This window comes from Plasmodium brasilianum, chromosome 13 (assembly GCF_023973825.1).
Source record: "Plasmodium brasilianum strain Bolivian I chromosome 13, whole genome shotgun sequence".
In the NCBI taxonomy this organism is placed as follows: domain Eukaryota; phylum Apicomplexa; class Aconoidasida; order Haemosporida; family Plasmodiidae; genus Plasmodium; species Plasmodium brasilianum.
Genome location: NC_090126.1, coordinates 1245056 through 1366951, shown reverse-complemented (window position 1 = coordinate 1366951; position 121896 = coordinate 1245056). Strand labels below are relative to the sequence as shown.

Below are 121896 nucleotides of genomic sequence, written 5' to 3'. Positions count from 1 at the left end.
ATGAACATCTTTTTCTTGTAAATAATATAACTAATAAACAATCTTATGGAGCATTGATATGTTATTTATAATTACTAGAAAAAGTTTACAAAATTTTATAATTTGCGAATTGTGTATCTATTATTAAGATAGTTAAAGAACATTTCCGTTGTGATATTTTTATTTGAATTTTTTTTCTTCTTTTCTCTTTGAGTATGTTGAAGTAAAATGTATTTTTCATCTCTTTTTATGCGTAACATTATAACATTTTAACATTTATACATTTCATAAATTTAAAATTTATACACTAGTGCTTGTGCTTTATAAGGTTTAATGTAATATCTTTGTAATTATTACGTTGATCACATAATTATTTAAATTTATATTTACAGAGAATACACATTATAATTATTATGTTATGTTCTTAATAACCGTGATATTTTTATTACGCAATAAAAACATGTACAAAATAAAAATGCGTATATTATTCTCTATAAGTTGCTAGTTAGAAATTTTATTCTGATAAAAATACTTTTATATTCTATTTTTATATGACACTCCTTTTTATGTATGTAACATTAACATTAATTCTGTACTAAACAATTGCCTATAAACATTTAAGTTCGGTTATTCATTCCTGGAGCACATTCTATAATACAACTATTCACATATTTGTATGTATAAAAGAACGTTTAATTCTAATTCAAACAAAAAAAGAAAAATTTTTAATAAATTAAAAATTTCTGATGTAGTTTTCACTTTTTTTTTATTCTAATATTTCTTTGAATTATATCAGAAGCAAATGAAAGGTATACTCGTAAACATAATCTTAGAAATAGGTGTAATCTACTTATAATAACTTCTATATAAGTATACTATTCTATTATAATTATTATTCCACAAATGTTCTCAAAACGTTGAATATATTGTAGACAGAAGTATTCAATTACAAAAATAATATTCATAAATTAAACTATAAACGTTTTAAAATTTATTTTGTTTTTCTTGCAAATGGATTTATAAATAAAGACGATATACATTTTAATACATAGAAATATTGCATTAAAAACTTACTAATATTTATGTAATTAAAAATAAAAAACTTCCATCATTCAATAAATACAAACATTTTTAGCTTCATAGCAAGATGAATTATATCAAGGAAAACTGATATTTTTAAAGTTCAACTATGAAATAACAATGTAACAAAAAAATCTATAATACGAAAGTATTTATTTTATGCTCCAAAAAAAAATAATATTACAATGTTTTGCTTAATTACATTTTTAGTTCTAGTTATTTCTTAATTCTTAATAATGATCAAGATAGTTTAACAATAATAAAAATTACGGTCATTTATTTCCCTATTTATTAATTAAACTATTTATTATGTTAATATTGTGATGCAATTAAATTGTTTTACACCAGATATTATAATACTGCAATATCTCCTATTAATTATTTACTATTTTAACTTTATTATTTATATTATTAAATAACTTGCTATTTTTAAAAATTGTATTATTTATGTTTTTTCTAATTACTTTTGTGTGTATTTAATATCACCTTTTTTTTTATAACAAATCTTAAAATTGCTTAACATAATATTTATTTTTTTAATTTAAGTAAAAATATATTCATTCTTAAAATATTATAATTAATTTATTTTTCTACTTTTTATTATAAATAAATTAATTAATTATTTTTTCTTCTTATTATTTAAATATATAACAATTAATTTTATTATGAAATATTCATATAATATTATTTTAAATAACTAATTTAACAATTATTTATATTTTATTATTATATTATATAATTAATTAAATTATTAATTTTTATTTTGAATTATAACTAATTTAATTATTTTATTTTTTTATATGACTGCACGTTAATTAATTTTACTATTATTATATGTATATATATATTTTATTATTATACACACATTATTTAAGTAATTTATTATTAACACATATTAATTAGTTTAATTAATTTATCATTATAATTACATATTAATTTATTATTATTAATAAAATTGATTATTATTTATTTATTATTAATATTGTATATTGATTATTTTATTATTGTTATTATTAAAGTTAATTATTATTTATATTATATATTGATTAATTTAGTAATATTTAAAATTAATTAATTTAATTATTATTTATTTATTATTAATATTATATATTGATTAATTTATTATTGTTATTATTAAAATTAATTATTATTTATTTATTTATTATTTATATTGTATATTAATTAAATTAGTAATATTTAATATTAATTGATTTAATTATTATTTATTTATTATTAATATTATATATTAATTAATTTATTATTATTATAATATATTAAACAATTATTTCTTATTTACTTGTGATTTAATATTAACTATATTTTATAGTTATTTATATTAATTATTTTTTTATTTCGTTATTTATACTAATTATCTTGTTTTTAATTATTAGATATTTAATTAATTTGAACTAAGCATTATAAATAATATTGTATTTTAACTTTCTTTAATATTCGATCATTATTAATTAATTTATTGCTTAAATTTAATTATATAATATTTACTGTTTATTAATTTATCATTAATTACATTAAATATTATAGTAATACATTTTTAATTAAAATATTAAAATTAAATCTTTAATATAAGTATATTTATAAATTAATTATATATGAACTTAATTAATTATTTTTGTTTATTATTTACGTTAAATAAATTAATTATTTTTAATTAATATTAATTATTATTTATATTTAACATTTTATTATAATATTTTTATTTACATATTATTCTAATAACAATTTGTGATTATATTTATTAAATTAATTCTTTATTATAATACTTTAATTACACTATAAATCATATTTATCTAATTATTATTTATTTATTTTTAATAATATTCATTTAATTATAGTAAAATATTTATTATAATTATATCATTTAATTAAAATTCTTAATAATTATAGTAAAATATTTCATATTAATATATTAATTTTCTATATAATTATATATTCTAAAGCTTATTTTTAATAAAATTTTTATCAATTATATTATTTATTTATTTATTTATTTATTTATTAAAATGAATCAATTAACTTCATTCACAAATGCATTTTTTGATTATTCATTATTATCAAAAATTAATTTTGTTTATTAAATTTATTGTTTTTTAAATAATTTATTAGCATATATTTTTATAAATATTAATATTCAAAAAGATATTAATTTAATAATAAATATATATTAATAATTAATTATATTACGTCATTATTAATTTTTAAACGTTTTTGTAATTAAAATATAATATATATATTATTTAAATTAATTTCATTTTTAATAATATATATTTATAATAAAATTATTAATTATTATCTTTATTTATTTTATTTTTCTTTTGTATATTTATTATAAATATTTAAATAATTATTATATTAAAATGTAAATTATTTATTTATTATAATATTTAATTATGTTTATATTATATAATATATATATTTTATATTTTTATTCAATTTCATTATATTAATTTTTATATTTTTATTTAATTTATTATTATTAATATAAAATAATTTTTAATAACTTAATTTAATTATATAGCATTATTTAATTGTTATTATAAATAATTAATTATTTTTTGCCTTTAATTTAATTATATATTTATTTTAAATAATATATTTTTTATATTTATATTTTATTAAAAATTAATTTAATTATAATTAATATATATTAAAATTATTTATAGTTAATTATAATTAAATATTTAGTTTATTTATATATATTTATTTTATTATTTAATTTTAAATTTAGTTGTTATAATTAATATTTATAGGTTTATTACTCTTTGTTTTATTTCATTTTATTAATTATTTAATTGTTTTTTCTCTTTAAATAGAATAATAAAGCATGTTAATTTTTTTTTTATTTTTTGCTTTAAATGTATTTTTATGGATGTAGTTATTTCATAATAAATCAAAGTTTTTATTTTGAATTCTTTTCTTTTTTTCAATAAATCATATTCAAATATTCAAAGTTATTAGAATATGAAGTAAGAACACAATTTATTTATCACATATATGTTGCTAATTATTTTAATATATTAAGTTTGTCATATGATACCTTTGCTGTAAAAATTTACTTTATGTTGTAAATGTCTTGGACTAATTTTACAAAATTAAAATGAATATCGTTAATGGTGCAAGCAAGAAGCATCGTATATATTTTAGCTATATATAATTTGCATTTTGTTACTTTATTGTATATATTTTTTTTTTCTGTTAACATAATTCGTGTTGATATAACACAGAAAACCTAAATTTTTTTTAATATTGCAGTAAAACATTGAAAACAAATTTTATATTATTGTCCTTTTAGAATATGAATATTCCTGAAGTTACATATTTTCTGAAAGATGTAAAATATAGGTACAAAAATTGATATAACCTAACTGATATGAAATAACATACTTAAGGATAATTATAACATCCGTTTTGTAGTGCAATTTTGTTAAAATAATATATCCATGCCTTATGAAATATGAAAAATAATTTCAAACAATAGTTATCCTATAAAATAGAACTTTAATACATGTCTTAATGTAATGTCTTATAAACTATGTTGAAAAATGTAGCTTATATGTATGAAGAAATAATATGATTTAAATAGCAAATAATTAACAGTGTTTAAAATGAATGTCACATAAAATATAGATATATCAATATTACTCAAGACGCAATAAAAAAAAGTAAATTTTTTTCAATACTTTGTACTATTCTTTTAGTGTAAAAAATATATGTATATTATCAAACAGCATTTATTTTGGGAACTATAACGATTGGAGTTGAAATATAAATAAATTATTACAAAAATTATTAATAAACAAATAAGAAAGCAAAAAATAAAAAAGACATTTTTAGGTATGAATTCAATTATATATTATTTACATGTGAATACATTTTATAAAAATACAAAAATATTATTGCATGAAGTCATTGAAAACATGAAAATAGGATAACTTTTTTACACATTTGTAATTCTGTTATATAACATATGACGAAAACTTATTTCCTTTAATTATTTAAAAATATAAATTGTGTAATATACAATAATTTAATCATGGAACTTTTTATTGAATTAAATTTATATAAATATGTAATGAGTTATCATTAAAGTATTATAGGGAATATCATAATTCAACTATTATTGTGAGTTTATTTTTTTATTAACACATAGTTGACGTATAAGTTATTAAGTTGATATGGAAAATATTCATATAAATTTATTCTTTAAAAGTATTCTAATACATATAAAGTTGTATTGTGTTCAACATTTTTTAGGTTTTTTATTTTGTATTGTTTTTTATATAATAATATGATATTATATTCTTGATATAGGAAAACATTGTCATTTGTATAATCATAATCCTTAATTGTGTAAAATATATATAAATTAAAAAAGCTCTCCTTATAGAACGCCCATCTAAAGTAAATTAATTACTATTAGTATATTGAATACATGACATGAAATAAAACTACAACGTTATAATATTATGATATCATTACAGTTATTAATATATAAAGCAAAATTTACACATAAATATTATTCTTATAAAACTAAATATATTAATATTAAATAACAGATAATTTTTATAGTTCGTCACAAAGAACAGTATAACTTTTACTTATAAATGAAATTTTATTTTTTGTCTTCTATTTCACATAAGTTGAAAATTTTATAAAGAATGAACAAATTCAGATATTTTAAGGAAAATTAGAGGTAGCCTTTTTATGCAAATATTTTGCTTCACTTCTTTCACCCATAATTTTAATTTCTTAGATTTATATGTGAATTACAATGCTAATTCTTGTTATAAAATATCGTTTCATTGTTTTATGTGACATGAAATGTGTTTTTTAAAATGTACATCTTATGTTTTCTTTTTACATAAATAAAATTGTAGATTAACTAATAAAAAGTGTAGCAGCTACAAAAACAAAAAGATGAATAAAATACTAAAATATCATATCGAAATTTCAGTAATAAGAAAAAATAAAATAGTTAATTTTTCCCTTTGTGGTAATATATTTTATAAGAAAGAAAATACTAATTCACATAAAGTTACATATTCTTTTGAATTTTTCATAAAGAAGTTAAATTGTTCTAATTAAAATAGATTATGAAATATATTAGTATTCAATCTTTTCTCTATTTCACCATGATCAAATGTTATAAGAATTAACAGTAAGAATAAGAGTTAAATATATATGATAAAATGATATAATATATAGTAATTCTTTAAGTGGTTAAAACTGCTGTAGCCTATTTCAAATAAATATACATGAGCAAAATTTTTCTTCATAAGAGATATAGTATTGTTGTCCGCAATATTTACTTTTTCTATGTTGCATTAGAACAACCCTTGAAAATACACAAGGATAAATTTTTTATAACCATTTAAAGCCTTTATATAATCTCATATATTTTGTTACTAACGATAGTTTATTAACGCAGATTTCTAAATAGTAAAATTTAATAAATAACAGTTGATTATGAACAGTCTTTTTTAACATTCATAAAATATATAAAATGAAAATATAGAATAATTTTTTTAATAGTTATTTTAAGGAAATATACAGAAAATGTAAAATAAAATAAGGTTTCTTTTAAAAAATATTTTTTTTAATTAAAAACATTGTTTATGATTAAGAAGTATATAACTGTCCAACACTTTAAGTAGAAAAAAGAAGTCCAATTACATACATAATATTAAAATTGCAAAATGTGTTAAATTCTTGATTGTTTTAACATAGACTAAATTTAAGAAAATGTAAATTTTACATTTAAGAAAAATTTAGTTTTTCTTTTCTTAAAATGTTTTCATTTAAAAAAGTTATGATGTATATATTCTTCTTTATTTATAAAATTTGGTGTGTATACGTTATAACATATAATAATTGTTTTTATAAAAACAAAGCATTTTTCTTTAATCCATTTTATTTTTTTTTTTAAAATATATAATATAAAAATCGTAGTTAGGTAAACAAAACATACAAAAGGTTAAACAAATATACTTTTTTTAGACAAATAAAACTAAAAAATAAAATTATATAAAAAAATTTTAAGAGACCTGTATATTTTTTGTATAAATTATGTAGTTTAAAAATATTTTTTCATAAAAATAGAGTAAATAAGTTTATTAATAATAGGAAAAATGCAAAATAAAAAAAAAAAAAATTTATACATATAATAACACGAAGATGTATTTCCAAATGATCTCTCTAAAGGAATGAATATTAATATTTTAACGAATTACTTCTGAATAAATATGATAAGCCTTTGTATAAATTGTATGAATATTGATATTTGTTATCTAAGATATCTTCCTTATAAAATTTAAAAATATCAACAATGGAATTCATTTCTACAAAAAAAAAGGAAAAAAAAAATTAAATATATATGATGTGTATATATATATAGTCATATATAATTATGGTACATGTACTAATATATCTATACAAGTAAAATCATTTTTATTTTTACCATAAAGTAGGTGGTGTAATGGATCATATAATTCATTTATTTTAATAAAATTTAAAAAGTCAAATAAAACATATGATAAGGATACTATAATTGATGATAACTTCCTGATAACCGACACTATAACATTTTTACAGATAATACTTATTGCAATAGACCATAATGCAACTCCCTTTAAATAAATGCATGTTAATACAATGGTGTCCTTTAATTTACTTATTCTATGCTTTTCTAATACACTCTTTAGTTCTAATTTTTCTTCAACAGAGTAAATAGTTTGGTCATGATTTAAAATATTTATGTATTTTTTTAATTGATTAATTAAGTCTTCAATACATAATATACATGAATCAATATAAGCATTCCAAAACTTGTTGTCTTCAAATAAGATGGTATTTATTGGATTACATAAATGACTTAATATATTCAGCTCATCTTTATATTTTAAACTTGCGTTGATTAATATTAATTTTTTAAATAACAATAGTTTTAATTTCGTTTTCTTATCCATATTTGTTATCTCAATATTATTTCCTTTTATTCTGTAACTTATATCTTTTAGATAGTTATATATACAAGTAACAACAAAGAATTCATCATGATACGAACATTGATTATGCATTGGAAATTTATTTAATGATGTAAGAACTTTACAGTCATATTTATTAAATATGAAATTGAAAATAATAAAATGATACTCTAATATTGTTGTTATCCATATGGAAGAAAATATGGATACACAATATGAAAAATTGTTAAGAACATAAATATTTGATAAGTTATATATTTTTGGCAAACTCAATATTACATCAAATGGGTGTGTCAGAATATTTATAAGAATGTTAAAGCTGATACTGTTAATTATTGTTAATAAAATGTCAACAACAAAACTCAATACATATGAGAATGCGAGTGGCATTATATTTAAAATTATTCCCTAAGAAAAATAAAATAATATATAATTGTGTAAACAACACACATGGTATATATATTATATATATATGTATTATTGAACCGATAATATAGGCGGTTTGAAATTTATATATAAAATATTATGGGGAATAAAAAAATAAAATGTGGAAAATAAATAAAAAATAATTTATATTTAAACCTTTTGAATTAGCTCAATTATATTTTTCGTTTCTGCATTGATGCAGTGCTGGAAATCATGAATATTCAACTTTCTTGTATTAAATCTTTTTTGTAATATATACCTACGAAACGTGAACAATAAGTAAAATTTATATACATAAATATACATACATACATTAATGCATGTATGTAAACACGACTGAATTATTCTGATATTTAACGTGTTTTATAGATGTACAAAAAAAAAAAAATAAGCACATTCATAAATATAAAACAATTTTTCTTAATTCCAATGATAATTATTTTATATAAAAATTTTTGTTTTTTTATAATACATATATGTATAATTTTTCAAACATATGAATTATAAACATTTATATCTATTGCTTTCTACATATGTTCATTCATAAAAGATTTTATTAAAATATTCACAAAAAATAATTAGCGTATTTTTTTTCTTACGATATGGATGCTACATATAAAATGTCGTATATATTGTTCCCATAATCCTTTGAAAAAACTGTTTTAGTATAAAATATGCTATAAAAGGTTAGTATTACACATAATACATTTAGCAGATTCCATTCTTTGTACTTATAATCTATGTAAAAGGAAAAAACGTACATATTTACATATATATATATATATATATATTTGTGAATATATACATGTTTACACATAAACAGAAACATATATATATATATATATATATATATAAACATTCACGTATATGGTTGATATAATATTAAACAATAATTTTTAATAATGAAGATGTTTCAATGAAATATATACTATTCAAGCTGTGCTCCTTAAAAAATATTAATAATGATATGGTTAAACATGATGGTACCGAGCTAACAAATGTTCCTCTTAGTAAGTGTGCTACGATATTTAACTGGTCTTTAAAAAAGGAAAAAAAAAATATATATAGAAAGATAAAATGAAATAAAATATGTTAATATATATATATTTAATTTAAATTACAATATTTAAAAGAAATACATAAAAATGGATACTCGAAAGTATATAATTTATATATATACATAAAATGTGTATGTATTTTTTCTTTTTTTTGGTGTCCATACGATTACTGTCTCTGTTTATAACATAATTGTAACATAGTGAAATAATTAAATTTAAAATACTTATTAATATTAAATGCTTTGTTAGAACTTTTGTTATTGATTTAACAATAAATTTTATTTTTAAATTTATTCTAGCATTGTAATCACCACTTAATCCCATGAAAATCATTATGTAGAAAAAAAAAAATGAAAAATTTTCTTTCAAAAATAGTGATAACTTACAAAAAAAAATGATATAAAAAGAAAAAAAAAAGGCTTATAAAGCTTTTCTTTTTACATATTTATATCATCTATCATATGTTTATTTAAAAACTTTATTCATTTTAAAACAATTCTTCATAATTAACTTCTGATTTTTTGTTTGTTTTTATTTTTTTAAACTGTTTATCTTAAAACTTTTTCCTCTTTATATTATATTTGAGATTCATAAACATTTATTTTGCAAAAATATTGAATAAAAATGTGTTTTTGTTTTTCCTTTTTTATACTAGAGAAAGTTAAAATTTTAAAATATGTATTTTTTGAAAATACATGTATAATTTTATTTTTTTAAATATATAAAATAAAGAACATAACTACAAAAAAAAAAAAATAAAATAAAATTGAAGGGTAAAAATTATACAAAAAAAGTAAATACATGAAGAAAGAAAAATATATGTATAATAATATAGTACAAAAACTTTCTTGTTTTTTTACAATGATAAAATAATGACTCTTTTATGTAAAATTTGTTTATTAAATATGTTGTAAATAAATTTCTTCAACAAGAAAATTTGTAATTTTCATTTTTAATTTGAAAATGGCTTATAAGAATAGGCTTACATTAATTTTTTATAAGCATAAATTTTTTTTAATTGTGAGAAAACTGTAGCTTTAATATACACTAAAAATTGTATATTAATTTTAAACGCAAAGAAAAATAAACGTTGAACATGTCTATAGAGTTTTTTCTTTTGAATGAAAATGATAATTTGAATATTCAACTTTATTAATTAGTTCTTAAGAAAAAAGAGAACCAATTTATTTTTTTGTAAAAAAATATAATTATAACAAATTTTTACTTTTTTTTTTTTGTTACAATACATATATATATATATGCAAGAAAATTGATCATGTAATTACACATTAGAGAGCTTCGAAAAATTTATATATTTAGCCCTTCTTGTAATAAAAATTGTCTTTCACCAGATGCATTTTTCTTTTTTCGTTTTTTATTTTCGTAAATTATTACTACAATTTAACTATTGTAATACAGTAAAAAATTATAATTATAAAATTAGAAAGAATAAGCGTTATATAAGTATATTAAGTATTCTCTGAATGTTTGAAAAAAGCTAAGCTAAAAAAATATTTTCAATTATGTAAGTTATATGTACTATATTTTTAAGGGCATTACATAAAAGTTTAATTAACTAAAATTATATTTATAAAGTAAAAATTTTTGAAATTACATGGCAAGTAGTTTTGTGTAAAAGGCACATAAAAAATAAAAAACTAATAACCGAAAATATGAGAGAATTATTACTTGAGCAAATTGCGAACAAGAAAAATAGAATATAAAAAATTAAAAAATTGAACAAACAAATTATAAACGAAACAAATTTGTTCATAAGCGGATACATATATAATATCACATATATAATATATGCATATATAATATTACATGTATATTATTACATGCATGGTATTACATATATATAATACATTTACACACATACATATGTACCTGTGCATATGTAATTCGTTTCGTATATTTCCTTACACACTATTCAGTGTAACTTGGCGATATCGTATGAGTAAAAAATTTACTTCAGGAAATAAAAAACTGCTTTTTTTTTTTTTTTCTTTCTCCCCTTTTAAATGTATATAACATTGATAAAAATTGTTCTTTGCATTTATGATAAAGTAAATACCCTTATTATAAGTTAAATTTTTAAGTTGTTTAATTTGTAATTACTGCGTTAGGAACTGCATTTGAAACGATAAAGGGGCAATATGCATAATCGATGACATTCACCCATACACAAACATACATGTATACACACACCCGTACATGAATGCATATGTGTACACAGATACATACATACACACATACATTTTTTGCAACTAAAACAAAGATTTTAATAGCTACTTTTGATACATAATTTGCATTTTTTGTGGATATAAAAGAAAAAAATGGAGAATAATGAAATGTCTGAATTAAATGAAGAGCAAATATTATGCTTATATATAGATACTAAGAGGTATCAGAAAACACTGGGTGTGTGTTTTTATAATTATCTAAAATATGAATTTTTAATGACTGAATTTATTGATAATGGTTATTTTACGGCCCTAGAATCATTATTTATACAAAAAAGACCATATAAATGTTTTTTTAATAGTACGAATGATTTAGTTGATGATGAAAGACTTTTAAATTTATTTAATATTTGTAACATACAAGCAATTGCACTGGACAAAAGAAAGTATGATGTGACAAATTTAAAAGAAGAATTAAAACTAATTATACCTCAAAATGATGATGTTCGAAATTATGATAAGCATTTGGAATTAGAAAATGCAAGTAAATGCTTAATGGTTTTAATCAATTATTTGAAAGTTAAGGAGAATCAAGACATACATTATCAGTGTACAATTAACATACATAACATGGATTTATATATGCGATTAGATAAAGCTGCTATTTGTGCATTAAATATACTTCCAAATAAAAAAAATTTGAATAGTTATAATAATAATACGAGTTTATTGAAATTTTTGGATAAATGTAATACATCTATTGGATCGAAAAAGTTAGCATCTTGGTTAACTCAACCACTGACAAGTACTGTTGAAATTAACAAAAGGTTGAATATTGTTGAAACGTTTATAAAAGAAGATGAATTGCGTAATAGTATTTTTTGTAATTATTTAAAAAGGATACCAGAATTAGATAAATTAAATCATTATTTAAAGGAAATTAATCAAAATAATGAAATTCGAGTGAATTCTAAATATAATGAAGAAATGATACTAAAAGATGTTGTAAAACTATATTACGCTATTTTAGATTTTAAACAAATATATTTTTGTTTAGCATCTATTGAAGAAAGACATAAAGAAACATTTAGAGAAATACTTGTAAATCCTCTACATGAAGTATTAAATAAGTTTTCCAAGTTATTAGATATGATTGAAATGACCATTGATTTAAAAGAAATTGAAGAAAACAAAGAATATTTAATTTCTAAAAATTTTGATGCAGAACTAGAAGAAATATCTAATGAAAAAAATGCATTAATAAAAAAAATTAAAAATCATAAAGAAGATGTTGAGAGAGATTTATTTTCTGATAAATGTGACAGACGTTACAAGAGGACAAACAGAGAAGATATAAGGTTGGTAGATTGTAATACTAATGTATTTTTATTTAGAGTACCTAAAAAAGATTGTGCATTAGTTCAACAACAGAAAAAAAAGTATATAGCTATACGTATGAATAAAAATGAATTTTTGTTTACTACGAATACTTTAAAAAAATTATGTAATCAGTATGAACATTGTTTAAATATTTATAATACTTTACAGTTAGAAATAGTAAAAAAAACCATCTGTGCTGTTTCAACTTATACACCAGTAATTGAAAAATTTATGGATATAGTATCAACGTTAGATGTGTTGATATCTTTTTCCGTTGTTTGTTACAATTCACCCTTTCCATATGTTAGACCAGCTGTAATAGAGAATGGTCAAAATGTAATTATGAAAAGGTCGAGACACCCTTTGCTAGAATTACAACATAATTTAACTAACTTTATACCAAATGATATTCATATGAATAGAGAAAAAAGTAGGCTCATAGTAGTTACAGGACCAAATATGGGAGGAAAAAGTACATACATCAGACAAACAGCTATTATATGTGTATTAGCTCAAATAGGTATGTTTGTGCCATGTGATTTTTGTGAAGTTCCTATTTTTAGTCAAGTTATGTGTAGAGTAGGTGCTTCTGATTTTCAGTTAAAAGGAATTTCAACATTTTTGTCAGAAATGATAGAAGCATCAGCAATTGTTAAGAATGCTGACAAAAATTCTTTTATTATTGTTGACGAATTAGGTAGAGGAACATCTACATATGAAGGGTTAGGTATAAGTTGGTCTATTGCAAAATATATTTTAGATAATATAAAATGCTTCTGTTTATTTGCTACTCATTTTCACGAAATTTCAAATATTGCTTACCAATGTGCAGGTGTTATAAATAGACATGTGGAAACTACAATTGACCAGAAACAGAAAAAAATTTGCTTTTTATATGAAATTAAAGATGGAGCATCCAATAAAAGTTACGGTGTAAATGTTGCTGAAATAGCTAAATTACCAAAAGATGTTATTCAAAAAGCATATGAAAAAGTAGAAGAATTGGAATCGGCAGAAAACAAATATTATTTAAAAGAAAAATTAAACATTGATGTTTTATCAACTTTTAGTGAAAATTATAAAAATAAAATTTCAAATTACATGAAAATTAAAGAGGATATTAATTACTTATTTTCGTCTAACAGTGAGAGTGAATTCATGGAACGCTTTATGTCCAAAAAAAATTATTTTAAGGAGTTGGTTATCTAACATATTTATTTTTTTAAAGAGCTGCAAGTAAATAATACTGCGAATTGTGCTTTTGGAAAAAGCACATATTGTACATATATATGTATATATGCACATTTATGTAAAACCTCTTTTAGAGCTATATACATTTAAGTGAACGTTCTATAACTATATGTGCAATTACATTTAGTATGTATGCATTTTATATGTATTTCATATATTTTAATACTTTTTTCTTCTTCCATTTCTGTTTCCATTTTTTTTATCACATTTAAAAAAAAAGCATGTATAAATTCATATAAATTTATTATTTTTGTTTATTTGTTATCTATTTCGTTTTAATGTATAATTATTATCCCTTTTTAACGGGGTATAATTATGAAAATAAAAATAAAAAAAACAAAAACATAAATATCAAAGTACACTAATATATTATTTAAAATTTTTTTTAATTACTTATTTCCTAAATATAATACAACTGTTATGAAACAAAACTGAGTTTATGTTGTGCAACTTTATGTGAAATACGAGGTACAAAACATTGTTAATGTAATATTTTTTATTGAAGGCTTTTTCATTAAATATTACGGGTTGCGTATGACATATAAGGTCAAAAGGCGCTTTATATACAAAAATATATATATTTATTTATATATATATGTGTATACCTACATACATACATATACGCACATACTGCAGAGGTTCAGTTATAATATAAGAGGGGAACAACATAATGCAAAAAAAAAAAAAATAAATAAAATAAATAAACTCGATAACATTTAAATAAATAGTAATTTGGTAAAATATAGACCATAATATTGAAGTAGATTCAATTTATCTTAGTGGGGAAATAGAAAAGGTGTATGCCAATTTTAATAGAAAAGTTGAAACATTCCTTAAAAAAAAAAAATGAAAAGAAATACTTCAGTAATATTGGATAATTATATACAAAATGCGAACAAACGCACACTTGATGTACTTGTATTTATTATTCGGAAATACAGAAAAAAAAAAAAAATAAAGGCAAAAAATCTTTTACAAAGTATTATTTTTTTGAAGTTGATGTATGTATATTTTGTATGATAGTTTAACGTGAATATGGTTATTTCTTTGCAATGAATAAACTTATCAAGTATTAAGATTTGATTAAATAAAAATAGTAAAAAAAAAAATGGTTATTGTAACTTTATTAAATATGCTATATGGTTATCATATGAATTACGCTATACATTTTTTACATTATTATAGAATTGTGTTTCTATTTAATGCATAGTACAATATTAATATAGTAGTTCTTTTTATAACATATATATATTTTGTTTGAATTACACATTTTATAAAAGTAGGGCATTTCTAAAGATCTTAATTATGTTCTGTTAAATTTTATGTTACAGTTTTTTTTTTTTTTTTTTTTTTTTTTTATTTTCTTTTTTTCTACTTATTATAAATTTTTCCCTTTTTGGCTTTTTTTTTTTTTTTTTCATTTTCTTTTTTTCTACTTATTATAAATTTTTCCCTTTTTGGCTTTTTTTTTTTTTTTTTTTAACATCTTTTTGTTAAGGATGTTCACATTAGCAATCTCCATACTCGAAAGGATATATGTGTACATATACATGTATGAATAATTAAATTTTTTTTCATTATATGCCGTATGTTAAATTTAAAAATTGCTCAACTTATGGTAATATATTAAAAAATTTTTCTTTTTACGCTTTACTTTTTTTTTTTTTTAACCTTTTTTAATATTTTGGTGAAAAAATTGTTCTTGAAATTATTTGAAGGAATACTTAATATCATTGGAGTATTGGACATAGTTCTTTAAAATTTATCACATTACTAATGTATGTATTTATTTATACATGTACTGCTTATTTTCAAATTTATTTTTCAATTTTCCCTAAAAATTAAAATAATAAAGAAAAAAGCAAAAAATGCAGCTTTAAGCATAATTATATAAGGCTTCTTAACAAATTTTGACTCCTTAAACTTAATAAATTTTCAAAGTGTACAAGATTTGGAAAAAATTTAACTACATGTTTGTATATTTTTGTATGTGTATCTGTATATATGTATATATTTAGGAAAATAATACACATCTAAAATAGTGTGCACAATATTAACAAGCATTATTGTTCGCTTTTTCTTTTAACCTTTTCGTTTCTCTTTTTTTAAAATTAAGAGCACATCTGCGCTTCATCACAGTGCATAATAAATATATATATATATATATATGTACACATATACGTTTTTGTAACTATATATGTGCATGTTCATCCTTTGCTATACGAAATAAATGTTCTTTATTTATATTACATCCGTAAATGATGCCTGAAGAGAAGAAACTGAATAAGCCTTTATTGAACATGAGCGACAATGATGGAGAAATCAAAGAACATGATGTGGAAGAGGGACATAATAGTAAGAAGGGTATTTTATCAAATTTTATGGTTAGTCATGACATGAAAAATTTGATGAGAAGGAATGAAAAAAAAATAAGAAGTGAAAATATATATACAGATTATCTAAAATCTCGATTAAAAAGAGAGGGGAACACGGAATTCGCCAAGTATAATAGCATATTAAGTGAAGAGCAAGAAAAAGAATTGAAAGAGTCTTTTCTTAATAAAAGATTATTTTCCTATACAAAAGAAAATAGAACTCATTTAGGTGAAGGGGAAGAAGAGCATACAAAAAATGAAGATTTCAGGGTTCGAATTAAATGCTTTAATAAATATTTAAAACATTATGTTCATAAAATATGTAATGGGGAGACAATTCAATATTCTTTGCAAACTCATGAATTATTAAAAATAGTTCATCAGATCAAAGGGGAAAATACACCTATAAATACCAGTGGATTAGCTCAATATAGAGATATAAGACAATTACTTTCTAGTAATAGTAACACAAGATTCGATATATCACCAAAAAGAAATTGTGTATTAATAAATTTGCCATATAGAAAATGTATCATATTTAAAGATTTTTTATTATTTATACCTACTTTTACAAATAGTTCAATACCTGAAATAGTAGAACAAGAAGAGAAAATGTGTAAATATTTTATTGAAAATGCAAAAGTTATATCTTTAATTAAAGATTCATTACCATTCGAAATATTAATTTTGGAAGCAATATTTGTTGATATATGTGAAGAGTTAAAAAATGAAATTGAGCCTGTAATATGTGAAGCAGAGAAATTATTCGAAGTGATAAGTAGTAACCTAAGTATATACAAATGTATAAACAAATTAACAGATATGAGAAGAAAATTAAAAATAATTGATGAAAAAGTGCAGAGTGTTTATAAAGCTATTCATGCAGTTTTAAATAATGATGAAGATGTAAGAAGATTAGAAGTTTCTTATTTTGGAGATAAACCAGAATTATGGGAAAAATGTGACCCGACTCCAAATAATGAGGATACAGAAATGTTATTAGAGTATTATTGTCATGAAATTGAAGAATTTCTAAAGATAATTCATAGAACGGATCAATCATTAGATGATGTTTTACAAATGGTAGAACTAAATTTAGATGATGCAAGAAATAATGTTTTAAAATTGGAATTAGGGTTGAAAATATATGGTATTATAATAACTGTTGTTGGTACTGTAGCAGCTATTTTTGGAATGAATTTAAAAAATGGCTTTGAGAGTGATCAATATGTTTTTTGGTCACTTGCATTTTCCTTAATGCTTATAACAGTATTTTGTTTATTTTATGTTATTGTGTCGTTTAAGAAAGTCAACATTTAGTATTTCTTCATTTATGTTCAGTAGTTTACGTTCTATGTGGTTATTCAACGGAGCAAATATGAAAACATACAAACAAGGATGCTTATACTTAATTGTATGCACATGTGTTATAAACCCATGCCAATTTATGTTAATACAAAAGAAGTTTAAAATGTAATGGGGAAAAAACAAAAAATATATACATATATATACATATGCACTCATGTATGTACACATATATATATGTATCTGTGGAGAAAAATTATTACTGATGTATGAAACATGCAAGTAAATAAATGTTTGGAGCATATTTTAATTTACACGGCTTCAAATCCGTAAGCTTTATCTCCACATATATTGATGTTTGCATTTTGCACAGATATAAAATATTTCCTGTGACAGCTGGGCATATACATATATATATATATATATATGTGTACGTATGAATAAGTGTTGCATATCTTAATTTATTGTAATATAATACTATTTATTTTCAAGTGGAAATATATATTTTCAGTAAAAAGTATATGTATATTCTTTTAAATGAGTATTTCTTAATCGTGCATTTTTAAATATGCGGATAACGTAATAAAATAAGCGCACATCGTGTACACATACGTATATAATACACATATACAATGTATATACGCATATAATATGCATTCACATATATATATATATATATATATATATATACATATATCCACATGTGCTTATATGCGCGTTCCTATGTACGTTTCACTATTTTTCAATTTTACTTAATTCTGAATTTTTTAAAATTTTGAAAAGGTCTTAAAAAACCATTAAGCTTTATAATAATTAGTCGATAGTGTGTGAACAATATTTTCATTCTAATAACTTCTGCTGCACACATTCCTCATTTCGTGATTTTTCAACCAATAGAAAAAATAAAAGGAACCCAGAATACTTACACTAAAACCGCATAGCAAAATAAAATCAACAATATTCTCCTTTATTGCATTTACACCGACATTCATATCCCATGTATATGTTGGTGGCTTGGACGAGTACTGACCATTCATTGGAAAAAATTTTTTTTTCCTGTACGTTTAGAGTTGAGCTAGCTAAATATAAAAAAAAATAAATAAATAAATAAAAAAAGTAAAAAACGAAAAAATAGCTAGCTATGTTTTATTAAATTTCAATGCTGCACAAAACGAAGGATGATGTATTACGAAATTTTGAGTGTCACAGAAATATATTATATGCTTAAACATAAATGTAAATTCTTACTGGAAAAAAAAAAAATTTAATAAAATGTAAGAGATCTTTTTTTTTTTTTTTTTTTTTTTTAATCCAGGATTAAGATAAAAAGGAGTATATATATTTAAAATAAAATTAAAGGTGAAAAAAACAATAAAGTTAGTAAACAATAGGATATTTTTTTTCATATATTTGTAAGTATTAAGGATATGTATATTATACGAATGATAACGCAATTCAGAATTCCCCTTTTATTTTGCATATTGAAGAATTAGGAAACATGCCAATATTAATTCTTGTTTTGTGTTCAACATAAACGCATAAATAATTATAATGTTATTTTATACGTTATGCTGAAGGCTGTTTTTTTTTTTTTTTGAACAAAAAAAAGTGGAACATAAGCGCACACATATGTATATATATAAGTGCATACGTGTATATGCATTGTGTGTGTACATATATATGCTTACAACTGGAAATAAATGTGTATGTAATATGTTTTCCAGTAATTCCAGTTTTATGCTAAAGAAAAAGGTTTTTAAAATTATTTGGCGTTGTGTACTTCATTTTGGGAAAATAGGCTTACAAAAACATTGATATTTATTTTTTTGGGTATTTTTCCTTTTTTAAAATAAAAGGTTAAAATAAAGCATTTTTTGGTGATTAACATAGTTTTGGAAAAAAAAAATAAGAAAAAAAAATAATAATATATGGAAATATATATATAAATATATTTACATATATATATATGAATATATATACACATGTGTACACGACAAAAGAAGGATAAATTTTTATGAAAAAATTAAAAGAAGAACATTAAATAAGGGGGAAAGAAATACATAAGACCACTAAATGATAGAAAATAGTCAACAGTTCATAGTTATGTGACCATTATACAACAAGCTACAATTAAGTATTTAACAAATTATTTAAACATAACAATTTGATAGCATTTTCTTTCACTGTTAATTTCATAACGTTTCCCAAATTAATACAACAGTCAATACAAGTTCTGACCATGGACTCAAAAATGTCAATAGGAACTTCTGCGTCAAACTCTAATAGTATAATTTTATGTGTATTTAGTTCAATGACCAAAGTCAATTCAGGGGAGCCTGAATTATTTTCTAGTTGATTGGCATCTACTATTATATGATTTTGCAAATATAAAACTGAACATGCTGAAATAAAATATTTAATTGCTATTCCTGCATCAATTAATGCTAATATGCATGTATTTATAGAAGCTTGTTTTACACCTCCATCTCTTTCAATTATGTATAAAAATATATTTATTTCCGAATTTTTATATAAATCTAATAAGATAATATTTTCACATATATTTCTTATATATGCACTTATTTCATATGTTAAGTTGTCTTTTGTTTTTTTCTTTTTTTTTTCGTAAACATTAAATGGGGATAAAAAAACTTCACATTTTACTGAACACTTTTCATCCGATTTTTTTAATTCAGTTGGTCCTTGTACGTAGGACAATATTTTTGTGTTACCTATTTCATAAAAAGCAAAACCATCTGCATCTGTAAATATATTTTCATTCCCTAAATTTATTTTTACTAATCTGCACTCATTTGCTTTTCTTCCATCAAGCCTATACCCCTCCTCATTTATATATTCTAGAAGCGGCATAGTTTTCGTGAACGGAAAAAAGATTCTTTTTTTATTTATTAATCTCCGCTGCTCTCAACTGTAAATTATTGCTATCTAAAATAATACTAGTTTTACAAATATACATATATATAAATATATACAAATATATATTTATAAATATTCACGTAACAACCCTTTACAAGTATTTTTTAGCCTACGAAATTTTGTAATATTATTATCTCGGATAGTGTTGCATTTGTTATGTAAACGTTTACTTGAGTTTTATATAACAAAAAGAAAAGATACGAAAAAAATTAGAATTTTTTAATTACCCATTTAACTACAGAACTGTATATGGTAAAATACTTTAAAGGAAAAACTTTAGCACTAATTATACCAATTTACATGTTTTTTTTTACATATTTGTTAAATTTGCTGAACTTCATGAAATAAAAACAAATGAGATAAGAACTTGAAAAAAAAAAAAAATACTTTTAAACACATGAATGCATATTGAAGTACTAAAACAATAAAAAAAAAAAAAAAAAAATGACAAGAAAGATGAATATAAATTAAATTATAAAAAAGCAACGGCCACAGTTTTTATTTTTTAAAACACAAAAAGAGAATCATTTTGCTTGAAAAGTTCGAAAATTTCACTTAAGATGAACTTGAAAACGGGTTTATTATTCGCTATTAACTTCTTTCCAGTTTCCTAGGATTTTCTCACTTATGTATTTTGAGAAACACTTAGTTCAAACATTGAATTAGCCTAAGAACTGTATGTTCTTATTTAAGCTTTTCATTTGTTTATGTATATATATATATATTAACATTAACATATACGTTAATACTTAGTCACTGCTTGAAAGTGTTTAAATTTTTTGAACTTATGAACACATATCACCCCTTAACGTGTTTTTAAGTAATAACTAGTGCAGTTAGGAACAAAATTGAGACGTGAATTTTTGTCATTTACATATATATACCTTTATATATGATACAAAATTGTAAAAAGGGCATACCTTAATTATTACGAAACACAGTTGCCTTAAGAAAAATTATTTAATACTTCTTTATTCCTTATATAAAAATGTTCCTCTTTTTTTTTGATTCTTCTTTGTTATTATCCTTTTTTTCAACAAGCATTTATACAGAATATATAAATATATATATATGTACAAACATACATATGTATAACATAAGTTAAGGAATGAAAACATTCAAAATAAAAAAATTAATGCATTTGAAACTTTTGAAATGACAGGAGAAAATGTACCGTACGATACATATAAATGTACATATATATATGTATGTTAAAATATATACATATATAAAGATATATGTAAATGTGTATATATGGCCAACAGCAATGGACATATTAGCATAAAGGAGACAAACATTACTATGCCCGCTGTATTAACAGAAATATGGATAACATGAGAAATTTTAGTTTTTTAAGTGTTCATAGAATCTTCGAAAGTATTCCATATATATGCATATATGTATTTATGCATAAATGTATATATATATATACACACGTATAATACACGATTTGTTTTTTTATTTTTAGAGGGGGGTTATTTTTAATATTACTTAAATTGATACATAGAGTATATGCAGAACACCGTTTTAAAAATAACCTTAGCAAAAAAAATATAAAAAAATAAAATAAATAAAAAGCCTCATAAAAATAAAATTTGTTACGGAGGTTTATTTTTTAAAAAGAAGAAATTTAGGAGCACATAGAGCTATATCACACAAGCACATAGTATTTATACATAAACAAAAAATATATTTTTTTCTCGTAAGATATATTTTAAAATAGTGTACATCATTAAAATATCATTTTTCTGATTTTTAATTAATTACGAAAATCCCCCAAAATAATAAACATAGCAAAAAAAAAAAAAAAAAAAATTACGTATTACATTTTAACTTGTAATTTTGTGTATATATATATAATAATACCAATTCAGAATGAGATAAAGAAAAAAAAAAAAGCTAGGATAATAGTAGTAAAAAAAAAAAAAAAAAAAAAACTCCTTACATACCTAAAGTGCAAATATATTTTTTAGAGAAAAAAATAGCATAGTTTCAATTAATAATGAATTAGCTTTTTAAGTTATATCTACATTTATTTTTATTATTTTTTATTCTTTTCTTTTTTTTTTTTTTTTAATTCTGTTTTATGTAATTATTTAATACTTCCTTAAATTTTTTTTTTTTAGAAGAATTATTTAATTATCGTTCACAAAATAGTTTAAAAGTTTATTTTTACATAAAGAATTATTATTAAATATTATAAATACCTCCAAAAAGGGATTGAAAGATACTTTTTTTTTCCTTCAAACTTGGTATGATATTATAAATTTACGTAAATATCACATATCTATATAGGATATGTTATTTGTGTTATGTATTATATACTCATAAAATTTTATAAATAATTTATGTATATTCATACACATGTACATTACACATATATACACATATTATGCATAATTTGATGTATAAGGAGAGGATAATTTTCTTAACAGAAAAAAGAAAAATATAAAATACCGTTATATCACCTTACCCAAAGTTTAATGAACCAATATATATAATTTTAAATTAAGGTAAAAACGAAAAGAAGAAATATTTTTTCATTTCTTTTAAATATTTTGTCAATTCTGCTTATTTGATAGTTTATACGAGCTTGAATGGCGAATAAGCATAAATAAATATGTAATATTTTAAAACAAAATTTTAAATATACTTTAATTGTTTCTTCTATTTATTGCATATAGTTATTTATATGCTCATATATATATATATGTATACTTACGTATATACATTTAAACGTTCATATATACATTTACACATACATATGTACATTTATACATACATATGTACATTTATAAATATATACATTTATACGTAAATATACACTTTTATACATATATATATATATATATATATATATATATACGTTCCTGTTTACATACACTTGCACACATACATATATTTTTCATTTTAAAAATAAGTGAGTTTTAAAGAATTATGAAAATATGAAGTGCAAAGTGTAATGATATAATTTATAAAATTACATTATATATTTGCAGTTCTTTTTATTTTGAACTTCTTCACAAGTTAAAGAGAAAAAAAAGGGTACATATATATATATAATACATTTTTTTATGCACATATATGAAAAAATAACATGAATGATAAATAAAACTACATGTACGCTGCAATGCAAATGAAATGAGCCCTAACCGTAACAGAATGTATACGCTTATGCGTACATGTATAAATATAGATATATAAATACATGCATACATATATACATTAGTACATAATACATGGAGCAAAAAAAAAAAATATATTTTTTAATTGGTTAATGATTCTAAAAATTTTTGGCAATCGGTTTCTATATATATATATATAATATTAAGAGAGATTTAAATAAAATTTCAAAAAAAATTTCAAAAATTTGTAAGCAATTTTAATATTGAATTATCACTTTGTTATAACATATAAAAACATAAATTTTTTATGTACACTTATAAATCTTTTTACTATATGTATAGGCCAACGTAATTTTCACAATTTTTAATTATAACATCCTTTTATATTACAAATTACAATTGTAAATAGCAGTATTACACGTATATATACCGCACAAATATATACATACATCCCATATATATATCTTTGTACACATGAACGTGTACATATAAAATAAACGTAAATACATTTTTCCCCCCTCTTTATATATATATATATTTTTTCCCCTTAAAAATATTTCAAACATAGCAATGGAAAAAGCAATCAAAGAAAGAGTTGAGAAATGGAAAAAAGAAAATGCCCATGATGGAAAGGAAGTAACAAATGAAAATGCATATGAAAATTTGACGGAGTTAATTTTAGATGGAAAAAAGTTTAGCTCAATAAAAAATGAGGATATTGAATTATTGAAAAAATTTAAAAATTTAGAAAGGCTATGTTTAAATCAAACGGGTATACAGAGTTTAGAGGACTTACCAAGTATAGAGACGTTAAATGTGCTTGAATTAACGGACAATCATTTAAGTACTATAGATATATTAAAGTATATTGTAGAATCGTTTCCAAATATCAAAACGTTAGAAATAGGAGGAAATCACTTTAAAAATATAAAAGATTTTGAAGTATTAAAAGATTTAAAAAATTTAGTTCGTTTAGGTGTACAATTTAATCCATTTACAGATGACCCCAATTATAGAAAGGAATTATTTGAGTTTTTGCCAGATGTTAAAATAATTGATTGTTTTAACAAGGAAGGTGTAGAAGTGTTAAGTTCAGATGAAGAAGAGGATGAAGAGTATGAAGAGGATAATACTTTAAAAAATTTCTATGAAGCTGATTTTAAAGATGATGATGAGGAAGAAGATGAAGAGTTTGTTCCAAATGATAATGAAGAAGAAGATGATGATGAATTGGATGATGATTTAGAGGAAGAAGAACTTGATGATTTGGATAAAGATTATGTGGATGTAGAAACAAAAGAAAGTGAAGGTGGACAGAAAGAGGAAAAAAGTAATAAAAGAAAACAAGATGCTTTTGATAGTACCAATGACACAGATTCGAAAAAAACCAAAGTAGAATAAGTAACTTTTTACAAAATGATTGGTTTGATACGAGAAATGTAAAATTTTTTTGCGGATACATATTTTATTTTTAAAAAAAAAAAAATATATTATATATATATAATATATATATATATAATGCACGTTTTATTATTGAAGTTCTAATTATATTGCAGTAGTGTACGTATTATTTCGCGTGTCTTATGTAAAACTGTGTATTGGTTTATTTTATTACATTAAACCATATTTTTTTTTACCATATTTTATTATACCCTATTTTTTTATGCCATATTTTATTATACCATATTTTATTTTATTATTATTATCTATTTTTTTTTAAGGAGGGTGCCGCATAACGTTTTAATATTTTTATTTTGCGCTATTGCACACACCTCATTAGCTCTATTTCAATTATTCATTTAACCATTTAATCACTAAACCATTTAATCATCAAATCATTTAATCATCAAACCATTTAATCATCAAACCATTTAATCATCAAACCATTTAACCACCTAATCACTTAGTCATCTTTCTTTTTCTTTTTCTTCTTTTTTTTTTTATTTCACCAATTATGATTTAATGATCTTATAAAATGCTGCAACGTGAGTAAATGTATGTGTTTATATTTTTAGATACGTTTATATATTGCTGTAGAACTGGTAGTTATAATGTACTCACAGGAGAAATAAAGTGCGTGCATGGAAATATGTATGTACGTATGTTATGTACATGTGTATGGGTGTATGTATGTATACGTATATAAGTGTCTGTGTATATGTTTATATAGACGCCAATTTACGTACACATATTCCCACTCGTGCGAAAAGCCTTTATTTCAATTTTTCATATTAAATTTAAATATCAGTAGTTTGTGTTAGTATTATTACCTATGCATTAACACGCTGATGACAATATATCCGTCTAATTTTTAAATGAAAAATATTACATATACAATAACATATATGACTAACTAGTTACAAGGGAAAAAAAAAAAGTTAACCGCGAACGTACAAAAAATATTCGTGCATGCAATTAAAAAAGGCAAATTATATAGTCTGAAGTATTTAAATTGTAAATGAGGGCCTTGCGGATTTAATTTATTCTCTTAAATATTTATTTAAATAAAAAAAAAAAAAAAAAAATATATATATATATATATATATACGTTTACATGCATACGTACATAGACATACGTATATATTCATGCGTACATGTACATACGTATATATTAACACGTACATATACATATATAATCATACATAATACTTATGTATGTATATCTATAGATATCAATGTAATTGTGTGTACTAGTATTATATCTCTGGAGTTTAGCCAATTAAATATATGAAAAACGGTATGAACAGCTGTAGTTTGTTTTATATTCATTTTAAAACATAATTTTTTAACGAAAACTCCTTATACGAAAAACAACATAGTCCTTGTCCTTTTCCATTGGGAATGTGTCAAAGAAAGAAGAAAAATGAAACACCATATTCTCAAAAAAATATGTATATGCAAATTCTTACATATTTCAATTCTTGTCTTCATAAATGCACATAAACACGCGCATACGTGTGCTTACCTTTTAATATAATTATACTGTTATTAAGTAAAACAAAAAAAAAAAAAAAGTTTCCTTTTTGTCCAAGTTACGTTTATTCATAAATAAGAGGAAATAGTGTTTAATCATGTAAATATGACTATATACGCATACAAATATTTGCATGCGAACATATACTTACAAATATATACATACAAATATACACATACAAATATACACATACAAATATATACATACAAATATATATAATATATTTATAATAGCTGACATTTAATTTTTACCATTGGTAACAAGCTTTGTTTTCGCATTAAACAAACATTTATCTGTGGAAAATAAAACAAACGATATGCTAAGGAATTAAAAGAAATATCCCGATAAAAAAATAGCTTATAAAAACAGTAATTTTTTTTGTTGTGGTTTATACATTCAAAAAAGAAAAAAAAATAAATAAATAAATGAATAAATAAATAAAAAAGTATACCTATACCTAAATGCATATGCTATGCATATGTAAAACATATTTTGTACTTAAAATATACCTATATTGTGAGCATATCATACACATATTTGCGTACTTGGATGCATCGTATAGCCACACCTATTGTATGGCTTAAAAAATTGCTCAGTATTAACCTTTACCTTTTGCTTGCATTGACAGAACCAAAGATAACCTTGGAATTATGAACTATTTTTGTATATTTGTGTTTAATATTATATATCATGTATTATATATATATATATATATTATTATTTTTAAGAACTATGAAATATAAATGTAATATAACACTGCATGTAAATAAAATTTGGCAGGGCTTATGAAGTTTTATGATATATACAAATATATATATTTATATATTTATATATTTATACTTATAAATTAATTCAATAAGGTAAGCTTTTCGTAATTTAAAGAAAAAAGATGGATTACTTAAATACTCAAAATAGTGTCCACATGGATTTGTTGGAACCTTTAATTACTGTTAGTGTAATATTTATTTGTTTGTATATGATAGTAAGTACGGAAAATCCTGCATATTATTTTATTAGGAATTTTTTTTTTAAAACGAAAATATTTGTTTGTGAAATTAAAGATATATTTACAAACATAAATTATTTTGCTCTAATATTTTCTTCTTTATTTTTTGTTTCTTATTATGTTTTAAATATATTAAATTATAAAAATGTAAAATCACTTTTTTGTGTTAGTTACGATTATTATAATAGTATTTTAAATTACAACTTAAAAGACATAAATCTCAAATCAATATTTAAAAATGGAATCAGCGAAAATTATTTGGTTAATTTTTTGCATTCTTTTAAGTTTTTTTTTAATATATTTTTTTTAAACGATTCCAATTTTTTGAAAACCTTTTTCACCTTCGTTTTTGTTTACACCCTATTGTCCTTATATGCCAAACATGTCAATCGGGTAACTCAAAAGCAGAAATAGAAAAATAGTAACAGCAAAAAAAAAAAAAAAAAAAAAAAAAGACGAATAGCATACTATATAAATTATCAAAAAATAAAAAAGTCAAATTGCATGTATAATACAAAATAAATAATTCATACATGAGGTGAATAACAAAATGGCAGTACACAATAAATGACAGATAAACATACTTTTTTGCATTGACAGAATTTGTTAGCAGTAATTTTCGGTATGACCACGGTTACATAGTCAACCGCCCTGTAACAACTCATGTGTATGCATGTATATATATATGTAAATACGTAAATGCTTAGGTACACGCGTGCCCCTGTGCATAAACATATGCGCACCTTTTAACAGAGTTTCATTTACATATACAAAATATACATATCACCCTTGCGCTTTCTCAGGTCGTATTCATAAGCACTGTGTTCGCGAATGCTATTTTATCGGGATTCGTATTAGTTTTCTTTTTAAAAAATTTTTTAAATGTTCAATATAATCATTGTGGGGAAGAATTATTTTCCTTCTTATTTTTAATCTTTTTTTATATAAATAACCCATGTGTAAGTGTGTTTCAGTATAATAATAGGAGTTTGCATCCTTACCATGGCACTGAATTAAGGTTTTACATTCATATGCTATTCTTTGTAAGATATTTAACATATAATGAAAAGTTTTACGAAGTCAAAGCGCTAGTCGCAATACTTATTTATTTTATTGTATTCTTAAGACAAACAATAGATAGTTTTGAGGTATGGATTTAAAAAGAAAAGGGGGCGCAATTTATTTTCAAACTATAAGACGTAGAGTGATGATGGTGATATATTCCATATTTCATCTTTACCCTTAATATTATCTTCTTTTTTTTTTTTTTTTTTTTTTATTATTTTAATTTTTTTTTTTTTTTTTTTTTCTTTTTCTTTTTAGATGCACACATTCTTGAAAGTTCTTTGGCTAGTTGCTTATTATTTGGTTAATAATTATGTACCATTTGCATTTTCTGGAAATTTCACTTTATCCAAAGTTTTTGATTCAAATTTCTTGGATTTACTGCGGTTAAATATATATATATATATATATGTTGGTATAGATATATACATACATATGTGCATTTATAGTACTGTTATTTTAAAAAAGAAAAAGAGCCATTTTTGTTAAATGAACACGCTTATATTTTTCTTATTTTTTTATGTACAGTAAGGAGTTTAAAAGCAACATTTCCTTATATCACTTTAATGACATTTCAAGTAAAAATTATAAAGTTATAAAGAAACAAAACACACAACTCTGTTCCTAGGGAGAAATGTTTTTTACACTTTTTTTTCTCGTTTTTTACGTATTTCTTTTTTCTTTTTTTTTTTCAAGGAATACCTTTTAACTACTTAATAAACAAAACTTCTTTTTTTTGGGTACCTTATATCTTATTAATCAGGAACAGCAGTAAAAAACAGAACTACTAATTATTTTACATTTAAAAAAAGACGAACATTGACCATTTGTCTATTTTTTTTTTATCATATTTTTATTACCATTTTTATGAATTTTTTTTTTTTTTTTTTTTTTAAATTAGAAAACTTAAAATATGTAATTATGCTCCTAATAGCTACAAATTTGATAGCAACGTGCACTTATCTGGTAATTGCTCATATGCTTCCCATTCGTTTGTTCTATAAAGTGATATATTTTGTTTTTCTTCACATTTTATATCACCTTATTTTACTTCTTTCTTTTTTTATTTGTAGGCAAAGAATGTTTTTCCGGGCATACCACTTAACTTACTTCTTTTGTGTTGTCTAAATAAAATTACAGTTTAATTACCTTTTTTTTTGTTAGTTTATTTTTTGCATAAAATATATATATATATATATATATGATCCTTTTTTACCCGAATCAAGTTGTTTCATTTTTTCATTTAAGTAAGCATTTATTTTAAAACAGAAACAAGGATACACAATTATGCGTATACACAAATAATTAAATACAAGGATGCATAAATATATAGATGGTAAATATACATACGTGTTCAAATAAAAATATGTAATACAAGTAAATAATCACACAAAAAGTTGTAAGTGTATATATATATATATAGTAAATTATATACCCTACTTAAGAAAAATACATAAGAACACATTTTTTTCTAATTTAAATTAACTTCTTTGATGAATTTATTATATTCGAGATCTATATTAATATTTTTATCTTCATCTTTTTTTCCCTTATCAACAGCGTTAATTGTAGTTTCGCATAGATCATTTAATTTATTTTTTAGTCTCAAGTTAATTGGAACAAAATATTGAGCATTATTCGGTTCATTACTTTTGTCCATTACGTTATTTCTATTTGTATTAATTTTATTTGTACTTGTATTATTTTTGTTTACATGCATAGCAGAATTATTTGCTTTGCTTGTTCTTGCGTGATGGTTTGACGATATATTATGATAGCTATCTTTTTCTGTGCAAGACTTTTTTGTTAACGAGTTTTCCCCATTATGCGTGTTAGTATTATTATACCTCTTTCCTTTATGTGTATGATTTTTCGGATCGACATCATAAATGTTTTTCATTAGGTTATTATTCATATAAACTCTATTCATGTGGCTGCTGTTAATATAACTGCTGTGCACGTAACTATTATTCGTATGACCATTACTCATAGCATAATTTACAGCATTATTATTATAAGCATGCGCAGAGCAATTATTACTTCTGAAACTGTTGTTATTTAACGTGTTATTATAATGCATAGGCATAAAATTATGATAGTACATATTAGCGTAATTGAACACGTTAACAGTATTATGAATGTTACTATTTTTTATATTTTTCTTTAAAGCATTATTCACATAATTGTTTTCATTGTTACAGTTGTCGTGAGCATTATTAGTATTACCATTTCTAACATCATTTAATAATTGATTCTCTTCTTCGTCCAATTTTGCTTTATTAAACTCATCATTTAGGCAAAGTGTGGGGCCTTCACAAATACCATCCGTTCTTATTTTATTAACATTGTTACTATTGTTATCATTACTGTTGTAATTGCTATTACTGAGGTCACTATTTTTGACATTATTGTTATTACTGGTTTTGTTAAAATTTCTTATATTCATATTTGGTTCATTATTTAGCGGAACTTTCTCTTTTTTACCTTGCATGTTCAGGTAATTTTCACCGTTATTATTATTGCCTGAATTTTCATAAAATGGTTGTTGATAACAATTATAATAATTGTAGTAATAACTTGCTAAATCAGGGTTCCCACTATATTGTCTGTTGCTATACGTACAAGATTTGCTATTGCTAGCAGCATTAAATGCTGTGTATGGTGTGTAATTAAAATACCCATTCGTCGAATTCCCTTTAAGATGGAAACAGTAGTCCCTTTCAAGTGTATCTGCATTTTCTCTAATAAACTCACTTGGTAATCCTATGGGTAAGGATGGTAAACATTCTAAGAAGAAATCATCTCCTTCATTGTCATCAATACTTTTTATAATATTTTCATCAACACTGTTATTGGGAAATAATGAATGCGCATTTAACTCTGCTTCTGCGCTGGGTACATTACCCTCGGAAATCGACCTGTCCTTATTAGAATCACTAGACTTATCAGATTCATCAGATTCATCATTTTCATCCTGTTCATCAAATTCATCACTCTCACTGTTATCTTTATTATCATCATTTTCATCATTCATGTTATATATAACTCCATTGTTATTATAGAAGTAAGTTTTATCCTTTACCTTTTCTTTTATTATATTCCACAAACGTTCATACTGTTTTAACTTGTTCTTTTCTACTGGTAATAATTTCCCTTGTTTTTCTTTTTTTTTAAGAGTATCTAATTTTTCCTTAACTACATAAGGATTTTTTTTACTTATGATAATTTCTAACTGTTCAGCTCTCTCTTTTTTCTTCTTTTTTTTTTCTTTTTTTTTCTGATGTTTTCTGTAAATATCTGTTGGTATTTTTCCCTTTTTCAGAGTTTCCTTTGATGTCTTTGTGTTGAACTTCATCGTATATTCTTTTTTTTTTTTTAAAAAAGAAAAAAATAGTTATTCCATCTGTATTATTCCACTTAAATTATTATATAAACTTATATTACTCATGAGTAAACATTAATAAGGAAAGGCTATACACACACAAAATGATATGCACATATTTTTTTTTTTTTTTTGTTCTGCTTTTAAAAACTGTTATATTGAAAAACATAAAAATATCTTGCCTTTTTTTTTTCTCTCACATCCTACGTTTTTTTATATTGTACTGTGTTATGTGCTAAGATGTATAGGTCTTTATTATGTGGTACTTCACTCATGGTGGGGCAACCATAAAAAAATTCTAGTTATACTGTTATTATATTATTAATTATTATATTTATTTTTTTTCGTGAGAATGCGAAATTGGTATTGGTATTGTTACTGTTAAAAAAAAAAAAAAAAAAAATTTACAAAAACTTTAATTGCTAAAACTCCGAAAGATTTTTTGTAAAATGATTTGTGTAAATCAATAAAAAACAAAATTCCATTTTACTGAAAAACATATTTTACAATTTCCCTTCCTTTCATTTTTGGACTATGTAAATATGCCAATAGGCGAAGCACGGTAATCAATTTTTTTGTCGTACGCCTCTTTTGTCATTTGTTGTTCATTTTGTGTTTTCCTCTTATTACATTGTATATAGTACATTTTTTCCGTTTTTATAAAATATACATTTCCTTTTGTAAAACAAGTTTTCTCCTTTTTATATATGGATATAAACATTGTTTTTTTTATGAACTTTCATATTATTGTATAAACATTTATATATATACATAAAATTTTTTTTTTTTTTTCACATTTTACGCGTTTTTATTTTTTTTCAGTTTTAAATAGATTTTTTTTTTTCATTGGATTTATTATAAGCAGTTTTTTCTTTATTTTTTATTATATATGCATGTATGTATATGTATTCATGTAAAGATGTATTACTGTTTGTATATGCCGTGGGTAATTTTGGAAATATAGTATAAATAATTATATTATATATATATGTATATATACATACGTATAAAGTATAGTAGGGTTATTAAACATTATTTTATTAGAATTAAATAATTTTTAATTTTCAATTATAAAAATGTTAAAGAAATTTTTTAGTAAAGATATCACATGGTATTTAGTTTCAATACATGGCACTTAATAATATAAGTTCATTTTAATGTGATTATTAATATTATTTTGAATATATGTTTTGTTTTTTTTTTTTTTTTTTTTTTTAGTTCCTGATTAAACAATATTAAGAGAGAGAGAGGACACCTCCTTATCGCATTTTGTTTTATACCTTTTGTAATTTTATTTATATTTTTGTTATGAAGTTAATGTAGTTTTTTATATTTATATGTACATTTGTATGTGTATGTATTTTCTGAAAAGTATTATGTACCTAATTTAAACGTTCAATTTATGATTGGGTTTTAAATAATTTTTTTTTTATTTATCTAACACACAAATGGTTATTAGTATATATATATATATATATATTGTATGTGTTGCATGTATTGTATGTATATAATTGTCAGTAAATGGTCATGCGTGGTAGATTATATACAACCAGCGTACGCTCGTATTTGCAAATATGTATGTGTTTTGTATACTTGGGTCGTAATTTTTTTTTTACTATTATAGTAACATTTAACATGTTTTAGCTTTGTGTGTAATGGCATACGTGCAAAAAATTTGTTTTTCTCCGCACCGTTTGTATATATAAATGAATAATACATACGTGTATGGAATATGTATATATATATATATATATGTACACATATTTAAGGGTTGTATTGTTTTTGTTCTTATTTTTTTTTTCATAGCATGAAGTTGCAGGAAGATTTTTCCTGCACAACATAGTCAGTTATCCCGGTAAAAAGAGAACGAACCTCTCTTTTTCATTTCATTTTATTTCATTTCTTTTGTTTCGTTTTGTTTTCTTTTCCATTTTCCTTATTCCTTATACCACGGTAAATATTTCATGACAGTCAAATCGCGAAAGAAAGGGAACGTTTTATTTATTTATTTATAAATTTTGTTTTTTAAAACTTGAACAGCGTATAGAAATAAATGGACACTTCAGAAATACACAACAGTAACAGTCTTTTGGAAAAATGGAAGAAAAAGAACATATTATTTGAGAAGCTTTTTTATAATGTAAAAAATTTGTTTCCGAAAAATAAATTACAATATACATATATAAATACATTTTTGTTATGTTTGTTCTTTACATTTATACATAAATACCTTGATCAAACATTACCATCATTATATAAATCAATAGAGAATGATTTTAATATAGACGTAAGGACTTTGTATTATATGAACACAATTTACAAGTTAGCATATGCAACTTGCAATTTTTTTTTTGCATTGTTTTTTGATTATTCTTTTAAAAAAATTTCTTCTTTAAAATGTGATAATGTGAATAATGCAGAATTAAATAATAATACTCACTATGAAATAAGTTTTAAAAATGAACTCGAACATAAGGAAACTTCGAAATTAATGGGGGAAATGAACATTCGAATGAATGAGGATAAATCTCCTTGGCTAGTTGGTGAAATGAGGAAAACAGTAAAAGAAGGGGAAGAAGAGGAAGCAGAAGAAGAAGAAGAAAAAGAAGAAGGAAAAAAAAAAAAAAAAATAAAACAAAGGAGGAAGAAATAGAAGAGGAAGAGAAATTATTTGATGATAAAAAATACGCAGAAAATATACCTATATCAAATGAGGAAGTGACATTAGGTGAATATGGATATACTCTGAATGTACTCTTTATATCATCAATAACTTATATAATAGTTATATTTGGAATAATGATTTCTAACAATTTCGTATATTTTTTTTTTTTTATGTTTATTATGGGTATTAATAATGCATGTATATATATATTAATACAAAAAATATATACGAATAAAGTGTTTAGTGAAAATAGAAGCACGATTTTTGGTTTCTTGCATTTTTTTTCATCCATTTCACATACGTTGTCTATATCCATAAATACAAATTTAAGTAATAAATTATATTTAGGATTCAATGGTTGGCGTATATGCTATTTCATCATTTCCTTTTTTCCAATTTTTGTATGTATATATTTGTTAAAATTAATAAAGAAAAATAAATTAGGAAAAGATAGAAGGAAAAATAACAATCTGAATTATATGGTATCATTTGATAACTTGGAAGATTTATACGAAGAAAATTTTAAGGGTAATAATAATTACTATTATAATAAAGAAGGAAATGATGAATTATTATGCTTTAACTTATCAAATAAGGAAAATGAATTAGGAAAAGAAGTGTCTACATTTAATATAAAACAGAATATTTCGAAAAACGATACCATTAATGAAATACAAAGGGAAAAATTCACAGAAGTGAAGAAGACATATTACAACAGCAGTAAATTAAATAAAGATGGATATATGTTTAGAGGGAATGAAAACGATTCTTATTTAAATAATATGAACAGATGCACAGCTATGGATAATATAAGCACAGGGGATAATTATAATTCCACAAGTCTTATATCAAGTAGTGATAAAATGAATAGTAGTATTATCAAGAGGACCATTAATAATTTGTCCTTCAAGAGGGACAGATTGAAGCAGTACAATAAGAATGACCGCGTCAGGTGTGATGCCCCCACAAATAGCAGTGATAATAATAGTAAAAATTGTAGTAACAGTTACGGTAACCATCACAATAGCTATAATTATGGTAATATCAAGGAGGGCGTAAAAAATACCTTCCAGAACAGCACAAACAATGCGAATGATGAGAGAAGCTCCGGTTCAATATTTACGACTCAGAAAGATGAAAGTGATAATTTTGAGCAAAAGGATGAACTATCTAATTTACTGGAAAGAGGTGGGAACGAAAAGGGGAAAAAATTAAAATATGAATTTTCGTATTTATATGAAATAAAATATGTTTTTAAAAATTACAGCTTTTGGTTGATGATTACAATGGGAATGTTAAATGCAATACCAAGACATGTTCTAAGTTTAATGATTTATTTTTTTCAGTATTGTAATATTTCTGATTTTAAAAGTGGTTTTATTATGTCATCAAGTTGGTTATGTGCAAGTTTAATATCACCATTTATTGGAATAATAAGTGATTATATCTACAAATTGAACAAAGATATAAATCGTCAACTAATAGGTATGAGTACCCACTGCTGTAGGATTGTTTTAATGTTTACTTTATTTTTTTTTATACCAAAAGAAGCAGATTCTTTCATTTATTTTGTAATTATTTCCGTATTCATGGGTATATTAAGTGGATGGATAAATATCGGTACGCATAAACCTATAATCATTGATATAGTTAAACAAAGACATACAGCTTTTGTTATGGCATTAATGAATGCATTTGAAAATATTGGGTCTTCCATTGTAGGTACCTTTTTTTTATCCTTTTTGTTAAATCGATATAATTATATTGATAAAAAGAATATAAAAGGTATTAACACGAATGTTAATAAACATAATGTTCATGTTTTGTCAGATGTTTTATTAATTCTCACTTGTTTACCATGGTTATTGTCCTTTTGTCTTCTATATGTTCTTAAATTTACGTATAAAAAAGATAAAATGTATAATAATATAATTTAATTTTCTGTTACAGCAAGAATTTTTTTTTTTTTTTAAAAACATTTTTTGGCTACCTAAAATAAAAAAAAAAAATAAATAAAATAAAAAAATTCTGAACACGAAATAAAAATATTTCTATTTTTTATGTATAAAATTTGTGGTACTTTTATTAATTTGTTTTCATTTACATGTTATTATTTATTTTAATTCAGAGTGTCCTTAGTGCATTACATTACATTTCGCTATGCACATAATTGTATGCAATCTTACGTTTATATACCTAAATATATACACACAATGTGTGTGTGGTTGTGCTTATATAGTTACTATCTATAAGCACTGAAGACGCAGACTACTTAATATATGTGTTACGTTTTCCCCCATTGTATTTAAGCATTCCTATTTTGAATTTATTACAAAGAATATAAATACCCTATGTGTATATTTTTTTGGTAAAATTTTTTTTTTTTTTTTATTAAACTTATAAAAAGTTAATGTTTTTAAAAATTTGTAATTTATAAAAAAAAAAAAAAGGAAAATTAAGGGTAAATGAAAAAAAATGAGCACATTAATAAAATAAAACAAATAACATATTTTATTTTACTTTAATTATATTTTTAGAGTTGGTAAAAATTATCATTTTTGTTTTGTACACAAACGTGGCAAAACTAAATCATGCACGATACCTTTTTTTTTTTTTTCAATAATAATCAATGTGTATATATATATATATATATATATATATATACAGATGAGAGCATGCGCACACGTAATGTGCTTGTGTCTGTGTGGTAATATTGTTGAACAAAACCTGTTTGCATTAACTTCTGCTAATTAATTATCTTGAGCTGTTTCTGCATTAATTTTTCCTTTGGCTTTCTTTTTTTTTGCGGTGATGGATGAGTTTAGAATATTTTTTAATGATTCATCTTGAATTTCATTAACAGTATTACAATTATTTAACTGAGAGCATTTGATACCTGTGAGTTGTTTAACTCCGTCTTCTTTAACCATAACAGTATATTTAAATTGTGATACATATTCTTTTTTTTTTTCTGTATAAACCGAGTATGGTTTAATTAAATCATGTCTTAATGCTTCTGGAATACCAATTAATGCTGCTCGTTGATCTTCTACATGTTTAATATGGAAAGGAAGTACAGGAAATTTTTTGTTTATCTCACTTATAAAAGATCTACCTAAACTAGTTTTTAAAGTGTAGTTTTTCTGTACTTCTCTTTTATATATAGTAGTTTTATGATCACCTTCTTTAATTTTTCCATCACCACTAGTAACCATTACATCAATTATATATACATCATTTGGTTCTATTTGAAAATCTTCAATTTTATTTTCTGGGTTTTCTTTTAACAGAATATATTTACTTCCTTCTATAATATATTTTTTAATTTGATATGTAACACAATTTGAAATAACATTACATTTTAAATCTTCACATGCCTTTTGTATATTTTTTGTTATCTCACTTGCATTTATACCAACTTTTAAACTCTTTAAAAATAATTGGGATAATATATGAGAATTTTTTAAAACTTCTGCTTTAGGACTTTCAATTTTTTCATTTTCATTACCAACATATATTGTATGGCCAACAATACTAATATGCCCATCTATATGACATCCCATACATATTTTTACAATATCACCACTCTTTATTGTTTCTTCATTATCACTTCCAGGGGAGTAGTTATTGCATACTTCATTAACGTTAATTGTAATGGGGAAACTAATCCCTTTTTCTACTTTATTTCCTTTTTCTTTTTTCGTATATACCTTATCTAATTCTTCCTTCATAAATTTTTCACCCAATTCGCACAATTCATATATTTTTGCGCCTACAAATATGGGGGAAAAAAAAAGGGGAAGGTACAGAAAAGCATACAAATGTGAACAAAATGAAACGATATCCTACCTATTTATATACACGTACACACACACATATACGTGCACTACGCAAGTGGACCACTTAGACGTGCATATATTGCATAGCACCGCATGAATGGCGCAAAGCAAATACATATATATATATAAATCGTGCACTCCAAAATGTGTCATATGTAAATGCACATGTACATGTAAAAGTTTTTTTTTCTCTTTACCTTCTACACATTTTTCTATAACCTTCTTTAAAGTTGCATTGGCTATTGAACCTGAGTGCATATACTTTTCTAAATCTATTTCTTCAGTTTTACTACTATCTGTTGTTTGTTCCATATTTCTCAATGACAAAATTTTCAAGTACAACACCGTAAGATAAAAAAAAAAAAAAACTAAACAGAATAGAACAAAGTAAAATATAACAAAGTAAAATATAACAAAATAAAGTATAACAAAATAAAATTTAGCAAAATAAGGTATAACAAAATAAAATATAACAAAATAAAGTATAACAAAATAAAATTTAGCAAAATAAAATTTAGCGAAATAAAATTTAACAAAATAGATGAAGTATACTTAAAATAAAGTGGGGAATAAAAAAACACTAAAATAGTGCAAGTTCTGCCGTGTCAACTTCAAAAATGTTAATACGCCTATTTAACTATTTTGCTTCAGAGTGAAAAATGTAAAATACTTAAGTAAAAAGTAGTGTTATAAAAAAAGTACATACATATGTATTTATATATATATATACTTATGTACGCGTTGAAGCAGAAATATCACTGCAAGAAATACAGATGTTCACAAACGTAACTTTACATGGTTATGCAAAAAAAATCATTACATTGATTTTATTTATTTTTTTCTTTCTTTCTGGGTGTATCTATTTGTGGGCTTTTTGTAGGAAAAAATTAGATATTTATTAAATGCTTTATTTTGAGCTTGTTGCTAACTGCGTTATTGCTTTTTATACATTTTTCGCAATACAAACTTATTACATATGTATATATACATATATATATAAATATATAGTGCTTTATTTTTCTAACCTTTCCCCATCTTCTACTTTATTATGTTTTTTTGTTGTTTTAAGGCTTATTTTTTCTATATGTGCATATCGCACATGTAATATACTGTGCTCATGTCACTGTGAAGTATATTATGTATGTATATATATATATATATATATATATATATGTATATATGTTTATATGTATATATGTTTATATACTTTTGTATAAGTACATTTTTTCATTTTTTTTATGTACCATATTTTCTTATTTTTTTTGAAAATTTCGTTCATTGTTACAGTTGTTTATTTCCTTTTTGGTTTCTTTTTAATATATTGTATTTTTTATTTTTTTCCCTTCTTGGGCTTAATAATTGTACTCTTTGATTTGTATGTAATTGTATATTTATATATTTATTATGTTTGAATTATGTATGTATTATGTACATATATCACATAATCTGCTCTTATATTCTACCTGAAATAAGTGGCAAAGTGAACCTTAAAATTACGTTTGAGTAAAATTATTAGAACGTACATATATAGTTAAAATATTATATGTGTTAAGGAGAGCATAAATGTTTATGTGAAATTCGTAACACGCACAAATAGAAATTGTTACTATATAGATTAATACACATATATGAGATAAGCATACTCATTATTATGAACTTGAAGAGCTATGTATAAAGGTAGAGTAAACATGATTAGGGCCTAAATGTTTTACTATATCGTTATAATTTGGTTTTACCCGTGAACAAACATGTGAGAAGCAACTTATACGTACACATTTGCATATATATATAAATATACATGTGTACGTATTTATGTGCTGTCTCGCGTATGTATATATATTTAAACATGTGTATTTAATGACTTCCTACATATAATCTATCATTACCGAAGCCTTAAACTATGTATACACATTATTACTCAATATGTCTTTTTTTTTAAAGTTTTGTTTTTTTCAATAAATAAAGAAAATAGTAAAAAATATTGAAAAGTATCTATATTTTTTTAAAAGGTGTAAGGGAAGAAAAAAAAAAAAAAAAAAAAAATATATATATATATATATATATATATATATGTGAGGCAAAAAGAACAAAACACATGGGGCAAAACAAAATTTTAAAATTTTGAGATTGAGGTAAAGGTACAATATATATAACATACATATTAATTATGTAGGCAATACACATATTAATTTAATCATATTTTAATAACATATGGTCTTCAAAAAAAAAAAAAAAAAGCTCTCTCTTTTCAAAATGTAATTACTACTGTATTAAACACTCTGCAAACTGTTGTGGTTGATTGCTTGGTGATGTGCTGCAAAATTTTGTAAAAAAGGGGAACAAAAAAAAAAATAAAATAAAATAAAAAAGGATAAAAAAAAAGGAAGATAAACATACGGGACGAGATCCTAATAGGATGTGATATATGTATGTATACGTATATATATAAAAAGGACGTGGGGGGGGGTTGATACATTTATGAATATTTATTGTTTTCATTTTACTTAATGATGATAGGTGAAAAATTAACAAAACTGAAATAGTTTGCGTTTGACAATTCCAGAGACTTTTGATTTTCCATCATGGTATCCTGAATGCTTTTGTCCTTTTAGGAAATGTACATAGGGGAAATGATCAGATGTATGTATACATTATGCATACGTTATGTGTACGTTATGCGCACGTCATGCATACATAATGTGCACTGCTCGAAGGAAGCATTAAGCAAACACTCCCCTGCACATACACAATTACAACATACTCTTCAGTATAACTTTTTTTTTTTTTTTTTTTTTTTTTTTTTGATTATTATTACAAAAACGAATTCCGTTTTGCTGTTTGGCTGCCATATTTTAATGTATTTGTCGATGCCACTTGTAGCCAAAGAAGACCCTTCAGGGTGTACCTAAGAAAAAAAAAAAAAAATTCCAATTTAACAATAAATGTGATATTCACAATAAATAAGATAAAATGAGCAGAGCTAAATAATAATAATATTAAGAAAGTACATATATCGAAAATGCGCACATGTGCAACATATTTTATGAAAAAACATATTTTGTCTTTTAATTCTTTCAGTGCTCAAAAACATACTTGAACACAGTTTACATGGTTTTCATGCCCCTTTAAAACGTTTAATAATCTCCCTTTAAAAAAAATAAAAAAAGTTCAAATGTATAAAAGAATGAACGACAGTACGAATGTGAGAATATACGAATGCACACATGTAATATAATATGCATAACAAAATATGTTAAAAAATTATTATTCATTTTTGTATTCTTTTATTTATAACATAATTTATAACAATATATATACAAAAAATGAAAAAAAAAAAAAATTACCATCTCTTATTCTCCATACGTATACTTCACAGTTGTCACTTGCGGCTAATATAACATTGTCATTCCAAAAGGCCACCTCTTTTATGTCTGTTCCGTTGTTGCAGTGTCCGACGAATCTAACAAAACGAGTTGGGGGAAAGACGTGTGCATTATATATGTGCACGCATGTAATATGCGCATATCTATCTATACACATACGTATATATACATATATGTACGTATATATATATATATATATATATATATATATATATATACACGAAACACATGTAAGTGCACAAAGATGTGCAAATTAACTGCGGTCTCGTAAAAACCAACAACGTTTTGCCATTTTTTTTTTCTTTTTTCTTTTTCTTGCTCAATTTCACCTTTTACAACTTCCCTGAGGAACCCAGAAGGGATCTTCAATTTTTTCTATATAATTACGAATTTTTTTTTTTTTTTTTTTTCAAAAACGTAAATATTTTGGCAAGTACTAATATCTTTGTAGTCAACTGCATTGTAAAGATGATCATAGAACTGGTTCTCAAAAGAAGAGGATGTATTATCAGTTGATAAAGAAGAATAACTATAATCAGATGAGCTATCTTTGAAATCTAAAATGGCATGATTTCTAAGTAATGAAATTTTTTGTTTATGCATATAATTCATTTCGTCTGATGAATATAAATCAACTTCATCCTTATCGTCTAATTCTGATGTATTAATTTCGTTTATTATTTTATTTGAATCGTATATAATACACTGCGATTTTTTTTTTTTTCTTCCCTTTTCATTAAAAAATTTGTTTGATCTCTTTTCTAATAAATGCCTTATACGCTCCCCTATCCTCCTTTTATTCCTTAAGTTATCTTTTAATAAGCAGTCATCACGTAATAAGGATGTTTTTGAATTGTCTGAGGATGACGAGGATGAAGATGATGATGAGGATATAGATGATGGTAAGGATGATGATGGCGATGTACCCTTGAAATTGCTTTCTCTTTCTTTCTCTCTTTTTTTTTCTCTTGTTTTATTTTTTTTTTTTCTTTTCCTATTCTTCATTTTGTTAGTATTTCTTATACTATGTATTTTGCTCCGAGTCTTTTCTATGGGCATGGAGTTTGGGTCATCATAATTCTCAAGGATTGAAGAAATGTTTCCACTCGCACTACTGTCATTTGCATTACTACCATTTGTATTACTACCATTTGTATTACTTGCATTTGTATTACTGCTATTTGTATCACTGCTATTTGTATTACTGCTATTCGTATTACTTCTATTTGAATTAACACCATTTGTATTACTGCTACTTGTACTGCTGTCATAATACGTTCTTTTTATTTTCTTCTTCTTGTCATCTTTTTTCGTTCGAGTTTCTCTTCTCTTTGAATTCATCATGCATTTAAAATCTAGTTCCTTCCCAATCTTGTAGTCCTTATGTTTGTATGGATTCATTTCCTTCGACTTTTTTTTTTTTTTTTTATTTGATTTGCTGCTTTTGCTAGATGAGTAGGTGCATTCTCCATTATGTTCATTACGCCTTTCTCCGCGTCTTCCTTCGCTTTTTACTTTTGTGCTCCCTATTTCCACACTTCTTCCTTCCCCGCTCTTTCTCTTTTCTTTCTTCAAAGGATATGGTTTATCTACACTCTTATCGTAGTTCATACCCTTAATCATACTTCTTCCTGTGTTACTCCTAGAATAGACCTTATTCTCCCCTTTGTCATTGTTTACATTGATAACGCGTGTGCAGGTATGATCATCACCTCTAATAGCATTATGAGGGTGATCATAATTTTCCTCGGTATTATTATTAGCAGATGTAATTATGTTATTCGAAATGGTATTACTATTTCTGTTGATGTTACTATTATCATTTATAAGTCTAGTATTTAGAATAAGGTTATTATTTCCTAGTCTAAAATAGCTAATATTAAAATCCCCTATGATCCCATGAGTAAGGTATGGGGTTCTATAATTCAAATTGGTAGCTTCTCTTGTATTTTCTTCATTCAGTTGTTCATCACTTCTAATCTGTGTATTCTCGTTTTGGTTATGTTCGTTATTGCCTCCATTAATATCATTACTCTGATGGCTGTTATTATATGCCTGCGCTGAATCAACAGATACATTATTTTCAAGTGCTGCTACATTCGTATTTGCATTTTGTGCAGAAGTACTAAATGGCAAACTACTATACGTAGATCGGTATAATTCTAACCGTATTATATTCCCTTTTTTTTTTTTTTTTTTATATGACCTTTCTAAAATGTAATCTATATCTTTTTTTATGTCTTCTTTTCTCACGTTGTCTTTACTTTTCCAAGATTCCCTTGAATGGGAGTTCAATGTGGATGAAACAGAAGAGGAAGAGGAGGAATCAGATGCAGAGTAAGACGAAGCAGATGAAGAAGAGGTATGCTTTTCGTCTAATTTTTTTTTTAAAAATATATTTTTTCTCTTTTTTTTCATTCTTTCATTTTTCCTTATATTATTAGTATTAGATGTTCCTTTTATTGTTTTTTTCCTCCCTTTATCTCGTTCCTCCTGCTGCGTTTGCCGATCTAAGCGGTTTTCTCGATCTGCTTCTTCTCTTCTTTCTTGTTTCTCCTTTTCCTCACCCTTCTGTTGTGTCTCTATATTTTGCACTTCCTTTTCGATAACTACCTCTTGATAATATGGTGCAAATACACTCTTCCCGTAATTCTGCACACCCTCATTTTGATTCTTGTTAATTTTTAAATTTTGGTTATTTGATAAAATCATTTCATTCGGACTATCATCATCATTATCTATCGGGTATTTCTTTTCATCCTTCACATTTATATTATCCACATTTGAGTTACTAAAATTCAAATGATCTTCATTTGAGTTGCCATTATTCATATTATCACCATTTGAGCTACCATCATCATGTTTACTTTTACTACTACATTCTTCATACCCTGAAAAGTTAGTACACTTCTCAACATTTCCCCCTATATTGCCAATTAACTTATCGCTTCTATCATTTTTTGTCATCTTATTTATATACCCTTTTTTTTTTTGTTGTTGATGTTGCTGTTTTTTTTTATCTGTTTGATAACAATTCCTTAAAATTTCATTTTCTTTAATCATATTTAAATTACATTTACTTTCTCTTTTCTTATAAAAAATGTATTCATAATTTCTATTTAATTTTTTTAATTTTCGCTTATATTTTTTTTCATAATTTTTATCTTTTAATATTTTTTCCTTTATTTTGAGTTTGTATACCTTTTCTACCATTGCCAGATAGTAGTATCGTGGCCATCCATTCCAAGACGTTATAGAATTTCTATAACAAAAGCTCACATAAAAAAATAAAAAAAAAGGATACGAGTTAACAATTTTATTTTGCAAATAGTGAGATACCTGATTTATTAAATGAAGGTACTTCTTTCTGTTTTTTCCCCCCTTTGAATCCCATTTAATGTCTCCTTTTGTATCCTCCTTTTTATGCCCTAGTTTTCTTCTAATAATTTTACTCTTTTTGGAAAATTCTCCCTTGCTATTTCTGCTTCTTGTATCACTGCCATTATTGCTGCTACTTCTACCTCTACTGCTATTCCCACTTCTCTTACATAATATGTCCTTCAATTTTTCACTGAATGTTTTTCCAGCCCTTTTTTTGGAACTATCAGATTGAAAAATAGATACACTTTCCTCATTAGATACTTTTTGTGAATTCCCTAAATTGAATACCTCCTTTTTTTCATGTTCATTCGTAAATTTTTCTTTCCTTCCATCTACGTATTCATGTTTTTCATGTCTTTCCTCTCGTACGTGCTCTTCTGCTTCGGCTTCTACTTTCGCTTCTACGTCTGCCTCTACTTCTGCATCTACATCTGCCTCTACTTCTGCATCTACATTTGCCTCTACTTCTGCATCTACATCTGCCTCTACTTCTGCATCTACATCTGCCTCTACTTCTGCATCTACATCTGCTTCTACTTCTGCATCTACATCTGCCTCTACTTCTATGTCTACCTCTACTCCTGTTTCTGCTTCTACTCCCTCTTCCACATGCCTGCATTTCTTTTTCTTCTTCTTTTTTTTCCTCGTTTCGCTCAAGCAACTATAAAAGTTATTCGAGTTAGACTCAATGAATTGTTCATGTTTTCTTTTCTTCTCATCAAGGTTATTTTCAAGTATATTTTTTTCCTCCGTAAAATGTTTCCTACTGCTACTATTTTTATTTAATGGATATACTAATTTCATATGTTCATTATCAATCTTTTCATTTGCGTATTCAATTTTTTCTATTTCACTTACGTCGCTATGTGCGTCTTGATTTTTTAAAGAATTATTAAGATTATTACTTGAGTTTACATTGAAAAGAAAATCATTTTGCTCATCTGTACCTTTTTCCTTTTGTCTCTTATATGGGGGGTTATTTTCATCCCCTTTCTTTTCATCCAAATGGTGTTCACTTATTTTATTCCCCTCTTTGTCGCATTCCTCACTTTTACACCTTTCACCAGTACTCTTAGAGGCAACAATATAACTGTCGTCGTCGTTCTCCCCTTCACTTTGAAGCTTTCTTCTACGAAATTGTTCATCTTTGCTTCTGTCTATGCTTCTTCCTTTGCTTCTGCCTATGCTTCTTCCTTTGCTTCTGCCTATGCTTCTTCCTTTGCTTCTTCCTTTGCTTCTGCCTATGCTTCTATCTTTGCTTATGCCTCTACTTCTGCTTCTGCTTTTAACTTTCCCCACTTCCCGCGCTTCCTCCCCTTCCAGTGCTTCTTTTTTTTTGTTTTTTTTCCTCCCAGTGCTTACGCATGTTTCCCTTATCGAGCTCACCTTATCCTTGTACAATTCATACAGTTTCCTTTTAATTTTTTTTTTTAAATAAAAGAATTCAATAACACCTTTATACTGTTTGCATGCCGATAAGGTAATTCTATATGCATTTATTAATTTTTTATTAATAATATTCGCTTGAATTCTTCTATATATAGCTTTATAATAAGATGGGTCCAACTTTAAAGCTTCTAACGCATATTGTTCAGCTAAGTATGCATCATTTTTCGCTTTTCTTTGTATTAATGTAATGGCCAAATTGCAGTAAATAACTTTTTTTATATCTTTGTTTTCTACTAAATTTAAACATTCATTGTATAAATATTCTGCTTCAAAATATTGCTTTTTTTCGTAGGCTTCTCCAGCTAACTTTTCTATGTTTTTTATTGATGATAGTTCTTGTAAATAACTATGGTGTTCTTCCAAAGGGGTTTTACCATTACCATTTTTGGAATTATTATTATTATTATTATTTCTATTATTATTATTTCTATTATTATTATTTCTATTATTATTATTTCTATTATTATTATTTCTATTATCATTGTTACCATTATCACTATTACCATTACCATTATAACCATTACTATAATTACCATTACTATAATTACCATTATTATGGTTACTGAGATTACTGCTAATATTAATATTATTACTACTTCTATTATTAATGCTATTATTGCTTCTAATATTACTATTATTATTATTGCTGCAACATTTTTCCTCATAATACGGAGGAAATAAAATATCATACTTTTTTGTATAATCAAAAGTGCATTTATTGTCTACAATATTGTAACTTAGACATCTTTCTTCTTCCTTATTTAAAAAATTAAATAAATACACATGCTCATTATTATATGTTACACCCAAATATTTTCCATCATTAGACCAAGCTAAATGTGTACAAAACAGAGATATTTGATTTAGTTTTTTTTCATCTTCCTCATCATAATAGTTCCATAAATGCTTGGGGTAATATGTATCAGATGGAATACTATTCTTTATATTCATTTTTTTATTTCTTTTACATAACTTTAACATTCTTCTGTCGTATACTCTTATCAGCATGTCATTTGAACAAACCCCGATGTAATTGTTATACAGGGGATTTACCGCGATTGCTTTCAACTTCGGAAAAAAAAAAAAAAAATTATACTAAATTACACGATATTACATTGCAATATATTATATTACAGTATATTATATTACTATATATTATATAACGATATATTATATTACGATATATTATATTAATATATATTATATTACGATAAATTATATTAATATATATTATATTAAAATATATTATATTAATATATATTATATTAAAATATATTATATTAAAATATATTACACTGCAATATATTACATTACAACGCACTGAAGTATGTTATATTATGATGGCGAAATAAACGAACGAACGAAGACAAATTATGTAGAACATAAGAATAATCATATAAAAATGCGTATTACCTCTCTCTGAAAATCTAGGTTCATATATTTGTATTCATTCATTGCTCTAATAACATGATATCTATTTTTCAAAAAGTAATTAAATTTGTTCATTTTTTTATTTGTATTGTTCGGAGTATATCGATGAATCTTATTCTCACTAGGGACATTATTGTAATTTATTACAACCTGAAAAAATAAAATGAATATAATGCAATTATGTGTATCCACAGGGAAGGGGTTACAATATATACATACATATGCACATATGCCCAAATTTATATTCACTTGTATGTAATATATAATTCGTTTTTCATGTAATTCTGATGTGGGGGGCATATGCTTATGCATACATATATATATGTATTATACATTTTTACAATCAGGGGGGGTACATCTATGTTTCTCTCTAGTATCAAATTGCCTCACGGTGCCTAAAAAAAAAAAGATTAGAGTACAATAAAATAAATATTGGAGCACACATAAGTATATATACATATGTAAGCCCACATATATATTTGCATGTACACATATTAGATAAAGAAAGAGTATTTTGTGTAATACCATCTTCTGAACATGACCAATACACAAATTTGTTATGTTTTGGTATTGTAGCTATATGCTTTACGCGGTCGGAATGGCATTTATGAACATCTCTGAAATAGTGGAAAAATAGGTATATGAAGAATGTGCATTTACATATATTTTTATACGTTATAATTTTAAAGCTTATTTTATCTTAATACATGTTAATTTATTTTAATATAATTTTTTTTTTATTTTTTTTTTATTTTTTTTTATTTTTTTTTATTTTTTTATTTTAACTTTTTAATTTTTATTTTTTAATTTTTATTTTTTTTTACTTATAAGAAGAATTATATATATTATGAACACGAACTTGCCTATCCATAGAACCAGTTACAATAAAATCATTATCAATATAACTTAAACCAAAAATGTTATAAAAGTGACCAGTGTCTATGGTATGTTTTGGCTTGTTCTTATATTTATATGAATTCACATTCCATATCAGAACTCTTTTATCATCACTAGCTGATGCTAATAAATAATTATCGTCATTCCATTTAAGTCTATTAACACATCCTTCGTGACCTGTTAAATGATAAACCAGTTACACCTTTGCATAAACGCGCACTAAAATACACACACGGTAGATACATATATATGTGTGCATATGTGTGTATATATATGTACGTAAAACATCCTTAATATATAAATCTTCATAGCACATGTAAAACACATGAAATATGTGTAGCCCTACGTACGTACTTATGTATGTATGTACGTATATATATATACATATATATATACATTTTTTTTTTTTTTTTTTTTTTGGCTGTTTTTTGGAGTTTTTACCTGACAAGGTCAGGGTGTTTTGAAGTCTACTAATAAATTTTTCATTTGACTGGATATTTTTATTTATATAATTAAAATGTTGCTTATCGTATTTTAGTTTTCTCACACTATTGTATATATTATCATCTTGATAAGGATTGTAATTCATTTTTTTATTTATATCTACTTAATTTGGTGTTTCAAAAATAAAAAAAAGGAAAGATTTTGTTAAAAAAAATATGTTAAAATAAAATGACTTCAAGATTTGGAATTGTTCATAATATATGTGTATATATATATATATATATATATATATATAATAAATACTATATCTTCATAAGATCTATTATTTATAAATGTTTTGCCTTTTTTTTTTCTTTTTTTCCCCTAAGAAACAGTATATTTATAATACACATATAAAAATATACTATACGTACATATGTATGGATATATGTATATAATATATATATATTTATATATTTATCATTTTATAGACTTTTATGTACAATTAACACATTTTTTTTTTTATTTTGATATTGTAACCTTTTTTTTGAAAAAAAAAGGAAAAATAAAAGAGAATATACTATAGATTGCATTTACAATATTTTTAAAATAGCACAAATTAAAGAATAAGTAAAAATTAAAATTAATTTTCTAATGGACAAAGAAAAAAAAAAAAAAAAAAAAAGCCAGAAGAAAAAGGGAAAATAATAATATACCTTCACGTATAGTGTTATATATACACATGCACGTACATATATGCATACATACATACATAAATGCAAACATACATACATGAATACAATATATATAGATATAATGTTAGTTATTAGGTTGCTATAGTAGGAAGTTACAAATATTTTAAAATGTGTATATTACGGTCAAATAATGTACACAGTTATAAATCTTCGTAGCGAATTTAAGAAAAAACGCTACTCTGACTATTTCATTTAAAATATTTTACTATATATCTTAATTTTTTATATCCTTATACGTATGTATATACATATATACATATACATATATATATATATGCATACATTCACGTATGTGCCAAAAATTAACAAAATGAGTTTAATAAAATAAAAAAAGAAGCCCAAAAAAAAATTAAAAATGAGTCACAAGAAAAAATCAGCACTAACAAAATACCATGGCAAATTGTACAGAGGACATTAATTTGCGGTTTGGTCAAAATTAAGAAAAAATGTTGAAAACAATGAACACAGAGAAATTTTAATTTTCAGTTATTTCATTTAATATAAAGGTCATTCGTGTATATATAAATATTTATATACGCATACATATATACACAGAAATATATATACACAGAAATATATATACACAGAAATATATATACACAGAAATATATATACATATAAATATATATATATGACGTACGTACATGCATAAGCACGTATATATGTTCTTTGAACGTATAGTATGAGCATGCAGCACGTTTTTTAATTATGGTGATAAACATAATAACTTAAGTACATGTGTTCACTTTAAGAGGAAACTTTTGATTTTATGGAATATATAGGTTGTATATTTTTCTTTATTTTAACTTTTCTTACGCCTTTCTTTAATTTAACATTATAACGGGATCTTTTAAAAGATAGCGCAAATTTATTGTAATTACATAAATGTTTTCTTTTTTTTTTTTTTTTTTATGTTCCCTTCTTTAAACCTCCTTATAAATGTTTCTGTAAATTTGTTTTATCATTTTTACAAGACCTCTTCATTATTATCATAAATTTATACTTGAATAATTCTAAAAGGTACTTCAAAGACAAAAGATATTTACTTATGTACATTAACCGCTACGTAATAATTTCATAAAGAACACTAAAAAAATAAAATAAAGTAAGTCATGTTTAGTTTTTCCTTTTATTACTTAAGTGTAAACAAAACTATTAATGTTTATTTTATACTTTAAGGGAATATTATATATGGCACCATATAATACGTTTGCATTAAATTAAAAATGGAGGGCACTCTTTTTTAGCTCAGTAATAATTAGAAATTAAAAAAAAAAAAAAGAAAGAATGAAATAAAGAAATAAAGGATAGGAAATTACAAATATATGGAAAAAACAAACAGACTTGTCTTATTTTAATTTGGAAGGAAAAAAAGTCCCTATTTTTTACTACATATTCCTAGTTAATTTTTTTTTTTTTTTTTTTTTTTTTTTTTGTTAATCTAAGATAACTTTAAAACTATAAAAAAGAAATATGAAGTCGAATATATTTCTTCGACTGCTAATTAAAAATGTGAGCAATGCATAAGTGGGCACATAACGAAGGATTTATATAAAATATAAATAAAGCTTCAGCTAAAAATATACAATAAATGGTATTTATGTGCATTTTTGAATTCCCCTTATGATGTAAAATGTTGTCTAATACTTCCAAAAAATACAAAAAAGAATTATTTACATATATATATATATATATATATAGGAGCATCATTTGCAATATTTACACATGATCAAATTAATTTCCTTTTTTTCCATTTACCTATTTTATGAATTCACATATTCGTAAAAATAAAAAACAAATAATCAGTACAGTGGCAAAAGGACAATTAAACTGGAACCCACATATCGTATATGTGTATATGTATACGTATAAGAACAATATATACATATACATATACATATACGCGTAAATATATATGTAAATCTTTGTACATGCATATACGCTTATGTGCGTATACAAAACTTGGCCATTTTTCAGCCTATTTAAGTATCACGTTAAGGTAATTCAATGGGAATAAAATAAATAAAAAGAGGCTATTAAATTTGTGCCGCAAAAAATTAGAAATAGAAGCTGCATAAAATTACAGGCCTTCATAATTTACAAATGTGCGCTAACTCGTCGAACAGTATATGTATACATAATACGTATATCTGTAATATATATATAAATACGTAATAAGTTATATCGAAAGAAAAACACGAACCCCAAAAAAAAAAAAGAAAAAAAAAAGAAAAAAAAAAGGCATTATTTGACTATAAAAACAAAAATGAATTTAGAAAATTTTACACTTTTTAAGAAATGGGCCGTTATTTTTTGCTTAAATGTTAATACTGACACTGACACTAATACTAACAATATTAATATTAATATTAATTTTTTTTGTTTTTCCTTTTTATTTCCTTCTAGGAGTAATTCACCTAGTGCAACATAAATTTTTGTTTTAATTTGAAGAAAAAATTATAATTATCTAGTGGAACATAATGGAAGATTTAGGTATAATTATTTACATTTTGTGTAGTATATACATTTACTCTCTTTTTTTTTTCCGCTTCGGCGATTATATATATGAAGGGTAAAATTAAGTAGGTGTTGTTATAATTTAAGAGAAACCACATTTAAAGAAAAAAGGAAAATTAAAAAAAAAAGTAAAAGAAAAAAAAAAAAAAAAAATATATGTATATATATATATATATATATATATATACAAGAAGTGTATACGTTATAAATTTATCCATACATATTCTGTTTATATAGTTCTAAATGTGTGAGCATCCCAATCTACGCGCATAATACGCATAGTCATATGCGTTCATGTTAATATATATATAAATGTGCATAAGATGAAGCTCAACATAGTTTAAAATGAGCAAGATGAAAAGGCAAACGAATGAGTGAATCATGTTAAAAAAGATTCCTTTTAAAAAAAGGCTCTTCAAAAATATTTCAATAAAAATCGCTCTAAAGAAGTCTGTTTTGAAGTTTGCTTTTCCTTCTTTTTCGTTTTTTTTTTTTTTTTTTTTAAAAATTATTTCCAAATTTTTTTAAGATTTTAACATGCCGCAGGAGAGTATTGCAGAAAGGGAAAATAATAGGAAGAGGAAAAAAAAAAAATCAAGAAATATTAAGTATAATGGTGTTATAAAAATCGAAGAAAAAAAAACAAACAAAAAATTACGAATTATGTGCACTTTTTTTTTTTTTTTTTTTTTTTTTTTAAATGTACATTAAATGGACATGTTTCTCTTTTCCTCTATCAATAATGTGATAGTGTAATGTGAGTTGGAGAGGGTGCACACGTATATTGTATAATTTTGTATTTATATATGTATGTATGTATTTACGCCCCATGTGTGCATTTTTGCAGAGAACAAAAAGAAGGGGAAATCGAAGAGATGCGAGGAAGAAGACAAGCAGTTGTACAAGGATCAAGTAGAAGAAATTTTAGCGCTTAATCATATTTACTTCCCGATATATGTAGAAAATGCTGGGTAAGGAAAAGGAGAACAACAGAGGGTTTTTTTTCCTAACCATGCATATTTTTCCCTACTGTGCATATTTTTCACACCGTGCTTGTTCTTTTCATTGTACACTTTGTATCCCTGGATATTTCTTCATGTTCTTCTGCCTCTTCCCCCTTACAGACACGTGAAAGAAGGCGATCTACCGAAGGAATTGATGAGAAAGGAGGAATTTATAAAAAAGAACAAGGAGTTGTGTTCGAGTGTACTTATTGATATGAATGATGAAATAAATTTAAATAATTGCTTAAAGTTTTGTATCTTTTTTAATTATGACACATCTTTTCCAAAATATAAAGTGCTGTTTTGTTGTGATAATAAATACCCTTATTCGTATCCAAATATAACCATATATACAAATAATGCACTAAGTGAGCAACAAACAAATTATATCAGTTCAAATATAAAAATGATATGCGCAAAAAATTATGGACGAATTACTTTATTTGATGTATGTATTTTTTTAAATGAATATTTAAATATAAGGTTAAGTGATGGTTTTAAGAGCCTATGGGAAGAAATGAATCATAGACTAGATGATAGTTTAAATTCTAAGGAGGGTGAACACTCAAGCAATGATAATACGCGTGAATGTGCTAATAATAAAGATGCATTGTTTGGTGTTCATTACGTACAAGAGGGGAATACTCAAAGGTTAGACGGTGTGGAAGATGGAAACGGTACGGGTAACGAGGGTAACACAGACTATGAGGATGATATAGACCATATAGACGATTTGCACAATGTGCACGGTACATGCTATACTGCAGATACAACATATGGTAACATAAACATCAACAAGAATAGTAGCAATTGTAGTGTTATACGTATTATTAATTCTCGTACAGAAGAGAACTATATTTTGAACATGCACAATTTTAGTAGTATCTCAGGTTTTTGCTCTTTAAACAGTCATATTGGAAGTGATAACTTGAATGGTAGAAAAAGAATAAAACGTGAAAAGAGAGTAATAGTTAACGGTGATAATGAGAAGAAAAAAAAGGAACAAGAGGAATTAAATTTGAATGAACTTCCCAAAATTTACCCTGAACAAAGTTTAATAATAAAAAAACATTCATACAATAATATTAAAAATTTTCATATAATTAAAAAAGTACCTATTAGTTATTACAAAAATATGCTTATAGGAAAACATATTGTAGATACTAATTTATATGTTATTTATACATATGTAACTTTAAATCTTTTTCATTTTTTAACTTTTTTTTTGAACCATATTTTATTTTGTAGTAGGGGGTATAACCTATTTTGTAACATTTTAAACGATAAAAAAAAAAAAGGAAAAAATAACAAAAAAAAAAATGAACAACTTTTGCAAGATTTTATAAATGATATATTATATAATACTTATAGTGATAAGAGTAAATACAAAATAATTGATTTCTCATCTATTAATTATTTTTGTAATGAGTACCAATATTATGCTAAAAAAAAATGTATTCTGAACATTGCAAGAAATGAAAAAAGTTTATTTCAAATTCTGAATGACTTAGATTTTGCTCGTTTAAAAAAGATCATTAATCATTACAAGATAATTCAGAAAATGAATTTAAAAAGAATTCTTAGGGAGCTAGCCAGATTATCAAAAATTCAACACAAATATTTAGCTAGGTATCATATATCATGGATACAAAAAGAAGAAGAGGCTCTTCTAAATGAGGAAATAATTGAACAGGGAAACATGCACAAAATTATAGAGTTAATGAAGATTCTAATTTTATGCAGGGCTTCAGAGAAGTCCGATCTTGTAGAAGAGCAGACACGAGTTGTATCTTCCTCTTTTAGTGGTTCTACCAAGAAAATGGAGGAGCCAGTGCAGCAGATTAGCAGTGTTAGAAGCGGTGGTAGAAGCGGTGGTAGAAGTGGTAGTAGAAGTGGTAGTAGAAGTGGTAGTGGATCTAGCAGCGTCTGCAACGGTGAAGGCAAGAGAAAAGGTAAACGGCGGGGGAAAAAGCGTAAAGACAAAAAGGGAAGTGCACACAGGAGCACACGCACACCAAAAGGAAACGAAAACAATTTAAACGATGCTCATTCGTTACATGGTAGTGGTAACTGGGACCATTTTAGACACGATAAGAATTCTACTACAAACGAACAGAAGGTGCGTAGATTAGCAGGGGGAAAGCAAAATGAATCTTCTACATATCATGCTAAGGAAAATGAAAGTAGAGAAGAATATGACAAGAGATACGACAAAATTTTAAGCAAAAGAAAAGGAATTTTGCCTTTTTTAAAAAAAGGGAACACAAAACATTATAATTATGAAAATAGCAATTATTCCTCTGAGGATATGGAAAAAGTGAAATATATTGAAAATTTGCTAAAGAAAAAAGAAAAGAAATATAAAGTATTATATGTACCATGCGAATATTGCAAAGGACAAATACTGGAAAAAGAAATTGAGAGAAATTTTTTTCAAAATAATAAGTATCTTATATGGAATGTGTTTAGACAAATTTTAGAATCCGTAAGTTATTTACATAGGCGAAATATATATGTCAAAAATTTGAATACGCAAAATATGTACTTAGATAATGATGAGTATGGGGCACATATCAAAATTGTAAATTATAGTGTGTGTGATATGATTGATTACATTTACTTTTATCAATACTCGTATAACCATAGAGGGTCCTCTTACTTTTCCAGTATGATGAAAGAGCTTTATAATAGTCTGGAAATTGCCAGTGATAGTGACAAAAGGGAAGACAAGGTTGATGCGCAGTTTGGAATGGACAAAGGTAAGGAGGGGCAGTCAAAGGAAGGGTGTGAGAGTTCCTCTGAACATGCGGGAGAGAGAAGCAGAAGGAGGGAAAAAGATAACACGGGTCATGGTGGAAAGGTCAAAAAAAGGAATTGGCGTTTTTTTGAAAATTACTGGAAAACTTATGCAAAAAAAAAATTAATGGATGATGATAGGAATCATAATAGTAGTACAAGTGACAAACCAAAAGAATACGAAGAATTTTACATGTATTCTTATAATCAATATTTTTATAGTAGTTTGAATAAGAAAAAATATGATTATGAGGAGCTGGATATGTTCTCCCTAGGACTAGTGCTATACGAATTATTGCACGAACCATTCAAAACAAATAAAGAGAAATTACAGCATATAAAAAATATGATTGACACAAAATCCTTTTTGGATAATTTTACCATATATGTAGATAATAACGCATTAAAAGTTTTAAAGTATATTTTTATTAACACCATTAATTATCAAACTGGTGAGAGCATAGAAACGTTAAAATATTCAAACATACCAAATATACCAAGCGTAGCAAATAAATCAGGCGTACCAAATATGTCAAATGTTAGTCTCGAAATTGAGGGTATGGACCCAGAACAGTTGGAAGAACAAAATGGTAAGAACAAAAAAAGTATTAGTAAGAAAAGGAATATGATTGTTTATAATTATAGAAAAGAAATTGTAAAATGTAACGATAGATTTAATATGATGCGAAAATATAAAAAAGAGGATTCTGAAATATTCTTAGAGAATACTGAAGATATTAAATTATTTCTAAAAGATAAATTAGATTCAAAATGTGCTAAAAGGAGGTCTGATCGTACAGCAGAATGGGACACATCGAATGAATATTTAGATAACTTAAAAAATGCATCTAATTTTGTGAAACAGCAAAATACAAATAAACCAAATAATTCTTATTTAAGAAATTCTAGTGCTACACAGGTTAAAAATAATTTAGTCAATAATAATAGAAGAGGAAGTGTAAAGGAAAGGGACTTCTTTGCAAGTGATGACGATTATGGTGTAAATGAAAATAATAATAAGGGCGTCTTTTCCCTTCCTCCGAGCAATAACATTAAAAATGATCATTGTACGGGAAACATGGATTTTAGAAATGTGCATAATGTGAAAAGGAGGCATAATGGTAATGCTACACATGTTGGTAGAACTGACAAGCGTAAACTTAACAATTGCAGCAATGGGAGGGCCATGCTAAATAATGGAATGAAGAGTGGTACAAGGGGCGGCCAAAATAATGGAAAAACTAGCGGCCTGTCCAGTGGTATAAAGAGTTTTCCCCCAAACGGTGGAACACTCGCCGGTGGCATAGCAAACAAAGTGGGAACGACCGTTAGAACTAGTAATGTCAAACATGAAAACATCAATACTAATAATATCAGTGGTATCGATGAAACCATGAGAGTACACAAAATAACAGCAGAGTGTTTGCTGAAGTGTCCGTTAATACCTATAGTAATACAGAGAGATTTATTTAAAAATTTTTTACAAAAATTAAAAATTAATTCTTCTATCGAATGCACAAATATTTTGAATGTTTTATTGTATAGTAATAATATATCGAAGGCTCTACCTTTTGACAGAAACAGTAATACATACCTTTATATGAACACATGTACATATGAATATGATGTTATTAATAGTTATATATTTGAATATTTCCATGTGGTTTTATCGAAGAAATATTCTTCTTATAACCAGCCTCTCGTTTTTCAATTATTAACAGAAAAAACTAAATTAAATTATGATAACACAACTGACAATAATGTTTTGCAAAAATTGCCCATCAAATTTATAAATAAAATGCATGTACTTAGAAACAAAACAGGGAAGGAAAATAATAAGATGGATTGTTCAAATTATGAAAAATTAAAAATTAGGAAAATGATTTTTAATGATAATTATGAAATATTATCAAAAAATGTAATTTTAAAAAAAAAAAAAAATGATCAAGGTGTTAGGTACTCTCTGGATTCCCTATTTAGGAGGGGCTCTTCTAAATTGAAAAAATTTAAGGGAAGGTACGAGCACAAGAGGGGAATCCCTCAGGAAGTAGCTTCAAATGGGCAAGTAAAGGACAGTGGAGATACAAGCGGCACGGATGAATGTGGAAGAGGTTTATCAAAAAAGAAAAATGGTGGTCATAAGGAGGAGCTCAGAGAAGGAAGAGGCATCATCGATAACGTACATTTGCGAGAGAATGCAATTAACAATAATTTGTCTACAGATAGCAAAAGGAGCTTGAAAAATATAAAAAAAGCAAAACAGTCAAATGAGGATGTATTAAATAATAAGGATTTATTATTAGAAACGAAAAACGCAGTAGGGGAAGAGAAACGTTGTAATATATTAAATAGATTTAACCAGAGAATTACTTTTATTGATAAAAATAATAAACTATTGTATATGCCATTTTGCCTTACAGAAGCATATGTGAATTTAATTCCACATTATATGTATAATAAAAATGTAACAAGCTCTTTTTCCTTTTTTCAAAATTATTTTTTGAAGAATGATAAAGAGAAAATTATACAGAGAGAAAATAGTATTATATATAATAATGTAATGACAGTTGATGATAAAAAGAAAATATACTTCACCATTCATGGATGTAATAATAAATATAGTAATAATGTCAACAATGATAATGAATATACAGAAGTAAATATTTCTCTTTGTATATATCAGCTAATTACCTTATACAATATATTGGATATATTTAACAAATTTGAAGGTTATTTGAAAAAGTTAATTATTAAATGGTCCCTTACAGATCTTCTTATATATGTAATCAAAGACATATTTGCACTAGAAAATGATGAAAAAACGTATTATATATATAACCAATTTCAAGATAAAAATATGAATTTTAAGAGTTTAAAAAAATTGCTTTATTTTATGGATGTTAATTGTGAAGAGAACATTTTAGAAATTCTCTACTCAGCAATATTCGAAGATAAAGATAATATAAACGACAGACTGAGAAATATTTGCAAAATATACTATATGATAAATCATAAAAATAAAAAATTTATAAAGTATATAATATCAACTATCATTTATTTAAATAACCTTTTTAATTATTTTAATAACGCTAAACATTTATTTGTTTGGGATTTTTTTATGAACAAATATCAACAAATATTTGCATTCTCTCTGGTCTTTAATATCTATTCTCAAGCAGATGAACAAAATTTATTATCCTTTGGCGGTGTATCAACTGATGTCTTTTCCAACCCAGAACAAATTTCATCCAAAACCATTTATAACTTTGTCTTTGAGATTTTTGTAGACTCCATTTCGAAGATTATGTTTCAAGTGCGCACTTTAAATTTTTACATATGCAAAATGCCAAGCATCAAACGATGGAATATTTGTGTGTGTGCAGCTAGCTTTTTTTTTTTTTTTTTTTTTTTTTGTGTTTCAATGTACCAGACTTGTTCATGCAATTTGTGCATTCACCCAAGTGTACATAGATGTTCACCTATATAACTGTAAGTATATGTATGTACATACCCCGCATGTACGTACACATATGAGTATACATATTTTTCCCTTCCTTTCAGGAGGTAAGAAGGAACAATTATTCCGACATGCCCATCGACTTTCACTCGCCGAGTGTTGTTATTACGACCAAGGCCCACAAGTTGCTGGTATACGCTTTTTCCTTGTACAACAACTTGATTCAGAAGAACATTCGGGTACGTGAAATGCGCAAAATAATGAATCATTGACACTTGCGCATTTTGTTTTGCTATGTTTTGTTTAGTTTTGCTATGTTTTGTTTAGTTTTGCTTTGTTTTTGTTTTTTTTTCATTTTCCCCCATTTTTATGTCTCATTAGTCTGTTAATTTTTTTTATGTTCTCTCATTCATTATTTCATTCATTCTCTCACTTGTTAATTTATTTGTTTTTTCATTTTTCATTTTTCATTTTTCATTTTACATTTTTCATTTTACATTTTTCATTTTTCATTTTACATTTTTCATTTTTCATTTTTCATTTTACATTTTACATTTTACATTTTTCATTGTCCCCATCTCGCTTCCAACAGTGCGAATGCAAAATAACGCCGGTCATTGAAACGTTCAAATTTGAGCAAGGCCTCTTGAGGTACAACAACATAAACATCCATGTGCAGATAAACCAAAGGATGAACTCAAGCACATCCATAAATATAGAAGACTATGAAGACACGGTGGAGAATATAACATCAAATGTTATTAGTGAGGGCCACATGAACATTATATACAGTACTCATATATTAAGATTAAATATCAAAAAGAATTTTGAAAATGAATCCTCCTTAATAAATTATATAAAACAGTTTTATGCCAAAAAGTGACAATTTGTATTCGTACATTAAGCTTTTTTTTTAGTGTCTCTTTTTTTATTATATAATATAATAAAATATTATAATATACGGTATTTTATTATATTATACGGTATTTTATTATATTATACGGTATTTTATTATATTATACAGTATTTTATTATATTATACAGTATTTTATTATATTATACAGTATTTTATTATATTATACAGTATTTTATTATATTATACAGTATTTTATTATATTATACAGTATTTTATTATATTATACAGTATTTTATTATATTATACAGTATTTTATTATATTATACAGTATTTTTGTATGTTAATATATTTTTTTTTTTTTTTGTGATACCCGAATGTTTAAATGCGCTTGTTTGAATATTTATAAAATTCATCCTGCACTAATAACATTATATAATTAACTAATTTGCGCTTTTGCGTATGGCATCTTATTATACCTATTATAAAATTGAACTTTTTTTGTGCGCACTCTCTTGGTAGAAATATTTTTTCAAGGGCTCTTTTTTTTTCTCGGTGCGCCATGCGGACATATGCATATATATATATATATATATATGTATATATATATACATATACATATACATATACATACATATGTATGTATACATAACGCTTGCGTACTGCAATTGCGTATATACACATATGCGCTCTCCCTTTTTTATTTTTTTTTTTTGTAATATCGCATCATATATCGTATTTGCTTATTTTACACTTTTTTTCATTTTCGAATATTCGGCATTCTACTCAAAAGTGATTAAGCCTGGAATAAAAATTTGAAGTGCACAATTAAACATAAAACAAAATAAAAATAAAAATAAAATTTATTATACAATGAAAAATTAGTAAGTATATAAAAAAACTGTAAAAATCGTAAAATAGAAAAATAAAAGAGGAGAGCACCAAATGAATACGAATAAGTTTTAAAGAGATTAGCGTACCCCTTTTCCTCTTAAAATTATGAACAGGGTACTTTTTGTGGGTTACCTTTTATTATGCGGTTTTCCTATTTATGTATCCAACTTTTATATAGATAAAGTACCATACATTAGTAAATCTTATAAATATATCTCATTTTACCGAAAAAAAAAGAAAAAAAACAATCTTTTTGTACAAGCACTTGTTTAAAATGCAGCTTTATATGTGTAAAAACTGCGAATGGAAGATTTACTATGCAGTAGACAACTTGATATATAATCAAAGAAATGAACTTTTGCGTTAATATATTGTTGCTTATATTTACGTATGTACAATGTGTGTACATGTGTGCATGTGTGTGTATGTTTGTGTATGTTTGTGCATATCGAGAGGACTGGTCATCATACGTTAAAGAGAAATGCAAAATTCATAATTCTGCTAGTCCAAAAAATGATAACTTTGTTTTACTGCATTATTCCCTTTCATGTTACATAAATTTGCCACATTTTACCATAATTTAATTTATTTCATTATATTATAACCTTAATTAATTAATTATTTATTTTTTTTTTCCGAAAGAAAAAAGACTTTATAAAAAGAGCGGCAGAAAAAAAAAAGGATATTTTTAAAAGGAATGTCTTTCACTTATTTATAAAAAAAGAAGAGAATGAGTTTTTTGAGAACAAGAATCTTATACGCATTGAGTTTCGACCCGGAGTGGGGGGAGAAGAAGCCTTGTCGTGGTCAAGGGATTTGTTAAAAGTGATGAGAAAAGAAGAAATATTCGTATATGTGCACACACATATATGCATGTATACGTACATGTACATATGCATATATATGCATACATGTATATATGTGTACGCATTATGATCATTTTTAAATTTGAGCTATGTAAAACCTACGTAAAGTTATTTGCCCTTTTTTTTGTTTGTTATGTTTCCGTTTATGTATATGTGTATGCATATTAGTATGAATATTAGCATGCATATTAGTATGTATATTAACATGCATATTAGTATGTATATTAGCATGCATATTAGTATGTATATTAACATGCATATTAGTATGTATATTAACATGCATATTAGTATGTATATTAACATGCATATTAGTATGTATATTAACATACATATTAGTATGAATATTAGCATGCATATTAGTATTTATATTAACATGCATATTAGTAAGTTTATTTTAATTTATTTTACTTTTATTTTGCTTCCCACTCGTAAGACATATAAAACTTTTGCAGAAAAGTACAACTGCACAGTTAAAAAAGTTCAAGTAAAAAAAAAAAAAAAAAGAAAAAAAAGGAATATTTCAATCTAGTACATTATAATTTACAATACTAACGTTTTTAAAGTAAAAACTTTTGTACACTTATGTGGCTCGTTCTAAATTATATTCCTTCTTTTTAGGACATTAGCGAATCTTTAGTGGTTAGTTCAAATGATAACATAAATATAAATAAATGCGGAAAGGAAATTAATATAAGCCTGTTCGATCTTTTCAAAAATGAAGGAGGAGTTCACCAAGTTAAGAGGATACCGAAAAATGAGTCAAAGGCAAGCAAAGAATAACGAAAAGTAGCAAAAAAAAAAAAAAAAAAAAAAAAAAAAATTGCACGAATGTTCATTTATATTTCAATTATTATTTTTATTTTAAAAGGCTAAAATTCACTCGTCAACTGCTACAATTGCAATTTTTTTACACAAACATAATGAAAGCAAGAACAAAATTAATTCGAAAGATATGAAAGTTACTACATTCAGGTCGAGTAAACCAGGGGGACAAAATGTCAACAAGGTAAGCTTACCAAAAAAAAAAAAAAAAAAAAAAAAAAAAAAAAAAAAAAAAAAAAAGGAAGCAAATAACGGAGTAAATGTAAATATACCCTAAGTGTAATTTCTGCGTATAATTTTCTTTCCGTTTTTTTCATAGATTGAATCAGGTGTCCGAATTTTGCATAAGCCTACCGGGATACAATCTGAATGCCAAGAGGAAAGGTCATAAAAAGAAAGTAGATACTTTTCTAAGTTTTTTGAAAAGACAAAAAAAAAATGACAATTTCAGTGTTTATCTTTTTATTTTTGACTTTTTTTTTCTACTCTTTGTAGGACCCAAGAGTTAAACAAAAGAATTGCCATGAAAAGATTAATTCTTAAAATACAAGAACAGAAAATTAAGGATAGCATAAATTTGCTTCAAAATGAAAGATCTAAATTGGTAATTTTTTTTTTTTTTGTATTTATTTTGCAATTTAGCTAACTGGTATGCACAAATGTTAAGGGAAATATTTTGGTGAGTCATCTATCAAATTTTTTTTTTTTTTTCCCCAAACTGTCTGTTATAGGTAAAAGAAAGCAATAGAAGCAACAGAATAAGAACATACAACTTTTTCAGAGGGTATATAACGGATCATGTAACAAAAAGAAAGTTGGAGTTAATGTACTTTGAAAGGGCTAGACTGGAATATTTGTTGAATATATAATTTTGGGTTAGTTATAAGTAAGGCTTATTATTTTAAGCTGAGGAATAAAAACAGAAAAATGAGTGTCATCATATATGTATGTACATATGTATGCATGTGTGTGCATGTATGATCATGTAAGTACATACATGTGCACATATATTTATGCTCTCAAACATACACACATGAGTGGGATGATGCTAAATGGGGGTAAAATGCAGAGCATAAAAACTGTCAAAAATTTTTAAACATGAAGTATAGAATAAATAAAAATTTTCTATTTTTATTTGTATAAACTAGGTAATAATGCATTACTTAGAAAATACATCATAAAAAGGAACGCAATCATGTAATGCAGTTTGGATAAGAGATGAACGGGGAATTGCACACGTGTGTAAATAAATAAATAAATATATGTATATATATATATATATATATGTATATGTATATGTATATGTATATGTACACATAAACGTGCCCAAATATGAGCAGTAATGCCCAATCCACTACATATACAGGAGTTATATCGTTACAGCTCTGCCGTTAACTCGGAGGAGTTTTATTTTGCCATAATTACAAATAAAGCGCCTATTAGCTTAACGTCATAAAAAAAAAAAAAATTAAAAAAATTGACGAGATTACCAAATATGCAAAAAATACAAAGTATGCGCTAAGAACACAAAATATACGAAGAGTGCGCAAAATACAATTTGAAAAAAAAACGAAAAAAAAAAAAAAAAAAAAATCATACGATTTACGTACGTCCAATTAATTACCTATATAAATGTATAACAACAGAGATATGTGTTGAAATGTGTTTGAAAGAAAAAACTACATCAAGGAACACTTATTTTTTATGACAGAATTGAGGCTTTTTTTTTTTTTTTTTTCCTCAGCAATTTCTTTTGTACATGTTATAACTTTTCCTATTTTTAATGGTTCCCAAAATTTCTTTTGAGCATATTTTGAATGATAGAAATAATCAACTGAAACATCACGACCTGCTTTATTTAAAATACAATTATTACCACCTGGGTGATGATTTAGAATTGTTGTTACGTCATAAACGTTTTGATTTGCAACAACCCAACAATCATTTACTTGACAATGCCTTTTTATTTCACATTCTGTAAAATATTCTTTATATTTTATGTAGTTATAATATGTAAAAAAATTTTTTTCATTTTCACCTTCCGAATTTGTTGTACTCTTACTTCTACTGATAAGAGCATTTAGTGCATTATATTTATCGTCCTTAGTGTTGATATTATTATTTGTGTTTTCTTCTTCTGTGCTTAAAATTAAATGCTTGTAATTTTTATCATTACCTTGGGGAGTTGAGTGATATGTTTTTTTACTACCTTTTGTTAATGTCTTATCAACTCTTTCTTTACCTTCTCCCCCATCCCCTTTGCTCATTTGTTCTTCCATTTTCTGATGACGAATGGACAGTAAGATTTCACGAGCCTTTTTTTTCAATTGCATAGCTAATTTCATTTCATTTTGACAAATTCTTAAATTGTGTTTTTTATATTTTTTATACTTTCTGTATAAACTTTTTCTTTTTATTTTGCACTTTTTACATATCATAGAAAAACATACATCCTCACAATAGTTACATGCATTACAGTTTTTGTTATTATCATCTTTACTTGAAGGGAAAAAAATGGGGAGTGAAAAATCATTTTTACTTATGCCTTCGTATGTACATAAGTTGTTACTATTTTCCTTTTCGAATATGTTTTCCGTCTTTTCTGCCTTTCCCCCTCGTTCTTCAGCTTTTCCAGAATTTTCATAATTTTGATATTTTTTATATTTTTTACAATTTTCACAATTTTCCAATATTTTTTTTATTTTACTTTCTATATCTATTACATGGTCTTTTTCTATGTTTATGCAATTTAATTTTCCTAATAAACTTCCATCATTTTCTTTTCCCTGCGCACACGTATCCATGATTGCTTCACCCCTTACACATTGTACGTCTGTTGTCGTTCCTGCTGCTGCTTCTTCACTTTCCTCCTCAGAATCTTCATTCTGTTCCATTTTGAAACAAATATATTCTAAGGTGTATGAAGTTGAGTGTATTTTATTCTATCTTAATTTATCTTATTTTATCTTATTTTATCTTATTCTATCTTATTCTATCTTATTTTATCTTATTTTATCTTATTTTATCTTATTTTATCTTATTCTATCTTATTCTATCTTATTTTATCTTATTTTATCTTATTTTATATTATTTTATCTTATTCTATCTTATTCTATCTTATTCTATCTTATTTTATCTTATTCTATCTTATTCTATCTTATTTCATCTCTTATATCATCCTATTTCATCTTATTTTACCTTATTTTATCTAATTTTTATGTTTATGTTATTTTATGTTCCTTTATTTATTTATTTTTTTTATTTATTGGTTGGCTGAATTGTTTTTTTTTTTTTTTTTTTTTTAATCATTTTTTATTTTAGCTTAGTCTCACGATTTGCCATATAAATCATTATTTTTCTTTCACAAAACAGTCGTTTCCTTTTAGCACATAGTATATAAAAAAGGCAATTACATGACTTCACCTTCTTTTCCTATGGGAAGTTTTTGCTGTAATATTAGCACAATTTTTCATATACACACCTCCTCCGTATATATAAAGTTTTTAATTATATTTTTCTATATATCGGGGTCTATGCATTTTAAAAAAAGAAAAAAAAAAGAACTTTCTTTAGGATTTAAATTTTATGTAGTAAAAGAACTGGTACATATATTATTTTATACGTTCAATGGCTTATTCGCTTATTTTTTTTTTTTTTTGTTCATTAGTATATTAGCTCGTTCGTTTGCACATACTTATTTGTTCGTTTGCACATACTTATTTGTTCGTTTGCACATACTTATTTGTTCGTTTGCACATACTTATTTGTTCGTTTGCACATACTTATTTGTTCGTTTGCACATACTTATTTGTTCGTTTGCACATATACTTATTTCTTCGTTTCTTCGCTCCTTTACTTCTTCACTTCTTCGCTCCTTTACTTCTTCACTTCTTCACTTCTTCACTTCTTCATTTTTTCAATTTTTCATTTATTCATTTCTTCTTTTCTATTCTTTTATTTATTACTTTTTTTCTTTTTTTTTTTTCAAAATACATTTTCATTTACTTCGTGTGTTGTAAAAAAAATTGGAAATGAGTGAACGATATAAATTTATTCGCAAAAAAGCCAGGTGAAATTTAAAAAAAAAAAAAAAAGTAAAAGTAAAAGAAAAAGTAAAAGAAAAAATAAAAGAAAAAATAAAGAAAAAATAAAAGAAAAAATAAAGAAAAAGTAAAAGTAAAAGAAAAAATAAAGAAAAAGTAAAAGAAAAAATAAAGAAAAAATAAAATAAAAAAGAAGAGACAATGTGAATTTTAAGCACAAATAAGATTAAAATAGAACGACCTCCCCTGAAATGTTTAAAAATGTCCTCACGCATGTACAAATATATATATATATATATATACCCGTTTATGTGCAATTTCAAGTACGCATGTTTTTATGTTCATATACATAGCACAGGAACGAAAAGAAAAAGCATTCACGTTCAGCTCCAAGCATTTTTTCTCTTTCTCAAAAGAAAAGAAAATTAGGTTCACACTTAGAACTTATTGTATATCCAATTTTACCGTATCTAATATTTTCCTTAACCATATTGCTTACTATTTTATTCCATCGCTTGAAAAAACATAATTATTAAAGAAGCTACAAAATTATAACCACTTGTGCTTTAACTAAATTTATATATGTTGTTCATACTTTTCTAAAGTGTTTTACGGAATGAGGAAAAAAAATATAATTAAATTTAAAGCTGTTCTTACATGAGTATATACATAAATATATATATACATATATGTATACATATGAGTACGGTTATCCATCTGAACTTAAACTTTTTAGTGTTCATTTAAAACAACTTGATTTTTTTTTTTTGAGCCACATATTAAAGAAGATATGATATATTTTTTTTGTTTATTAAGACTTCCTTTAAAGGGTTATTTCTTTTTTTTTTTTTTTTTTTTCCTTTTCGTCTTCTCCAAATTAAGATTTTAATTACTATTAAAAGTACAAAGACGCTGTTACCGATTATTTGAGAAAACCTCGACACATGTGCCAGTAGTGCATGGGGCTGCTATGTAGTTACTGGTTTATTTGTACATTGAAATATACGTGCAATTAAATATATACGTACAATTGTTATATATTCATGAATTGCATATATATGTACGTACATATAAGAATGCGCACATATATATGTAAGTAATGTATGAGTATTTTTTTCCAATAAATTTCTTATTATTTTGTATGTCAAAACGAAAACAATTTAAAACAAGGTTTAGTATTACGTTCGCAAAAATAATCATTATAAAAAAAAGTTTATTTCTTAGAAGTTTATTTGTAAAAGTTTATTCATAATAATTTGTTCGCTACAGTTTGTTCGTTAAAGTTTTTTTGTAAAAGTTCATTTTTAAAAGCTTTTTTTTTTTTCTTGTTCTTTTATATGTAAAAAATGAACAACAGCCAAAGGAAAATGGCCAAGAAATTATAACACTGTTATAATAAAGTGAAGCCGTCGATTATTCCCCATAATAAGCAGTTACATCGGAAAAGAGTAAGCTGTTTTTTTCTACGGAATAAGGAGTTATTTAAATAAAAAAAAATAAATAAAAGATAAACATATATATAAAAGATAAATATATATATATAAAAGATAAATATATATATAAAAGATAAATATATATATAAAGGATAAATATATATATAAAAGATAAATATATATATAAAAGATAAATATATATATAAAGGATAAATATATATATAAAGGATAAATATATATATAAAAGATAAATATATATATAAAAGATAAATATATATATAAAAGATAAAAAAACATGGAAAAGATAAAAAAACATAGAAAAGATAAAAAAACATAGAAAAGATAAAAAAACATAGACAAGATAAAAAAACTTATAAAAAAAAAAAAAAAAAAAAAAGTGTGGCATCATATTATAGTCCCTGTCTCAATGAAAATGTCGCAGCCCTTGAAAAGGTCAAAATTAAATAACAACGAATCTCAAAATATATTTGTTAAAAATGAAAATAGCATGAGCGTTCATAACATTTCGATGAATGCAATATTGTGTTCATCTTTAAACTTAGATAGCATATATAAATACTTTTCAAATTGCATATATAACCCGAGGGAGTTCAAGTGCATGCGCATTGATGTTCCAGTGAGTTTAAAGACTGTACATAAATATGTAAATTATGTTAAAAATAAAAGAAAAAAGGAGCAACAGGGTATAGAGGTGGAGATTAATAAGCCGGAAGATAGTTCATATAAGGGGGTAGATAATAATTGTAAGGAAGTAAGTAATAACTGTGATATGCCTTCTGGGGGGAATACTTCTTTTCCCATTGATGAAGGAAAATGTAGTATGCCTGACTCTGTACATGTTAGCAGCACAGCAAATATAGCCTCAAGCTCCAATGCAGAGGTTTCTGCAAGGAATGACCATATTTCTGGTGAAAGCAATTACATTAATTCTGTTATCGAAAAAATCAATGAAAATTACAAAGACGTAACTGAAAAGCTAGTTATAAATGTGTCTATTTTTTCGAATGGGAAAATTATATGCACAGGCAATAATTCGATCGAAGCTTGTAAAATTGCTATGAAAAAAGTCGAAAAAAAATTAAAACAATTAAATTTTAAAAATATAAAACTAAAAAAAATAACTATTGCAAACATCTTAGCTGTGTATAATGTGGGCTTCTCAATTGTTCTACCTCTCTTTGCGCAGTATTACAAAAGCGTAAGTTCACTCGAGGATATATATAAACACATACAACATATAAACGCATACATGTGTTTGTGTATAAGAGTGTCAGTACATACACTTGTTCGTGCGTATGCCCGTAATAATAGGGGCTTGTCACATGTTACATGTATAAAACGTATATAACGTTTTTTTCATCCTTTCCGTGAACTTCGATTTATTATTAGGTGGACTATGATCCCAACGTATTTCCTGCATGCAAAGTGAAAATTGCGCTGACAAATGAGGACAAAAAAAATTTATCTGAAAGGAAGGAGGTAACCGAACTTTGCCTTTACACTTTCGTTTGTGTTTTTCGTCAATCTGCGTCTGTCTTTGTCCCATCCTTCTGCTTTCCTCCGTATTTTTTTTCTAAGCTTCTCAAATGCCCCTTCTAACCCGTACTACTTCTATTCTATGCCGCTTCTAACCCATGCGTACGCGCGTTTCTTTTTATTCGAAGCAAAATGAGAGCACGTATGCCTGGTGTAATGCAAACAATAATATAGACAGTGGTAAGAGTAAAGTGGACATTGTTTCGGCTAGTATATTCTCGACCGGTAATATAACCCTAACTGGAGGAAAAAGTTATGAAAATTTGCAGAGGTGCATTGATATATTATTTCCCTATTTGATTAAAAGTAAATCCCAGCATTGAGTTTATTTTGGACTAATTCATGGTTTCTTGAAAAAGTGTAAGCAGTAGGTGCGAATACGTATATACACGTGCATACATACACACGCATGTACGTACATACGCACATACATGTGTATACATTATCCATTTGTCCATTTTGCAAACATTCGAACTTTTCCCTTTAAAAAAAATAAAACCCATTTTTAAGTTAACGAGCGACGTAAAATGTACATGTACGCGTGTAGCTTCCACACGTGCACATAAAACATGTGTACATGCTGTAAATGTAAATTAAATAGACATTGCATGAAGGATGTGTTGCATATGTGTATGTATATATGTGTGCACCATTAGTGCTTCTCCACTATGGAACTCTTTTCCAACCGAAATGAAATTTTTAGCAAGTTGATACCTACGAATTTGATAAGGAGTACTGACTGGATGTGTTGAACTGTCTGGATCCAGAAGAGGAGGCAGGTCGACAGGAATGATCGGAAGGAATAGTAAAAATATTATAATCGAAATTATTAATGTAATTTAAGTCTTTCAATCTAATAGCTTTTTCTTTATCATTCTTATAAGAATTAATATTATCATCATAAATATTTATATATAAATCAAAGCAATCCGAAAAACATTTATGTTTTAACAGATTTTCAAGTGTTTCTCTTTTATCTACATCTTCTTCAAGACAGCATGCCAAAAAATTTTTAATCTCCTCATCAAAGTTCAGATAGTCAAATTTATCCCCTGTGAATGTGTCTATTAAAGTCTCTTCAAATATTTTTCCAATCATGTACGAGTACGCCTTTTGCAGTTTTGTCTTATCCTCGAAGAGGAAGACATTGCGGTTATCCTGTGGACTCTTATGTGAAATGGTGTGTGCTTTATCGTTTGAATCTCTATTTAAGTACCAATTTATATCCTCATGCGTTCCTGCACTTTCCTCATCGTTGGTGATTCCCCCCCCTTTCATCCATTCAAGCCCTGCCCTTATCTCTGGGGGCATGTAATGAAAAATGGTTTTGCTATACGTTTTGGTGGCTATAGTTTCATCAATTTTAGATAAAAGAAAATATAAAGTTTTATTTGTCAACAGACCTAAAGGGATTCCAGAATTTACTATTAAATTGTCTTCCTTAAGAAATATGCGTGAACATTTAAGTATAATAAGAGTATTGAAATTTAAAAAGGGTAATATTATTTTAATGATTTTTACCATTATACATTTTAATTTAAATACTCTTAGTTTTAAATCAATTCCTGATAAAAATTCACTATAAATAAATTCATTTAATGAGGTCCCATTTATATATTTTGTTTTTTCAATAAATTTTTTATGTATTTCTACCGATATGGGAAAAAGTAAATTTTCTATTTTTTTTTCCTTAACGTCCATTTTAAATATATGCAAGGCATTATTTATTTCCTTTTCTATATTTTTCAAAATTGGGGGATGTGTAAGCCTGCGTTTTTCTTCAACTATTCTGGATGTGTTTACATGGAATTCTGCTTCCCTCTTTCTGCAGAACAACTGCATTGTGTCTTCCCATTCATCAGTGTTCGTCGCGTTCGTAACATTCGTAGCGTTCGAAGCGTTAGAAGCATCTGCACCAACCGCAGTGTATGCACTATCCTCAACCTTCGCAGCCTCCCCCTCTACTGAGTTGTAATTCCGACTTGACATAATGGGGGGGAGAAGGTCACTGCTACTTGTGCTGCCTCGCTGGTCGTAGGTCTGTTTCTTTTCCATTAGATTGCTAACCCTGCTTCTAATCCCGCCACTAACCCCTCCGGGTGTGAACACATCCCAGGCGATTCGTTTAAACTTGAGCACGCAGAACAGCTCCAACTGCATGCAATAAATTTGCCATATAAACGAATGAGAGTACACTCCCAAAAAATTCATAAACTTTACATTGTTGTTGTAGGGGGGTATTTTCTTTTTACAGTATTCAATTATCTGTATTTTGTCAAAATGTTTTTGCTCACATGTTATTTCGTTTAGCTTACGGTAAATATTTTTCTTCGTAAACTTATAATACAAATCTTTTGTAAAATAAACTAGTTTGTCTAAATTGTTCAGGTGGTAATAGTTTTCTATCACGTCCCAATGCGTTTCGTTGAAGAAATTTATCTGCTGGTAGTTTATGAAGTCCAGTTTTGTGTTCAGAATATACTGCAGGGTACCGTTCTTCCTCCTCAGGCTCATACCCCCATCGTCACAACAGTTTCCCTTCCTCATATCGTCATTTCCTTTGCCTCTTTTCTTCTTGTCTGTCTTTCCCTTACCGCGGATCGTTGTCCTTTCCCCCATATTATCTGTTCCTCCAGTGGGTACGCAGTCCTCTGAACTCCTTGGTTCTGATCCCCCTCTTGTGCTATCGTCCTGACTGTTGTCGCTTTTTTCTTCCTGTTCTTCGCGTTCCTGTCGTTCTTCGTGGGTGTGTCCTTCTATCCCTTTGCAGGTTCTCCTTTTTAAATTTTGTTTCTTCACTTTACGCAATTCATTAGTCAAGAATATATCCTTAACACCCTGAATTTCACCCATACCTAGGACAAATTTCGCTTTGGAAAAAATAGAGTTTTTATGCATTCTACTTAAAAAAAAATTATATTTATTTAATAGAAATTTCATTCCGTTAAATAATTCTAAAGCCATATAATATTGTTCATGTGATATTTCTAAAATGTTAAAGAAATAATAATAATAATCATATAAAGAAATTTCTTCAAAGGAGCTTTCAACAATATTATGAATAGACATATTTTCATATTGTTCTAATATATCAAGAAAAGGAAATTTATAATACGTTAAAATTAGGTACAACAATAAATCCATATTTGGTGGTTTCATAATTAAATAATATAATATTTGAATGTTTACATTTGTAGTTCCCTCACATAGGTAATGCATCATTATGCTAAAATAGTCATTATTTTTGTTTAACAGCAGTTCGTTATCCTTCACAACGAAGTACAAGTAAGACTCCTTCTGATCGTTGATTTTATTCACCAGGCTTACCACATCTTCGCCATCGGAAAAGAATGCCGAATCGGTATCGTCGTTTTTGTTTCCATTATTGCTATCGTTAATTCTGTTGTCGCTGTTTCCTTTGTCATAGTCGTTCTTACCGTCATCATCAGGACCCCTCCCCAATGCTCTGGCTTTTCCCTTTTTCTTTTTCCCGTCGTGATGGTCATATACAATTTGAATTCTCTTCTTTTCATTCTTCTTTTTATTATTATTTATGTTAAAAATAAAAAGCTTCTTTTTCTCCTTCCCGTTTTCGTCAATAAAATGAATAGGTTTTTGTGGAATGGTTACCATATCTATTTTAAACTCGTCAAACTTTAACTTAAGTTGATCTAGTATCATGTCTTTCTTTTTTATATCTATGATTCCTTGCTTGCTAAAAATATTTTCTCCCTTGCCTTTATACGCCCTCCTAATATTATTACTACTATTGTTATTATTACCAAGACCACCACCGATGTCCACACCTCTAACACCACTAACACCGCTACCCACGCCACTATTGACATACTTCTGGTTTGCTTTCCTCTTTTCGTGGACTTCCTCCAAAGCATCATCTTCATTTTCCTCTTGTTCGTCATGCTGAACCAAATCTTCAATATCTTCATGATTTCCAAAATTTGGAGCCTTATCAATAAATGTATATCCAAAGGTGGACGTTTCACAAAAATGTTTATACAACTCATCCTCTTCCTTCGTTTCAATATTATAATGTTTTTGTCTGTTTTCAATTATTTTGTTAAATTTATCAATTTTTTCTTTTATACCTGGATCATTAAAGGAAAATAAATTGCAAAAATTATCTTTCTTCTTCTGTTCATAAATTAATTTTTTTAAACAAGAAAAATCAGGAAGTTTTTCATGATACTTTCTTACTTTTCTCTTTTTTTTTATGTTTAATGATTCTCCTGCTATAAAGTTTTTTCGCTCGTTGGTTCCTACACCTCTCTTTACTGCACTGCTATTATAATTATTATTATTACTGCTGCTAATGTTAATGCCAGCTTTTGCGCTATTTCTTCCAACATTTTTGTTGGCATTTTTGCACCTTCGCAACACCATTTTCGACGTATTTCCTTATGTACACACAAACACAGGAGGGGGCCAGGTGAGACACAAGGAGAAGAGTTCTTCCTGTGAAGCGATTCCAGTTACAGGAACAACTTTAGCCTAACGCGAATTTTCGGGGCTTACTGTTGATTTTATTTAAGCGATTTTTTGAAAATTTCCCCTCCTTTGTAAGCATCTTCAATCCTTGCCACTACTTGTCATAGTTTGTCACAGTGTACCTCAATTTCGTTGTTAGTGCTACTATGCTGTTTTATTACTTTATATTTTTACTTAATTATTTTATTATACTTTTGCTCATTTATTTAATTATACTTTTGTTCATTTATTTAATTATACTTTTACTTGTTTATTTTATTATACTTTTACTTGTTTATTTTATTATACTTTTGCTCATTTATTTAATTATACTTTTACTCGTTTATTTTATTATACTTTTACTTGTTTATTTTATTATACCTTTACTTGTTTATTTTATTATACTTATTCATTTTATTATACTTGTTTATTTTATTATACTTATTCATTTTATTATACTTATACTTGTTTATTTTATTTTACTTATTCATTTTATTATACTTATTCATTTTATTATATTTTTCCCTTTTTTACTTAATTTTTTTCCTTAAAAGGATGAATTAAAAAATTGCCTGGCGATGCATATGTAACACATTATACACATACGTATACTTATTATGCGTGTAAATGATCTGACTTACATAAGCTCTTATATGCATACGTTTACATAGGCACAAATATTTACTTGTACACTTGTACTCGTCTCTTTATTAAGGCATACATGTAAGTGCGTTTACATGTGTGTACTATATATATATACCCATTAAAACCCATTTTTGTATTACTTATATTAGGATTGAAAATATCAAAAAGCTCACAAATATTTTTATTTTTGCAGAAGAGATTACTTTTAATTTCTGACTTATTTTATTTTATTTTATTTATTTTTATTCTTTCTTCTTCACCACATTTTGCTAATTTTTTCTGTTGAGTAAATACAATGATGTACAAGTTTTAGCACCTCATTTAAAAAAAACGTAATAAAATATGAAAATATCAAAAGTAACATTTTTTTTTTTTTTCTTTTTCTTTTTTTTTATGTGTGTGCAGAAAACTTATTCGTTCTAGTCCCATTTGACACATTAAAATCATGAAAAGAAAACTAGTATACATTGGATGTGCTATTTTTTATTCAAAGGGAAATGTAAAAGCTGTAAGCACAGCTTGTTCACTTTTAAGAGCATAACGTAAAAAAAAAAAAAAAAAAAAAAAAGGAAAAGTAAAGAAAAATGTAAAGAAATGTAGAGAAATATAAAGAAAACTAAAGTAAAGAACATAAAATAAAAGTAAAACATGGCAGTTGCAAGTTACATGTTTCACGAAATGGAGAAATATACGTGCAACTATTAACAAAATGGAACGTCGATTAATAGCGTCGTTTTTAAGTGCCATATATGATATCTTTACAGAGCGCTAGAGGGGAGTTGAACTTTTTTTTTTTTTTTTTTTGCCCAAAACAATCTTAATTTGACGTGCCATAAAATGTTAACCCCTCCATATTAACTTAGTTACACGCAGCCCGTTTTATGATTTATGCTAGTTACACTCTACACTTATCAAAAAATCAAATAGGGAGTAAATTCCAAACAGAGTTAAACATATTTTATGTTTATAATAAAAAAAAAAAAAAAAAAATAAAGGGGGGATGTACAAAAAAAAATTAATACGTTAATACATGATCAGGGAGAACATACGAAAATATTACGAAAATGTAAAGAGATGAAATGGCGGAGTTACACCACGTGACAACACTACAATGATGAATGAATAGTATAGACACTTTTTCCAGTAGCTGTAACAGATCTGCATTAAATACGCGAGGGTATTCCAAAGGATACAAATTCAGTAGAAAAAAAAAAAAAAAACTTAAAGCTTATATTTCCATGAGTAATGTACAAGTAAATATGTGTGTACATAATTGTGATCTTGGTCTAAAACAGTACGTAAAAATTTATATCTTTTTATCTCTTTTTTTTTTTTTTTTTTTAGTGTGTACACGGCATCAAAAATACATGGCAAGTGAAAGGTAACACGTTTTTGTCCCATTGCATAATTTATTACAGATGCAGAAAGCGGCATATATACGTAAAATTATGCACACTGCATGAGGTTATTCACATGTGTATATATGCACACATATATATACACGTATACTTATATATACATTTTAACATGTACGAAACGGTAATAACAAGCACAATTTTGGTGCGCGATTATTTGGCAAACTGGGAGTATAACAGTGTCAAAACAAAAAAAAAAAAAAAAAAAAAAAAAAAAATGCATGGACTATAGTCAACAAATTTATAGATTTTTCTCTAGAGCGGACCTTATTTTGCGTCGCACACACACACACATACACATACACATACATAAATACGTACACATATGCATACAAATAAACAATGCAATGTTCCTCAGGTGGATGCGGTTTTTACTTTTTTTCCCATTTAAAAAAAATATATACCCATTTAACTCACCTTAAATGTCGACTAAAACAAAAATTTCGCACTCACCTTCCTCATTTGAAATAATTTTCAATTCATGTTTTGTTATTGCTTTTATTTCTGTACCACCTTCATGTTTGAATGAAGAGAATGTTTCCCCATATCCAACTGCTTTTATAAAAAAAGTCTTAGTATCAAAAGTAAGTATATCAATCCTTTTACAAATAAAATATTCGCTTCCATATAAAAAATGAAATTCATTTAAAAATTTAAAAAGTAAATCATCTAAATTATCACCATGTACAATTACTTTTTTTCTTATTTTTAATTCCACTTTATTTAAATTACACATATAATTAAACATGGAAATACATATAGACTCAAAACACTCCATTAAATTGTTTCCATAACTATGTAAAATTATATCTGCTGTGTGATCAAGGTATTCGTATTTGTAAATCTTTTCTAATGTGATGCCATACAGTTTTTCTCGATCCTTTTCCATATCGTCACTACCTTCATTGTTACTTTCATTAGCATCATCTGAGTAATCTTCATCACTTGAATATCTTGCACTGATTCGTCTCCTATTTCGCTGTGGTAGTGAAATAATATCCTTCTTCATAAAGTCGCTCATGTTTTATGTGCGTGTATTCGCATAGGAGCAGAAGATGAAAGGGGAAAAGAGTGAAAGAGTAAACAAGAGGAGAAAATACAAATACAAATATATACACATATATATATATATATATATATATATATATATATATATATATACATGTATATATAATATTTGCACATGCATATAGCAGTAGAATTACAGTTCCGCAATAGCAGGGCAACTAAAACAGTATGACCGTACGGTCGTTTATCTGCAGAAAGAAATTTTCGTAAATTACTAGTGCAAAATCCTATGCTCTATCTCTTTTTTTCTCTTTAATTTTTATATGCATATACACATACATGGAAACATACATGTGCCTTCAACATATTTAAACAAAAATGGATTAGAGAAATGGTTATATATAAAAATATCTATCTATATATATCTATCTATAAATATCTATCTATATATATCTATCTATAAATATCTATATATCTATATCTATATCTATCTATCTATCTATCTATCTATATATATATTATCGAAAAAACCTTTTTTTGTTAAGGTAAGAAAAGTTTCCTTTAAGTGCGGTTCAAATGGGTACAATTTTTTTTTCATAGCAAATCAAAGCATTACGTAAATATAAATATGGTCGTTGAATATTCTCAAAAAATTGTCCCATTATTCCGTATTTAACGGGATGCACAATGGGCTTTTATTTAAAGAAAAATACTTTCATGTTGGTACATATGTAGTTACATACATACATACATACGTATATACATGCATACATAAATACATACATATATATATATATATATATATATATATATATATATATACATGGTTGTTTACTTGTAATATAGTCGTACAAGCTTTGCCATATTTCAATTTGCAAGCTGGCTAATTACCGTACCCCTTAAGCGACTCGATTATGTAGTTATCTTATCCCGTGAAGGCAGCTCCTCTTAACAATGCAAAAATAATATAATTAAGGGAAGCAAAAAAAAAAAAAAAAAAAAAAAGCATAACAAAATAGCATAATGTAAAAATAACAGAATAAAAAAGATTGAATCTTTAATTTTATCTAAAAGTATTCGTCGAATGCATTTTTTTATGAACAAGTCATAACAAATGGATTTGAAGAAAACCACTTATTGCAGTTTAATCCACTAACTAATGAGCTGCACGATAAGTATTATGCGTAAGTGCACGTATGTATGTGTATATATATATGTATGTATATATGTATGTATATATATATGTATGTGTATATATATGTATGTATATATATATGTATGTGTATATATATGTATGTATATATATATGTATGTATATATGTATGTATATATATATGTATGTATATATAAGTGAATTTGTTTTTATGTACACGTATACACATGGAGTGTTTATTATTGGGGCAGGTTAAATAGGTATATTTGTATATAAGCAAAAGCTCGTTCGCGCAAGGACAAAATTGTTCGTGTTTAGGTTAGGGAAGCATACCTTAAAAATGTGCGTATACTCATGTACATAAGAAGTATGCGTATATTATATAGCGATAAGACTCAACACACAATGCGACTACAAAAAGGAGAGAGAAGAAGAAAAACTAAGTTATTTAATGCGAAAGGAAAATTACAATGATATTACTAAAATGATATTACTAAAATGATATTACTAAAATGATATTACTAAAATGATATTAATAAAACGATATTAATAAAACGATATTAATAAAATGATATTAATAAAATGATATTAATAAAATGATATTAATAAAATGATATTAATAAAATGATATTAATAAAATGATATTACTAAAATGTTATTAATAAAACGATATTAATAAAATGATATTAATAAAATGAGACGCATATTACTGTTATTATTGTGTGCTATGTTTATAAAGGGCTATGTAATAAATGAAAACAAAGGAAAATATTTCAACTTGATGGGTAGGAATGTAATGAAAGAAAAGCATAAGAAGACGCTTACAAAAGATAAGAAGAACGTAGTACATATATTTAAAGAGGAGGAAGTAGAAGAAAAATACAACACCATAGATACAATCAACAGTTTGTTAGGTAAAGTAAAAAGACAATTTAACATAAATTTCGATTTAGAAGAAGAAAAATTGGCAAGAGAGAGAAGGAAAAGAGAGCGTAACTGGGATCAGAACAGCAGGGGAAGCAGTAATGACAGTAGTGGAGATGGTAGCAATGGCAATGGTAGAAACGAGAGGAAAGAACTGGAGAGTATTTTTGGGAGCATGCTTGACGGAAGCTTCAAGATAGGTCGAGCCAATACCATGTTTAAAGAATTAAAAGAAGAAAAAAAATTGGTAGATAGAAAATACAAAGCATTAATAAATAGAAAATTAAAATTAAGAAAAAATCAGTTTAAAAAGTTAGAGGAAGATTTAAAGAATGGCACATTTAAATCCTCATATAATGATGAACAGAGAAACTTTTTACAAAAAGTTTTGAAGGAAATGGAGGAAGCAATATATCCTATAATGAAAGAAATAGAAAAAATAGAAAAAAATCAACATTTAATATATGATGAAAAAAATGAGCTTTTAGTAAAACTGAGAGAAAATATTAATGAAAAAATTAATGAAATAAATTTAAAATATCAAGAAGAAGCTATTAAATTAGGAATAAAAAAAATTATGGATGCACATTATGAACAAACCAAAACACCCTTAGTTTGGGATTTGACACAAATGGATTGGCCTAAGGCTGTTTATCCATTAATAGATAATATGAAACTAAAAGCTGATATATATTGGAAATCAACAGTAGTTGGTGGAAATAGAGAAGAAAATGAATATTTCATTACTCCATTTAATATTCCAGGTCTAGGAGAGAAAAAAAAAAAAAGAAAAGGAAGAGGTGTAGGTAGTAAAAGAGGAGGATCATCAGGAAGAGGAATGAAAGGACAGAAAAGTAGAAGTGGTGGTTCTATACCCATTGGTTTTGAAGGAGGACAAACACCATTATATAGAAAATTACCAAAATTTGTTTCTGCTCCACTTGGACCTGGTCATAGATTTAACAGATATGAATATGAATTAATTCCACTAAATTTAATTAATTTAGCTTATACAAGAAGTGGGGAAAAAAAGCATCTTGAAATTGATTGGAATGTAATAGACAAACTAGGGTTAAAAATAGGAAAGTATAAAAGAAAGCATCCAATAAAAGTTGTTGGCTGTAATTTAAAAAAATTTAAAATGAAACATGGTTTTGATTTCAAATATTATGCAAAAGATGTTTTGGTGAAAGCTCATGCATATACCGTTAAGGCTGCTAGAGAAATTATAAAACAGGGAGGAAGATGTTTATTGTTAAAAAAGAATACGCATGATATAGTCTATTCAGAATATAATCCAGATGATGAAAATTTTAACAGAATTCCTAGAAGAATTGTTTTTTCAGGAAAACCGTCCAAATATGAAAGAAAATTATATTGGCTGAAAAATGTGAAAAATGTGAAAAAGAACATAGACCAGGATAAAAACGGCTGATGAGCAAAACTGGGAAAGAATGTGCAAAAATTGAACAAAAATAATGAACGCTTCCTATTTTTATTTTGCACTGTTTTGTTTTATTATGTTGTACAGTATTACGTTGTACAGTATTACGTTGTATTATATTCTGTTTTGTTACGTTTCATTTATTTTTATTTTTTATTTTTTTAATTGTTCAATAAACCGGTCGTATGAACGGTTCATAAATTTTTATAAATTGAGGTTCTAGGTAGCTAAAATGTTAAGAAAAAACAAATTAGGAAAAAATATTGCACACAGAAGTATGAGGATGCGCAGGAAACGTTGAGTATTTCAGAATTATACCAAGTATTACATCTTGTATAAATACCATATAAATTTAAGTATACACACAAATACATGCACGTGTAGCTACATACACATAAATACACTAGCGCTGATAAGCAAGCACAAAAAAATAATGAAGTGGAAATGTAATGAAAAGCAAATTAATGGGAAGAAAATTAATGGAGCAGCAAAATGATGGAGTAGCAAAATGATGAAGCAGCAAAATGATGGAGTAGCAAAATGATGAAGCAGCAAAATGATGGAGTAGCAAAATGATGAAGCAGCAAAATGATGGAGTAGCAAAATGATGAAGCAGCAAAATGATGGAGTAGCAAAATGATGGAGTAGCAAAATGATGGAGTAGCAAAATGGTGGAGTAGCAAAATGATGGAGTAGAAAAATGGTGGAGTAGCAAAATAACGAATTAGGGCTTATTTCGAAATGTACGAAATATATCCCTTTTTGTTCTTTTTGTTTTTTTAATACATATGTATATGTTCTCCAAATGGTTTTTATTTAATTTCAATTTTCTCTTTTTCTTTCATTTTTTTAATATACTGAAAAAACGTACGTACCAATATATATATATATATAAACACATTTATATATATATGTATGTTTTTTTTTTTGAAGTTGTAAACTTTTTTTTTTTTTTTTTTTTTTTTTTTTTTTTTTTTTTAAATAAATATGATGCGTACTGCATATGTGCACACACATTATGCTTATAGCATATATATTATAAAATTTTTTTTACACCATTTAAAACACCTTAATTTTTTTTTTCCTTCTGAAAATTAAATAATAGAATATGAAATGCAATTAACGCATTACAAAAAACCTTTTGTATCTTTTGATCCATTTGGCTCGGTAAAATATTGTTAGATACACAAGTATCAAACAAATGTACATATGTTATTAAAAAATTTTCATTAAATGTAGAATTCACATAATTCATGTGATTATCAATAATTTCCAAAATATTCAAAAATTGCTTATCGAAATGTGGTATGCATTTATATTTCAAATCATTTAGGAGTAAATTAGTTGCATTTTTAAAAATACTTAAAGTATCAGATTGTAATGAGTCCTTTACATTTAATTCTGTACAATATTTCTTTTTTTCTTTTTTTTTATTCCATGTATTACTATCACATGAGTTACTACAACTGAGGTTTTCCTTTGGTGAATCTTTCTTCAAGTGAGCTGTTTTTTTTGAACTATTATTTAAACTTTTCCCACAATTATATACAATTTTTTCACTGGACCTGTAACCTTCCCTATTAAGCGGTGCACTATGCTTGTCACTTGTGCAGTCACCATTTTCGCTGTTACTGTTATTGTCATCTTTGTTGTTATATCTATTATTACTGTTCGTATTACTGTTCGTATTACTGTTCGTACTGCTGTGCGTATTGCTGTGCGTATTGCTGTGCGTATTGCTGTGCGTATTGCTGTTCTTATTACAATCACTACCATAGTCACAAACTTCCTTTTGAGGTAGATCGTTAACCAGAAATGAGATATTTTCTCTATCATTTTCAAGATCCTGTTTGCACTCTTTATTTTCATCTACATCCCCATTTTTAGCTAAAGAATGGTCAGAATTATAAGTTTTTATCTTTTTTGTATGTTGGGAATTACTATTTATACATGCATTGTTACTATTTGTGTTTATTTTTTTTTTTGATGCTTTTTTCTTAGATGGCCATATTTCTTCATCATGAGAATTATTTTTTGATTGTTTTATATTAATTTTTAATATATCTATTTTATTATTATATATATTATTTTTCGAAATTGGTTTATTGTGTTGTAGCATATAACTTAAAATTTTATCACATGGGAATTTCATCATACTTGTTTCATTATTTTCTATATTGCAATTTTGTAATTTTTTACAAATATAATTTTTATTATAAACAGTGCATGTGTCTTCCTTTGTGCAGCAAAATTGGCTATTTATATTATTATTACTGTTCTTTTTTGCACGCTCATCATTATTACTACTACTACTGCTATTATTATAACTATTCGGATGAACCGTCGTATTATAAATGCTAGTTGTGTTAATATTAATGCCATTTGAACCACAACTATACTTGTTGATGATCCGATACCTACTTTCCTTTGACATACGACTATTTTCTTTATTAAGAGGAGCGTTATTATTATTATTACTATCATTACTATCATTACTATCATTACTATCATTACTATCATTACTATCATTACTATCATTATTATTATCATCATTAATATCATTATTATTATCATCATTAATATCATTATTATTATCATCATTAATATCATTATTATTATCATCATTAATATCATTAATATTGCCATCATTAATATCATTATTATTATCATCATTAATATCATTAATATTGCCATCATTCATATCATTAATATTGTTACCATTATTGTGATCATTATTATCATTTTCTATGTAATTTTCATTTGTGTGCAATATTTCTCCTGAACAGTTCAGGATATCCCTTTTCCCCTCGAATGTATTCCTATTATTTTTTGTGATAAGAACACTTACCATATTATTTTCTTTGGAAATATTTCCTTTTGTGCAAATATTTAATTCTTCTATACAGCAGTTTAATTCTTTTGAAATATTGTTCAAACCGAGTTTGCTCATTTTGTATGTATCATTGGTATTGTTTTTCTTTAATGTTCCATTTTCAACATTTTTGTTACATTGATTTTGCGCATGTTCTTCTTTTTTACCTGCACATGTAATATTAATTTTCATTTTTGTGATTTCCCCATTTTCTGCTTCATTATCAAAACTGTCGTAATTTTCTATTTGGTAATTTTCACTTTTTGCAGAATTAATAACTGATTGATTACTCTTTTTCATATTCTTCGTTTGACTACTTTTCTTCTCATTTTTCACTTTTTTATTAATATTGTTATTACCATCTTTTTTAACTTTGATTTCTTTTATTTTACAATTTTTCGCTCTACATTTCTTTTTTAAGTTTATAGTTGGGTCATGATTCATTTCTAAAAATTCATTATTTAAATTCCACTTCAGAGGTTTATTAAAATCTTCATTTATACTATTATATATATAATTAATTTCTTTTGTCTTAATTGTTTTTATAGCTAACTTCCTTGCTTCATGAAAACCAAATTTCTGAACAGAATAATATTTTCTTGCAGATTTAGTTCCTTCTGACCATCTAGCTTCCCAGCTATTTTTATGTAAATCGTACCAAACACCTGATACCCTAGGTAGACATTTTGCTAAATTTCTTAAGTCTTGAGAACAAATGCTTTCTTCGTTCTTCTTTACACCATTTTTAAAACATTTTTTTACAAAGGAAACATAATTTTGCAAATCTAACTCCTTAAGTAGTTCATCAAAATTTTCAAAATGGTTATTCATTTTTTGATTTGTGGAAGGAAAGAAAAAAAAAAAAATAAATATCCACTATTCTTGTGCAGGAGAAAGCAAAAAAAAAAAAAAAAAAAATATATATATATATATATATATATATATAAATACAGTATAATATGATGTAAAATGATATGACGTTATTTAATATTGTATGACGTGATTTGATATAATATGATATCACGTGATATCGCGCTAAATGCAATTTCTTTCAGCTATATGAAGAAAAATTTTTGTAAACAAAAAAAAAAAAAAATAAAAGATAAAATAGCAGCATAACTTGTGCAAACAAAAGTAATAGTCTTTTCGTAAAATATGTGAAAATGTTAAAAAACCCAAAAAATTAGGGTATACACCTTTGCGCTACAATTAAAAAAAGTACATGTGAGCGCATTTGTTTCATTCACGATTTGAATGTTATGTCTGCAATAAAACATTTTACAGGTTATATACTGTTAAAAAAAAATATATATACATATGTACGCACAGGTATATATATATATATATTCATGCATATATATAATCATGCATATATATAATCATGCATATATATAATCATGCATATATATAATCATGCATATATATAATCATGCATATATATAATCATGCATATATATAATCATGCATATACACAATCATGCATATATATATAAACAGTTTTTGCTTTATTATTTTCCATAATTTTTTTTTCCAATTTCTCCCTTGAAAAGTTGGTAGAAATTCTTAAAATAATATATATTGTATCCTTGCACACTATTACAAAACGAATTGAGAATTATATTGTTCTAAATTCAGTTATTTACATAGTACGTGGAAATTCTTTCCATTTTTTATTCCTATTTATAAATCGATGTGAAAAATGAATAACGAATGAAATGTACTTTGGGATTAGGAAAGAAAAAAAAAATGCAAAATACAAAATGAAAAGCAAAAAACGAAAAACAAAAATCAAAGAGCAAAAAATATTTCAAAAAATATATCATATGTACTAAAGAATTAAGACATACAAAAAAAAGGTGTACTATTTTTATATCCATGATCAAATTATATATATCAGTAGACCGGATTGTAAGGGCAATTCGTAGAAATGAATAAATGCTGCTCACTATCATTTTATCTGTTATTTTAAAAAATAAAAGAGCGTTTCAGCTCTACAGTATTAATTCTATTCATCTATGCGCCTATTTCCATAGGCATTTATTCATTCGCTTATTCGGCCTTTTACCCTTTTTATTATTTTTCCTTTTTCTTTTTTTTTCTTCTTTTTTTGCTGATAGTATTTTATGTATTGTTCATTTTCTCGAGCAATCTTGTAATTTTCCACGTATGTACATGAATATATATATATATATATATATATATATATATATATATATATATATGCACATGTGAGCTATTCTATATTGCGCATGTAGTGGTATATTTTACTAGAGCATGTGCATATACATTTTTTTACGTCTCCAAATTTTTATTACATGTATGATGCACATATAAGCAAATTAACGACAATTAAAAAAAAAATTTTAACGATTAAAAAAAGTTCTACATATTTTTTATGTTATGCTTTCAAAGTTTCCTTTTTTTTCTTTTTTTTTTCCTATTTTTTATTTCTTAAAAATGATCATAATAATTTTATGGATACTAGTGAAGAAAATTAAGACGAACAAAAATAAAAAAAAAATATAATAAAAAAAAATAAATAAAAACAAAATAACAATAAAATAAAAATAATATAAAATAAAAATAATATAAAATAAAAATAATTTAAAATAAAAATAAAATAACGAAACGTTGCACATAATCATATATAAAATTATATTTATTAAACTTAATTATATATTCTGAACGGTTCATAAAAAATTTGAAAGATTATAGAAATAACTGCAAAAGCAAATTTACTTTAGCATCAGAGTTTTATCTTGGTAATACTTACTATTTTAACAGGCATTCCCTTCGGATTATATCGAGTTTTTCACACTGCTTTGTGCGAATATATATATACATGTATGTCTACTTACATATGCAGGAACATACACTCATGTATGTGTATATGAGCATATGGGCTTATAAATATATTAGTTTATATGCTTACATTTATATAAGTGTTTGTCTTATTGTCCTTTTATTAAAAACATTTTCCAAAGTGAGATTAGCTAAAATTTATGCTACAATATATGTTAACTTCTTTTTGTTAGTATATAAGCCAATATATTTATCCTTCTTGCTATATATAATCCCTAATCATATATTAAAAAGACTACTGTGTGCGTTTTCTTAAATACATGTTTCCTTTTTCGCCTGAACACATCAGGTGAAAATGTATCAAATAAGTTAAAAATTACCACGAAAAAAAAAAAAAAAATGTACACTTAATAAAGTTATTTTTTCCCCTCTTTAATGAATATAAATTTTTTTTTTTCTTTCTTTTTTTTTTTTGCACAATATGAGAAATTTAATAAATAACATCTTTTAAGTAAAGGCTAAATTATGTTTCAAATTTTACATAAAAAAAATAGTATTGCTCATTCATCATTTTGATGAACGGTAAATATATTTTAGGGAGTGTGTTCTGTGCACTTATATGTGGTTAACACAGGTAAATGGAGTAACTGGAATAAATTAATTAAATAGAAAGACAAAATAAAACAAAAAAACAATAATGCCAAAATGAAAAAAGAAAATAAAAGAAATCCATGTATAAATTGTGACATTTGCCAAGGATTATTCAAAAAGTTGTACACCGGGGGATTATGAATACATATTTACATATATACATTTATTTATTATTTATATGTATCATTTTGGGAACAGTAATAAAAAGTAAAAATATTCTTTTATTCTGTTATCTGTGTCCTCCTTGCTCTATTTTGTTCTTTTTTTTTTCTTTTTTGTTCTGTTTTATCTTATTCCATTTTATTCAGCATTTCCCGAAACAACTTCGCCTGTAATTGGCTCTACTGCTCCAAATTTATATTTTCCTTTTCTTAAAGCTAGTATATGTTCATATATTAATTAAAAATAAAAAGAAGATACATTATTATTTAAACAGAACATGAGTTAAAAAAAAAAAATAAAATAAAATAAAATAATTTCATATAAATTCAGATCAGTTCAATTTATTTTTAAGGACATAATGCTTGAAATTTTGTTTTCGTACTTGAACTTTTTGGAAAATTTTTTGATATGCTCTTTTTAAACAGGGGCCATTCAACTAAAAAAGGAAAAACAGTAAAAAAATAGTGAAAATACAGAAAAAAAAAAAAACAAACAGATAAAAATAAAATAAAAGGAATAAAATGAATATCGTGCACATTCGTAATAAGGATCTTCTAAAGATTTTATTTAAAAAAAAAGAAAAAGTTTAACTGTTGCATTCTTCTGCGTATGCTTTCTTTGTTTCTTTCCTGAACGATTCAAATAATTTTTTTTTTGAACATGGGCCCATATAATTCTGAGGGGCAACGCAATACTAAGAAAATGAGAATAAAAAAAAAAAAAAAAAAATTTGTGTATTATGAACGAATTGTAATTTAAAACATTATAAGGAATTTGGAAATATAACAGAATTAAAGAAAATGTGAAATAACACGTAACATCATTTTTGCAGTCTTAAAATTACAAAGGTTGCGATCAAAAAAATTTTTTTTTATTATGTAGACCATATATATGTGGGCTTATGTGTGGGTATTTGTTTTCTCTATTACCTTTTGACTCTGTGTCCAATTTTCCGGACAAAGCTCCTCGTAATTAATTAAATTAGAAGTTTCTATAAATAAAATATGTTAACAATTATATATATCAAAAAAATACAAAAAAAAGAAGATAACCATTCTAAGCAGAAAGAAGAAAAAAAATTAGCTGTGGAAATGGATACATGCTAAAGTGAATTATAGCATGTATTCGTAGAGTATTTGCTACGTTTTGTCAATTTGATGAATTTTCAGCGAAATTTCAGAGAATTTTTCTAGCTAATTTTTAGTGCAAATTTATGAATTTACGAATTATCTCCTCTTACCTTCAGCACAAGGCCACTGCACGTCGCACTCATACGCTATGCTTTCCTTTGAATCTATATTAAGGCCTTAGAAAAGAAATTGCACACGTTGCGCGGGGTTGTATATGTGCACTCACAATATAAATAATTACACACGCATACATATATATATACTTGTAAACATAATGACCCCCTGACACACCTTTAATGTGCAAAGCTACCAGTAAAATTGGAGTGTTCGTCACATGGTCCTGAGTAATTATCAGGCGGCAAGCAACTGATGGGGTTTCCCGATTCGTCCGATTTCAGAATCCAATTTTTTGGACAAGGCTACCAAAAATGCACACACAAAAAGAGATACACGTACGTGCATATATATATATAGATATATATATATGTATGTATATATATAGATAGAGATTTATATAGATATGTGCATGCACACATGTATACGCATGTTTATACGTGCGTATATTTTTTTATCGAAAGAAATATGGGCCCAAGTGGTCATTGAAGCCCTTTTTCCTATTATATATGATTACGTCCTGGTTATCTATTTTGCATTCCTTCAAACAGGGAAAATCTAATTTGCATAATTTTTCAAAGGACTCCTAAATGTAATGAGCAGTATAGGAGAATAAAAAAAAAATTTTAATCATTTTTTATCGAATCAAACAAATAAATGAATATATATACACATACTTATACATATGTGCATGTGGCAGCATGCCCTCCCCTGATTGTAATTTACTTTCATATCCTTATCAAGCGTATGTAGAGACGCTCTCGGCAAACAAGGCCCAGAATATTTTATGGGGGCAGAACAAGTCCCATCGCCTGATTTGGGCAGGTAAATCAAACGAGAAATAAAAAAGAAAAGGAAAAAATGAGAAAGACATAGAAGAAGGAAAAGAAAAGACGAAAGAAAAAAGAAAAATTCAACTACTTATGCATTTAGTTAAATAACATTTTAACAGAAGTTACTATTTTTAGTCCACTCCTAAAAAAGAAAAAAAAAAAATACATAAATTAGACAAATTAGATAAATTAGACAAATTAGATAAATTAGATAAATTAGATAAATTAGACAAATTAGATAAATTAGACAAATTAGATAAATTAGACAAATTAGATAAATTAGACAAATTAGATAAATTAGATAAATAATATAAATTAGATAAATTAGATAAATTAGATAAATTAGATAAATTATATAAATTAGATAAATTAGATAAATTAGATAAATTAGATAAATTAGATAAATTAGACAAATTAGATAAATTAGACAAATTAGATAAATTAAACAAATTTGATAAATTAAACAAATTTGATACATAATAAAAGAGTGTTAACAACATATGCATAAATTAGAATTTAAAAAATTTTCTTTGTTGCACTGGGGTTTGTTTAATTATTATTTTTCGTTTAATAATACTTGGGGGCAAAGCTTGGAATAATCCTTTTTGCATTTTTCCTTGAAAGTAGGTATGCATAAATAAACATGAGTCCAGGAGAACATCTCGCGTATGTGCGCAGGTATGTGGGTGTGTATGTACGTATGAGCGTATGCTGGTGTATGTATGTGTGTGGATACATATGCATATTTTTTATGTAGCTGATAGTGCTCTTGGTATAACTTTGCATGGCCAGTCGGTTGCACACTTGTTGCTCCATATTTCTTTTTGCTCATCGGTCATGTTTGAAAAGTCGTGAGAAAGTAAACATGTTCCTGTTATTTTGCCATAGTAGTGTGTACACATATATATGTCTGTATATACATATATATATATATATATATATATATATATATATATATATATACATAACAGTATGTAGTATAAATTTTTCATTATTCATTTTCCTATTTTTTTTTTTTTTTTCACCTTCATACGTTGCAAGTGGGCGGCAGTTCGTATCATCCTCTGGTACCCAGTTGTTGGGACACTGATGAGAATAATTTTTTTTACATTGAACTAAAGAAGGCCTTTTAAGAATAATAAAGGAAAAACATAGTAAAATTGGAACAAAGTAATCTAGATTCTATGTTAAGGTGGACCATATTAACTGCATCTTTATGTATCTGCATGTATCCGCATGTATGTATATTATGTGCATATAACCAAAAAATATTGCACTGCTCTTCCAGCAATTTTTTTTTTTTTGTTTCATGTTCTATTTGCAGAAAGCGAGGACAGGGTCCTCTATATGATGGGGGAGATACGCATTCGTCTGATATGCTCGATTTTGACCATCCTTTATTTAAAAAAAAAAAAAAAGCGCAAATGTGAGTAAAACGTACGTAGAGATGTAAAGTTAAACAAAGTGATCATATAAATTTGGAGCTTTTTCCTCCTTGGTTAATTCACTTGTTTTTGTGATACCTTCTGCACAGTTATGTCTTCGTCAAAAAAAAAAAAAAAAAAAAAAAAAAAAATTATTTTTTGTTCTTTTGTTTTGAGGTAAAGAACTAAATGCACACTTATACTTACACTTACGTGTATGTGCATGTACATGAACATGTGTATGAATATGCCTATGTGCATATGCTTAAGCGCACGAATATGTAAACCCACAGTCTTATCGGATACCACACTGTTTACACATATTTACGTATATGCAAGGAAATATAAGAAATGCAAATTTTATACGAATAATCCCTATGACAAATTGCTCTATTATGAGTAGTAAGAGCTGAAACGGAAATAAAAGTGTTGCTTCGTATTTTTTTAATAACAATATGTTTATTTAATTAATGATGTTTTGCGTGTATACATGGGTATACATGTGTGTACATCTGCATGTTTGTATGCATAAGGGAAAAAAAAAAAAAAAAAAAGAGTTATACTTCATCCTTTTTTTTTTAGAAAAAACCTTTCATAATTGCAGACAGAGAAAAAAGAAGAAAAAAAAGAATGTGGAACATGTTTTTGTAGAAAGAGACTAACGTTTTTAGGGCAAAAAAAAAAAAAAAAAAAATATATATATATATATATATATATATATGTACATGTAAGTATGTATATATTTATATGTTTATAAAATACATGTAAAACGCCTAAAAGAATACAACTTTTATGGATTAATGAAAGGGTAAAATTAAGGCCAAAATAAAAAAAAGAAAAAAAAAAAAAGAGTTATCTTTAGCAGCTTCAAGATTAATTAGTTTATTTCATTTTTTAAATAAAAAATTTTCCAAAAAAGGGAACTGCAAAATGTAGGGTTTCGTGTATTGCTCAAGTACAAACATGGGGTAATTGTTTTTTTGCTGTTTTTTTTGTTACTCATCTTTGTTACTCTTCTATGTTGTTTGTTTTGTTTTGTTTTGTTCTTTTTTTTTTTTTTTTTTTCTTTTCCTTTTTTTTTAATTCAAATTTGTCAAAAAAGAAATACGAAATGTGAATTACGTAAAGAGTTGAAGTGTGTAAGTACACCTGTTGGTCTTTAAGAAAAAGCACAAATAGACAGACAAAAATTATCTGTTGTATATTTTAGGAGCGTAATGTATTCTCTTTTAAATCTCTTTTTCTTTTTATTCTCTTTTTCTATTTCTTTTTATTCTCTTTTTCTATTTCTTTTTATTCTCTTTTTCTTTTCTTTTCTTTTCTTTTTTTTTTTTTTTTTTTAGCTAGCTAATTTAAAAAAGGTTTACTAGAAAAAAGAGAAAAATAGAAAGCTGCTTGAAATAAAAAATATTATAATATCATAAGAAAGGACTAGAACTAATTAATAGTCAAAATTTGGAAGTAGACGAAGGAACAAATATATGAACATTCGAGATATGTCTTTATAAAAAGTTAATAAATAAATACTACTTAAACATTAACATGATACAAGAACAGGTATTGTATGAGTAAAAATAAATTCAGAAATAGATGAAGTCAAATAGTTAATGTAAATTAAATAATAAAAAAAAATAAGAAAAAAGTTCATTTTATAAAAAATAATTTTCTTCAAAATGTATTTCGTTGGTATTGCAATAAATTATTAGGTTGCAGCAGCATCGTGGTTCAGTCTTTTAACTATACATTATTACACCCTTAAAATTATAAAATGGAACTATCATTTTTAAAAATTTTAAAATGTGCAGTCTCTTGTTCAATTGTGTATAGTGATGTAGTTACTTCTCCCATTTGACCGGTTTTTAGCTCTCTTGAGGGATTAACATGACGATATGTGCATGTATATATATGTGAGTATACATACGTATACATACTTAAGTGTTTGTACTCATTTATATACACATATACGTACGTGTGTATATATGTATCTGTATTGTTTAATGGAACACTGGGTACTTAACCCTCTCCTCGGTTTTGTAGCCCCCTTTTAATTGAACAACATATTTTAAGGCTCATTTACTGACAATTTCTCATTGACAGTGGAAAGAATAGGAGGATGCATATATACCATAAAATACATCAGGGGAATGTAAAAAAAAAAAAAAAAAAAAAAAAAAAAAAAAAAATGTAGAAAATGTAGAAAATTCATTCATCTATATATTTAAACGATGCCCACATGGAATAACTCAAAAGTTAAAATAATTTTCATGATACAAGTTAAATGTGCTCATGGATTGGATGAACTGACATATATTATTATTTTTTATCTTATAGTTTTTTGTTTGCTTTGTAACGTAACTAGCCAATTTTTGCATGTTCTAAAATTTCTTGCAAAGAATTCTGAACAGTTATGTACAGTGGGAGAAAGAAAAACAAATAACCTAAAGAACAGGAAGAACAAAGAGAAAAAATTGAATATTCTTTAATTTTAATTTATTTTGTTTTTAACTTAATTCGTTTAACCTAATTTGTTTTAATTCAAATTTAATTCTGTTTGTTTTAATTTGTAACCTATGTAGCTTCCAGAAAGCGTAATCCCATTTTTCCCATTTTTTTATGGCACCATGGCTCAAGAGAAGGAAGAAGAGGAACAAGCTTTTCACATACTACTGAACTTCGCGCATAGTAGTGTAAAACAAGGAGAGGGTCAGGAGGACATACTGAAGCATTTGTTTTCTGATTTTACACTGTTACTGATGAACAGTGTGGATAAATATAAGCTAGCCGTACGGATAAATTATTACATTACCAATGAAGTAACAGCTGGTGCAGCAAAAGGGGGAGTAGCAAAAGGGGGAACAAACGGGGAAGCAGCAAAAGGGGGAACAAACGGGGAAGCAGTAAAAGGAACGGATCAACCATATGCACACTTAAGAATTCCAATAGTGTTTTTAGAAAGTCTGTTCAGCACATTCCGTAGTAGAAGTTTACTGAGTCTAGATGTTGCATGGTTATACGAACTAATAAAAGTAAATGAAACTTTGATTGACAATTTAGTGAGCATTATGGGAAATATACTTCTGCTGATAGAAGAAGAACAGAAGGAGAAGGAAAAACAATTTTGTGCTTGTACTTTTTTGTTAAAATGTTTAAGAGACAAAGTAGAAGAGGACGTAAAGGAGGATAATAAGAAATACATTTGTTGTAAAAAGGCGAAAACTATTTTTGCTCATCAAAAGGAATGTAATGATGATACTTTGTTTACTTTCGAAGGAGGATACATTGACAACAAAAAGGAAAGAAGTAGTAGTGTTATTGATTTATTCACAAGGCAGCATAACATTCACAGTGTGCAAAATAGTGTGCGTGAAGGAGAAGCCAACATAGAGGATGACTTTTCCTCATCATATAAAAAAATTATGAAAAATTCTGATTTAAATTTCAAGCACCTCTGTAGTTTATTCATTTTCGTAGCAGAAAAAAAAAAAGTAATCCACATGAAGGAAGTAAGAATAAAGATGGTAAATGATTATTTTGGCGATCACTATGACCCCTCTCTTAATAGTAGCCCATACAACATGTACACAAAAGAGCTAGTAAATGAAATCATGTACCTACTCATTTTTATCAACGATAAAGAAATGAGAAAAATTCTAATCAAAGATTTCTGCTTTGCGGTGAAGGAATATGTTTTCACTAGAAGCGAGTTTGAAAAATGTTGTATTAGTGTCGTCAGGATAATGTTCTTTTTCATTGGGAGTAATAAAAGATATGATTACATCTCGGCTTTTTTGAAGAGGAATCATGAAGGAAACGAGAGCAATGGGGGAAATACGAATCAAAGTCCAATGACCGTCAGGGAGAAGAAGACGAGCAGTAAGGTTAGCGGAGAGGATAGTGGCAAGGTTAGCGGAGAGGATAGTGGTAAGGTTAGCGGAGAGGATAGTGGTAAGGTTAGCGGAGAGGATAGTGGTAAGGTTAGCGGAGAGGATAGTGGCAAAGTTAGCGGAGAGCATAGTGGTAAGGTTAGCGGAGAGCATAGTGGCAAGGTTAGCGGAGAGCATAGTGGTAAGGTTAGCGGAGAGCATAGTGGCAAGAGTATCGACGAAACGAAGAGGGAGAACCGTGGGAAGAAGAAAGACCCTGTGTTCGATGTTTATACGACATGTTTCTCAAGCATGTACCACATGGACGATAACAAAACGGATGTGTACTTATTAAATGATATTTATAATTTCCTTGTTTTATATATAGACTATATATATAATGAAAATTTTGTAAGAAGAGCCTACATCCATGATACTAGGTACCTTCTGTTACTATATAATGAATCTTACACAAATGAAGGAGCACTAAAGAAGATAATTTTTATATTTAATCATATTATAACCCTTTGTGAAGATATTAATTGTAGTAAGGATGTATGTCTTTTTATAGAATTATGGAATTTGTATGAGTGCATATTAAGATGCATTCAAAATTTTTCTGTGCATCTACTAAAAATGAATTGGTCCAAAATGGTTGATATTTTATCGATAGTCAACTCGATAAGGGGAAGGTATGAACGGTCGTACTGTGGATACGTGGAAGCGGCAGGCGATGGTGAGAAATATGATGAGAAGTATGATAATGTGTGTGATGACGTGCACGATGGGACGTGCAAAGGGGATGAAGGGAACACGAACCCCCAGCACAATCCATTCTTCGATGAATTGGATTATTACATATTTAAGTGTTGCACAATGGGCAGCAATAAAAAAGAGAGAAGAATAAACTTTTACTACTACTCCGAATATATAATACTTCGATTAGTTGAGTACCTTATATGGTTACTATTAATTCATAATAATAATACGGTCAGTCGTTTTTCTCTTTCTAATTTAATTAGCTATGAAAACAGCCAAATAGAAATACGTAAAGATGTTCAAAGAGTAGACATAATGGAAATAAAGAAGGAACAAATTCTTATTCATGTTCTTCTAAATAGTATGAGTGATAGTTTTTTATTTCATATTTTTTTTGTAGAAATAGTGAAACCGACTTTATTTGTTAAAGGAGATTTACCCTTTTATGAACTTCGAGTAAGGAATTTCATCATTTCGAAAATTTTAAAAAAGGACTCTATCTATTATGTGAAGAAGTTTATGATTTGCCTGGATCGAATAACTCTTTTTCACGTTAATGTAAGGATAATTTTTGAGAGTGTTCTTGAGGCAATGCATCTACTGGATGGGAAAGGTGGCTTAACGGGCAGGATCAGAGGTAGCATACAACGGGCCAGCGATAGCATACAACGGGCCAGCGGTAGCATACAACGGGCCAGCGGTAGCATACAACGGGCCAGTGGTAGCATACAAACAGTCATCAGTAGCAAACAAAGAGCCAGTAGCCACACACAGAGATATCACCCTGTGGAGTCCGCCAAAAATGGGGGCGAGTGGGCTAGTGACAAAACAAACGCATACATGCACAGAGTTCTTGTAAACATAATAAAAAAGGTAAAAAGCATTTCCATTAGCAGAAGAAGGGGAAACTTAGTTTTACTGTTACAAATAATTATAAAACTTAACACGTACTTAAATTTATTCGGTGATATGAGGGCCTATTGCATATTTTTAGATTTATTTGAGGACAATTTTTTTTTAGAAAATTTTACCCTTTTTGAGAATATATTAAGCATAAGTAGAGATTTAAACGTGAGAAGTGGTTTATCTGTAAAAAAAAGGAGTGAACGAAGTTGTCATCAGACGAGGACTTTCATTTCGTTGCATAATAATAATAATAATAATAATAAGAATAACTGCTTGATGAACAGGTTTTTAGAAAGATTAAATGAAGTCCTATCTTTTAATAAGCACTTGCATTTTTATGGATACTTGCGGTTATTCCACTTGATGATAGCAAAGCAGAAAGAGGTACAGTCTGACAAATTTGTTTTATCTATAAAAGAAAATAATTCGAATGAACTATTCTCCCTTCTTCTTTCTTACATTTTTAAAAATAGATTAGTAGACTTATTTGATCATAGAAGCATGAAGAAAGTAATAGCAAAATATATGAACAGGTTAAGGACTTTTTTGTTCCCTGTCGAGGACAGTGTAGATATGTCAAGTACTAGCACAAATGGTAGTGTTAATGGAAGAGATAATGTGGATGAGCAAGCGCTAGAGCCTAAGCATGAAGATCGAAATGAAGGCAATAAACCATGCAGCTCTGATAACAGAGGTACAGATCCAAACAATCACAGTTGCTCTCATATCAATGTATTTAACAGGCTTCTACTATTTGTCGATACGTTGGAATATATATATCCAAATAAGGAAAACCATTCAAAGAATCTGTTTAACTATTATAACAGTGATTACAGTTATGTAAAGAAGAATGAGCTGCACACAATGAAATATTATGATGGTAATGATTATTTCTCTTTTTTTTATGAAGAGATGAAGTTACTCTATGATGAGTGCCTTATATATATAGCACATATGAACAGGGAAGAAGAGAAAGAAGATAAATTAAAAATAATATTAATGCTCTCTTTTATGGGAACTACCTGTACTCTTTTCAATGTGAAATATGATGAAGTGTTGAGCAGAAAAATAATGAATTTGGAAATAAAAAAGGTGATTACTAATGCACACAACGATAGGGTCCATAGTAGCGATGTGCACCGTAACAGTGTAACTGCAAAATGCGAGAATGACAACATGTATGTTAAGTACTATTGTGACAAGTTCAATTTTTATAAATATAAATTTATTCATAACAGCTTTTGGCCATGTAGTGGTTGTTCCTCGTTACCCCCCACGGTGGACGACAACAAAGATAATGATGATGAAATATTTATATTTGCGGAAAAAATTATTAGCGATATAGAATTGTGTAAAGAGGAACTGGTGTACGTTTATTCAATTATCAGAATTCATGTTATCCCCTCCATTTTTGGTGAACATGTACATAGAAATCCCTTCCAAAAGGATGTACAAAATAAAAAGAAACTTTTATTAGAGCTCTTGTTAAAGCAAAGTAATATACTAATTGATCGATGCTGTGTATGCAAGTACCCCACGCATTTGTTGGAGTTAATTTTTATTACTCTCTTCCATCCTTTACTTGTTAAATTTGAAATGAGTTTGTTCGCAAATTCGAGTGAGTACATAACTGAGAAGGCAAAAAAGGAAAAAATGGAAAAAAAGGAAAAAATGGAAAAAATGGAAAATAAAAAAAGTAAAGAGAAACAGCTAGATGCAGATGGTAACAAATGCAAAGATAAGAAGTGCACTACTCCTTCAAATTCGAAAAGAGTTAAAAACGAACCTGAGGAAGAGTCCACCCCTTCTTTGCTACTCAACCAAGTAGAGAAAATTTTAGATGACAGCAAAAGTAAGTTATCAGTAAGTAGAAGCATTTTAATTCCTTTTCTTACATCCTTTTTCTATATCATAATAGAATATGACGATATAATATATGTTAAGAAAGAATATATATACAAATTCATTTCACTGATTGTTGATATACTAATGTATAAGGAGTATGTACTAACCGATTGCAAAAGAAGCTTTACTAATGATTCATTTAAAATAAAAAAAGGACATATTCATTTGAATACATTCCTTAATGAAAAAATATGTTCATATCTATTAAGTAAAATACAAAGGAACGAAGAAATAATTTTCCCCTTATCACTTTATGAAATACACCATACTTCTGTCTTTTTAAGGATACTGGCATTAATGTTTTTGATTAATCTTTTTCGCATGCTCGAACAGAAATACTTATGTTATAATAAATTACATCTTTCTGTGTTTTCCAAGGAAGATAAGATTAGTTTTCACAGGAAAAGAAACGTAGTTATGTGCATGTACGAGGGGATACTTGAGTGTATCTTGAAAAGAGTGGACAACGTACATGTGTGCGGGGTGGTCGCTAATGGCAGAAGAGGAAAAGACAGAAGGGGAAATATTAGAAATGTAACTGAAAAAAGAGGAAATGACAGAAGCAGCTGCAGTGATGAGAAAAGAAACAACCAAGAGGGTCGTGCAGTGGGCAGTGCGAGTGGTAAAGCCAACAATCTCACACCGTTACCGTCTTCCAACGGACACAACATTCAGATGAGGGGACTACAGGCGTTATGTTGTTTATCGAAATATTTTAAATATCTAAAAAAATGTAAAAGAAAAAAAATAATTAAATATGTGAACGAACTTTTACATTATGATAATTTGAATAATACTCGTCAGTACTTAGAACTGTTTTGCTATTCTATATGTAATTCTTCTTTTGTCTTATTGTACCCTCATTTAATAAAAAATTTAAAAGACAAAGATTCGAGTATGCAATTAATTGTAAGCTCCTTGATGACCTGTTCATATATTTTTCTGAAAACGAAATTTTCGCATTACTCGTTCAGACAGTTACATTATAACTCCTTTGCAAGCGTATGTCTGCTTAGAAAAAAGAAAGGAAATATTAGTAGTAGTGGTAGTAATGGTAAAAGTAACTTGCTTGCTATAAGAAGGAAAGGAAAATGGAAATACAAATGGAAAGAAAAAGGGAAAGGAAAAGGTTTAGAAAAGAACAACAAGCAAATCAAACACATTATCAGTGAAATTGTTAAGAAAAGCAAAAATGATAAGGATGCCATTATGGAAAGATGCGCACAGATAAAGCAGAGAGGAGAAGATATGAACAGCTCAGGGGGTACCAGGAGGAGAAGCAAAAATTTCCTTAAAATTGGCCAAAAAAATGGAAAGGGTAAAGATATACTTCGAAAATATGACAAAGGGGAGGAATACTTTATCAATCAGAAAGAAGAAAGAGTACAGAGTAAATCACAAGCACAAATAAATTATTTTTACTCTAAATACATATGCATATGTTTAAAGAATTTATTTCATGAAATAGTTTGTCTTTGTTGTTCTCACACAGCACTAATAAGAAGTATAGCTCAATTAATATTATACAAATTTTTAAAAAATAAAATCGGAGAAATTTCATTAAATTCTTTTTTTTTATGTACATATAAATATATTAAATATAATAAAGACTGCAAAAGGGTAAGAGAGAAAATTAAAACTCAATTTAACAAATGGAATAGTTTTCTTTTTGAAGATATTCATATATTATTACCAGCATATAATTACTCATATAGCTATTTCGACGAAGATATGAATCATGAGAATAAAAATTCCTTTGCGCATATCCTGTTTAATAACGAATTAGTACCGTCCTTTACTTTTATTGAAACGCTGAAAAAAATGGTGCAGCAGGAAATGACCTCCATCATATACAACATAGATTTAGAAAAAGAGAAAGAAAAGAAGGAGGAAAAGCACAAGCAGGAGAAAAATGAGGAAAATATTTCAAAATACGATAATCGTCTCAGTTATTATTTACCTTTAATCATTCTTAACGAGGTATATGAAAAGAATGCACGGCTTGTTGTAATGAACGGAGGTGTGCAGGAAGGGCATCAAAGAAATTATTTGGCTTGTGAGAGAAGGATAAGATCAAGAGAGAAAGAACGGGAAATAATAATAGGGGAAGTCATGAAAAAGAGCAGCATGGAGGTGGTGAAAGAGCAGTACAATACGGATGAGATGGAAGAGCAGCAGAACACAAAAAGCAGCAACAATAGCAATCCAAATAATATTGAACGTGCGTTTGAAAAAAATAAAAAGAATTACCAAAAAAAATTTGATCCGCTTACAAACATCATCGAAGTTAATAACGAATTTCGAAAAAATTATTCCAAAAGAAAAAAGAATAGTTTAATAGTTATAGCATCTTTAATTGATAAAATACCAAATTTAGCTGGCCTGTGTAGGTCATGTGAAATATTTAATGTTAAAAAATTATTTTTTAATAATATTAACATTGTAAGGAATTTTGAATTTCAGAAAATTTCATCCACTGCTAACAAATGGGTAAATATAAAAGAATTAAAAAAAAAGGATATTATAAATTATATATTAAAAAAAAAAAAAAAATATTCTGTTATAGGTTTAGAACAAACACACTGTAGTCAAAATTTACAAGATTTTATTTTTCCTCAAAAATCTATTTTAATTTTAGGGGATGAAAAGGAGGGCATACCTTCTTCTATTCTTTTGCTTCTTCATCACTGTATAGAAATACCAAGTCAGGGAATTATTCGCTCACTCAATGTGCATGTCTCTGCGGCAATAACTATTTATGAGTATTTCAAACAGCATCTTTGAGCGAGTGGTCTTTGTATGCTTATGTTATCCGTATTACTGGGCAATCTTTTTTGTTGGGGAAAAAGGGGCAAAATTAGCTGAAATATTCTCAGCCAGGGGTACGCGTAAATATATGCATTTGTATACATGTAGACTTCTGCTCGACAATTTGATAAAAACTTGACGTCCCCTTAATTACTACGTATTTCAGTTAGTTAATTAGCTGGTCTGTCGGTCGATTTTATCTGTTCCGGCAATTCCCTTTTTGTGCGCGCTACGTGTTTATATATATGTATGTATATATATATATATATATATATGTATAGATATATATATATATGTATAAATATATATATATATATGTATAAATATATATTTTTTTTTTTTAACGAAATGGCCTTTTTAGTTTTCCATTTGAATAGTGTTCCTTGCGCATTTATTTTGTTTTCCTGTATTACATGATTGCGTTATTATAGCACTGCGTTATTATGGTATTATATTTTTTTATTTTTAAACAGCTCATTGCGCATTTATTATTATATTTTTTTTTTTATTTAACTGCTGTCCTAGAGGCACCTTAATTTTTTGTTTCCCATTTGAACATGCAGAGTATCCTGAACCCCCAGGTAAGGATGACCTATACATATGTAAGGGTTGCTTAATATTTGCATATAGTTTTGATTAAGATTTAATTAAAGTTTGCTTGTGCTTTCTTTTTTGAAAAATTAAATAATGACTAGTAGTTACTAGGCCTTTTGTGATATTATCCATTTGGGAGAAGTGACATAGCAGAATGCTGTTATTACGATACTAAATGCTCATAATTTAGGGGAAAAAAAAATAGAAGAAACTCGAACGAGATTTTTTTTTTTTTTTTTTTTTTTTTTTTGCTAATTGGCAGTTTTACATAGCCTTGAATTTTACTTCAATAAAAAATTTTTAAGGATGAAAATAACAAACGGCAATGATATTTATGAAAAATATGAAATCGAATTAGTGACTACTATTATTGTGAAATATAATTTTAAAAATATAGCTATTCAGCTTCCTGACTGTATGTTAAATGATGCTCTTTTCATTTCGAGGTCCATCCGCAGGAAGCATGAGAAATATAATGAGGATGAAAGACGTGAGTTAGTTAGCATGAACGGTAATGGGGAAACGCGGCAAATGGAAAATGATGGGGGCTCCATTAACAGCAATGGAATAGGTGAAAATGGTGTCAGTCAAGGGGGAATAAGCGGCACGGGAGAGGCAAACCCGCCGAGCGGAGACCCAATAAACCTGTACATTTTGGGTGATACTACATTAAATGAATGCTGTGAGGACTATGTAAGTGCTGACCATGTTCATGCAGATTTTTTGGTTCACTACGGAATTTCATGTCAATCGTTCATTACACCTTATACTCCATCAGTATATATATTTAATAAAAAAAATATAGAGGACACATTTTTTGAAAACATTAATAATTATTTAATGAGGAACAAAATATTTGATGAAAATAAAATTTCCATTATCTTATGTGATGTATCTTATATAAATTATATGCATGAACTGGTCATATGTTTTATTGACAAGAGTAAATTTGATGACTCAATATTTTCCAGTTCGTTCGAGTTGAATAATAGCAAAGTAGTATTTGATGTGGAAGGCACATTTTTCTTTGCCAATAATAGTTTTTATAAAAAGAGCATGCACCAAGGGAGAAGTAAGTATAAAATGGGAAATGGTAACGCGACGAATGATGACAGATTGATTGTTAACGTAGCAGGACAAGATAAAGATAAAACAGACGATGATCTACTATTCTGCAATGTTATAATATGCATGCACAGAATTGCAAACAATATAAATGGAAAAGTGTATTACGGTTTGTTCAATAATTATGTAGCGTTTGATATGGATGAGAAGATCACTGATAAATATGCATTTCTCTGTGGACGATTATTATTTAAAGTTTTTTATCATGTAAAGAGGAAATGGTTTGTTTATAAAATAGTGCATAGTAGTGATATAACGCCACATGTTGAAGAGGGATACTACAATGAAAATACAAACCTTTTTCTTTTTTCATCAGAAAATTTAAATTTTATAAATAGAGCAACAGCAGAATGTAGTTACAATATGGACATATATATGTACAGTGTAGAAGATACATTTAAAAAAGAAAATAATTACATAAACAAAATACTGCTAAGGAGATATAATTTAATAGAACAGAGTAAACAGATAAATGTATTTGGAATTATAATAGGGAATGTAAATTTAAATTATATCAAAGAGTTAAAACAAATAATTAATTATATATTAAGAAAAAATGGAAAAAAGTGCTTCACTATTGTTACTAATAAATTAAATAGTGCAAAATTAGAAAATTTTTCTGATATACAAATGTATATATTATTAACCTGTCCTGATCATAATTTTTTAGAGCTAAAAAATTTTTCAAAAAAAATTATAAATCCTTATGAATTTTTTATTGCATATGAGTATATCCAATGGCAATGTAAATATGTCTTTGATTTCCATGAATTACTAAATATATCATCCATAAAAAAAGAATTTCAAAACATACACAAGAATAAATATTATCTGTGGAATTTCGGTGAGGATGATACATCAATGAGTATACAAAACAGCATGAATGAAGACAATAGAATGAAAGAAGGGAATTTCGCTTTGGAAAAATATGATCATTTAATTGATTACTCCTTACCCATTACAATTGAAGACCAAATGAAATTTATAACAACATTTAATGAAAATTCTTCCATGTGTAAATATTTTATGGAGTCGTTAAAAGAAAACGAAAAAAGAGAATACAAAGGGGTTGATATGAATTACAACATCGATACTATTCCTACCCTCGTTCAGGGACTCGACGGAATAGCGCAACGATACGACTCCGACGTTAAATTTTGTTCAAAGAATTGAGCAAAAAGGGGAAGAACAAGTATCTGAATGGTAAATCAGCAATGTATCATCATAGCAATGTATCATCATAGCAATGTATCATCATAGCAATGTATCATCATAGCAATGTATCATCATAGCAATGTATCATCATAGCAATGTATCATCATAGCAATGTATCATCATAGCAATGTATCATCATAACAATGTATCATCATAGCAATGTATCATCATAGCAATGTATCATCATAGCAATGTAGCATCATAGCAATGTATCATCATAGCAATGTAACATCATAGCAATGTATCATCATAGCAATGTAGCATCATAGCAATGTATCATCATAACAATGTATCATCATAGCAATGTAGCATCATATTAATATATCGAAATAATACAGTTAATGTTACACGGGGAATATATACCTCCGATTAATACTCTTCAAACATGTTACTCTTTGTATATCTTACGTGGGTGCGTAGCGGGATATAGGTACTTACGACTCGTAGTTGTTGAACTGAAAACCCATCAAGCTCTCACATTTTCCCCCATTTTTTTTATGCCCACGTTTTATGTGCATTCCGTAAGATTACACAGGAAATGTAAAATTATAAATGCTGCTTTTAATTTATTTGTTGTGTCAAATTTCTATGAACATATGTTGGACCCTTCCCCTTCCCCTTCCCCTTTTTTTTTTTTTTTTTTTATTATCGTATTCTTTTATAATTTAAATTCTTTTATAATTTAAAATATTTTTCAAAACTTTACTTCCCCCAGTCAACCACTTTCCGTGTAGTTTTGGTCAACGAGTCCACATGTTTGAAATTTTCCCTTTTTAATTCTCTACATATAAATATTCAAATGTTACCCAAGAAAAATGCTAATTAGTTTTAAAGCATAAATTTGTTTGTTTGTCTGTTTGTTTATTTGCATGCTCCCTAGCTTATTTGCTTGCTTTTTTTTTTTTTTTTTTTTAAACAATGCATTTGTCAGTTTTAAATTTTTATTTTAATCCCCCAATTTAAGCTGCTTTTTGGAAATTAAAACATGTCGAAAGGATATAGGCTCACCTTTTTTATGTAAGAATTTTTTTTTTTTCATTTCAGTACTATGCACTGTTAAGATAAACATAATTAAAATACGAACGCGCGGGAATTTAGGACCAAAATAATGCAACAAACATGATTCATATACATATAAATAAAAGATAAATATATATATCTATAAGCAGATTTTTTTTTTTTTTTTTTTTTTTTTTTCCTTTGATCAATCCTGAATGATGAGATAAAAATGCCACAATTAAATGTTTAATATTTAGTGTAAACACAAAAAAAAAAAAAAAAAAAAAAAAAAAAAGGTCATCCTTTCCCTACAATATAAGTTGTTTCCCTTTTAGCTAAGATTGTGACCATCCACTACTGGCAGAAAAGAAAATTCGTAATTTGTTTATTTTGCAGTATATCATCCTTTTATAAAGCCAAAGCAGAGGGAAGATCATCATACGTACGCACGTACATACATATATACATATATACATACATACATACATACATACCAACATAAATACCTACTTATATATGTATATTTATACAAACAGACGTGACGGAAAATTTTCACTTCATTTTGAACAGACGAAAAGCAAATGCGCATTTGCAAAACAGCGCTAACGGGTGTACCCCATATTTTTTTATTATTTTATTATTTTATCATTTTATCATATTATCATTTGATCATTTTATCATATTATCATTTGATCATTTTATCATTTTATCATTATTTTTTTTTTAATTTTTTATTTTTTTTGTTTTACACTGTCAGGAAAGAATGAAGGACATTGCTCTTTTTTTTTTACCAGTGGGCATAACTTTATCAATTTTGTTATTAAGCGGCGTAGCGTTGTTTCAACGGATGGCCATATATGTTCAAAAAAAAAGCATAAATTTTCAAATTTACACCCTCCAAATAAATGTATCTATATCATCAATAATATCACTATATACATTGTTAAGATTGTCCTGTACAATATTTGAGTTAAGAAATTATACGGATGTAAATGGAAATTATGAGAATATTGGTTTTCAAAATATGAACAGGTCATATTTAAAAAAAATAAGGCTTCAAAGGAATTTTTGGATGTTATTATTATGTTCAGTAGCTTGGACATTTTATATTCGTTTTACTTATTTGCTTTTATATTATCGAGAAAAAGTAAAGAGAAGTGATAATGAATATGAAAAAGTTTTAGAAGAAAAAAGAGAGGAAAGAATATACAATAAAATATTACAAAGCGGAAAAGTAATACCAAAAAACAGTAATATATTAAAAGAAGAATATAATAATATTGTTGAAAATAAGTACGTATCCAGTGATGCAACAACTGATGGAAATGATGATTCAAAAGAAATGTCTTCTGTTCTTGCTGACGACAGTAAGAAAAATGCAAGTATAAGACAAAGACGTTGATAGGAAATATTGTACATGTTGTTACGGGAAGGACGCACGGGCATTGCGCCTGTGAATGTATATTTATATAATACGTACTTCAGTTGGCCTCAGGCCGTCCCTATTACATTTCTTTTCTCATTCGCTCACATTTATTTATTCCATTTTTATGTGCAAATAAATACCCGTAATGATTTATATACCTCCGTTGGTATGCCCTATTAATACATGTTAATAGATATGCCCCATAAATATTCCTTATTTAATTTGCCTTAAAAAAGGGGAGGGGGGTAAAAAAAAAAAAAAAAAAATTAAATTGCGGAATTAATTAGTTTAAGAAATATTATTTATTTTTTTTAAATTTTACTTTACATGTGTAATAATATGCCCATTTTTATCTTTTTTTTTTTTTTTTTTTTTTTTTTCGTCATTTATGTGTTTATACACATACAGAAGTTCACATTTGCATGTATATTTGCTCACACATTTGCGCAAATATGCTCGTATAAATTAATTCCCTTTTTATTCCTCTCCCCTCATTTGCGTATTCTGTAATCTGTATTTTTGTAATATTCTATATCTTCTGGCATCTTCATCCTCTTCGTCGTTATGCATATATGCATGTTCCTTGTCACCTGTTACATGTACCTTATGTGTTTTTCTTGACCTGTTAATATTTGTATTGACTTGTGAAATTTCGGATAATTTTGAACTTTCTTCTATTTCTGTTAATTCATTTATAATTCTTTTTTCTTCTTCTATTAACCATAATGGTTTAATATATTTAACAATACAACCTTTGCTTCTCATTTTCTCTAAAAAATGAATCATATCAAGGTTAGGTCTTGCGGTTCTTGGTAATATTTCAAATTTGTAAGGTTTTATATGTGCTCTTAGATTAACTCTTTCCATATAAATAATGGTTACAGAGCCTCCTACTTTTTTAATTACATCAATAGAAGATTGGTCAGCATTAGAAACCTCAATGTCGATTTTGTAGGGGAAAGGATAATCGTTAACATTAAATAATTTAACACCATTTTTTACCTTAACACATTTCGAATCATGTAAATGTCTTTGAGTGATTGGAAATCTAGTATCTAATCTTCCCTTTTCAATAAAATATCTCAATTTTGATAAATTTAAACAATCATAATTTTTCTTTTGTCTACTTAACCAAGCTTCAGGCCATTTGGGCAATCTTCTATATAATGGGGTTCTACCACTTTCAAACGTTCTGCTATTTGGTCTACCTGATTTTCTATGTTTATGTTTATCTCTTATACCTTTACCTGGGCATTTGTCACCTCTTCCTCTTTTTTTTTTCCGTTGCCTGTTTAATCCCAATGTTCGTAAATTCCTTGGTTCAATTGGAAATAAACTTTTCTTACTATATGCAAATCTTCTGTTAAATGGATGACTTTCAAAATTTTTTTCCGATCCATCATGAAATATCTCTCTGAAATGTTTCCCCACTTTTAACTCAGAATAATTGCAGTTGGACTTGTTTCTGCTCTCACTTACATGATTTATATTGTCATTTGTGTCTTTTTTTGCATTTTCCCTTTCGAAATATTTTTCACTGCTAATATTGCTTACATTGCGTACATTGCTTACATTGCTTAAATATCTGTACAGAGTATCTTTATGGACGCTTAACAATTTTTTTAATATAATGCAGCTAGCCATTTTACCATTTTTTATCATATTATCCAAAAAAACAACAAAAAAAAAAAAAAAAAAAAAAAAACCTGAACAAGTAAGTTAAATAACTCTGCAAATACTTAACAACATTCAGAAGTTACAGTTGTAGCAAATTAAAATATTTTAAAGAAAAGCAAAAGTTGCACATAGGAGACAGCAAACTGAGTTATTTAATTATTCGTTTATTTGACTGTTTATTCGTTTATTTGACTGTTTATTCGTTTATTTGACTGTTTATTCGTTTATTTGACTGTTTATTCGTTTATTTGACTGTTTATTCGTTTATTTGACTGTTTATTCGTTTATTTGACTGTTTATTCGTTTATTTAATTGTTTACTCGTTTATTTGATTGTTTACTCGTTTATTTGGTTGTTTACTCGTTTATTTGGTTGTTTACTCGTTTATTTGGTTGTTTACTCGTTTATTTAATTGTTTACGCGTTTATTTAATTGTTTACGCGTTTATTTAATTGTTTACGCGTTTATTTGTTTGTTTGTTTTTTATTTTTTTTTTTTTTTTCTCTTCAATTTGACATTTCTTCATATATATATCACGCAAGAAAGATATACCCACAAAACAAAATGGTTGTCTCCAAAAGGCAGACGCGCAAAAGTTTCTTTGACGGAATTTTCTATTTCGCTTATTTTGTTTTTTTACTCTTTTGACTTTTCTTGAACTTCAGTTTTGGTAAACTTCAAATATAGTTTCTTTTTTTTTTTTTTAAGAAATCCGAAAAACAGTAACTGTATGTATGTACGTACGTATATATACATTTGCTTAAGTAATGTATGCATATGCATGTACACATACACACACGAGCAAATTTCCAAATGTATTCCTTTGTATCTCTAATTTTTGCACATATATTTAAAAAAAAAAAAAGAAAGAAATGGGGTACATAATAGATAAAAAGGCCTTCTTGTTGTATTTTTGCTTTCTGCTATTGTTATTATTCTTATTACTGCTGCTACTGTATCTTTCTTAGATAAGTTTTTTCTTTTAAAAATGAATTCGTGTTTTCATAAAATTTCATTAACCAGGAGAATATAAAAACAAGTGCATATGCATTCACTTGCTATGTATGTGCCTACAGACTGTTTTTCCCTTCATTTCGCAGAAGTTTATGTTGATCAAATGTGTTCACAAATATTTGTATAAGTATACATAAATAAATATATACATATGCAAACATTTAGGTTTATTTAATAAATTTTTTTTTATTCATTTTTAAGTAAATTTTTATACAATGTTCCAAATTTTTTTTATTTCTCGTGATAACAATGTGTTATGTATAATGGAGTTTGAAAACCAAATAAGTACTCGTGCGACGTGTAAAAATATTCAGATATGGTTTAACATAATTTTTCATTTGAACTTTTTTTCCCTAAGAATGCATACACAATACATTCATATTACATACGAGTAATACATGTATGTATATATATATATATATATATATATATATATAAAAGCAAGGTATATGAACTACATACCTATTTACGAAGGCGCTTTTTTTTTTTTTAAATTGTAGCAAAACATGTTTAGCAGTATATAAATATAATGTTAGTGATAACTATTTCGTGAAATGCCTGTACAGTATATTATATATATATATATGTATGTACAAACATATATACACAAATACATAGGTACATATGTGCATAATATTTATATCACCAAAAATTTTAAGAGCTTTTCTATGCATTTACATATGCGTTCGTTTTACGAATATTATTTATATTTTTATGCATTACTCTTGTGTAAAAAACTACTTGCTTACAGTGCTTTTACATATTTGTTTTTTTACTTAAATTCTCAATTTTTGGAGCATTTTTTTTTTTTTTTATGTCAAAATTTAAGATAAATAATACATTAATTTCCTCGTTGTACATATTTGTAAATATACGTATTTTCTTCATTTATTCTGTTAACTGTGAGCAATGTATCTGTGAAAAAATTTGCATTAGGGTATGTTTCTTCTGAAGAAAGGGTTTAACATGGTCATAAATGTAAATTTGTGAATATTCAAAAGTATACATGGATATTCTTGCAAGTACATGAATGAATGTGTATGAATATACATGTTTATGTTAATAAATACTTGTAAATATATACAAATATACATACGTATATATGTACCTATGCCTATATATGTGTGTACGTATGCTTGTACAAGTGATACCCCCATCCGCGTTACACAACTACCCCCTCATTGGCTAGTTTTTATTAAGGATTTCATTATATTACATTATACTGCATTATATTTTCGCATATTTTCGCATATTTTCGCATATTTTCGCATATTTTCGTATATTTTCGTATATATTTATACATTTTCACATATTTTCGTATATATTCATACATTTTCATATATTTTCACATATTTTCATATATTTTTTTATATATTATTTATTTTGATTTTTTTTTTTTTTTTCCAAAATACATGAACTGTTCATATTTTTTCCATTACTACATTTTGTGCATTTTTTACAACTCGAATATTGCAATGATTTTTTTTTTTAGCAAAATATACAGAGTGCTCCGGTTAAAAATTTCGTCATTTAATAGTATCTTGAAATTTGTGGTGCACAGGTGAGCATCATAAACGAATATATATACCCACGTGTATACACATATACACATAGAAACACGTATATACATATATACGCGCACAGAAGGCTCAGTGTGCGGTACATGAGTGCTTAAGTAGACGCCGGGAGAGCACAGCAATGGGGAACTTCGAAATTGAGAAAAATTGTACCCTGTATATTTGCACCGATAATTATGAAATTCCGTCGATTAGTGAAATTCAAAAGAAACTTGAGAGTCAAAATGTAGAGAAGAAAATAGAAGGAATGGAACATTTAATATTTAATATAATACAAGGAGAACCATATGGTAATTTGTTAATGTGTGTAATAAGATTTATAGTACCACATAAAGATCATCGTTTAAAAAAGATGAGTCATATATTTTTCGAAATTGTAGATAAATGTAATAATGATGGAAGTTTAAAAGAAGAAATGATATTAGTATGTAATGCTTTAAGAAATGATATAATATCACCTAATGAATATGTAAGAGGATCAACATTAAGATTGTTAAGTAAAATAAAATACCTAAAGATAATCGATCCATTAATAGAAGCTATTACTAAGAATTTAAGTCATAGACATAGTTATGTACGAAAAAATGCAATCAGTTGTATTCATACTATTATTAAAGAACATGGAATTGATGTAATACCAAATTCAATTAAAGAGGTCGAGAAAATTTTATTTCTTGAAAATGATATATCGACAAAACGTAGTGCATTATCTATGTTAATTGATGTAGATCCATTAACTACTTTAAAATATATATTGTCCTTAAATGATCAACTATATGATACAGCTGATGTTATATTGTTAGAGGTTATACATCTTTTCAAAAAGTTATATATTCCACATGTCTTTGATGATTCTTATTTATTGATAAATGATGAAGACGAAGAAAACGAGGAAGATAAAGAAACCGAGGGAAGTGGGTCTGAAGAATTGGACGAGGAAAGTTGTGAATATTGGCTTAATGAAGCAGAAGCGAACAATGCTAATTTGTTGGGGTCGAGAAGGGGTAAGGAAAATTTTGGTCTCCTAGGAAGGAACATAAAGAATGGAAGCATGCCGATCATGCAGACAGGGAGTATTGCCTCTGTTGGTATGGTATATGGGAGCGATGTACAACTGTACAGCAATGCTAATGGCAATGTTAGCAACAATGTTAGCGGCAATGTTAGCGGCAATGTTAGCGGCAATGTTAGCGGCAATGTTAGCGGCAATGTTAGCGGCAATATTGGCGGAGGTAGTAACGGTGTGTTGAACGTGCTAAGTGAAGATATTCAGTTTAAAAAGAAAAAAGTTAATGAAAACGAGTATGGTATATACAAGAATAAGGTAATTAACATACTGTTGAACATGCTGAACAAGAATGTTAGTAATAGTGTATTGTATGAAGGAGCTTGTTGCTTACTGTACATGAGTAATTCTGTGTTGAGTATTAAAACTGCTAGTGAATGCTTTATAAAACTGTTAATAAATCAGCATGATAATAATATAAAACTAATAGTTATAGACAAGCTGTATTATATTATGTGTAAATGGAAAAACGTGCTAGAAAATTTTAGTATGGATTTATTGAGGGCTTTAAATTTCCCATCGAAAGATATTAAGGTAAAAATATTAAATTTAGTATTACATGTATTGACAAAAAGAAATGTGCATTTAGTGCTAAACGTTTTAAAGAAGGAATTATTAAAATTAAATGAACAAGTTGTTTATACAAAGAATATAACGAATAAAGGTGTTGCTCAAGGAGGCGCTAATGGCATTATCAATACTGGATCAAGCAGTGGGGTATCAAGTCAACCTCTGAACAATTTTAGTGGCAACAGTAAGGACCTTAATCAGGTGAATAATTTATCGACAAATTATCAAGAAATGACAAATTACAAGAAAATTTTAATAAAATCTTTACAACATGTATGCAATATGTACTCTGATGAATGCTTAAATATTGTTGACTTGTTATTAATATATGTAAATGATGATGAGAAAGAAATTAATTATGAAGCAGCTGTATGTATTAGGAAGTTAGCTAATAATGAAAAATTTCAAAATAATATACTGCAAAAGATTGTGGATTCAATTTTTATTATAAAGAAATCAAATATATTGCGTATTTTCTTTTGGGTATTAGGTCAATACATGAATGATCAAAATATGATCATAAATTTTTTGAACAAATTATATGATAATTTGTCATCTTTTCTAAATAGTCATATGGAATATGATATGATAAATAAAGTACAAAATGAAAATTTAAAAAAAAATAGAACGATGAACAATAATTTTAACGCAGTATCTAATTCAAATATTCAAACAAAAACAGTTATATTAGAAGATGGTACATATGCTACTGAAGCCTTTTTGAAAACAAAGAGTTTGACTCCTTTAGATGATCAACATAATTCTCATTCTTTTGCTTACAATTTGTTAAGTGATAATGATGATTTGCTTCTATCTGTTCTCTGTGTGTGTATTACAAAATTGTATTTTAAATTACTTTCCAAAGTTAACTCTATTTTCGACTTTTTAAATACATCTGTGGAAAAGCACCCATTGGGGGAGAAACCGGATCCTGATTTGTCCACGAATTTTACTCTAAAGGGGCCAATCGAAATTACTGATATTAACGGCAGGGAGGGAAAGGAGATAAATATTCTAGGGAAGCAGGGGGAAATGGAAAAGCCTGGGACGCAGCTTAATGAGTGCAATGATGAGGTAGCTGTACACGTAAGCAGCCTGAAGAGCGATGCGGAAACGGCGGTGAAAAATATTAACGAGTTTAGAAATAAGTGCATATATATATTGGCCAGTATTATTAAATATATTGTTCAGAAGAACATGAAAAGCGCAGTTAGCATATACGAAAACGACAGCAACGTGATAAGAATAAATCAGTGCCTTAAAATTTTTTTAAGGATAACGATTGGAAAGAAAATAACGGATGAAAAAACAAAAAATTTGATCAGAGCATTTATAAATGGAGATAACTATTACCAAGCATTTTTAGAAAAGGAAGAAGAAAAATATTGCAGCATATATGGTTCAACATATAAAAATATGAAAAAGAAATGTAACAATCAGAAGGATTTAATAACTCGCGGTTTAATTGGTATAAATAAAGATACTGGTGAACATATATTACAGGGTGATGATGAAAAGGAAAATGTAGATGATGATATATATTTTAGGGTATTAAAAGAGAAAAAGTATATGTTAAATATGGTAGATGACGAACCAGTGTCCGTGAATGAAAATTTAGAAAAATTAAAATTAAAATATACTTTAAATAATGATATGTTATTTGAAGAAAATGAATTTAAATATCCTTCATTTAAACACAATTATTCGTCTCTCTTTTTGGCAAAATTGTATAAAACTCAGAGATTAACAGGAACAGATGATGACATATTTATTGAAGCTTTTCCAATCATTTCGAGCGTCAATCTTATTGTAGAGTTTTATGTATATAACCAATCAGGTGTGTACTTACAGAATATATATATTAATCTATCAACACATGGAAATTTAAAACCAATAGACAAAATACCTGGCTTTAATTTATCTCCTAATGAAAAACGAAAATTTAAAATAACGATAAAGGTTCATACAACAGAAACTGGTATTATATATGGCTATGTATTTTATGAAAAAAAAAATGATAAAAATAAAAATTATCTTGTCCTTAGTGAACTCAACATTAATATGACGGATTACATAAATGCTTCCTTTATATCTTCGCACCTCTTTCGTATTATGTGGTCGGAGTTCGAGTGGGAGAACAAGATTAACATTAACACGTCCATCAGGTATGATAAAGAGGGAGAGGGACAAGTCCGTGCGCTGTGCCACACGCATAACTCATGTGCTCTGGCGGAATTTATTCATGACATTGTTACGTCGATATAATTCATTTTGTTTTGTAATACTATATTTTTCTATATTTTGCTATATTTTTCTATATTTTGCTATATTTTGCTATATTTTGCTATATTTTTCTATATTTTGCTATATTTTGCTATATTTTGCTATATTTTGCTATATTTTTCTATATTTTGCTATATTTTGCTATATTTTTCTTTTTTTTTTCCCCTGGCCACGTCATATCCATCATAGGGATTCCTTCGAATTGTTGAAGCTCATAATAAAACATACAAATATGACAATAGTAGAGAAGTTTATGCCTCTGGAATACTATGTGCTGGAAACAAAAAATAAACCGGAGCAAGTGAATATCAGTCCTATTGACATATACATATCGTACATATCCACGTTAGAAGACCTCAAATGTTTGATTAACAATTCTGCATTTTTTTCTGTTAACTTATTTTCTCGAAGTATTTTTGGAGAAGATTCTTTGGCCAACTTGTCTGTTCAGAAAAATCCCGACGGAAAGTTGTCAGGAAGCATAAGGCTAAGAAGCAGGACACAGGTATGTGCACCGGAGAACGGGAAAAAAAACAGACAAAAATGAGAAAAAAAAATAGAAAAAAACAGACATAAAATAAGAAAAAAAAATGAATGGGCAAATCTCATTAGGCAAAATAAATTAGCTGATTAATTATTTTTGAAATGGTCCCCTTTTATGTCATATTACCAGTCGAATGTTGCTTCATTTTTACCTTCTTCAATTGAATACAATTTTTTTTTTTTTTTTTTTTTTTTTTCATTTTTTAAATAGGGAATAGCCCTTAGCTTAGGAGATAAAATAACCTTAGTTCAAACAGGGATAAGCTCGGAAATGCAATGACATCAAATCTTTTCCTGTATTGAGTGTTTTTATCTTTCATTTTTTTATTTTGCTATCTTAATTTTCCTCCATTTTGTTTATATTTTTTTGCTTTTTGTTATCCTATTTTTTTTCCCATTTTGTTATCCTATTTTTTTTCCCATTTTGTTATCCTATTTTTTTTCCCATTTTGTTATCCAATTTTTTTTCCCATTTTGTTATCCTATTTTTTTTCCCATTTTGTTATCCTATTTTTTTTCCCATTTTGTTATCCAATTTTTTTTCCCATTTTGTTATCCTATTTTTTTTCCCATTTTGTTATCCTATTTTTTTTCCTATTTTTATTCCATTTCGTTTTTCTCCTTTTTTTTATTTTTATTTTTGTCCCCCATCCCCCCCCCTATATTCCTAATCTTTCCATGTAATTGTAGAGGGTATCAATGCATCCATTTCTAAAGAAAAAGAAGCATAGCACATTTTGACATCATTTTGGCGAACTTTCTTTTTCTGAAGTGATATCTCTTATTTTTTTATGTTGGACTTATGACCATACATTTATGTATATATGTGCACATGTACCTGTACGCGCGAACCTTTGCATATTTTTTTAGCATTTTCCTGATAAGAAAAATTTATGAAAACAATGTATGAGCTTAAGTTTCATGGACTTTGTATTTTTTCCACACACGTCAAGTCTTAAAAAAGAAAAAGCAAAAAGTTAAACAGGACGCACACATATATATATTATTATGTGTATTATGTGCATACAGATATGTACACCTACGTAAGAACATACGACTTCCCTTTGATATGAAAAAAAAAAGAAGGGGCACTTTTAACCTTTTGCATAAAATTTAAAAAGGATATAACTCCGCATCATGATGTTATTTTAAAAATGGAAAAAAAAAAAAAAAAATATGATCATTGGTCACTTCGGCATTATTATACACATATTATGCATGGGCGTACATATTTATGTGCTTAGCTTTAAAAATTTTCAAAGAGAAAAAAAAAAAAATGTTTGACACATTCGGTAGAAACTGGACGTCGGTTTTATAAAGGAATAAAAAAGGTACAAAATTTTGAAAAAGCTTAAAATATCTCCTGATATTTTAGGGTGAATACTTATACATACTCTCATATATACATGCATATTTGGCACGTTTGCATAATTACATACCTATCTGTGTGCACATTTACGTATGTGTACTTTTTTCACCCGTTTTACATTTTCCTTTTTTTAAAAAAAAATAATACGAAAAGGAAAAACAAAAACGTACGTATATGTAGAAACATACACGTTAGTCACGTGGACCTGAAATTCTGCTAAATTACAAATAGCGTGTATGTACGTGTGTACACATGCATGTACGTATTTACAATATACAGCTCACAAGATGGGGTCGTCATTACTCGTATTTTTATTTTTTTACAAGAGTAGAATATAGGTGATGTTTTCATGTTAGTTTCTCTTGTTACATGAAATCCTCAAATTGATTTTTTTGTTTTAAGTGTTTGTTAGTTGACGTTTTGTGATTCAAAAAAAAAAAAAAAAAAAAAAAAAGCAATCAAAAAAGCAATCAAAAAAGCAATCAAAAAAGCAATCAAGAAAGCAATCAAGAAAGCAATCAAGAAAGCAATCAAGAAAGCAATCAAGAAAGCAATCAAAAAAGCAATCAAGAAAGCAATCAAGAAAGCAATCAAAAAAGCAATCAAGAAAGCAATCAAGAAAGCAATCAAGAAAGCAATCAAGAAAGCAATCAAGAAAGCAATCAAGAAAGCAATCAAAAAAGCAATCAAGAAAGCAATCAAAAAAGCAATCAAGAAAGCAATCAAGAAAGCAATCAAAAAAGCAAATAAATAGAGAAGATTAACCGAATAAATAGATGAGAAAAATAAAATATTATATAATAATATACAGCAACCTAAACTTGAAAAGAACCTGAATTGATAAAAAAAATACCCAAGCAAACAACACGGTTAAGAGACGAGAGTGGATTCCCCTCTTATTTAGAGCTCATATTTGATACATTCGTTTTCAATATCTTTTCATTTGTTTGGGGAAACAATCGAAGTTTTTAGAAGGACCTTGTTTATTTTTTCAAAATTTTAAAAGTTCTTTCTCCCAAGAGCGAATATATTTGTGTGTGTTTAAACATGTGCTAGGGGCTTTAAGCAGCGTAACTAGTAAAGGTATATGTAGGCATATGTGCATGCATCTGCTTAAGTGCGCGGTAACATAGTGGCGCGATCATATACGCTTATATATGCACATATTTGTGGTGCATGTGAATACGTTTGAGTGCGCAAGTACCAGGCAGAATGCTTAAGTACGTGGAGGTAAAAAAGAGTGCGAGCAGCATGGAAGCAGAGCAGTCGGAAGAAGATTCATGCTTGAACTTCTCGCTAAACGAAATGAGAGAAAAAATGGAGAAAACACAGAAAAAACATTTCGGGTATAAGAACTTAAAAGACTTTCAAGTAGAAGCTGTGCATGCAATATTTCATAAAAAAGATAGTTTTATAGTAATGGCAACAGGTATGGGTAAGTCCCTGTGCTATCAAATACCATCTCTTATGAGTGAATGCAAAAATAAATTTACAGTCGTTATATCTCCACTAATATCTTTAATGAAAGATCAAGTAGACAATTTAAATAGGAAAAAAATATCATCCATATTTTTAGGAAGTGGTCAAAAAATGAGTAATGAAAAAATTTTATGTGAAATAAAACATGGTGTATATAAAATAGTATATTGTAGTCCAGAGCATGCATTAAATAATAAAAATTTATTTCTATCGTTAAGGAAAAGAATTTTACTAATAGCAATTGACGAAGTTCATTGTATGTCTGAGTGGGGTCATGATTTTAGACCATCTTATCGAAAATTAAATGAGTTAAGAACTATTTTAAAAGAAATACCAATAATGTGTCTAACTGCTACATGTACAAAAGAAGTACAAACAGATATATTAAAAAATTTAAATTTTAATTTATCGAATTGTTTAATAAAAAGAAGTAGTGTGAATAAGAAAAATTTATTCTACTCTGTTAAGGAGAAAACAAACTTATATGAAGACTTGAAAGACATTTTAGATATACCATTAAAAAAGTGTTTAGATAGAACTAAAAGATTTATAGACAATTCAAAAATATGTCCATATAATTCTACATTAATATATGTAAACTCAAAGAAAGAATGTGAAAGTATTCATGATTTCTTAAAAGATAAAGGATTATTAGTCAAAATGTACCATGGAGATTTGAGCAATGAACAAAAGAAAGATGCACATGAAAAATTTTTGAAGGACGAAATTCAAATTATTGTAGCTACTGTAGCTTTTGGAATGGGTATCGATAAACCAGATATACGAAGAATTATACATTATGGTTTTTCTAGGTCGTTAGAAGCATATGTTCAACAAGTAGGTAGAGCTGGTAGAGATAACAGTAATGCAGAAGCTCTTCTCTTTTTTCATATTAATGATGAATCAAAAACAAAAAATCTTATCTTGAGAGAAAATACAGCCAATAATTTAATTGAAACAAATTTTCAAAGAGTAGAACATATCATTAGTATGTTTACTGAAGCTTCTGACTATGCTTATTCCACTGCATGTAGGAGAAGAAAAATATATGAATACTTTGATGAAAAACCTTTAGAAACATTCGATATACAAATATTTGACAGTGAAGAAAATGAAGGAGTTTGCTATTATATAAAGAAATATGATATCTATCTTTGTGCAAAATGTGATAACTGTATTTACTATTTGAAAAATATTAGGCAAAAAGAGGAAAAAAAAAAAAAAAAAAATTAAATTATATTGACGAATTACATTCTGATAACTTGAGTGTAACCCTTTCCAGTGCCCCTAACAACTCACATGAAAACTCAGTGATGATAAGAAAAAACAATCAAAGGGATACACTTCATGAGGTTAGTAGCAGTACTAACATGAAGGGGAACAAAAAAGAGGGATGTCCTTCCCCACAAACCGCTTCTAACATATTAGAGGACGTAGTCGATTTAACAAAGGAGTTAAAAGTTTTACTAAACTGTATTTCTTCCTTAAGAGGAAAGACAGGAATATCGACTATATGCAAAATATTAGTGAAGAGTAAAGAGTCAAGTATAATTAAAAAAAACTATCATAATATAAAAGAATATGGAGAGGGTGCACATAAATCCACTACATGGTGGTCTTCATTTATGAAAGTAGCTAGAAATGATAAATACATAAAAGAAACATTAAATTATGGAAAAGACATGAGTTATCTAAGTATCGGATTAACAAACAAAGGAGAAAGGTTTATGAAAAACGAGGATAAGTATTTCATCAATTTGCCCTTCTTCTTAGCAGATTCATATAAAAATGTAAATAAAAAAAATGATATAAATAATAAGAATCCAAAGGGTCGTAAGGGAAAAAGGAGGGGAAAATTTAACTACATTCATAATGAGGAGAGCGATACCACCTTTAGAAGAAATGACTTTGTTGGAATTCATGATTTTGCGCGTGATGACCTTACATCCAAGTTTGAGGGATTCCTTTGGAGAGATGATAAGCAAAATGATAGTCGAGGTGGTGAACGAGTTGAAAGTCAACATGACGAACGAAGTAACAGTCGGCATGACGGAGATTATATCTGCGGCCATGTGCGTGGTGACGATCGCGTGAATGAGAAAACTAAGGAGCGCTTTGTTGTACAGGCAAACTTAGTGGTACCTAAGCACGAAATGGCAGAAAATAAGTACGACTACTTCAATGCAGATAAGAGTACTTTCCATAAAGAGAATTATGAGTATAAAGAGAAAAAACTGACAAATGAAAATATTAACGAATCAATTATGAAAATTTTGTTGAGAACAAGAATGTTAGAAGCAAGAAAACAAAACATCCCTCCTTTTCAACTAATGTCTGATCAGCCATTAAAAGATATATGTAATAAAAGATTAACAGCAGTTCATTTGATAAGGAAACATATTGATAACGTTTCCCCTATTTGTCCAAATAGCTTCTTAGAAAAAGTAGCATCTGGAATTAGGGGGTTTTGTCTCCTGCATGATTTGGAAACCAATATAAATATAAATGAAGATATAAATGAAAATATAAATGAAGATATAAATGAAGATATAAGTGTAAATATAAATGGAAACAAAATTATGAACACAGCTAGCCAAAATATTACTTCAACTTCTTTCGAAAAACAGTCAAACATTAAAAAATTTTCCAATTTAATTTCGT

The 121896-nt window shown here is 26.4% G+C and overlaps 25 protein-coding genes across 25 annotated transcripts in view; 14 read left to right on the top strand and 11 right to left on the bottom strand.

The window, feature by feature from the left end:
• Positions 1–7287: 7287 nt before the first annotated feature.
• MKS88_004963 (uncharacterized protein) lies at positions 7288–9877 on the bottom strand (the record flags this gene model as incomplete). Its single annotated transcript, XM_067218181.1, has 6 exons — positions 7288–7415; positions 7535–8468; positions 8643–8745; positions 9086–9224; positions 9416–9523; positions 9709–9877. The coding sequence occupies 6 exons, from the start codon at positions 9875–9877 to the stop codon at positions 7288–7290; spliced, it is 1581 nt and encodes a 526-aa protein (XP_067071340.1).
• Positions 9878–11883: 2006 nt separating this feature from the next.
• On the top strand, positions 11884–14319 carry MKS88_004962 (DNA mismatch repair protein MSH2; the record flags this gene model as incomplete). The annotated part of the gene is made up of 1 exon (XM_067218180.1): positions 11884–14319. One exon carries the CDS (start codon positions 11884–11886, stop codon positions 14317–14319), a length of 2436 nt encoding a protein of 811 aa, XP_067071339.1.
• Positions 14320–16619: 2300 nt separating this feature from the next.
• On the top strand, positions 16620–18056 carry MKS88_004961 (CorA-like Mg2 transporter protein; the record flags this gene model as incomplete). Its single annotated transcript, XM_067218178.1, has 1 exon — positions 16620–18056. One exon carries the CDS (start codon positions 16620–16622, stop codon positions 18054–18056), a length of 1437 nt encoding a protein of 478 aa, XP_067071338.1.
• A 2115-nt stretch (positions 18057–20171) lies between these two features.
• MKS88_004960 (exosome complex component RRP41) lies at positions 20172–20912 on the bottom strand (the record flags this gene model as incomplete). The annotated part of the gene is made up of 1 exon (XM_067218177.1): positions 20172–20912. The coding sequence occupies one exon, from the start codon at positions 20910–20912 to the stop codon at positions 20172–20174; it is 741 nt and encodes a 246-aa protein (XP_067071337.1).
• A 3761-nt stretch (positions 20913–24673) lies between these two features.
• Positions 24674–25504, top strand: MKS88_004959 (leucine-rich repeat protein; the record flags this gene model as incomplete). Its single annotated transcript, XM_067218176.1, has 1 exon — positions 24674–25504. One exon carries the CDS (start codon positions 24674–24676, stop codon positions 25502–25504), a length of 831 nt encoding a protein of 276 aa, XP_067071336.1.
• Positions 25505–27966: 2462 nt separating this feature from the next.
• MKS88_004958 (uncharacterized protein) lies at positions 27967–30253 on the top strand (the record flags this gene model as incomplete). Its single annotated transcript, XM_067218175.1, has 6 exons — positions 27967–28344; positions 28887–29231; positions 29407–29534; positions 29681–29740; positions 30050–30114; positions 30222–30253. The coding sequence occupies 6 exons, from the start codon at positions 27967–27969 to the stop codon at positions 30251–30253; spliced, it is 1008 nt and encodes a 335-aa protein (XP_067071335.1).
• Positions 30254–30619: 366 nt separating this feature from the next.
• On the bottom strand, positions 30620–32503 carry MKS88_004957 (WW domain-binding protein 11; the record flags this gene model as incomplete). Its single annotated transcript, XM_067218174.1, has 1 exon — positions 30620–32503. One exon carries the CDS (start codon positions 32501–32503, stop codon positions 30620–30622), a length of 1884 nt encoding a protein of 627 aa, XP_067071334.1.
• A 2080-nt stretch (positions 32504–34583) lies between these two features.
• On the top strand, positions 34584–37132 carry MKS88_004956 (major facilitator superfamily domain-containing protein; the record flags this gene model as incomplete). Its single annotated transcript, XM_067218173.1, has 3 exons — positions 34584–35073; positions 35112–35258; positions 35640–37132. The coding sequence occupies 3 exons, from the start codon at positions 34584–34586 to the stop codon at positions 37130–37132; spliced, it is 2130 nt and encodes a 709-aa protein (XP_067071333.1).
• An 813-nt stretch (positions 37133–37945) lies between these two features.
• On the bottom strand, positions 37946–39346 carry MKS88_004955 (proliferation-associated protein 2g4; the record flags this gene model as incomplete). The annotated part of the gene is made up of 2 exons (XM_067218172.1): positions 37946–38967; positions 39232–39346. The coding sequence occupies 2 exons, from the start codon at positions 39344–39346 to the stop codon at positions 37946–37948; spliced, it is 1137 nt and encodes a 378-aa protein (XP_067071332.1).
• Positions 39347–41296: 1950 nt separating this feature from the next.
• MKS88_004954 (WD and tetratricopeptide repeats protein 1) lies at positions 41297–50164 on the bottom strand (the record flags this gene model as incomplete). Its single annotated transcript, XM_067218171.1, has 12 exons — positions 41297–41348; positions 41539–41639; positions 41850–41939; positions 42128–42180; positions 42379–42494; positions 42676–42746; positions 42835–48315; positions 48661–48828; positions 49012–49073; positions 49204–49295; positions 49503–49752; positions 50017–50164. 12 exons carry the CDS (start codon positions 50162–50164, stop codon positions 41297–41299), a joined length of 6684 nt encoding a protein of 2227 aa, XP_067071331.1.
• Positions 50165–53807: 3643 nt separating this feature from the next.
• On the top strand, positions 53808–61410 carry MKS88_004953 (protein kinase; the record flags this gene model as incomplete). The annotated part of the gene is made up of 5 exons (XM_067218170.1): positions 53808–53886; positions 54118–54241; positions 54395–60383; positions 60632–60766; positions 61120–61410. 5 exons carry the CDS (start codon positions 53808–53810, stop codon positions 61408–61410), a joined length of 6618 nt encoding a protein of 2205 aa, XP_067071330.1.
• A 969-nt stretch (positions 61411–62379) lies between these two features.
• MKS88_004952 (peptide chain release factor 1) lies at positions 62380–64831 on the top strand (the record flags this gene model as incomplete). Its single annotated transcript, XM_067218169.1, has 8 exons — positions 62380–62457; positions 62917–63123; positions 63574–63624; positions 63759–63875; positions 64009–64146; positions 64282–64346; positions 64458–64566; positions 64694–64831. The coding sequence occupies 8 exons, from the start codon at positions 62380–62382 to the stop codon at positions 64829–64831; spliced, it is 903 nt and encodes a 300-aa protein (XP_067071329.1).
• An 810-nt stretch (positions 64832–65641) lies between these two features.
• Positions 65642–66856, bottom strand: MKS88_004951 (heme/steroid binding domain containing protein; the record flags this gene model as incomplete). The annotated part of the gene is made up of 1 exon (XM_067218167.1): positions 65642–66856. One exon carries the CDS (start codon positions 66854–66856, stop codon positions 65642–65644), a length of 1215 nt encoding a protein of 404 aa, XP_067071328.1.
• Positions 66857–69871: 3015 nt separating this feature from the next.
• On the top strand, positions 69872–71318 carry MKS88_004950 (transcription initiation TFIID-like; the record flags this gene model as incomplete). Its single annotated transcript, XM_067218166.1, has 3 exons — positions 69872–70657; positions 70849–70938; positions 71124–71318. The coding sequence occupies 3 exons, from the start codon at positions 69872–69874 to the stop codon at positions 71316–71318; spliced, it is 1071 nt and encodes a 356-aa protein (XP_067071327.1).
• A 391-nt stretch (positions 71319–71709) lies between these two features.
• MKS88_004949 (uncharacterized protein) lies at positions 71710–75396 on the bottom strand (the record flags this gene model as incomplete). Its single annotated transcript, XM_067218165.1, has 1 exon — positions 71710–75396. The coding sequence occupies one exon, from the start codon at positions 75394–75396 to the stop codon at positions 71710–71712; it is 3687 nt and encodes a 1228-aa protein (XP_067071326.1).
• Positions 75397–77958: 2562 nt separating this feature from the next.
• MKS88_004948 (protein archease) lies at positions 77959–78561 on the bottom strand (the record flags this gene model as incomplete). The annotated part of the gene is made up of 1 exon (XM_067218164.1): positions 77959–78561. One exon carries the CDS (start codon positions 78559–78561, stop codon positions 77959–77961), a length of 603 nt encoding a protein of 200 aa, XP_067071325.1.
• A 1834-nt stretch (positions 78562–80395) lies between these two features.
• MKS88_004947 (ribosomal protein L15) lies at positions 80396–82060 on the top strand (the record flags this gene model as incomplete). Its single annotated transcript, XM_067218163.1, has 1 exon — positions 80396–82060. The coding sequence occupies one exon, from the start codon at positions 80396–80398 to the stop codon at positions 82058–82060; it is 1665 nt and encodes a 554-aa protein (XP_067071324.1).
• A 1078-nt stretch (positions 82061–83138) lies between these two features.
• Positions 83139–85772, bottom strand: MKS88_004946 (AP2 domain transcription factor AP2-O3; the record flags this gene model as incomplete). The annotated part of the gene is made up of 1 exon (XM_067218162.1): positions 83139–85772. One exon carries the CDS (start codon positions 85770–85772, stop codon positions 83139–83141), a length of 2634 nt encoding a protein of 877 aa, XP_067071323.1.
• Positions 85773–88903: 3131 nt separating this feature from the next.
• Positions 88904–92625, bottom strand: MKS88_004945 (CPW-WPC family protein; the record flags this gene model as incomplete). The annotated part of the gene is made up of 14 exons (XM_067218161.1): positions 88904–88992; positions 89148–89250; positions 89486–89547; positions 89797–89862; positions 89997–90105; positions 90318–90386; positions 90527–90612; positions 90751–90775; positions 91211–91249; positions 91413–91504; positions 91659–91748; positions 91969–92028; positions 92157–92173; positions 92621–92625. 14 exons carry the CDS (start codon positions 92623–92625, stop codon positions 88904–88906), a joined length of 912 nt encoding a protein of 303 aa, XP_067071322.1.
• A 2053-nt stretch (positions 92626–94678) lies between these two features.
• Positions 94679–105190, top strand: MKS88_004944 (rRNA (adenosine-2'-O-)-methyltransferase; the record flags this gene model as incomplete). The annotated part of the gene is made up of 3 exons (XM_067218160.1): positions 94679–102194; positions 102862–102900; positions 103155–105190. 3 exons carry the CDS (start codon positions 94679–94681, stop codon positions 105188–105190), a joined length of 9591 nt encoding a protein of 3196 aa, XP_067071321.1.
• Positions 105191–106994: 1804 nt separating this feature from the next.
• MKS88_004943 (uncharacterized protein) lies at positions 106995–107633 on the top strand (the record flags this gene model as incomplete). Its single annotated transcript, XM_067218159.1, has 1 exon — positions 106995–107633. One exon carries the CDS (start codon positions 106995–106997, stop codon positions 107631–107633), a length of 639 nt encoding a protein of 212 aa, XP_067071320.1.
• Positions 107634–108134: 501 nt separating this feature from the next.
• MKS88_004942 (ribosomal protein L15) lies at positions 108135–109301 on the bottom strand (the record flags this gene model as incomplete). Its single annotated transcript, XM_067218158.1, has 1 exon — positions 108135–109301. One exon carries the CDS (start codon positions 109299–109301, stop codon positions 108135–108137), a length of 1167 nt encoding a protein of 388 aa, XP_067071319.1.
• Positions 109302–112046: 2745 nt separating this feature from the next.
• On the top strand, positions 112047–116667 carry MKS88_004941 (coatomer subunit beta; the record flags this gene model as incomplete). The annotated part of the gene is made up of 3 exons (XM_067218156.1): positions 112047–115816; positions 116034–116349; positions 116599–116667. 3 exons carry the CDS (start codon positions 112047–112049, stop codon positions 116665–116667), a joined length of 4155 nt encoding a protein of 1384 aa, XP_067071318.1.
• Positions 116668–118043: 1376 nt separating this feature from the next.
• On the top strand, positions 118044–118506 carry MKS88_004940 (uncharacterized protein; the record flags this gene model as incomplete). Its single annotated transcript, XM_067218155.1, has 2 exons — positions 118044–118051; positions 118212–118506. 2 exons carry the CDS (start codon positions 118044–118046, stop codon positions 118504–118506), a joined length of 303 nt encoding a protein of 100 aa, XP_067071317.1.
• Positions 118507–118968: 462 nt separating this feature from the next.
• The window catches only part of MKS88_004939 (ADP-dependent DNA helicase RecQ), a gene marked incomplete at both ends in the record, with an annotated part of 4298 nt that continues 1370 nt past the window's right edge, over positions 118969–121896 (top strand). The window contains 2 exons of the mRNA XM_067218154.1: positions 118969–120354; positions 120435–121896. The exon at positions 120435–121896 is cut by the window's right edge and continues 1370 nt beyond it. Coding sequence (XP_067071316.1) covers positions 118969–120354; positions 120435–121896 — 2848 coding nt within the window. The remainder of the gene's footprint in view (positions 120355–120434) is intronic.